The 144,179-nt window shown below is 44.7% G+C and overlaps 1 protein-coding gene across 1 annotated transcript; it reads left to right on the top strand.

Moving 5' to 3' along the window:
* The first annotated feature begins 43,372 nt into the window (after positions 1-43,372).
* Positions 43,373-137,216, top strand: ATXN10 (ataxin 10). Its single transcript, XM_073567659.1, has 11 exons — positions 43,373-43,560; positions 49,108-49,293; positions 51,359-51,441; positions 63,029-63,125; positions 63,997-64,161; positions 73,218-73,298; positions 75,319-75,487; positions 76,342-76,450; positions 76,896-77,065; positions 104,499-104,562; positions 135,731-137,216. The coding sequence occupies exons 1-11, from the start codon at positions 43,421-43,423 to the stop codon at positions 135,910-135,912; spliced, it is 1,446 nt and encodes a 481-aa protein (XP_073423760.1). The 5' UTR covers positions 43,373-43,420; the 3' UTR covers positions 135,913-137,216.
* The last annotated feature ends 6,963 nt before the right edge of the window (positions 137,217-144,179 follow it).

The raw sequence follows: 144,179 nt of genomic DNA, 5'->3' as shown, positions 1-144,179 counted from the left end.
AATTGTCATCTCTTTGCTGCGCGGCGATCCCCAGGATTGGGCGTTATCTTTGACACCTGGTGATCCTATTCTAACTAATGTGGACGCATTTTTTCAAGCCTTGGGGTTGTTGTATGATGAACCTAATGCTATTGATCAAGCTGAGAAAGCCCTGTTGGCATTGAGCCAGGGTCAGGATTCTGCAGAGTCGTACTGTCAAAAATTCCGAAAGTGGGCGGTCCTTACTACCTGGAATGATGGTGCCTTGGCAGCTCTCTTTCAGAAGGGTTTGTCAGAAACCGTAAAAGATACTATGGTGGGATTTCCTGTTCCCTCTGGTCTTGACGATTCTATGTCATGCCATTCAGGTTGATCGGCGTTTACGTGAACGTAAAATTACACGAGAAATGTTGCCACCTGTTGAACAAATGTCTGAACCTATGCAATGTGGTAGAGTTTTTTCTAGGACGCAACATCAGGAGTTCAGAAGGTGTAATAAGCTGTGTTTTTTCTGTGGAGATGCCTCTCATATTATTTCTGTCTGCCCTAAACGAGAGAAAGGTTTTGCACACACATTTTCTGTGGGTGGTGTTCAACCTAAGTTTCTTCTGGCAATTACTCTGATCTGCTCCCTGTCCACATTTTCCGCTAAGGCTTTTGTGGATTCAGGAGCGGCTCTGAACCTGATGGACTTGGATTTTGCTAAACGTTGTGGGTTTCCTATGACACCTCTGCAGACGCCTATCCCTTTGAGGGGTATTGATGCTACTCCTTTGGCGAAGAATAAACCTCAGTTTTGGACCCAGGTGGTAATGCGGGTTGCCCCAGACCATCAAGAAAAGTGCAGATTTTTGGTGTTGCATAATTTGCATGATACCATTGTTCTGGGATTTCCCTGGTTGCAAATCCATAATCCAGTTTTGGATTGGAAATCTGTGTCTGTGGTGAGTTGGGGTTGTCGGTGTGCTCTTAGTGACGCTCCTGTTTTCTCCACCTCTCCCCAGTCGCATGATGTTCCTGACTATTTGGCTGATTTTTATGATGTATTTAGTGAGAATAAGTCTGCGTCTTTGCCTCCTCATAGGAGTTATGACTGTGCAATTGAGTTGAGCCCTGGGTGTAAATTTCCCAAGGGTCGACTTTTCAATTTATCTGTACCCGAGCACGAGGCTATGCGATCTTATATTAAGGAGTCGTTGGAGAAGGGTCATATTAGACCATCCTCTTTACCCTTAGGTGCTGGGTTTTTTTTCGTGGCCAAGAAAGATGGTTCATTAAGGCCTTGTATTGACTATCGTTCCAACAAAATTACTGTTAGATATCAGTATCCGTTACCCCTGATTTCTGATCTATTCTCCAGAGTTAAAGGTGCTTGCTGGTTTACCAAGCTTGACCTCAGGGGCGTATAATCTTATTCGCATTAAGCATGGGGATGAATGGAAGACAGCGTTTAATACTCCGGAGGGACATTTTGAGTACCTGGTGATTCCTTTTGGGCTCACTAATGCCCCTTCTGTCTTCCAGTGCTTCATGAATATTTTCCGTGACTTTGTGGATAAATTTTTGATCATCTATCTGGATGATATTTTGATCTTTTCCAGGGATTGGGACTCTCATGTGGAACATGTTCGGACTGTGTTCCTGATTTTGAGGGAGAATTCCCTGTATGTTAAGGGATCGAAATGCCTTTTTGGTGTACAGAGGATTTCATTTTTGGGATTTATTTTGTCTCCGTCAACTATTGAAATGGACCCGGCCAAGGTACAGGCCATTTATGATTGGGTTCAGCCCACTTCTTTGAAGGCCCTCCAGAACTTTTTGGGTTTTGCTAATTTTTATCGTAAATTTATAGCTAATTTTTCTGGTATTCCCAAACCATTGACCGATTTGACTAAGAAGGGTGCTGATGTGCTGAATTTGTCTCCAGAGGCTGTTTCTTCCTTTCAGGAGCTGAAGCGGAGGTTCACTTCTGCTCCGGTTTTGTGGCAACCTGATGTCTCACTCCCGTTTCTGGTAGAGATGGACGCTTCTGAGATTGGTGCAGGAGTTGTTTTGTCCCAAAAAGATCCGGTAACATCTAAAACGAATCCCTGTGCTTTCTTTTCTCGAAAGTTCTCCCCATCCGAACGCAACTATGATGTGGGGAATCGGGAACTGTTTGCCATGAAATGGGCATTTGAGGAGTGGAGACATTGGTTGGAGGGAGCTAGACATCAAGTCGTGGTCCTCACTGACCACAAGAATTTGATTTACCTTGAGTCGACCAAACGCTTGAATCCTAGACAGGCTAGGTGGGCCTTGTTTTTCACACGTTTTGATTTTGTGGTCTCTTTTCTTCCGGGCACTAAGAATGTCAAGGCAGACGCCCTATCTAGGAGTTTCTTTGCTGATTCTCCTATTGTGACCAAGCCTGCTACCATCTTAGGTGAGGGGGTAGTTCTTTCTGCCATCTCGCCCGATTTGAGACTTGCTCTGGAAGAGTTTCAGGAGGACAAACCTGAGCGTTGTCCCATTGGAAAATTGTATGTTCCTGACCAGTGGAGGAAGAGAGTAATGTCTGAAGTTCATTGCTCCGCATTGGCTGGTCATCCAGGTATTTTTGGTACTAGAGATTTGGTGAGTCGGTCTTTTTGGTGGCCCGCCTTATCTCGTGATGTCAGGAATTTTGTGCAGTCCTGTGGGACTTGCTCCCGGTCTAAACGTTGTTCTCGCTCTAGTGGGTTGTTGATGCCTTTGCCGGTGCCCAGGAGGCCATGGACCCATATTTCAATGGATTTTATTTCTGATATGCCTGGCTCTCAGAGAATGACTGTTATCTGGGTGATTTGTGATAGATTCTCTAAGATGGTCCATCTTGTACCACTCCCTAAGTTGCCATCTTCCTCAGAGTTGGTGCCCTTGTTTTTGCAGCAGGTGGTTCGCTTGCATGGGATTCCTGAGAACATTGTGTCTGACAGAGGAGTTCAGTTTGTTTCTAGATTTTGGAGGACTTTTTGTCCAAGCTGGGAATTCAGTTGTCCTTCTCCTCTGCGTTTCACCCTCAGACCAATGGGCAGACGGAGAAAACAAACCAGACTTTGGAGTCTTATTTGAGATGTTTTATCTCTGCTGATCAGGATGATTGGGTCTCATTTTTGCCCTTGGCCGAATTTGCTTTAAATAATAGAGCTAGTTCTGCCACTTTGATGTCACCTTTTTTTTGTAACTTTGGGTTTCATCCTCGATTCTCTTCAAGGCAGGTGGAGTCTTCTGCCTGCCCAGGTGTTGACACTGTGGTGGAAAGAATGCACCAGATTTGGGACCAAGTGGTGGATAAGTTGTCTCTCTCCCAGGAAAAGGCCCAGCGGTTTTCCAACCGGCATAAGGTGGGTGATATGGTTTGGTTGTCATCAAAGAATATCTCTATGAAGGTGGCTTCTCCAAAGTTTAAACCTAGATTTATTGGACCTTACAAGATTTTGGAGATTCTTAATCCGGTCTCTTTTCGATTGGCTCTTCCTGTTACATTTAAGATCCATAACGTGTTTCATAAGTCTCTGTTGAAGAGGTTTGTTGAGCCAGTAGTTCCTGTGGTGGCACCTCCTGACCCTGTATTGGTTGAAGGTAATGTGAAATATGAGGTTGAGAAGATACTGGATTCTCATCTGGCTAGACGGAGACTCCAGTATTTGGTTAAGTGGAAGGGTTATGGCCAGGAGGCTAATTCTTGGGTCTCTGCATCCGATATTCATGCCGAAAGATTGGTTTGTGCTTTTCATCGGGCCCATCCTGATCGGCCTGGTGGCGTGGATGAGGGTTCGGTGACCCCTCCTCAAGGGGGAGGTACTGTTATGAGCTAATTTTCTCGTTCACCTTTGATGTCCGATGAACTCCCTCTGCTGGTGAAAGGAGGTGGTAAAACCGATTTGGATGGGAGAGACCTGTCACCTGAACAGGTGGATTGCGATTGGACATCTGGAATCTCTGAGTGGATATAAGGCAGCTGACGCCCTGTAGGGTTGCTGGTGATTTCTCTGCTCTGAGCTCTGGCCTCCAGTTCAGTTCCTGTCTTCTAAAGCTAAGTTTTTGCTCTGTTATTGTTCCATGAGATTTTGTCTGATTTGCTTAGTTTTGTGTTCAGCCAGCCCCGGCTGGGGCTTTGCTGAATTTCCATTTTTGATCCTGATCGGTTAATTGTCTTTTGCTCTGTTTTCAGAATATATCGGAGTGCTGATATAGGGATTTTGAAGTCTAGTGACTTCAGGGCCGTTTTTCCTATCAGACGTGTTGGGACATTTTTGGTAGGGTTTTTGCGGATTGCAGCCAGCATCTTTTCTGTCCTTTCCTATCTAGTTAGTTGGGCCCCATCGTTTGCTCTGCGTGTCTTTCTGTCTGTGTTTGTATTTTCATCTGTTTTCACCGTCAATACATGTTGGGGGCTGTCTATTGCTTTGGGGTCTGCTCTGGGGCAGTTTAGAGTTCCCCTTTCTTTCTTTAGGCTTATTTAGTTCTCCGGGTGTGACGAGGCGTCTAGGACCACCGTAGGAACGCTCCACGGCTACTGTTAGTTGTTGTGAATAGGATCAGGGGTCTGCAATCCGCTAGCTACCAACCTCTCCGGTTTTCTGGACTTAGCTTCTATTTTTGTTTTTTCCTCCTCTGGTGACTCATTCATAACAGTGAACTGTCCATCAACGACCTGAGGCCAGTGGTGAGTGGCAAAGTACAGCAGAACTGGCGAATTCATGCCCGCCATGATGCACTTGAGAATAAAACTTAAAAAGGTGTCCAAACACAAGGATGTCAGCGCCATCACACGCACATACAAGAACAACACAGAAGTATCCAGAACAAGGGTCATTAATGGTAATGGTAGGCCTGGCACAGGGCCGGACTGCCGGACTGGGACAAAAAAGCAGCCCTGCCACACAAATCCCACCAGCCCACAAACTATAAAACTCATCAGCCCCAATCAGTGAATTTTTGCTATACTTTGTCGTCCCCTCATCACTTTCTTAAAGGAGTTATTTGAAGAGCCACATGTGAATGGCGCCACAGTGCGTATGATTGACCACAGCTCCATTTACATGGTGCTCTTCAAAGCTACGTTTCCCAGGATCATGGGGGTCCCAGTGGTCAGATCCACAACAAACAGAAAGTCATCCCCTATCCCCACATAATGCTCCATTCAGTATTTTGGGCCCCATATATTACTGCATACAGTATTATGGGCCCCATATAATGCTCCATACAGTATATTGGGCCCCATATATTACTTCACACACCATAATGGGCCCCATATATTACTTCACACAGTATAATGGGCACCATATATTACTTCATACAGCATAATGGGCCCCATATAATTCTTCTCACCATACCCCGCTGCTCTGGTCTCCTCAGTGTATTCTGATCCTCCGCACTGCTTGGCACAGGGACATCATTAACTTTACGTATATAATTGTCCACTTGGACTGATAGTAATAGTGATTTGTTTGTACCCTATTGTCTGGGGCTGGCCCACTTTATGGGGGGTGCTCAGGGCATATGATTATACACCAGTAAAAAGTATGAAAGGCTCAATGTGACCAGTGCCACCTAGTTTCCTACCCCTCTTATTCTACCGGTACTGTGGGCACACTGACTGGTACTGAGGAAAATAAAGAAAGAACAGAGAGAGAGAAAAAAGAAAACAGAGAGAAAGAAAGAAAGAAGAGAGAGACAAAGAAAGAGGGGAAAGAAAGAACAGAGAGAGAAAGAAAAAAAGAAAGAAAGAAACAGAGAGTAGGAAAGATGGGACAGAAAAAAAGAAAAGAGAGAGAGAAAAAAAGAAAGAGGGGAAAGAAAGAACATAGCGGGAAAGAGAAAGAAAGAGGGGAAAGAAAGAGCAGAGAGAAAGAAAAAGAAAGAGGGGAAAGAAAGAACAGAGAAAGAAAGAAAGAGGGGGAAGAAAGAAACAACAGAGAGAGAAAGAAAGAAAGGGGAAGGAAAGAAAGAAAGAACAGAGAGAGAAAGAAAGAGGGGACAGAAAAAATAACAGAGAGAAAAAAGAAAGAGGGGAAAGAAAGAACAGAGAGGGAGAGAGAAATAAAGAGGGGAAAGAAAGAACAGAAAGAAAAAGAAAGAAGGGAAAGAAAGAACAGAGAGAAAGAAAGAGAAAGAAAGAATGAACAGAGAGAGAAAGAACAGAGAGAGAGAAAGAAAGAATAGAAAGAAAGAAAGAGAACAGAGAAAGAAAGAACAGAGAGAAAGAAAGGAAGAACAGAGAGAGAGAAAGAACAGAGAGAGAAAGAAAGATTAGAGCGAGAAACAAAAAGATTACAGAGAGAAAGAGAGGGGAAAGAAAGAACAGAGCGAAAGAAAGAACAAAGAGGGGAAAGAAAGAACAGAGAGAGAGAAAGAAAGAGGGGAAAGAAAGAACAGAGAGAAAGAAAAAAGAAAGCAAAAGAACAGAGAGAGAAAGAGAGTGGACAGAAAAAAAGAACAAAGAGAGAGAAAAAAAGAAAGAGGAGAAAGAAAGAACAGGGAGGGATAGAGAAAGAGAGGGGAAATAAATAAAAATCAGAGAAAGAGAAAGAAAGAAAGAAAGAATGAGGGGAAAGAAAGAATAGAGAGAAAGAAAGAAATAGAGGAAAGAAAGAACAGAGAAAGAGAAAGAAAGACGGGAAAGAAAGATGGGAAAGAAAGCAAACAGAGAGAGAGAGAAAGAACAGAGAGAAAAAGAGAGGAAAGAAAGAACAGAGAGAGCGAAAGAAAGAATGAGGGGAAAGAAAGAGAACAGAGAGAGAAAGAAAGAACAGAGAGAGAGAAAGGAAGAACAGAGAGAGAGAAAGAAAGAACAGAGAGAGAAAGAAAAAGCAGAGAGAAAAAGAAAGAAAGATTAGAGAAAGAAAGAGGGGAAAGAAAGAAAGAACAGAGAGAGAGATAAAGGAAGAGGGGAAAGAAAGAACAGAGAGAGAGATAAAGGAAGAGGGGAAAGAAAGAAAGAACAGAGAGAAAGAAAGGAGAAAGAGAGGAAAGAAAGAACAGAGAGAGAGAAAGAAAAAAGAAAGATTAGAGAGAGAGAGAAAGAACAGAGAGCGAAAGAAAGAAAGTTTCTATAAAGATACTATAGTAGCCCGGCTCCCATTGTAGTGCCCACCTGAGCCTCCCAATGCAGGACATATCATGATCGCTCACATGGCCGGCATCCTTGAGTCCAAGGCGATCCGCTGTCCGTGCTGTCGGAGGACACGGTGATGGATCTGAAGCATTCCCTGAAGTGCCTCCATGGTTCCGTCACAATCTCCTCCCGAAATTACCTCATTTGTGGTCAGCTTCCAGCACGTCACTTCCGGTAGAACGTGCGAGTTTTAAAGTGCTCCTTGAGGCTCCGCCGTGTACTCCTGTGTCCACAGGAAAAGTAAGCTCCCGGCCGGGGCAGAGGGGCAGACTCTCTCAAAATCGGGACTGTCCCGCTGGGAGGTATGGATGCTCCCCACCATACACCTTGTACACGTATGGCTCCGCACACCTCATACACACACGGTTCCGCTTTTTATGCCTCACACACAAATGGCTCCACTCCGTAAACCTCGTACACATGCGGCTCTGCTCCGTACACCTTTTACACATGTGGCCACGCTCTGTACACCTTGTACACACATGGCTCCACTCCGTAAACCTTGTACACATGCGGCTTTGCTCCATACACCTTGTACACACGTGGCTCCACTCCGTACACACATGGCTCTGCTCCGCTCCATATACTCACAGCTTTGTACACACAGGGCTCCGTTTTGTACGTCCCATACACACAGAGCTCCACTCCGTACAACCCTTACACACGCGGCTTCGCTCCGTACACCCCGTACACACGCGACTCCGCTCTGTAACCCTGTACACACGCGACTCCGCTCCGTACACCCCGTACACACGTGGCTCCGCTATGTACACACGCAGCTCCACTCCGTACACCCCGTACACACGCTGCTCCGCTCTGTACACCCCGTACTCATGCTGCTCCGCACACCTCGTACACAAGCGGCTCCACTCTGTACACCTCGCACACACGGCTCCACTCAGTACACACATGGCTCCATTCCGTAAACCAAGTACACATGCGGCTCTGCTCTGTACACCTTTTACACACGTGGCCACGCTCTGTACTCCTTGTACACACATGGCTCCGCGAGGTAAACCTTGTACACATGCGACTTTGCTTTCATACACCTCGCACACACGCAGCTCCGCTCCATACACCTCGCACACACGCGACTCCGCTCCGTACACACACGGCTCCGCTCTGTACAGCCCGTACACATGCTGCTCTGCTCCGTACAGACGTGGCTCCACTCTGTACACCTTGCACACACACGGCTCCACTCAGTACACACATGGCTCCACTCCGTAAACCTCACACACATGCGGCTCTGCTCAGTACACCTTTTACACACATGGCCATGCTCTGTACACCTTGTACACACATGGCTTCACTCAGTAAATCTTGTACACATGCGGCTTTGCTCCGTACACCTCGCACACACGCGGCTTCGCTCCATACACACGTGACTCCACTCCGTATACACACGCCTCTGCTCTGCTCCATACACGCACGACTCAGCTCCGTACACTTCGTACACACAGGGCTCTGTTTTGTATGCCCCATACACACACAGCTCCACCCCGTACACCTCGCACACGCGCAGCACACGTATGGCTCTGTACACCTCGCACACGTGCGACTCCGCTCCGCACACCTCACACACACATGGCTCTGCTCCGTACACCTTGTACACACATGGCTCCGCTCCGTACACCTCGTACACACACAGCTTTGCTACATCCACCCTGTAAACTCCCTTCTGACCCCACACACAACCAGCACAGCAGAGTCTTGCTTACACTGAGGCCCCTGATCATGTGACCTCGACTCCTCCCCTCATGTGACCTCATCACAGGTCCTGTCACTGTGACAGAGAATAGAACATAGCGGCAGAGCAGGGACGGAGATGATCAATAGACTGAGAGCTGATGCGCACAGGACTTGTGATGAGGTCACAGGAGGGGAGGAGTCAGGGGTCACATGATCAGGGGGCCCTGACTCCTTCCCTCCTGTGACCTCATCAATTACAAGCCTTTGCACGCTACCAGCAGCAGCAGTGTGCAGGCTAAATTGTAGGTGCTGCTGGTAGCAGAGCGCAGAATGCCGCCCCCTGTGCACAGCTGCTGCCTGCCGCCTGAGCCACAGGCTCAAATGGCCTCATTATAGGTGCGGCCCTGGATAAGCCTCTCTTCACTCCTTTATTTTGACATAATATGTGTCACGAATGTGTCAGAGGCTGCAGACCGTTGCACTGCATCTGTCTGTAGAAGGTCTCAGCAGTTTGCTTTCAAGACTTCTGCCTGGTCCTTCTGATGCTAGGACCCAGTGGCCACCTACCCCGGCTCTCATGGTCACACCTGGATCTTGGTGTTTATAACTCCTAACTTGCTGTTGGGAGTTGCGGGTGATATTTTCTATATTCACTTCTCTGTTTGTGAGATTGTGAACCTCCGTAGTAAACCCTCAGGACCGCGACGACGAACCTCCCTCGGGAGAGCTGAACCAGGTGGACCACCCCCTATACAGGGAGCATTAGGGGCAGACCCAAGGGAGACTATCGCCGCGGAAGCTGATACCTGGGAACAGCTGGGTAAGTAAGCAGGCAGGGAAATACAGGCGACCAGATGAGAGATGATGACGGCCACAGGGATGGCTGCTGAGACTGCGGGAATGGTGGTGGACGGCAGACGAGACTGGCAATGGCGGGAGGCAGAAACCGGAACAGGACAAGACACAGGAGCAGGAGGATGGAAGCATTAACGGACTGGATCTAGGAGGGAACACAGGAAAGTCACAAACAGGAAGAACAGCGGAGGCCACGGAGAGGTAGACAGCGCAGGAACGAAGAGGAACGCAGGAGCGCGTGGACCCGATACCACAAATGATAGTCAGGCAGTGAGCATAGGGTGAGACTGCCTGATATAGGACATGCTAGAGAACTTCCGGGTCAGAGTGCAGCTGAACCATGGGACCAGGAGATAGGACGCCAGGTCTAGGGGGCGTATCTAGCAGTACGCCTGTGTGAAGGAGCAGGAGCCAGCCGCAGAAAGGATGATTGACAGGTGCCAGCAGAGGGGGTGGAGCGAGAGGAGCGGATGCACCGGAGAGGCCCAGACGGCGTGGAGGCACGGGAGGTGGCGGGGACCGAAGACGCCACAAGCGGTGGAGCCGCGGCATTGGCAGATGGAGAGAACCGGGCAGAGGTAGCAGAGACAGCGGCGGTCGGGACAGCAGCCGCTGACGCAGCAGAGCGGACCAGATCCGGGGAGGTGAGTGTGCCAGACGCCGGGGAGGAGGTGAGCGTAACACTGTTGAGGCTTGGAGCTGTAGCAGTTGGCTAGCGTCCTCTTTGGAGATTGGAGGGCGTTGGTGTTTATCTCTGAGTCTACTCAAGTTAAGTGTCTCCCTTGTTTCGTTTATCCTAGCTGTCTTTAGCGGTAGTGGGGATTGACTAGCGTTCATCCTGTCCTTCCTGGTGCAGGGCTTATGACCAGTGTCATGCAGGGATTAGGTATCCTGCTTGGCGATAGGTGAGCAACTTATATAGGGACAAAAGGGCGACCAGGGTGACGTTAGATCTGTTAGGAGTCTGCACTTTCTCCTTCCCTAGTGATTGGTTCCCTTTCCCTTATCCCTTCCTGTTGCACTTAGTTTCCCTTCATTGTGTGTGACATTATGCCTCTGCACTCAACATCTCAGTGTTAGGAGTCAGATTTCTACCTCTCCTATGTTGAAATCTAGACCCTTACATTCTGTAGTCTCCTGCGCTTCATCTGCTGCAGAGGAGATTGCAGAGGAGAGTGCTTTGCGGCAACTCTCTCCAGAGGCTAAGTCCTTTGTTCCCTTCACTGAGCATGCTCATGGGACGAGCTCCCTTTGGAGTTCGGGAGTCAGGTGCTCAGGTCCTGTGTCAAATCCTATTGGCTCCTCTTGGAGCCTTGGAGATTTCTGGAAGGTCCCGTTTAGTATAAAAGGCGCTCATGGCTCTTCCGCCATGCGCTAGTATTCTTCATACTTGCTGCTGTATGTTTGATGATGGATGCTTGGACTGGTGAATGACTTATTAAGAAACCCCTTCCCTCTGATAATACGTTTGTGTGAGTGATTGGTTCCAGCCAGTAGTAGCGACAGCGCGCCTAGCTCCATCTTACTCAGCAGTCTAGCGTCTGCATTGCGCCAGCGTTATTGCAGCGCTTTACCAGTGGCTCAGTTCTTGCCGCGCTGCAGTTGCAGCTTACCTCTGCGTCCGCTGTTGCGACGCCACGCACCTTATTTAACGGTAGGTCTAGACGGAGTAGTCCTGTTGTCTAATGCTACTCCTGTGACTCTTAATACCGTGTTTGCATCGCTGAGGCTCTGTGACCCTGAACAGACTCAGTGTTTTGTGTATGCTTTTGCCTGTAGCTCTGTGAGTGTAAGGCTAGTTTCACACTAGCGTTTATGAGCGCAGCGACGGCCTGCACACGGCCGCCGCTAAGCCCCGCCCCCTGCCGCGCCTCCGCTGGTAGCTCCGCCTACCGGCGCATGACGCTGCATGCGCCCTGCGTCTCCTATCTTTATCACTGGGGGCGCAGGCCGTGCGCAGTATGCGTTTGGCGGTGCATGCGCCTTTTTGACGGTGCGCCGGCGCAACCAAACTGCAGCAGGTTGCGTTTGGCGCAGGTCGGCGCACCGTCAAAAGGATGCATGCGCCGCCAAACGCATACTGCGCACGGCCTGCGCCCCCTGTGATAAAGATAGGGGACGCAGGGCGCATGCAGCGTCATGCACCGGTGGGCGGAGCTACCGGCGGAGGCGCGGCAGGGGGCGGGGCTTAGCGGCGGCCGTGCGCAGGCCGTCGCTGCGCTCATAAACGCTAGTGTGAAACTAGCCTAACAGAGCTTGGTACAGTGCACATTGGGTGCAGTTAAACCCTGTGCACATTACCGCCATAGTGCTCTGCATCTACTAGCTGCGGTTTTTCCATCTTCCGCACGGTGGACCCCGAGCGGCGAAGGCACTTTATTTATATTTTTTATTTAGTGCCTTCCGCCACTCCTAACTCTGTGTTGTTCCTGGCTGGCAACAATCTTAATGGTTACAGAGTCACCTAAGAAGCAACTTGCAACATCATCTGGCTTTCACTTGCAACACTTTACACAGCCTGCTTGCAATCACCTCAGCAGCTCATCCTTTATTCTGTGTTACTCTAAATGCAGCATAGCATACTGTCTAGTATTGGTTATCACAGCCCCTCTCTTCTGTCTCCTCTCCTGTCCATTTCATGTGCTCTCAACTGGGCCTTGGATGGTCTAACCTCCTGCTGGGTCTCTTTCAGCTTTAACTCTCCTGCCTATGACCAATTTTGGTGCTTCAGTCACAGCATCCCATGCCCATATCCTGACGAGTACCCCTTAGAAATGAGTAAGGGTTTTTTGGGTGCTGGTACGGTACTTTAGTTATATATGATAGAATGACTTGTTGGTAGAGTAGTTTCACCGCTCAATAATGACAGAAGTGCACAGGAGACAGAAAATGACTCACAAAAAGACAATGAGCTTGATGGTTACAGTCTCCTAAAAGGCAATGTGGTTGATGGCTGCAACATGAGTGGGCTTGTGCTTGCAATAATAGCTTCTCCTCCACTTTATCACAGTCTATGTGTTACTGTCAGTGAACCACAGCACACATTCCCACAATGTTTATCAAAGCCTCCTTATTGGTTGCCTCTCTTGACAGCAATGTGCTTCTGTATCTTGAATGGCAATTTCGTACACTCCTGCAGCCTACGCTCACAGTTAACGCGTTTCAGGCCATCACGCTCAGGATCATTGTTTTTGCCATCTTTGAGACACCAACAAAGGCATCAGCTTCCAGATCTCCCTCTGGTGTAGCTATATCTATATCCTTTGTGGGCAGCTAACCATTCCTTTTTCGGCAAACGTACTCTTCACTTACAGAAGTAAGCCTCTCTGCTCCCCTTTATAAAGGCAGTCCTTGCTCTCTATCTACAATGGTGCTACTCTCTTTCAGGTGAGTTATTTTCCTTCATCTAGGCCAAACTACACCAAAAGTAGTACAAGCTGAGGCTTCTGATTAGCTCCTCTGTAGCCCTCTCTATAACCTTGGCATACATCACTATATGTAGTAAATGTGCTACTCACCCCTACTACTAGCTAGCTATGATGCAGACACTTTTTGCCGGTCTCCACAGCGTTCTTCCTCCTGCCTAGCTTTCCGTCTATGTGTGTCTGATCTCTGCTGGTGGGAAACCTTTTACTTCATCTGTGATGTTTCTTGGGTCAAGGGCAAAAATGGATGTCGATCCTTGACAATTCAGGATACAACATAGGTGCACTTGTGGCATTAGTCCTTAATTTTTAGAAGACGGTGGATCCATTTTCAACTCTCTTATTTTTTTTCTAGCTGGACAACTTCTTAGTAGGGACACCATACAAGGTCTATATCCATAACTCCTAGATTTCTAAAGAATTGCACATTTATCTTCTCCTAGACCTCCATCTATTACAGGAGATTTCCTACTCCTCCAGATTGTACAATAACACAAACACCACAAATCCAGTGGATAACCTCAGAGCCGCGTTCACTGCTGGTTCCTGTCTCGGATTTCAGACATGGTGAGCTATTTACCAAAAATAAAAAAATATATAAACTTTTTCACAATGTAATTTTCGTCTAACATTCCTGCAAACGCTGAGGTTCCTGGCGCGTTACCTACGACGGCTCCAGGGTGACTTCACAGCCAAGTTTAACAACTTCTGTGTGGTTCAAGGAAAACAGTACTTACAATTGTAGGAAAATCCCAGTTATTATGAGATAGACTTTTATTGGATGCAAATTAGACGTGTTAATCACAAGCATATCTTGTATTACATGGAGACACACCAATGATTTACCACAAGCAAAAATTCAGTTTGGTGCCCTAGCCCCATATCGTAATACTGTTGGCCAATGCAAAGTCACTTGTAGCCACCAGCTAAGACCTCATGGATGCTGTTCTCTGCAAAAACAATAAAAAAAAATCCCAGCAAGCTTTATTTTGTATCCATTGAAGACAATACAGAAACAGATTCAGTAACTGATGCGTTTTGGATGATGCTATGATTAAGCATCACAACTGATCCAAAACGCGTCGGTTACTGTACCTGTGTCTACGTGGTTGTCTATGGATATACAATAAAGCCTTCTGGGATTTTATTAGATCGCTGGTGCTGGATGTTTCCTATCTCGTGATGATCCAACATGTACCGAAGATGTATCGAAAGTTGAAATGATGGTCCACATACTTCCTATAGCTTCCTTTCTGACTTTCGCGAGGCTTCAGCACAAAACCAAGATCCCCTACCAAACTCCATATTTCTTCACTGAAGCCTCAAGAATTCACCCCACACTTGTCCTCAATCCCAGTCCTTTGCTGTCTCAGGGTCCCCACTCTACCCACAGTGGGACACCTACTCCAGCTGTGGGAAGAAGGGCCCCAGCCGAGTGTCCGGGCCGGAACCAAGGGGACCATCACCTAGGTTCCGGGGGAAACTGTTCCCGGGGGGGGGACAGAGGTCAGGAACGGATCGTTGAGATGGACAGATGGGCTGGGGGAGGAGCCAGTATAAAAGAGGCAGGGAACGCTAGTCACTGTGAGTCAGCAGACCGGGACAGAAGCAGGAGACCGTGGGAGCGACTGAGAGCCAAAGCGACTTACCAGAGCCAGGAGAGACGTTCACCTAGGACATCAGAGGGACGGCGCCCAGACGACCGTCCGAGAGCCGCTGCCCCGCTTCAACCCGCGGCTGCCTCACCCCAGCCCGCAGCTGCAGCCTGCCCGTGGTCGCCAGCGGCCGCTGCCACCCCACGTCAGCCCGTGGCTGCGGCCTCCCGCCACCCGCAGCCGCCCTGCTCTCACCCGTGGCCGCGGCAAGTCCAGTGCCGTCGGCGGCCACCACTGTCCCTCTCCGGTCCGCGGCAAGGGCTGGGCCGCTGCTTGCCGCGGATTCCCCGTCGCAGCTGTTAGGTGGCCTGCCAATCGCCACCCTGCATCGCTGCTGCTTGCCCCAGTCCGGGGGCTGCGGGCCATCCATCCTAGGACTCCTCGGGGGCCTGTGGTGCCCCGGTGTCACCGGAGCGTCGGAACGCTCGAAGACTACGTCAACTCTTCAGCGGCTGGGCCCAGCGGCTGCTACGACAAAGAACCACCGTCCAGAATGCCGAGGGACGTCAGGACGGCTAAGTTGATTATATAGTTGAGGACCAGTAGTCGGCCATACTGCGGCCCTATAGTGACCGGCTTTCGCCGGACGTAGTTGTGTTCTAATCTGTTTGTGTTTGCTTGTATTGAGCAACTGCGAGGGCAACTCTTGCTACCCCTTTGGTTGGTCAGGCTACGACTGAGAACAATTACCTCTAGGCCTATAAACGTTAGTACTAAAAGCACTAAACCGTCTCGCGCCTCGTCACTGTGTCCTGCATACCTGCTAGTACCACACAGCGAGTGTATTTCATGCTAGCCTGGAGTCTTGTATATAAGCCCACGTAGAAATATTACTCATAGTAAAACCCATTAGTATTCCCACATAGTATGACACCACATTCATGGTTACCGCAGTGCATGTTATACAGTAAGATGCCCCCATAATGCCACACACACATAGTATAATGTACACACCATTCCTACCACACTGTATGATGCCACCCACACACCCCTCCACAATATAATACTCCCCATAGTATGATGCTCTTGTGTACCTTCCCACAAAGGAAATGTCCCCCACAGTGTACACACACAGTAAAATGAAAAAATTTCTGTAAGATCTGTATGTTAAAGTAAAGTATGATGTTTCTAGAACCTTCTAGAAATTTCCCATTGATACACACTGAGGATATGAGCCTGTCATGTAACTGCAACCCCCCCTCCTTATCAGATCTGTGCTTGCTGGTAACATGAAACCGTCCATTTCCTCTCGCAGCCTTCCCCCCTGCAAGGGAAAGCATTGCTTTGTTCTGAAACCATGAAGCTTGAATACAGGTATAGGAAATATTAAAAGAAGCCTAGCGAACACTTCGCTTGTGACAGAGATATGAAACTCACATTTCTGCAAAGGGCACGAAGCCAGCTTTCTAAACCCCTAAGTTTCACGATTCTCGGACTTCCAGAAATTGAGATATGGATTGCTCCCAAATGGAGTGTCCTATCTAGTGCATTCTTGATGTTTTCTTGTTGGGTTCGTTACACTGGGAAACATGATACCCTTGGTGAGTTCATACGAGCTGGAGCTTCCCCCATTAAGATATGGTTATCATAACTTTTTTAGTTAAGTTATAACTGAGAGAGAAGGGGGGTTGGACCTCACCAGAGCGCCCATTTCGTGAGGTCACTGACCCTAGGCTATAGGTATTCCCTACCAAATTCCAGTCAGTTCAGCTGGAGTCCTCCTGCCAGAGAGACATGCCGATGAGTGGGGACATTTGGTTAAGCGCCCCTCCCCCAGCCACATGGTCTGCCTTAGGCCGGTTTCACACTAGCGCATTTTCAACGCGCGCACGGCCGGGGGTAGCTCCGCCCCCGATCCGGCTCTCTGCCCGGCGTGCCCGCCCCTTCCTTGTAGCGCCGCCTCCTAGCGGACAGCGGCGCCTGCGATCGGCGCACCCTATCTTTAGCATAGGGTGCGCCGATCGTGCGCAGGTCGTGCGCTAGTTGCGCTTTGACCTGCGCTGCGCATTTATGACGGTGCGCCGTGCGCGCCAAAATCCGAAAAGTTCGATTTTGGCGCGCACGGCGCACCGTCAAAAGTGCGCAGCGCAGGTCAAAGCGCAACTAGCGCACGACCTGCGCACGATCGGCGCACCCTATGCTAAAGATAGGGTGCGCCGATCGCAGGCGCCAACGTCCGCTAGGAGGCGGCGCTACAGGCAAGGGGCGGGCACGCCGGGCAGAGAGCCGGCTCGGGGGCGGAGCTACCCCCGGCCGTGCGCGCGCTGAAAATGCGCTAGTGTGAAACCGGCCTAATACCAACTACGCACATGTGAGTGTTACTTTCTGTTCTTTCATCCACTTTGTTTTATATTTGTATTTGTACATATGTAATGTCTCAACTTTATAGCAACTTTTATCTATGTAATCACTGCCCGCATTCTTTTGGGAATAAATGATAAAATCTATTAGCTCTGTCTCCATGCTCTAAGAAACGAACTATGCGCCTTTTTTAGATAATCGCTACTAATTTCAGGGGTTTGCCGCGGACCCTCTAAATTAACTCTTTGATTAAGTAAAGCGTGGCTGGTGGCAGCGTGGTGTGCGCGACTGGCGAGGCTAGCTGGCAGTACAGAAGGGTCTTAGAAAATTAGGAAGGGGAAAGGGAAATTTGTGCTCACCAAAATAGTCCTGTAAGCCGGTCGTGCCTAGGGATCAAATGGCTGACCACCATGTGTTGCAAACATGAAGAGAGAAGGAAGATCCGGCACTGGAGACTTGATAAAATCCAAGATAAGTTTTATTCACATAATTTCATGATAAAACCATAAAGGGGAAAACAGACCCCCCACGCCTGACGCGTTTCGAACCTTACACCAGGTTCTTCCTCAGAGACATGTCTCTGAGGAAGAACCTGGTGTAAGGTTCGAAACGCATCAGGCGTGGGGGGTCTGTTTTCCCCTTTATGGTTTTATCATGAAATTATGTGAATAAAACTTATCGTGGATTTTATCAAGTCTCCAGTGCCGGATCTTCCTTCTCTCTTCATGTTTACAGAAGGGTCTTATATTGCTGAATGAGTGGTTGAGGCCACAGCATTGATAATTCCCTTACTGCAGTAGTCTAATTGCCCGTGCACAACAAGCAGCCCATCCGGCGACTAATTATCCTGGGTGCAGTTCCCTGACTGACCTGAGGGTAAGGGGGGGCGCCGGAGAGCTGCGAGTTCCAAAGTGGAACTGAGAAAGTGGGATATACATAAATCCCCGCAGTTCTTGGAAGGTTGTTAGCAGTGCTGGGGCAATCAAAATAGCCCCCTGTGATAAATTGTTAGAGCAAGATTAGCTTGCTGTGTTTTTGCCACATGGTGCCAGTGGTGGGATAACTAAGATAAGCCCCCACTGTGCCTGTGATAGCCGTGTGCTGGCAGTGCGTCACGTCCCTCCGTCCGCTGACAAACCCGTGTCGGTGGTGGGATCGTGACCTATTGGTGGCACCGGCTGCGCCGTTCGTCACAATTTGGTGGCAACGGCGTGCCTCCTGCTTGTGTTCATCATATATTGGTGTCAGAGCGGTGGGATAATCCTAGAGCATTAGTGATTTGGTCTGAGCAATCATTCCTCTCACTAAAAACCTGCACGGTTCCTGCGGGAATCCTGCATCATAGGTTTTGGAGAACAGACTCAGTGGTTACTAGTCGTGAGACATTTGTGTGTACGTGCGAGTATTCCCTTCCTTCTCTCCGTTTTTCTTTTCTATCTTTTATTTGGCAACCATGGCTACAATGGGAGCAGAGTGGTATAAGCAGCATAAGGCATCTCTTATTGCCCTCTGCGGGGTGTGGTGGATCGACACCATGAACAAAAACAAAGCCCAACTGATCGTGGCTCTGGTGCAACGGGAAAACGACCAGAGCCCAGCGAACGCAGAAGCAGGCCCAAGTAACAATGGGGCTGCAGCAGAGGCTCCACTCCTGAGTGCTGTCTCCACATACAATCAGGACAGATTGGACCCCTACCTGCAAGTGGCCTTGGACGAACTCCCCGCCGAAGACAGTGAGGGGCGGGTGAGGCTGATCCAGCAATATCAGCAGGAGGCCCGAGCCGAACGCCAAGCACAAGTGGAGAGAGCCGAGTGCCCAGCGCAGAGGGACCATGAACTGGAGGTGCTCCAGCGGGGGGGGAATGCCCCCACAGCCCGAAGCAGTGAGTCCAGCAGCGTCTAGACTCCTAATCCCCGGCCAGAGCATTTTCCCGTGATGGAAAAGGACGGGGACTTGGACACGTTTCTGCGAGCCTTTGAGAAAGCCTGCCGACAGTACCGGCTGGATGAGGTCCAATGGGCCAGGTACTTGACCCCAGGGCTAAAAGGCAAAGCTCTGGAGGCGTTTGCTTCTCTGCCATCAGAAGACGACGACGACTATGATGCCATCAAGCAGGCTCTGATCGCCAAATGCCGGCTGACACCTGAGGTATACTGAAAGACGTTCCGAAACCTCCAACGTGGCCCATACAATAGCTATAGTGATGTGGTGCAAGGACTCAGGACTCACTGTGAGCAGTGGATCCATGGACTGTCCGTTGATTCCTTTGAGCAGCTACGGGACCTGATGATCAAAGACCAGTTCCTGCATCTTTGCTCAGCTGAGGTCCGACAGTTCATGCTGGACCGCGAACCACCGAATGCGGACAAAGCGGCGCAGATCGCCGACAACTACGAGGCCAACTGGAAGCCAGAGACACGGAGGCCAGTCACCACCAGCTGGAGAGGGGGTAAGCCTGCAACCAACCCCAGTGCCCCAGCTAGCCGCCTCTCCGGAGGCCCTGTCCCTGTTGCCAACACCAGGCCTACTACTGACAGTCGCCTGTCTTTCCACTGCAAACGGCCTGGTCACCTCAGTTACACCTGTGCGGAAAAGCCGAAGAACCCCCCAGCCAAGGCTTCTGGGCCCAACACCTCTGTTCTTTTGGTGGGAGGTGTGGTTGGGAGGATTGACGACAACGTTCAACCTGTCCAGGTGGGGGCCCGTCTTGCTACAGGCCTCAAGGACACCGGGACTGAATTAACCCTCATCCGTCCTGGACTGGCGGCCCCTGAAGAGTTTGTTGAGGGGAAAACCCTGACTGTCACCGGGATCGGGGGTACCCGCTGTCCCTTGCCAGTGGCCCGGGTATTCCTTGATTGGGGTGCTGGGAGCAGGGTGAGGGAAGTGGGAGTGTCTGAAAACCTGCCCACTGATGTTTTATTGGGGACTGACTTGGGGAGGATGGTTGCATACTATGTCCCTGACACCCTTCCCCAATCTGATAATAAGGGTAACGTTAACCCTGGTGTTGATGATGATGATGGGAAACTGAATGTGTTACCTGCTAATGCCTTGATGAGTAATGATGCAACTAACAACCATTCTTTCCCCAGGAATGATGCTGATGGTGATGTGAATGTACCAAAGCAATCTGATAACCTTTCTTTTCCTAGGAATGATGATGATAATGATGATGATGATGTATCTGTGCCGACTGAACCTGTTAACCATTTCCTTGAAACGGTAGACGTGTCCACAGGTACCGAAGTGCTCAGCCCCGGCACTCTGCGGAGTGAGACGGCTGAGCAACCCCTGGCAGGAGCAAGCAACGGTGCTCAAGGAAATGGGGAAGTGCATGGGGACCATGAGGAAGGTAATGCCATGCAACTGACCAGTGCCACCGAGGAAGGTAACTGGCCCATAAGTAGCACTGCTCCAGGAGTGTTGGGGATGGATGGGGAGGTAGGGCCCATAGCAGCGCCGATTGGTGGGTCTGTAGAAATCCCCAGGGAGGCAGCCTTTGTCCTGCTGCTCTTCCCTCTTCTACGTTGCCATTTATGTGACCTGACAATGTCACGAGACCTAAACGCGTGGGTGGGATCTCCAGTCTTTGCATAGACTGAATGGTGGAGGAAGGACCTGTCGATTTCCGGCTGCACCATTACATTCAGCTCTGTGTCCTTAGAACCTACCAAAATTATGTACTGTCCGGGTGGATCTGGGATGGTTGGGAGGTATGTCACACCTAACTGCAAAGTTGTCCACAAACCCATGAATATCATACCCATCAGAAATATGGCAATGCCGAACATCATTATGAACTTGGTTCATCTTATGCCAGCAAAACGTCAGTCTTCATGAATCGAGGATTTAGTTTTAGCACCAAGATTAAGCAAATCAATGAACATATTTTCAACTCTCGGATATTCTTCGGTTTTAGTAGGTGCTGGAGAAACGTCTGAAATCTCCAATAACTGTTCCCGTCTCCTGTTTTCTTCATCCCGTACGTCGGCTCCCGCACATTCTTTCCTTTTCTAATTGGCTTCCATAAAGCATGTAGCAGCTAGTTTTATAACAAGACCGAAAGCAAACTGACAATTTAGATTATTTCCAGCAGGCCCAAACAGCCCCATTGTCGTTCCTAAGACAAAATATGGTTTAACGGAGGAAATAAAGTGGAAAAATGACCCCAAGAAATCTCTACCGGAGATAATCATTTCATGGAAGCAAATTACCATTATGTAATGATATCATCCAAAGTATTACAAGTAAGATCCAAAATTCTGGAACCTGAGGAGGCCCTCTAACTATTGTAAAGCTACAACACCCAGAAGGCTCTTGTTATGACCAAGAGAGGTTATGGGTGAAAAGCATTGGTCCTCAAATTTGGGGTCTATAGCTATATCATGCCCAATACCACCCTATGAATAGCTTCCAGCCGTCCCAAATTTGCCAGGTCTGTCTCAATTGTTCAAATACCATTCCCGTATTTCCCAGACTGAAACGCGTTGCAATCTGGGAGACATCTTCTGAGATCTGCCAATTCTTTCAGGAGATCTCTTCTTTCTTTCTAATGTTTTGGAAGGGTTTGCTAGTATCGGGTTAACCCTGGATATGTATCAGGTGGCCCACGGCTCCTCATGACTTCAGTTGGGGTCATAAAATAACAGCAAACTTAGAAGGCACATTGATTTTCGCTATCATATCAGGAAATTAAAATGATGTTGGTAGCTGGACTATAAAGACGGATCTTCTTTGCACGTTTAAGGCTCCACTTTGGGTCAGATCTGTTTTTTTTGGAAAGGTCTACAAGGAGCTTACATACTTGGGAGCTTCATACATCATGGACATTGTGACCTGCATCATAGATCACTGATTGTCTCAGAATGATTTCATCTATGTCCCTGTATGGATGGTTGTAATTCCAGACATTATCTTCATCATCAATCTACGCAACCGATACAACATCTTCCTTGTAAAGGAACCTTTTGTGAAATAACGCTCAAAGGCTGAGATTAGTGGAATACATAGGAGAAAGGTTGTCCAGATATCAAATTTATGGTGCCACCTGTAAAGGCTGGGTCCTTGCCTTTCCTCCTCCAAGCCATTTTTACGACTCTTATACCAATTCCTCGCCATCTGGTGTTGCCCGGAACACCTGTGAAGGATTCTATTGTAGAGCATGGGTCAAACCAAGGCTGGACTGTTATGAGTTCATTTTCCCCTTCACCATTGAGGTCTGATGAACTCCCTCTTCTGGTGAAGGAAGGTAGTGAGGATGATTACCAAGCACCTGAGCTGGGAGAGGATGACTGGGCGACGGGGATCTCTGACTGGATATAAGGCAGCCGACGCCCTTCTGCCTCGCTGGTGATTTCTCTGTGGAATTCTAGGAGACCAGTCTGATTCCTGCTCCTCAAAAGCTAAGTTTTCTGCTTTTCCTTTTTGCATTTGTGCTTTGGTTTTAGTTTGCCTTGCTTTTCTGGATTCTGCCATTCCCTGCTGGGGTGAGCGGAATTCCTTTTTGTCGGTTTGCTCTGTCTTCAGAAAATACCTGAGTACTGACATAGTCTTTTTGAAGACTAGCGTCTTCAGGGCCTTTTCCCTGTCAGTCAGTTGGCTCTTATTTTTATAGGGTTTTTCGCAGATTGCAGACAGCAGCCTTCCTATCCTGTCCTATCTAGTTAGCTTGGGCCCCATCATTTGCTCAGTCTATCTTTCTATCTGTGTTAGTGTTTTTTCTTCTTGCTTCACCGTCATTATATGTTGGGGGCTGCCTATTGCTTTGGGGTCTGCTCTGGGGCAGTTTAGATTTCCCTTTCTGTCTTTAGGCTAGGCAGTTCTCTGGCTGTGATCGAGGGGTCTAGGGCATCGTAGGAACCCCCCACAGCTACTGCTAGTTGTTGTTGATAGGTTCAGGGGTCTGCAATCCGATAGCTGCCAACTTCTCTGGTTTTCTGGACTTAGCTAGCATTTCTGTTTTTGCCTCCTACGGTGACTCATTCATAACAGAATCACCAGCCTTACGCAGATCCTAGGGTACTCAATAGCAGGAAAGAATTAAAAAAAAAAAGGTGTGTATATTTTTTCCTCTATATCTCTGAGGCCGTAGGGGGAATTTTTTTTTCTCTCAATGGAGATAAAGCAATTGTCTGATCGTGTGGAGCAGCTCGCTGCGGAAGTGCGGGGAATTTCCGCCTACCTTGCTCATTCACATGCTGCTGAACCAAAGATCGCTACTCCTGATGTGTTTTTTGGGGATCAGTCTAAATTTTTGAATTTCAAAAATAATTGTAAATTATTTTTTGCCTTGAAGCCTAACTCGTCAGGGAGCTCCGCGCAGCAGGTTAAAATTGTCATCTCTTTGCTGCGTGGCGATCCCCAGGATTGGGCGTTTTCTTTGAAACCTGATGATCCTAGTCTGACTAATGTGAACGCATTTTTTCAAGCCTTGGGGTTGTTGTATGACGAACCTAATGCTATTTATCAGGCTGAAAAGACTCTGTTGCCATTGAGCCAGGGTTGAGATTCTGCAGAATTGTACTGTCAAAAATTCCGAAAGTGGGTGGTCCTTAATGCCTGGAATGATAATGCCTTGGCAGCTCTCTTTCGGAAGGGTTTGTCAGAAGCCGTAAAAGATACTATGGTGGGATTTCCTGTTCCCTCTGGTCTGGACGATTCTATGTCATTAGCCATTCAGGTTGATCGGCGTTTACGTGAACGCAGGACTGCACGAGAGGTGTGGCCACCTGTTGAACAAGTGTCTGAACCTATGCAATGTGATAGAGTTTTGTCCAGGGAGCAACGTCAGGAGTTCAGAAAGCGTAATAAGCTGTGTTTTTTTTGTGGAGATGCCTCACATATTATTTCTGTCTGTCCTAAACGAGAGAAACGTTTTGCACACATGTTTTCTGTGGGTGGTGTTCAACCTAAGTTTCTTCTGGCAATTACTCTGATCTGCTCCCTGTCCACATTTTCCGCCAATGCTTTTGTGGATTCGGGAGCAGCCCTGAACCTAATGGACTTGGATTTTGCTAAACGTTGTGGATTTCCTATGACACCTCTGCGGACGCCTATCCCTTTGAGGGGGATTGATGCTACTCCTTTGGCGAAAAATAAACCTCAGTTTTGGACCCAGGTGGTAATGCGGGTCGCCCCAAACCATCAAGAAAATTGCAGATTTTTGGTGTTGCATAATTTGCATGATACCATTGTTCTGGGGTTTCCCTGGTTGCAAATTCATAATCCAGTTTTGGACTGGAAATCTGTGTCTGTGGTGAGTTGGGGTTGTCGGTGTGCCTTTAGTGAGGCTCCGGTTTTTTCCACCTCTCCTCAGTCGCATGATGTTCCTGACTATTTGGCGGACTTTTGTGATGTATTTAGTGAGAATGAGTCTGCGTCTTTGCCTCCTCATAGGAGTTATGACTGTGCAATTGAACTGAGCCCTGGGTGTAAATTTCCCAAGGGTCGGCTCTTCAATTTATCTCTACCCGAGCACGAGGCTATGCGATCCTATATTAAGGAGGCGTTGGAGAAGGGTCATATTAGACCATCCTCTTCACCATTAGGTGCTGGGTTTTTTTTCGTGGCCAAAAAGGATGGTTCATTAAGGCCTTGTATTGATTATCGTGCCCTCTACAAAATTACTATTAAATATCAGTATCCGTTACCCCTGATTTCGGATCTATTCTCCAGAGTTAAAGGTGCTTGCTGGTTTACCAAGCTTGACCTCAGGGGGCGTATAATCTTATCTGCATTAAGCAGGGGGATGAATGGAAGACGGCGTTTAATACTCCGGAGGGACATTTTGAGTACCTGGTGATGCCTTTTGGGCTCACTAATGCCCTTTCTGTCTTCCAGTGCTTCATGAACGACATTTTCCGAGACTTTGTGGATAAATTTTTGATTATCTATCTGGATGATATTTTGATCTTCTCCAAGGATTGGGATTCTCATGTGGAACATGTTCGGACGGTGTTCCGGATCTTGAGGGAGAATTCCCTGTATGTCAAAGGATTGAAATGCCTTTTTGGTGTACAGAGGATTTCATTTTTGGGATTTATTTTGTCTCCGTCAACTATTGAAATGGATCCGGCCAAGGTACAGGCCATTTATGATTGGGTTCAGCCCACTTCTTTGAAGGCCCTCCAGAAGTTTTTGGGTTTTGCTAATTTTTATCGGAAATTTATAGCAAAATTTTCTAGTATTGCCAAGCCATTGACTGATCTGACTAAGAAGGGTGCTGATGTGTTGAATTGGTCTCCGGAGGCTGTTTCTTCCTTTCAGGAGCTGAAGCAAAGATTCACCTCCGCCCCAGTTTTGCGGCAACCTGATGTCTCACTCCCGTTCCAGGTAGAGGTGGACGCTTCTGAGATTGGTGCAGGAGCTGTTTTGTCCTAAAAGGATCCTGTAACATCTAAAATGAATCCCTGTGCTTTCTTTTCCTGAAAGTTCTCCCCATCTGAACGTAACTATGATGTGGGGAATCGGGAACTGTTGGCCATGAAATGGGCATTTGAAGAGTGGAGACATTGGTTGGAGGGAGCTAAACATCAAGTCGTGGTCCTCACTGACCACAAGAATTGGATTTACCTGGAGTCGGCCAAACGCTTGAACCCTAGACAGGCTAGATGGGCCTTGTTTTTTACACGTTTTGATTTTGTGGTCTCTTTTCTTCCTGGCACTAAGAATGTCAAGGCTGACGCTCTTTCTAGGAGCTTCTTTGCTGATTCTCCTGTGGTGACCAAGCCTGCTACCATCTTAGGCGAAGGGGTAGTTCTTTCTGCCATCTCACCCGATTTGAGACGTGCTCTGGAAGAGATCCAGGAGGACAAACCTGAGCGTTGTCCCAGTGGAAAGTTGTATGTTCCTGACCAGTGGAAGAAGAGAGTGATGTCTGAAGTTCATTGCTCTGTATTGGATGGTCATCCAGGTATTTTTGGTACTAGAGATCTGGTGAGTTGGTCTTTTTGGTGGGCCGCCTTGTCTCGTGATGTCAGGACTTTTGTGCAGTCCTGTGGGACTTGCTCCCGATCTAAACCTTGTTCTCGCTCTAGTGGGTTGTTGATGCCTTTGCCGGTGCCCAGGAGGCCATGGACCCATATTTCAATGGATTTCATCTCTGATATGCCGGTCTCTCAGAGAATGACTGTTATTTGGGTGATTTGTGATAGGTTCTCTAAGATGGTTCATCTTGTACCACTCCCTAAGTTGCCATCTTCTTCTGAGTTGGTGCCCCTGTTTTTGCAACAGGTGGTTCGCTTGCGCGGGATTCCTGAGAACATTGTATCTCACAGAGGAGTTCAGTTTGTGTCTAGATTTTGGAGGACGTTCTGTTCCAAGCTGGGAATTCAGTTGTCCTTCTCCTCTGCGTTTCACCCTCAGACCAATGGGCAGACGGAGAGAACAAACCAGACCTTGGAGTCGTATTTGAGATGTTTTATTTCCGCTGATCAGGATGATTGGGTTTCATTTTTGCCCTTGGCCGAATTTGCTTTAAATAATAGAGCTAGTTCTGCCACTTTGATGTCACGTTTTTTTTGTAACTTTGGGTTTTATCCTTGATTTTCTTCAGGGCAGGGGGAGCCTTTTGCCTGCCCAGGTGTTGACACTGTGGTGGAGAGAATGCACCAGATCTGGGACCAAGTAGTGGATAAGTTATCTCTCTCCCAGGAAAAGGCCCAGCGGTTTTCCAACCGACATAGGACCATTGGTCCCCAGTTTAAGGTGGGTGATATGGTTTGGTTATCATCAAAAAATATCGCTATGAAGGTAGCTTCTCCTAAGTTTAAGCCTAGATTTATTGGGCCTTACAAGATTTTGTAGATCATTAATCCGGTCCCTTTTCGGTTGGCTCTTCCTGTCACATTTAAAATCCATAATGTGTTTCATAAGTCCTTGTTGAAGAGGTTTGTTGAACCAGTAGTTCCTGGGGTGGCACCTCCGGACCCTGTATTGGTTGAAGGTAACATGGAATATGAGGTAGAGAAGATACTGGATTCCCGTCTGGCTAGACGGAGACTCCAGTATTTGGTTAAGTGGAAGGGTTATGGTCAGGAGGATAATTCCTGGGTCTCTGCCTCTGATATTCATGCCAAAAGATTGGTGCGTGCCTTTCATCGGGCTCACCCTGATCGCCCTGGTGGCATGGATGAGGGTTCGGTGACCCCTCCTCAAGGGGGAGGTATTGTTATGAGTTCATTTTCCCCTTCACCATTGAGGTCTGATGAACTCCCTCTTCTGGTGAAGGAAGGTAGTGAGGCTGATTACCAAGCACCTGAGCTAGGAGAGGATGACTGGGCGACGGGGATCTCTGACTGGATATAAGGCAGCCGACGCCCTTCTGCCTCGCTGGTGATTTCTCTGTGGAATTCTAGGAAACCAGTCTGATTCCTGCTCCTCAAAAGCTAAGTTTTCTGCTTTTCCTTTTTGCATTTGTGTTTTGGTTTTAGTTTGCCTTGCTTTTCTGGATTCTGCCATTCCCTGCTGGGGTGAGCTGAATTCCTTTTTGTCGGTTTGCTCTGTCTTCAGAAAATACCTGAGTACTGACATAGTCTTTTTGAAGCCTAGCGTCTTCAGGGCCTTTTTCCCTGTCAGTCTGTTGGCTCTGATTTTGATAGGGTTTTTTTTGCGGATTGCAGACAGCAGCCTTCCTATCCTGTTCTATCTAGTTAGCTTGGCCCCCATCATTTGCTCAGTCTATCTTTCTATCTGTGTTAGTGTTTTTTCTTCTTGCTTCACCGTCATTATATGTTGGGGGCTGCCTATTGCTTTGGGGTCTGCTCTGGGGCAGTTTAGATTTCCCTTTCTGTCTTTAGGCTAGGCAGTTCTCCGGCTGTGATCGAGGGGTCTAGGGCACCGTAGGAACCCCCCACGGCTACTGCTAGTTTGTGTTGATAGGTTCAGGGGTCTGCAATCCGATAGCTGCCAACTTCTCTGGTTTTCTGGACTTAGCTAGCATTTCTGTTTTTGCCTCCCACGGTGACTCATTCATAACACTGGACCTTCTCACCATGGGCTTTGTTGCTCCAGGATAAGGAATAACCAGGAATAATCAACCGGGCAATAAAAGGGGATTTTCATTTTATCTGTAACAGCACATTGTACCCGTTACTGTACTTTATAGCTTTTACGGTGGATGCACACAACTCGACACAGGCCCATATCTTCCTCTTAGGGCTCATTCAGGTCGCTGTACCCTAGTCTAGTTTCTGTCCCTGTTCTCCACCAGCACCACTTACGACACTCAGCTGCCATTACAATCTCTATATAGCTAGAAAAATCAAGTTTTATTCTATGCAAATATCTCAGGACTAGCCCGGTGGTAAATTGTTTTCTGGGACTAGTCCTGCCTGCCTCCCATTGTGCAAGCGCACTTTTCTGTGCACGATTTACATAATCTGCAAGAGTCACATCACTGTCAGCTTCTAGGAAATGCGTGCGGTGTTCTGCCTCTCTTGTAATGTGCAATGAAGCCGGGGGGCACGCTCCCCAGCTTCATCAGAGCACGCCCAGGGAGCCAGATGTGCACGGAGTCAACAGTGATCGTCGTTCTTGCATATTATGTAAATTGTGTAAAGAGGGACGTGCTTACAACTTGTGAGGCAGGACTAGTCTGGGGTAACCCCTGCCCCACCGGACTAGTCCAGAGATATGTGAACCGTGTGAAAGCAGAATAAAACTTGATTTTGTAAGTAGGCAAAGATCACAAAAGAACTAGAAAAGGGTAGTTAGAATGTAGAGATATGGTGGCGGCTTGGGAGGGGCATGGGCAGCCACCAGGTCCCCTTTTAAAAAAGAGAGCGCATGAATGGTACATGGATTGTATGTGTGTGCTGGCCATGATTCGGAGCAAAAACAGAAACCTCTCCATTTCTTTTTACACACCACAAGGTCTGAAAAAAAATCACATACATGTATACAACCCGGTAGACTATAATGAGTATATGTTTTATCCATGAAAAATATGGTTAGAACACGTATGTGACAAATGGCCACATGAGGCCTTACTATGTGCCGGAGCACTCTTCTTTCCACCTTACTATGTGCTCTAGCACTCTGCTTTCCACCTTAATATATGCCGGAGCACTCTTCTTTCCACCTTACTATGTGCTCTAGCACTCTGCTTTCCACCTTACTATGTGCTCTAGCACTCTGCTTTCCACCTTACTATGTGCTCTAGCACTCTGCTTTCCACCTTACTATGTGCTCTAGCACTCAGCTTTCCACCTTACTATGTGCCGGAGCACTCTTCTTTCCACCTTACTATGTGCTCTAGCACTCTGCTTTCCACCTTACTATATGCCGGAGCACTCTTCTTTCCACCTTACTATGTGCTCTAGCACTCTGCTTTCCACCTTACGATATGCCGGAGCACTCTGCTTTCCACCTTACTATGTGCTCTAGCACTCTGCTTTCCACCTTACTATTTGCCGGAGCACTCTTCTTTCCACCTTACTATTTGCCGGAGCACTCTGCTTTCCAACTTACTATGTGCCGGAGGACTGTACTTTCCACCTTACTCTGTGCCAGAGCACTCTGCTTTGCACCTTACTATATGCCGGAGCACTCTGCTTTCCACCTTACTTTGTGACGGAGCACTCTGCTTTCCCCCTTACTATGTGACTGAGCACTCTGCTTTGCACCTTACTATGTGCTGGAGCACTTTGCTTTCCATCTTACTATGTGCCGGAGCACTCAGCTTCTTACTATATGCCGGAGCACTCTGCTTTCCCCCTTACTATGTGACTGAGCACTCTGCTTTGCACCTATGTGCAGCAGTACTCTGTTTTCCACCTTACTCTGTGCCGAAGCACTCTGCTTTCCATCTTACTATGTGCCGGAGCACTCTGCTTCCACCTTACTATGTGCCACAGCACTCTGCTTTCCACCTTACTATGTGCCTGAGCACTCTGCTTTGCACCTTACTCTGTGCCAAAGCACTCTGCTTTCCACCTTACTCTGTGCTGAAGCACTCTGCTTTCCACCTTACTCTGTGCTGAAGCACTCTGCTTTCCACCTTACTCTGTGCTGAAGCACTCTGCTTTCCACCTTACTCTGTGCTGAAGCACTCTGCTTTCCACCTTACTCTGTGCCGCAGCACTCTGCTTTCCACCTTACTCTGTGCCAGAGCACTCTGCTTTCCATCTTACTATGTGCAGGAGCACTCTGCTTTCCATCTTACTATGTGCCACAGCACTCTGCTTTCCACCTTACTCTGTGCCGGAGCACTCTGCTTTCCATCTTCTTATGTGCAAGAGCACTCTGCTTTCCATCTTACTATGTGCCAGAGCACTCTGCTTTCCACCTTACTATGTGCCGGAGCACTCTGCTTTCCATCTTACTATGTGCCAGAGCCTCTGCTTTCCATCTTACTATGTGCCGGAGCACTCTGCTTTCCATCTTACTGTGTGCCGGAGCACTCTGCTTTCCACCTTACTCTGTGCCGGAGCACTCTGCTTTCCATCTTACTGTGTGCTGGAGCACTCTGCTTTCCACCTTACTCTGTTCCGGAGCACTCTGCTTTCCACCTTACTCTGTGCCGAAGCACTCTGCTTTCCACCTTACTCTGTGCCGAAGCACTCTGCTTTCCACATTACTCTGTGCTGAAGCACTCTGCTTTCTACCTTACTCTGTGCCGCAGCACTCTGCTTTCCACCTTACTCTGTGCCAGAGCACTCTGCTTTCCATCTTACTATGTGCAGGAGCGCTCTGCTTTCCATCTTACTATGTGCCAGAGCACTCTGCTTTCCACCTTACTCTGTGCCGGAGCACTCTGCTTTCCATCTTATTATGTGCCAGAGCACTCTGCTTTCCATCTTACTATGTGCCGGAGCACTCTGCTTTGCACCTTACTCTGTGCCAAAGCACTCTGCTTTCCACCTTACTCTGTGCCGAAGCACTCTGCTTTCCACCTTACTCTGTGCCGAAGCACTCTGCTTTCCACCTTACTCTGTGCTGAAGCACTCTGCTTTCCACCTTACTCTGTGCCGAAGCACTCTGCTTTCCACCTTACTCTGTGCCAGAGCACTCTGCTTTCCATCTTACTATGTGCAGGAGCACTCTGCTTTCCATCTTACTATGTGCCAGAGCACTCTGCTTTCCACCTTACTCTGTGCCGGAGCACTCTGCTTTCCATCTTATTATGTGCCAGAGCACTCTGCTTTCCATCTTACTATGTGCCAGAGCACTCTGCTTTCCACCTTACTATGTGCCGGACGGAGCACTCTGCTTTCCATCTTACTATGTGCCAGAGCCTCTGCTTTCCATCTTACTATGTGCCGGAGCACTCTGCTTTCCATCTAACTGTGTGCTGGAGCACTCTGCTTTCCACCTTACTCTGTGCCGGAGCACTCTGCTTTCCATCTTATTGTGTGCTGGAGCACTCTGCTTTCCACCTTACTCTGTGCCGGAGCACTCTGCTTTCCACCTTACTCTGTGCCGGAGCACTATGCTTGCCTTCTTACTATGTCCCGGAGCACTCTGCTTGCCATCTTACTACGTGCTGGAGCACTCTGCTTTCCATCTTACTATGTGCCGGCGCACTCTGCTTTCCACCTTACTATGTGCCGGAGCACTCTGATTTCCACCTTACTCTGTGACGGAGCTCTCTGCTTTCCACCTTACTCTGTGCCGGAGCACTCTGCTTTCCACCTTACTCTGTGCCGGAGCACTCTGCTTTCCACCTTACTCTGTGCCGGAGCACTCTGCTTTCCGCCTTACTCTGTGCCGGAGCACTCTGCTTTCCATATTACTATGTGCTGGAGCACTCTGCTTTCCACCTTACTATGTGCTGGAGCACTCTGCTTGCCATCTTACTACGGTGCTGGAGCACTCTGCTTTCCACCTTACTATGTGCCGGCGCACTCTGCTTTCCACCTTACTCTGTGCCTGAGCACTCTGCTTTCCACCTTACTCTGTGCCGGAGCACTCTGCTTTCCACCTTACTCTGTGCTGGAGCACTCTGCTTTCCACCTTACTATGTGCCTGAGCACTCTGCTTTCCACCTTACTATGTGCCTGAGCACTCTGCTTTCCACCTTACTATGTGCCTGAGCACTCTGCTTTCCACCTTACTATGTGCCTGAGCACTCTGCTTTCCACCTTACTATGTGCCTGAGCACTCTGCTTTCCACCTTACTATGTGCCTGAGCACTTTGCTTTCCACCTTACTATGTGCCGGCGCACTCTGCATTCCACCTTACTCTGTGCCGGAGCACTCTGCTTTCCACCTTATTCTGTGCCGGAGCACTTTGCTTTCCACCTTACTATGTGCCGGCACACTCTGCTTTCCACCTTACTATGTGCCGGCGCACTCTGCTTTCCACCTTACTCTGTGCCGGAGCACTCTGCTTTCCACCTTACTCTGTGCCGGCGCTCTCTGCTTTCCACCTCTGTGCCGGAGCACTTGCTTTCCATCTTACTATGTGCCGGAGCACTCTGCTTTCCACCTTACTCTGTGCCGGAGCACTCTGCTTTCCACCTTACTCTGTGCCGGAGCACTCTGCTTGCCATCTTACTACATGCTGGAGCACTCTGCTTTCCACCTTACTAAGTGCCGGCGCACTCTGCTTTTCACCTTACTATGTGCCGGAGCACTCTGCTTTCCACCTTACTCTTTGCTTCCCTTGTGGTATTACTCATCTAACACACTATTCCCACACATTATGTCAGGCCCCATCTCACTTTCGTACCCCAACATTTGAACGGTGCTGCCCACTTTTGGTGCTATACAACTGTCAAGGGCTGTAGCTACAATAGGTGCAGGGGTTGCAGTCGTATTGGGGACCTGGAGCCGAGGAGATGCGGAGGGAGGACGACAAAAGGTCCGTAATAAAAAGGCCATTACTATTAAAGAGGTGCAAGAATTAGGGGCCCAGTTGGAGCTTTTGCATTGGGGCCCACAAGCTTCAAGTTACGCCACGGCTGCTATCACATATCCTCCACCCAATGATCAGTAAACTCGTTTGTTGATACGCCACTTTTTGTACAGAAAATAAAATGTATAAGTAAAACTAGCTACGATGTAAATGTCATACTAAAGGAGAATATAGGAATATCCCTTTATATCTCCAATTTATACTTTGCCATGTGATACTTTGAGCTTTTAGTTTACTCCTGGGACCTTTATTCTTCCACATCCTGTGAAACCCAAAAGGACTTTAGGAAATTGCTCAGTCCCTAAAATTGTCACTTTTTAAGGGGACATATAAAATAGTCTTCAGGTGCCATTTTTGACAGTTATAACTCATTATTTTTACTAAATTATTATTAAAGAAATAAATATATACAAGAAAATGACCTAGCAGACAAATTAAGAAAAAAAAATTAAATAAAAAGTCGCTGTACCTGCATTCTCCACTAGGTGCCACTATAAAACCTCTTAGGGACAGGAAGTCGTTTTTGATCTCCTCGATCGCTGGATCTCTCGCTGAACCTGAGTTGTTGAATGTTTTCGGTGACATGGACATTTTTGGCATATGGTAGCGCCTGACCACGATGTTTTACCGCTTGTAGTGTTGACATATTTTCCCAGAAACCTTAGAGGCCTGTCGTCTCAAAAATCTAGAGTGGAGGAAGTCAGACACATATAGTCACTACAGCCTGCGGGGGGTAATGTAGTACGGGGTATCAATGGTGCAATATCTCTTACAGAGGCCTAGCTTGAGGCTTCGGGGCCTAAATGCAAAGTCTCAGCCAGAGCCTTCAAGTACCATGGACCTTACCGGAGTCTTCTCATGTGGCATGGGGGTCCGAGTGCCCCTATACAGACCTTACACCTTTTTATACAGTGTATTTAACCCCTTGCAGACATAGGACGTACTTGTAAATCTCATGTTAGTTGCCGGAACATGAGCGGCTCCACACAGGGCAGACACACGGAGGTCTCACAATACAGTGACCGCCATCCAATACAGGTGATCCGAAATAGAGAGGTAAGACCCCCGGCCCCGAGTGAGGATTAGAAAGAGAAACCTGACACTCACTTTTGTAAAATGACTTCAACAGACCGGGGGGGTGACTGACAGGAGCTACAGAGACAGCCTAAAGGGCCGTCAGTCAGCCCCACACAGACATCAATAGCCACACCGCGCTCCTCTGGGGATTCATTACGCTATGTTGAAATATCTCAAATTATCACAGGACATTTTGTTTTATTTCAAAGGTGAGACATAACTGAGCCAAAATCACTGGAAAATCCCATAGGTAGAGTTATATGTAACAGCCAGGACAACGCTAGATTCATCTTATAGAAAACATATAGATATAATTTGCACAAGTTGGATACTATTGTACATCCTAGAATTACTTCCTGTATTATACCCCAGAGCTGCACTCACTATTCTGCTGGTGCAGTCACTGTGTACATACATTACATTACTGATCCTGAGTTATGTCCTATATTATACCCCAGAGCTGCGCTCACTATTCTGCTGGTGCAGTCACTGTGTACATACATTACATTACTGATCCTGAGTTATGTCCTATATTATACCCCAGAGCTGCGCTCACTATTCTGCTGGTGCTGTCACTGTGTACATACATTACATTACTGATCCTGCGTTACCTCCTGTATTATACCCCAGAGCTGCACTCACTATTCTGCTGGTGCAGTCACTGTGTACATACATTACATTACTGATCCTGAGTTATGTCCTATATTATACCCCAGAGCTGCGCTCACTATTCTGCTGGTGCAGTCACTGTGTACATACATTACATTACTGATCCTGAGTTATGTCCTATATTATACCCCAGAGCTGCGCTCACTATTCTGCTGGTGCTGTCACTGTGTACATACATTACATTACTGATCCTGCGTTACCTCCTGTATTATACCCCAGAGCTGCACTCACTATTCTGCTGGTGCAGTCACTGTGTACATACATTACATTACTGATCCTGAGTTACATCCTGTATTATACTCCAGAGCTGCACTCACTATTCTGCTGGTGCAGTCACTGTGCACATACATTACATTACTGATCCTGAGTTACATCCTGTATTATACCCCAGAGCTGCACTCACTATTCTGCTGGTGCAGTCACTGTGAACATACATTACATTACTGATCCTGAGATACCTCCTGTATTATACTCCAGAGCTGCGCTCACTATTCTGCTGGTGCAGTCACTGTGTACATACATTACATTACTGATCCTGAGTTACATCCTGTATTATACCCCAGAGCTGCACTCACTATTCTGCTGGTGCAGTCACTGTGTACATACATTACATTACTGATCCTGAGTTACATCCTGTATTATACTCCAGAGCTGCACTCACTATTCTGCTGGTGCAGTCACTGTGTACATACATTACATTACTGATCCTGAGTTACACCCTGTATTATACCCCAGAGCTGCACTCACTATTCTGTTGGTGCAGTCACTGTGCACATACATTACATTACTGATCCTGAGTTACACCCTGTATTATACCCCAGAGCTGCACTCACTATTCTGTTGGTGCAGTCACTGTGCACATACATTACATTACTGATCCTGAGTTACACCCTGTATTATACCCCAGAGCTGCACTCACTATTCTGCTGGTGCAGTCACTGTGCACATACATTACATTACTGATCCTGAGTTACATCCTGTATTATACCCCAGAGCTGCACTCACTATTCTGCTGGTGCAGTCACTGTGCACATACATTACATTACTGATCCTGAGTTACATCCTGTATTATACCCCAGAGCTGCACTCACTATTCTGCTGGTGCAGTCACTGTGTACATACATTACATTACTGACCCTGAGTTACATCCTGTATTATACCCCAGAGCTGCACTCACTATTCTGCTGGTTCAGTCACTGTGTACATACATTACATTACTGATCCTGAGTTACATCCTGTATTATACTCCAGAGCTGCACTCACTATTCTGCTGGTGCAGTCACTGTGTACATACATTACATTACTGATCCTGAGTTACATCCTGTATTATACTCCAGAGCTGCACTCACTATTCTGCTGGTGCAGTCACTGTGTACATACATTACATTACTGATCCTGAGTTACATCCTGTATTATACTTCAGAGCTGCACTCACTATTCTGCTGGTGCAGTCACTGTGTACATACATTTCTGATCCTGAGTTACCTCCTGTATTATACCCCAGAGCTGCACTCACTATTCTGCTGGTGCAGTCACTGTGTACATACATTACATTACTGACCCTGAGTTACCTCCTGTATTATACCCCAGAGCTGCACTCACTATTCTGCTGGTGCAGTCACTGTGTACATACATTTCTGATCCTGAGTTACCTCCTGTATTATACCCCAGAGCTGCACTCACTATTCTGCTGGTGCAGTCACTGTGTACATACATTACATTACTGATCCTGAGTTACATCCTGTATTATACCCCAGAGCTGCACTCACTATTCTGCTGGTGCAGTCACTGTGTACATACATTACATTACTGACCCTGAGTTACATCCTGTATTATACCCCAGAGCTGCACTCACTATTCTGCTGGTTCAGTCACTGTGTACATACATTACATTACTGATCCTGAGTTACATCCTGTATTATACTCCAGAGCTGCACTCACTATTCTGCTGGTGCAGTCACTGTGTACATACATTACATTACTGATCCTGAGTTACATCCTGTATTATACTCCAGAGCTGCACTCACTATTCTGCTGGTGCAGTCACTGTGTACATACATTACATTACTGATCCTGAGTTACATCCTGTATTATACTCCAGAGCTGCACTCACTATTCTGCTGGTGCAGTCACTGTGTACATACATTACATTACTGATCCTGAGTTACATCCTGTATTATACCCCAGAGCTGCACTCACTATTCTGCTGGTGCAGTCACTGTGCACATACATTACATTACTGATCCTGAGTTACATCCTGTATTATACCCCAGAGCTGCACTCACTATTCTGCTGGTGCAGTCACTGTGTACATACATTACATTACTGACCCTGAGTTACATCCTGTATTATACCCCAGAGCTGCACTCACTATTCTGCTGGTTCAGTCACTGTGTACATACATTACATTACTGATCCTGAGTTACATCCTGTATTATACTCCAGAGCTGCACTCACTATTCTGCTGGTGCAGTCACTGTGTACATACATTACATTACTGATCCTGAGTTACATCCTGTATTATACTCCAGAGCTGCACTCACTATTCTGCTGGTGCAGTCACTGTGTACATACATTACATTACTGATCCTGAGTTACATCCTGTATTATACTTCAGAGCTGCACTCACTATTCTGCTGGTGCAGTCACTGTGTACATACATTTCTGATCCTGAGTTACCTCCTGTATTATACCCCAGAGCTGCACTCACTATTCTGCTGGTGCAGTCACTGTGTACATACATTACATTACTGACCCTGAGTTACCTCCTGTATTATACCCCAGAGCTGCACTCACTATTCTGTTGGTGCAGTCACTGTGTACATACATTACATTACTGATCCTGAGTTACACCCTGTATTATACCCCAGAGCTGCACTCACTATTCTGTTGGTGCAGTCACTGTGCACATACATTACATTACTGATCCTGAGTTACACCCTGTATTATACCCCAGAGCTGCACTCACTATTCTGCTGGTGCAGTCACTGTGCACATACATTACATTACTGATCCTGAGTTACATCCTGTATTATACCCCAGAGCTGCACTCACTATTCTGCTGGTGCAGTCACTGTGCACATACATTACATTACTGATCCTGAGTTACATCCTGTATTATACCCCAGAGCTGCACTCACTATTCTGCTGGTGCAGTCACTGTGTACATACATTACATTACTGACCCTGAGTTACATCCTGTATTATACCCCAGAGCTGCACTCACTATTCTGCTGGTTCAGTCACTGTGTACATACATTACATTACTGATCCTGAGTTACATCCTGTATTATGCTCCAGAGCTGCACTCACTATTCTGCTGGTGCAGTCACTGTGTACATACATTACATTACTGATCCTGAGTTACATCCTGTATTATACTCCAGAGCTGCACTCACTATTCTGCTGGTGCAGTCACTGTGTACATACATTACATTACTGATCCTGAGTTACATCCTGTATTATACTTCAGAGCTGCACTCACTATTCTGCTGGTGCAGTCACTGTGTACATACATTTCTGATCCTGAGTTACCTCCTGTATTATACCCCAGAGCTGCACTCACTATTCTGCTGGTGCAGTCACTGTGTACATACATTACATTACTGACCCTGAGTTACCTCCTGTATTATACCCCAGAGCTGCACTCACTATTCTGCTGGTGCAGTCACTGTGTACATACATTTCTGATCCTGAGTTACCTCCTGTATTATACCCCAGAGCTGCACTCACTATTCTGCTGGTGCAGTCACTGTGTACATACATTACATTACTGATCCTGAGTTACATCCTGTATTATACCCCAGAGCTGCACTCACTATTCTGCTGGTGCAGTCACTGTGTACATACATTACATTACTGACCCTGAGTTACATCCTGTATTATACCCCAGAGCTGCACTCACTATTCTGCTGGTTCAGTCACTGTGTACATACATTACATTACTGATCCTGAGTTACATCCTGTATTATACTCCAGAGCTGCACTCACTATTCTGCTGGTGCAGTCACTGTGTACATACATTACATTACTGATCCTGAGTTACATCCTGTATTATACTCCAGAGCTGCACTCACTATTCTGCTGGTGCAGTCACTGTGTACATACATTACATTACTGATCCTGAGTTACATCCTGTATTATACTCCAGAGCTGCACTCACTATTCTGCTGGTGCAGTCACTGTGTACATACATTACATTACTGATCCTGAGTTACATCCTGTATTATACCCCAGAGCTGCACTCACTATTCTGCTGGTGCAGTCACTGTGCACATACATTACATTACTGATCCTGAGTTACATCCTGTATTATACCCCAGAGCTGCACTCACTATTCTGCTGGTGCAGTCACTGTGTACATACATTACATTACTGACCCTGAGTTACATCCTGTATTATACCCCAGAGCTGCACTCACTATTCTGCTGGTTCAGTCACTGTGTACATACATTACATTACTGATCCTGAGTTACATCCTGTATTATACTCCAGAGCTGCACTCACTATTCTGCTGGTGCAGTCACTGTGTACATACATTACATTACTGACCCTGAGTTACATCCTGTATTATACCCCAGAGCTGCACTCACTATTCTGCTGGTTCAGTCACTGTGTACATACATTACATTACTGATCCTGAGTTACATCCTGTATTATACTCCAGAGCTGCACTCACTATTCTGCTGGTGCAGTCACTGTGTACATACATTACATTACTGATCCTGAGTTACATCCTGTATTATACTTCAGAGCTGCACTCACTATTCTGCTGGTGCAGTCACTGTGTACATACATTTCTGATCCTGAGTTACCTCCTGTATTATACCCCAGAGCTGCACTCACTATTCTGCTGGTGCAGTCACTGTGTACATACATTACATTACTGACCCTGAGTTACCTCCTGTATTATACCCCAGAGCTGCACTCACTATTCTGCTGGTGCAGTCACTGTGTACATACATTTCTGATCCTGAGTTACCTCCTGTATTATACCCCAGAGGTGCACTCACTATTCTGCTGGTGCAGTCACTGTGTACATACATTACATTACTGATCCTGAGTTACATCCTGTATTATACTCCAGAGCTGCACTCACTATTCTGCTGGTGCAGTCACTGTGTACATACATTACATTACTGATCCTGAGTTACATCCTGTATTATACTCCAGAGCTGCACTCACTATTCTGCTGGTGCAGTCACTGTGTACATACATACATTACTGATCCTGAGTTACCTCCTGTATTATACCCCAGAGCTGCACTCACTATTCTGCTGATGCAGTCACTGTGTACATACATTACATTACTGACCCTGAGTTACATCCTGTATTATACTCCAGAGCTGCACTCACTATTCTGCTGGTGCAGTCACTGTGTACATACATACATTACTGATCCTGAGTTACCTCCTGTATTATACCCCAGAGCTGCACTCACTATTCTGCTGGTGCAGTCACTGTGTACATACATTACTGATCCTGAGTTACATCCTGTATTATACTCCAGAGCTGCACTCACTATTCTGCTGGTGCAGTCACTGTGTACATACATTACATTACTGATCCTGAGTTACATCCTGTATTATACCCCAGAGCTGCACTCACTGTTCTGCTGGTGCAGTCACTGTGTACATACATTACATTACCGATCCTGAGTTACCTCCTGTATTATACTCCAGAGCTGCACTCACTATTCTGCTGGTGCAGTCACTGTGTACATACATTACATTACTGATCCTGAGTTACATCCTGTATTATACTCCAGAGCTGCACTCACTATTCTGCTGGTGCAGTCACTGTGTACATACATTACATTACTGATCCTGAGTTACACCCTGTATTATACCCCAGAGCTGCACTCACTGTTCTGCTGGTGCAGTCACTGTGTACATACATTACATTACTGATCCTGAGTTACCTCCTGTATTATACTCCAGAGCTGCACTCACTATTCTGCTGGTGCAGTCACTGTGTACATACATTACATTACTGATCCTGAGTTACCTCCTGTATTATACTCCAGAGCTGCACTCACTGTTCTGCTGGTGCAGTCACTGTGTACATACATTACTGATCCTGAGTTACCTCCTGTATTATACCCCAGAGCTGCACTCACTATTCTGCTGGTGCAGTCACTGTGTACATACATTACTGATCCTGAGTTACATCCTGTATTATACTCCAGAGCTGCACTCACTATTCTGCTGGTGCAGTCACTGTGTACATACATTACATTACTGATCCTGAGTTACATCCTGTATTATACCCCAGAGCTGCACTCACTGTTCTGCTGGTGCAGTCACTGTGTACATACATTACATTACTGATCCTGAGTTACCTCCTGTATTATACTCCAGAGCTGCACTCACTATTCTGCTGGTGCAGTCACTGTGTACATACATTACATTACTGATCCTGAGTTACATCCTGTATTATACTCCAGAGCTGCACTCACTATTCTGCTGGTGCAGTCACTGTGTACATACATTACATTACTGATCCTGAGTTACACCCTGTATTATACCCCAGAGCTGCACTCACTGTTCTGCTGGTGCAGTCACTGTGTACATACATTACATTACTGATCCTGAGTTACATCCTGTATTATACTCCAGAGCTGCACTCACTATTCTGCTGGTGCAGTCACTGTGTACATACATTACATTACTGATCCTGAGTTACATCCTGTATTATACTCCAGAGCTGCACTCACTATTCTGCTGGTGCAGTCACTGTGTACATACATTACATTACTGATCCTGAGTTACACCCTGTATTATACCCCAGAGCTGCACTCACTGTTCTGCTGGTGCAGTCACTGTGTACATACATTACATTACTGATCCTGAGTTACCTCCTGTATTATACTCCAGAGCTGCACTCACTATTCTGCTGGTGCAGTCACTGTGTACATACATTACATTACTGATCCTGAGTTACATCCTGTATTATACTCCAGAGCTGCACTCACTATTCTGCTGGTGCAGTCACTGTGTACATACATTACATTACTGATCCTGAGTTACATCCTGTATTATACCCCAGAGCTGCACTCACTGTTCTGCTGGTGCAGTCACTGTGTACATACATTACATTACTGATCCTGAGTTACATCCTGTATTATACTCCAGAGCTGCACTCACTATTCTGCTGGTGCAGTCACTGTGTACATACATTACATTACTGATCCTGAGTTACATCCTGTATTATACCCCAGAGCTGCACTCACTGTTCTGCTGGTGCAGTCACTGTGTACATACATTACATTACTGATCCTGAGTTACCTCCTGTATTATACTCCAGAGCTGCACTCACTATTCTGCTGGTGCAGTCACTGTGTACATACATTACATTACTGATCCTGAGTTACATCCTGTATTATACTCCAGAGCTGCACTCACTATTCTGCTGGTGCAGTCACTGTGTACATACATTACATTACTGATCCTGAGTTACACCCTGTATTATACCCCAGAGCTGCACTCACTGTTCTGCTGGTGCAGTCACTGTGTACATACATTACATTACTGATCCTGAGTTACCTCCTGTATTATACTCCAGAGCTGCACTCACTATTCTGCTGGTGCAGTCACTGTGTACATACATTACATTACTGATCCTGAGTTACATCCTGTATTATACTCCAGAGCTGCACTCACTATTCTGCTGGTGCAGTCACTGTGTACATACATTACATTACTGATCCTGAGTTACACCCTGTATTATACCCCAGAGCTGCACTCACTGTTCTGCTGGTGCAGTCACTGTGTACATACATTACATTACTGATCCTGAGTTACCTCCTGTATTATACTCCAGAGCTGCACTCACTATTCTGCTGGTGCAGTCACTGTGTACATACATTACATTACTGATCCTGAGTTACCTCCTGTATTATACCCCAGAGCTGCACTCACTGTTCTGCTGGTGCAGTCACTGTGTACATACATTACATTACTGATCCTGAGTTACATCCTGTATTATACCCATAGAGTTGTGAGTTGTAGGTAATGACGCCTCATATTGGGACAGGTTTTCCTAGATTCTTCCCTATCCATAACACATACGCCAGTGTCGTTTGCCCCTGAAAGTGTGTGGATCCGATGTGTTACCTATGGGAAGACTCCCGTCGCTGCCATCTTGGTACACCCATGAAACCCAGGCTGAAGTATTGGAGCCTATAGAACAAGCACTTCATGTCCCCTTGGGGGGGGGGGGGATAATAAATAATGGCAAATGCAAAAAAAAAAAAAAATCGCAAAAATATTAATATAAAAATAAATAAAAATAATAAGAAAGCATAAAAGTTTGAATCGCCCCCCTCCCAATGTCATAAAAAATGGACGAAGTAAAAAAAAAAAAAAATAGAAAAAAATGAAACCATGTCTGCTGAGGGCAAGGGGTTAATTTTGCATTTACCTCTACAATGAGGGAACTCTAACAAAATGAAGCTGGTTTTGTTTGTCATAGCAACCAATCACGGCTCAGCTTTCATTTCTCTTCCAGGTTGTAAAAAATGTAAACTGCTTTATGATTGGTTGCTAAGGGCAGGGATTTAAAAAAAATGCAGCTACTGATGCAGTGGGCGCGGTCTTCTGAGTGGTAAATACAAACCACGTGCTCACTGCCTGACAGACAGTTGTATCATCCAATCATATAACGCGATTGCCTTATCCAATCAACAGCTCCCTCTTGTAATTCTCCAATAGGAAGCCTTCTTGTCGGGTTACCGTGACAGCGGAGTGGGCGGAGTTTTAATTCAAGATGGCGGCTCCCATGGAGCATGTGACTGCGGTTCGTGCAGGACTTGAAAGATGGGTGCGAGAATATTTGGAGGGCGGAGAAGCTCGGGGAGCAGACGAGGTGCGGCGGGTTAGCGAGTTATTCAGAGAGCCGCAGTTCAGGTCAGTGTGAGGCGGTCTATAGATTTCTGCTGCCACTTGTGGAACTACAAGTCCCAGCACGGCCGGTTCTGAGTCATGCCTAGTCTTGCAGTACTATACGCCTTGTTACTCTCCATGGCTGTGCGCCTCCTGTCAGGCTAATAGTGGGCACAGACTGCTGCAGGAGCCCCCATACAGTCTTCCTTCATGGTGGGGGGCTCTTACTTTTTAGGGTCTGTCACTCCACCGGTGCCCTCCGTTCTGCAACTGATGTAAGACTAACATCCTCCATAATCCGAACCTCGCGCCTCCGTCTCCAAGACTTCTCTCTTCCTACACCAGTCTTCTGGAATGCACTACCCCTAATGGACAGACTGATCCCTCACCCCCACGGTTTAAGCTTGCTTTAAATTGGAGCCGCTGCACTCATGGCTTACCCCCCACCCCCATTCATTCTTAAGGGGCTGCTGGGGATAGTTGAGGTCAGCGTTCCACTATTTCCGACAGTCCTATAGAGAAGAAATGGAGCAGTGGTCGGCCACGAGTGGGAGGCAATGCTTTCGAAAAAATCTACAAGTGTTTAGGACTACAAAAATGGCAGACATGGAGTTTTCTTCCGGTTGCCGCATGGCATGGAAACTCATCAGTGGTGAGGAGACAAGGGAAGTCCCCATTATTCTGTCGTAGGTTCCCTTGTTATGGTTTCTTCTTCCAGTTTTGTTAGATGCTAACAGCTACATCCCTGGGGAGCTTCCCTAGACCCAACCCCCTCCCCTCCGTGATAGTTGGTGGTCCCCCTGGGGACTTTTTCTCCCTCCGCAAGAGTTGACTGTCCCTCTCCCCCCTTTGTTTTGGTGATATTGTGACATCCCAATGTGTCATTTGCCCAATTTTCGTGCTCCCAATAACTTCAGTAGACTCCGTCATCGCCAAATAATCAGCGGCCATTACTGATAGAGCTATAGACAAAAGAAACAAGATTTGTCGATTCTTCCACTTGTTTTGGATCATGATGATGATACCATCCTCTCCGGCTTCCTGCTGGTCCCAGCCTTATCCGCCTTTGTGATCGATCCTTACTTCCATCTAGCGTACACTTGCCTGTGTCTTTGTTTGCTTTGCCGGGCCATGCATCCATACATGCGATACAGCTGTGCGACAGTAAGAGGCCTCTCCCATGTCGTAAACCAGAGAGGAACGGTGCTGCTCACTGAAATGGGACTCATGACTCCAGAACTCTCAGGGTTTGTGTAAAGCAAGAACTTCAGTGTCTTTAACCCTAAGGTATCAGTCAATTCCTGGACAGCCTGTAGTGCAACGAGACATGATGTGCTCGATTGGATTCAGGTCTGGGGATCGGGCTGATCAGTCCTTAGCATCAATGCCTTCATCATGCCGGAACTTCTGACACACTCTAGCCACGTGAGGCCTAGCATTGTCATGCATCAGAAGGAACCCAGGGCCCACTGCACCTGCATATGGTCTGACAATGGGGCTGAGGATCTCATCCCGGTACCTTAGGGCAGTCAGCACATGTAGGACTGTGTGGCATTCCAAAGAAATGCCCTCCACACCATTACTGACCCAGTGCCAACAACAGTCATGCTGGAGGAAGTTGCAGGCAGCAGATCGCTCTCCACAGCGTCTGCAGACTCTGTCACGTCTGTCACATGTGCTCAGTGTGAACCTGCTCTCTTCTGTGAAGAGCACAGGGCGCCAATGCCGAATCTGCTAATATTGCTGTTTTCTGGCAAATGCCAATTGCTCTGCACATTTTTGAGCTGTAAATACAACACCTACATGTGGACGTCCGGCTTTCATGCCACCCTCATGGAGTCTTTGTGACAGTTTAAGCAGTAACATGGATATCAGAGGCCTGCTGAAGGTCATTTTGCGGGACTCTAGCACTTTTCGTCCTGTTCCTTCTTGCACAAAGGAGAAGGTAGTGGTCCTGCTGATGGGTTGTTGTCCTCCTTCGGCCCCATCCACATCTCCTGGTGTACTGTCCTGGTATCTGCCCCATGCTCTGGACACTGTGCTTGCAGACACAGTTACCCTTCTTGCCACTTTTCTCAGTGCGGCTCATCCAGGATGGCACATCAGTATCTGAGCAATGAGGTGGGTTGTAGACACTGCCTCATTCTACTGTACCTCTAGAGGTGAGAGCAATGACGAAATGCAAAAGTGACCAAAACAGCCAAAAAGGATCATAACAGAGAAATGGTCTGTGGTCACCCGCTGCAGAACCACCCCTTTATAGGGGTTGTCTGGCTAATTGCCGATCATTTCTACCTGTTGTCTGTTCCATTTGCACAACAGCAGTAGAAATTGATTCAAAGTCGGTGTTGCTTCATAACTGGACGGGTTGAGTTCACAGAAGTGTGATGGACTTGGAGTTACAGTGTGTTGTTCCCTTTATTTTTTCACATCACTACTCACATTACATTTATAGAACTCAACCAGTGGGGGGGGGGGGGGGGGCTGCTGAGCTTGCGTCGCGTGGGAGGCAGCTCAGAGTGCTGGGTGTGTGTTGTGTGAGGGGGGAAACTGTCCGGTAGCCAGAGAAAACGACATTGCATGACTTAAATCGTCCTTTGGTTGGTCCCTACCCTTACCCTAGATACCCCATAGGTGAGGTCACCTCTACAGCCTCTGGGCTCAGACACCATGTTGAGGTCAATGGTACAGCACAACATGGTTTAGCCCAAATGATTGGCTGCAGCGGTCATGAGCCTTAGACCTGACATCATTGCTGTGGTTATGTCAAGAAAGACTGCAGTGTCCCTTCATCTGATCAGAATATTATCTGAAGCCTCTCTAATACTGGCTGGTGTATTAGCAAACAGACTCTGCCAGTGAGCTTACTCTTACAGGAGCGTTTATAACGCTTTTATCAATTTATTTTTCATTTATTTTGGATTTGCTAAAAGTAAAAGTTCAACGAGAACATTTGTAGTCCCATAGGCAGCAAGTCCGTGTCCCTGCAAACATCCTTCACAAGGCCATGGACCACCGATGTGGCGTCTGGAACAGGGTTCGAAGAATCTTACTGTATTTATTTTTTTACAACCCCTTTAAAAAAAACAAGAAAACCCGGTGCTCCTAGCATGGGCTGAACCATGCAACCATCGCCTGTTGCTGCACAGTAGCCACGGAATATTTGTATATACTTTTCATCGGGCAGAACGACTGAGTGATGCGTTTTGGGCCGTGGCTCACCACTAATGCCTCCGCCCGAGAGACCAGCCTAGTGCCGCCAAAGTGTGAGGTTTGGGGCTGATGGATCAGGTGAAGGGGGGGGAGAATGACCTCACTTTTTCCTTTTTCCAAAAGCGTCTTAAAATGTATTTTTATATCCTCCATTCTGTACATATGAATTAACCATTGCCATATGCTTTCCTAATCTCCCCCGCCAGTGCTATCCCGGCCCATTAGGCCTCAGTGGTCGGGTTATTTTTGCCTAGTGTGCCACTTTAAAAGCCATCTCCTTTCCACAGTGGAAGAAACCTATTTTTTTTTTTCAGTGTGTGCGGGGTTGGTTATGAGAAAAACATAAAAAATGACGCATTATTTGATGACACTTTTCTTAAATATAAGTCTTTATCAATTCAGAGGATTTCACTCAGTATTACAGACTCAGACTTTACTTTGACTTTATTAGTGTGAGCATAAAATATTAGGGAGGGGGTGGAGCGGTATTATTCTCTACATCGCGATGAATGGAATCTTGTGCTCAGATCTGGCAGGACTTGGCCTCCTTGTTGACATTGCTGATCAATAGAAGAATCAGTTTGCCTATTCTTTTCATAAATTTATTAAAAGAAAAGTCAGTAAAAAAAAAAAAAAAAAAAAAAAAAATTGCCTCCAAAATGAATTACCTATTGTGTAACAAGACTCTTCTTTCCTTTGTATAATGCAGCCCTCGTAAAGGAAGAAGGTAAAGCTGCTTGTAAAGGGGTAATTTGCCAGAGGAGGACACTGCTGCTTGTAAAGGGTTAATTTGCCAGAGGACACTGCTGCTTGTAAAGGGTTAATTTGCCAGAGGAGGACATAGCTGCTTGTAAATGGTAGCCTGCAGAAGGAGGAATTGGCTGCCTGTAAAGGGTTAATGAGTATTTCCCTAAATACTGTACATAGGCCACAGAACACCAAAGCTAATTTCACACGTCCCATTCCCGATCCGAGTACAGCCTGCTGTTTTCAAAGGTGATGAATTCCACCGGCCAGTCGGACATTGTAGTCTGTAATAGGATCATGAACGTTGGACGTGTGAAATCAGAGGGAGGAGTCAAACGGCCATACAACTTGGACGGGGATCGCAACACAATCCAGGGACTGGCCGTCTGCTCTCCCGACCAGAGTGTGACAGCATGTATTTCTATGCAGCTCTGCGAGAGCCACCGGCCAAGCTGAGTATGGCTTTGCGGTTGCCATCCGAGTTACCGTATATGGACGTTTCCTGAAGTAGAAGTGACAGGATTGCAGTTTGTTTCTAGCCACTTTATTTTTCCTCCTGGTGCTCCATATCACACATGAATCCATATCCACGTTACATCTTTTGGAGGCCGCAGGCGGACATGATCCTTGGGAAAGTTAGCAGAGGTCCCGGAGACCGCAGGAGCAGGCGGTGGAGGTCCCGGAGACCGCAGGAGCAGGCGGTGGAGGTCCCGGAGACCGCAGGCGGACAGGAGACTGGGGGCAGGCAGCACAGTAGAGAGCCCCAACTTCAGCTTTTGCTTTCTTAAAGGGAGTGTTATCATTATTATCACTGATTGTGCCAACAATATTTTGGTTTTCTTTAAATATATTCTGCTCATGGGGAATTGTCAGATATTGTCTATTGATAGGGATATTGGATGCTTTAGATTCTGGTGTAATAAAGACATTTTAGATTGGGGCTTGAAAATTGGCAACCACATTTGGGAACCTTGAAAGTCGCTCAGAGCGGTTGTCGCTTCCCTTCCCCCACTTTTTTCTCACGTCACCTCCTTTTTAATATGTGCACAAAAATGACAAGCACTTTTGTGTGAATGGGGTCCTAGTGCTCTACTGTCTTGCTTTGGAGAACCTGACCTATCATGCTTAAGGTTGATCAAAACTTGTTGAAGGACCCAGGTTCAGCATCAACATCAGTAGGCCGCTGTGCCAGGAACACGGAATTTTTTTTTTTTTTTTTACAGACTGGCCACTGTGTAATACTTCATTTCACCTGCGGGGGCACTGCAGGGAAACGTCTACATTACAGCTGATTGTTGCAGGTCTCAGCTAGCGGATGCTTTATGATCAGCTTATTGTTGAAATACCAAGTAGGAGTTATGCAGAGTGGTGAATATCTCTTAAAGGGATTTTCTGCACCTGGGGACATTTTTTTTCTACTTGAATGCATTTGTTTTAGGCAAAAATTAATTTTTGCACTGTTTCACTCTGTTTCTTGGTACAACTTTGCTGATCACATCGCGTTCCCCTGCCGTGCTCACACGACCTAGTTGGATGTCTAGACATGACGCTCAGGCCGTGTTCATTTCCAGACCTTCCTTCTATCCTTACCTATTGTGTCTTCTCTTCCAGGGAAGCGGCAGATGAACATATTTTCACCTTGATATCACAGATTCTGTCACGAGCGCTGCAGGAGATCCAGACGCGGATTGTCACGTCCGATCCCGCTGGGGAACACTGGTGCCACTTATCAGCCGAATGCTTCCGGTGCTTGAGAAATGCCTGCGTGCAGTGCCCTCCCAACCAGGATACCATCAGGTGAGTGCTGGTCCCGGAGGCTGGAGATTCATCACTGATGGATCGTTTCTGACCGGAACGTGGGAACAAAGCATTGTTGGGTGGGGCGAGGAGTTCTACATTTAGTTATGGAATGCCCATTATTCATGCCGGGTATAAATATATGAACACTCCAGCAAGACCCTGGAGATGGTTGGAAATCGCATACCTCCGCCTTCCAGTGTGCCAAAATTGTCAGGTAGTCACTTTATAGGTGATAATTGCTACGTCATGGTGGGTCTTACTGCTGGGACCCCCCCTCCCCCACCACTTATTGCTCTTAAAGGGGTCTTATATTTTTCCTTCTCCCTTAGTAGCAAGTTGAATAGGGTGATGGACAAGCGTCTCTTATTCCATTCAAAGGCGATATCGCTGCGCCGTGCTAAGTTATCGTCGGTCAGTCTAGCGATCAGGAGGAGTTCCCGTTGTGGCGGTGGGTGACTGTCCCGATGTGGACACGAGTGGCGGTGAGGGACTGTCCTGTTGTGGACACAGTATACGGAGGCGGAACAGCACAGCGCCGTACACCGTGTAGTGGCCGTTCTCGTGTACTGCAGCTCAGTACACCGTGTAGTGGCCGGTCTCGTGTACTGCAGCTCAGTACACCGTGTAGTGGCCGGTCTCGTGTACTGCAGCTCAGATCACATTAACTTCAATAGGAGCTGAGCTTCGGTATGGAGAATGGCCATTTAACCTCTGGCGGGGCTTTTTCCTCCGGACGGCATTTTAGCTACTGCACAGGTTAAGGGAAAGCCCTGTGTAAGCACAATGTCCGCTGCCTTGGCTCGGCATGTCCCGTATGTTCGTGCGGTCTCGCTGTGTGGGGCTGAAGTCTCTCCCTTTAATTAGGCAGAGAAAACTTGGATAATGTTACCACAAAGCTCAGCGAGCCGCTCAGCAGATGTCACTGCAAGGTCTGAAGATCCAGGGAAGGGTCTCTAGTCACTGCTAAAGCTGCATCGAGAATTCAGCCGCTGCTGACACACACACACTTCACAGCTTAGCAATAATCCCATAATGCACCCCACGGTGAAAACGTAGCATTCCCTATATGAGACCATTGTATGCAGCACAATATAGAGACTTAGAGGGGCGGCTTCGCCTTTGGAGGTCATTTATTTATTTTTTTCTTTAATGCATGTATTTTTTGCCAAAAATAATTTTTGGAATTTTGTTTTTGTCAAAAATATTCATGCAACGTTTCCCATCTATATCCTCCGTGCTGCTCTGTCTATTGGCTGCAGGATGAGTTAACTGAGAAACTGTCAGTGAGCTCTTGCTGGAAGTTGGTAACTTTTTTTTTTTTTTTTATTATGTCTTTCTTCGACTGATTTATAACCGCGGACTGCATCAAATTTTTGGTTTCTAAAAGCCAAAGAACCCAAATGTAAAAATTATTTTTAATACATGCATTTGAGAAAAAAAAAAAGAAAATTGACCCCAAAGATGGCCTCTCTTTTTCTCTCCTGTCTTTAACCACTTTTGCAACTTTTACAATAAAAAAAGTAATATAAAAGTTGTATCTTTATCAAAATGTTGCTAAAATTGCTCCAGAGTTTTTTATATATATATATATATATATATATATATATATATTTTATTAAAGTCACAAATGAGGAATCTGGCGAATATCTGGAAGTCCTAAATCTTGCAAAAAAAAGAAAAACAACCAAAAAACAGACACATGTAAAATTAGGCTTCAATAAAAGGCTCAAATGGAAAGATAAATGTGGTGCAAGCAAACAGAGGCAAAAAAAACAACAAACTGGCGCAAATGCAATAATCATCCCCAAATTTGGGACCAGAGAGCGGATCAAAGACCGTCTCATCCTCTGGAGGACCGGGCATGGATCCGTGCATTATTCTGGTGACCACATTGCTTTTCAGTTGTAACTGTGTAATACTCCTTCTCTCCTGCGGAGGAGCTGCAGGGAAACGGAACACTTCCAGAGAAAATGATTGTGATTTCAAGGATCTGGGACACTATTATATGACTGTATAGCTGGAAAATATTGTTCTCATCATGTCTTTATTTTTTTTTAATTAGAAACATGGGACTGATTGACACCGCCACAGCGCTCCTCCAAGTCTTCAGCTCGTCAGGTTCCTCCCAAGAATCGCCTCTAGTCGGTGAGCGGCGCGACAACTGTGTATAATATCCCGGTCTTGTATTATTGTCCTGGATTTCATCCCCCTTTAAATAAGTACTGGGGGCCATATTACTAGGATACGCCGTCTGTTTATGATCAGTGAGGTGCTACATCTCCTTCTCTCCAGAGCAGCGCTCCCAGCTGTCAGAAGAATGGAGCTGCAGTTTCCTGCACAGGGTAGGACTGAATTTGTGCCACAGCCTTTTCTCCTCCACCTTCAGACTATATTTGTGGCCTGGTAATTGCTAGTAAAAGTTCAGTCTGTCCTATAGGACGGGGATGGCTAGGAAATAGTGCGTGCACGGCAGCTGGCACGACTTCTAGCAGTGCGGTCTCTGACAACTCCATATTCCTCTCCGCGGAGCAGCAGGGTTGTCATTAAAATAGACAGTGATTTATTAACTAGAGAAAATGAGAACCAGCTTCTCCTCGAAAAGCAGTCCTGAGCCGGTCCTACACACAGCAGTGAGGACTGGGTGCCACCATTTTGGCCACCACAGGGGGGCAGTGTAGCATTGCGTCTCCGGTTGCCATATTAATGCCGAGCTTGGCACTTTTGACAGTGGGGTGGTCACCGTGAAGCATCAATAGCATAATTTCCTAGATAAGCAGATCTAATATTAAAGGTTTTTTTTACATGGTGGAAAAACCCCTTTAACTATTACCTGGCGGGTTATGCCTTAAATCATCTGAGAGGAGCTCAAGAGAAAAAACAAAATTCCCCAGTAAGACTGTCAGAAGCTCACTGATAGATTCTCAGTTAACTCTTTCGGAATACAGCAATAGAAGGCAAATTTTTAATTTTGCCCAATTATAAAAATGCTGAATATTTTTTATTTTTTTTTTTGCCCCAAATACATAGTTTCAAATAAAACAGTCAAACCCCTTTAAAGGGTTATTAATAAAACGAGTAATTCCAATGGATAGGGAATAACTTGCTGATCGATGAGGGTTTGACCGCTGAGTTCTTGAAAACGGGGCTCTACAGCTTCATAGATCAATGGGGTCCGACTACCAGATCCCCCACTGATCGACGCCGGGAGCTGCAGCTTGTAAGAAACGTCACAGCACCATATATTGTTTAGTGGCCAAAAATGGTACTGCAAGCTCCCAAAAAATGGGACAAGAATGGTACTGCAAGCCCCCGACAATGGGAAGAACCCACTCTAAAACCTCAATGAACGCCATTAATGGTTGAAGAGTTCACTGTGGGAGGGGGAGGTACAGTAATTAAAAGATTAAAGGGGAGGGAGTTAACAATTTAGACTGAGCTGTCCCTTTAAGGCTGTTGCGCCGTATGTGTGTCCGCTGTGGAGATTTATACATCGCAGGTTTCTGGCTCCTCTCTAATCGCGTGCACTCCTTCTGAACTCTGCATGCTTGATTAAGATTGGCGCCGCTTCTGACAAGCTCATGTAGAGCCTCGCCTCCGTCCACACGATCCGCCCGTTGCGCCACATTACACGTGAACTTCCTTGCAGGACCTCCGCTCAACGGACTGCCAAGAACTGTCGCGTTTCGGTTCCCAGTTTGGGAACCTATATCCAGGGTTTTTTTTTCCTCCACATTCTGTGCTCACTTATTTTATATATTTGCTATGTATTATTTTTTTATTTTTTTTTTTTTTTTCAAGCGTTACCAAGTAAGGAGCCAAGTCGACTCTGCTGCCTCTGAAGACAAGGCTATTATTACTCTGTCAGAAGAGAATTTATATTATTTTTATTTCCCTTCAGGAAATAATTATGGAAGTGTGACAAATATATTAAATTTTGATGAATTTAATGGAAGTTTAACCCCTGAGTTTAAAAATAAAATAATAAATACACATATTGTAAATGTCCTCCATGTAGTATTATAGGCAACACATAGTCCTCCATGCAGTATTATGTGGTGCCCATGATGCTGCATGGAGGGCTGTGTGGTGCCCATAATGCTGAATGGAGTGCTATCTGGTGCCCATGATGCTGCATGGAGGGCGGCGTGGTGCCCGTGATGCTGCATGGAGGACGGTGTGGTGCCCGTGATGCTGCATGGAGGGCGGTGTGGTGCCCGTGATGCTGCATGGAGGGCGGTGTGGTGCCCGTGATGCTGCATGGAGGGCGGTGTGGTGCCCGAGATGCTGCATGGAGGGCGGTGTGGTGCCCGAGATGCTGCATGGAGGGCGGTGTGGTGCCCGAGATGCTGCATGGAGGGCGGTGTGGTGCCCGCAATATTAAAAGGGGCCACCTAGACTCTGTTTCCGGGAGGCCAGGAAAACCTCTTCCTTAAGCTACAGCCGTGTGTTTTTGGCTTCCCGCGGGATCGCTCAGTAGCCTCAGGCTGTCATATGCGATTTGTTGGCATTTACAATGAAGGAAAGTAACACTTATATACCTGTAGTTCACCACACTCTTCGTAGGTTCTCCGCGCCGGTCAGTGGCTGGAAAATGGGATTTTCTCCTGTGTTTTAGAGGGTAATGAAATCGAAACTTCGCTCCTAGCCTCAGGATTTTTCCGGGGGACATAAATTTACTATTTTTAGTGGATTACGAAAGGCACCGGACAACAATTTCTACGTGTGCAGTCTGCCCATCCCGAGCTGGAAGTCATTGTAAGGTTTCCACTTCACAGGACGAGGGGAAATCTTTTTCCAAAACCTGACTCTTAAATCTTTTCGTGAGTGGGCTTGTGGGCACTGCTGCCTTTTATAGCTGGGCCCCTCAACATACACATGGATGTTTATTGAGCAAGGAGCTTTTATTATAGGTTTAACCCCTTTTGCCTACAACTCGGAGCTCGCAGTAGTCAGCCCTTTAAACCCTAGTGACCGTCACTTCACTAGACTCCTATAAAAGGGGTGTTCAGGACCTATATTGGTGACCTGTTGTAAGGATAGATCATCATTTTCCCCCCGATCAGCTGGTTGCAGCCCCACGGCGGCTGAATGTGCACAGAGCTCGAACAGCACAGTTCTTTACATGTAGGACAGAAGCCGGGCTTTCCTGGCTCTGCCTGCTGGTTACATCCGGCCACCATGGGACCTACAATCAGATGATCGGTGTTGGTGCCCACTGATCCTTAGGATGGCTCATGAGAAAGTCCTGGACAACACCTTTTAATCTTCCTAGCAATGGTGATGCGGCTGTGAGAGTATACTGTATGTTGGGGTGGACAACCCCTTTAAAAAAAAAAAAAAGTGTTTTGGACGTATTTCAAATTAATTGAACCTTGCTAATATGCAGTCATCCCCGAAAGTGTTGGCAACCTTGAAATTGTTCCAAAAAATGAAGTTTCTCCCAGAAAATTATAACATTTCCCCATGTTTTGTTATACACATGTTAATTTCCTTTGTGTGTATTGGAACGAAACAGAAAAAAAGTTTGATGCTCGTTCAAATTCACCCGTGGCAAGTAACAGGTGTGGGCAATATGAAAATCACACCTGAAAGGGGAGAAGTTGATTCGATCTTTGCATCAGGTACGGACTGGGGCTAAAATTCAGCCCTGGCATTTGAAATCACATAGGCCCATGCTGTCCCAGTCCCCAAGCACCAGATGGGATACATTACCCTGGATTAACGAAAGCAAGATTTACTAAAAGACCAATATTTCTAATGACACCAATGGCCTGCTGGGGTACGTGACTTTGTGCTTCGTCACTCTTAACAGTATGGGTGTCTTGAGAAAACCGATTCTGTTAACAACATAGCAAACAAGGCAGCCCACAACCAGAAAGGCCCTTCTGGCATTTGCCAGAATTGCCAAATGGCCAGTCCAGCCCTGCTTGGCATTGTGTGTCTGTGTGTGCTGCACTAAGCGTGGAGAAAAGAAAGAGAAGAGAACTGTCTGAGGACTTGAGAACCAAAGTTGTTAAAAAATATCAACAATCTAAAGGTTACAAGTCCATCCCCAGAGATCTTGATGTTCCTTTGTCCATGGTGCGCAACATAATCAAGTTTACAACCCATGACACTGTAGCTAATCTCCCTGGACGGCAGAAAAAAATTCATGAAAGGTTGCAACGTAGGATAGTCCGGATCGTGGATAAGCAGCTCCAATTAAGTTCCAAAGAAATTTAAGCTGTCCTGCAGGCTCAAGGTGCATCAGTGTCAGTGCGAACTGGTAGAAGATCCAGGCAGACTCCACTGCTGACACTAACATGAAAAACTAGACTGTAGTTTGCCAAAATGTACGTAAGCCAACAAAATCCTTCTGGAAAAGCGTTTTATGGACATATGAAACCAAGCTAAAGCGATTTGGTTAAGTACATCATTCTACTGTTATGGAATGAGACCTACAAAGAAAAGAACACAGTACCTACAGTTAAATATGGTGGAGGTTCAAAGATGTCTTGCTGCCTCTGGCACAGGGTGCTTTGACTCTGTGCAAGGCATCATGAAATCTGAAGATTACCACAGGATTTTGGGTCGCAATGTAGTGCCCGGTGTCCGAAAGCCAGGTTTGTGTCCTAGGTCATGGGTCTTCCATCAGGACAATGACCCCAAACATATTTCAAGAAGCACCCAGAAATGCATGGAAACGAAGCGCTGGAGAGTTCTGAAGTGGCAGCAATGAGTCTGGATCTAAATCCCATTGACCACCTGTGAAGAGATCTTAGTGTTACTGTTGGGAGAAATGGTGTCTTCACATATCAGAAACATGGAGGAGTTTGCAAAAGAAGTGTTCTAAAATTGCAGCTGAGATATAAGATGCTTGAGGATGGGTTATAGGAATTGATTGACTGCAGGCAATTATACCAAAGGGTGTGCAACCAAATATTAAGTTGTGTAATTGCAATAACTTTCTGGGACAGTTTCAGTGGTGCCAACGCTTTCAGCCACGACTGTAATTTATTGACCAAAGCTCCACCGATGGCTTGATTTTTGCCTGCTCGAAGTCCGTCCGAGAGCATCACCCCACCACCTTCCATGTATCCACCAATGACCAACGATGTGTATGAAGGGGGCTAGGTTAAGTAGATAATTCTGCCCTTTTCAAGATTTTTTTTTTTTGGAGTAGGGGGCTGGCTTATGTACTGATCTAAGTCAGTAAAGCCAGCCCCCTACATCCACATCACTGCTCCAAATTTGACTACTGAAACAATTTTGATTTAAAAAAATAAAATAAAAAACAAAACACACCCCAGATTCCAAAATCCAGGCACAAAAAACGATTCGATAGACCCATGATAATCGATCCACCACTCAGCTGGTATTCAATTGGGGGGGAAAGAGTTGTCTTCCTGGTCCAAATACTTAAATTATTACATTAATGTCGTACTCAAAAAAATCCTGATGTCCGTGTGTATGGATGGGAAGAGCCGGATTCGCGATCTACCAGAGTGTGGTCGTGAGTTTACATGGCCCGGTAGGTGGCCCGCCGCCCCAAGTTCTAGGGTTTTTTTTTTTTTTTTAACACATACGGCAGAAATGGTTCCTTCTTGTATGGAAACCTTTACATGGACGACTATGATAAATATCTACAAAATTCTTTCCAGCTTCTGACTTTGGCAAAACCGTCCAGCAGTTCTGTAACACGTAGGCGGAAACCACACATCCATACAAAAGGTATATGTGGTGATAAATTGCGGCCAACCCTGTGCATCGGCTGTAAAAAAATTTTTTTTTTTTTTTTTTTTTTTGGTTTTTTTATTTGAGCCACGATGGCTACTGTAGCGGCTTGTAAGTGGCAGTGTGGGTGGGTCTTCTATAAATAATGGGTTCGATCTCGCGTTACTCCCCCAGAGTTCCCTGCTGCGGGTCTGCTGCACATCATCGCGTACCTTCACGCTGGGTGGCATCCCGGCTGACAAATCGTCTTTTTGGCTTTTTTTGGTTTCCTGGGGATTGGGTTTTTTTTTTTTTTTCTTGGCTTAATCCTGAAATATTAACTCCAGTACAATATTATGACAGATCATTATTTCCTTGTAAATCATTAAAATCATCCTGGCACAGGACTGAAATCCTGGATAGTCTTCATGTCACAACCAAAATAGTAATTATTTTATTTTTATTTTTTTTTTCATTTACACTTTTTTTGAGTTATGAGCAAAAAGTTCGGAAATTCTGCACGGTATGGTCAGTTTCGATGAGGACTCGGATTATATGTCTGTCCATAGGATGGGGGTGATATCTGTCGAACTTGCCTAATGTCATCGGCAGTGGTAGGCCGTTAATTTTTTTTTTTTTTTTTTCCAAGGGGCCACATGAGAGACAGGATAAAATTAATTCTGCTTATTGTTTTATATTAATTTTTATCACTTAATATACGATAGGGCTTATTGTAATATGTATTCTCACCTGTAGCAGCGAATCTTCACCTTAACATTCACTGCTTTTTAAAAAATGTATATAAAGCAGCAAATCGTACTGGCAATTGTTCAACAGCTTTCAACACAATATGATGCCCCAGAGCCAGCATGGGTTTGTAGCAAACAAATCATGCCAGAATAATCTAATTTCTTTCTGTGATGGAATCACTGACTGGGTGGATCAGGGAAATGCAGTAGAGATAGTATATCTCAACTTTGGCAAAGCATTTGATAAAGGATCTCATACTATCCTAACTGAAAAGCATGATCAAGTATGAGATTGAGAAGGCTATGGTTAGGTGGATTCATAAATGGCTCAGTGATCGTACTCAAGAGTAGTAATAAATGGTTGTCCATCCAATTAGAAGAGTGTTTCAACTGGGATACCACAAGGCTCTGTCCTGGCCCCAGTGTTGTTCAACATGTTTATAAATGATCTAGGTAAGGGAACTGAAGGTAAACTTATCCACTTTGCAGGCAATGCAGTGCTAGGAGCAATAACTAACACTAGAGAAGACAGAGAAAGGATTCAGAAGGATCTAGATAAGCTTGAATAATGGGCAGTGACTAATAGAATGGTGTTTAGCAGGAAGAAATGTAAAAGTCTACATCTGAGCAAGAAAAATGAAAATTACATCTACAGAATGGGAGGAATAGAAGTAAGCAACAGCACGTGTGAAAAAGACTTGGGTATACTAATAGATCACAGACTGCACATGAGTCAACAGTGTGATGCAGCAGCAAAAAAGACAAACCCAGTTCTAGGATATATTAAGAGAAGCATAGAGTCTAGATCACGTGAAGTAATTATCCCCCTTCTACTCCTCCTTGGTCAGGCCTCATCTGGAATACTGTGGCCAGTTCTGGGCAACACATAAAAAAGACATTAAAAAACTGGAGCTAGTTCATGAGTGGAACAGGTTGCCACGAGAGGTGGTGAGTTCTCCTTCAATGGAAGTCTTCAAACAGAGGCTGGACAGACATCTGCTGAGATGGTTTAGTGAATTCTGCATTGTTCAGGGGGTCAGACACGATGACCCTGGAGGTTCCTTCCAACTCTTAACATTCTATGAAAATGGATGCCTACTTTGAGTCGGAGTTGCGGATTGAGTCCACACCCCTGCCTGAAACTCAATATTATGTTCTCACACGGGTCGCCCATATGCCGTATGACATAAAAATACTTGTCTCTCCCTGTTCCCCCGTAGCTCTGATCTGTGCTGTGTACTGAGGCACAGCTGGCGCTTTGTAATGACGTCATCGCGCCTGCTGCACTCTGACTCACAGGCTCAATGATGGAAGAGGGGGGCCATTTGCTTCCTGTTCCAGCAATGGTTTCATCAGTATCTGTACCCGAGGAAAGAAATACCAGTGAAAGTGAGACGCTGGGCAAGAGGGCACCTGCGTGGTGCGGGACGCCACTGTGCAAACCCCTTTGACTGTCTGTGTGGGCCTCAACGGAACAGTCAAAGGGCTGCATGTGCCCCGCAGGTCGCACTTTGCCCACGTCTGGTCTAGTTGGTTCAGGAAAACTTGACCTAGTGGGAAAGACTACCCAAAAAAGTTTGATATCTGTAGCAACTTTTTTGTTAAGGCGTCTCTATGGCTCTGAGGTGCTGTCCTAGGGAGTCTTTTTACTAGGAGCAGTAAGGTGGTTTTCCCATTAAAATCAGTGGGAAGTGCACATATTTGAAGAGAGTTATTAATGTGGATTTCGGAGCAGAATCGGCTCCAAAATCTGCTTCAAAACTCCACAACTTTAGGCTGGTATTCACCTGTTTAGGTGATGTCCTCACAGGGCATTTACTGGCGAAATGGGACTAGCAGAACAAAGGGTCCACACCAAGCCCATTCAGGTGCCCTCGTGGCTTCGAGATGGACCCTCCAATCCAATCTGTTCAACCCCCTTGTGGGGAAGGTGCTAAAAAAAAAAGGCCCCATCAGGGAAAAGTTTGCCCCTGGCAAGAAAATGTGTAGAGCCTTTTAGTAATTTTATACTAGGTCTGGAATTGTGTCTTCGTAGATTGTGGGGATTTATACTGCCCACCGCCATTCACAGAAATTCAGAATGGCTCCCCGCTTTTCTTAATGATTAGGCAGAGCGCTTTGAGTGTTCTGCCTGATCATTGTAAAATGTCATCTAGCGTAAATGCCGCTGTTCTCATGAATCCGGCGATGTTTTCCTTATGTTCCTGTGCCTTTCGGTTCCTGAGATACGGCCTTTTCTGCATATGAATCGACCGTTTTTGTTTTTTGTTTTTTTTACAAGAGGGTTTGGTCTGCGTCTGCTCGTAGGCGTTTTCTTGAGGAAACACACCCAGTTGGCTAACAAGACTAGATTTATATACAGGAAAGAAGGGGCCATATCTCAGGAACGGAGAGGCGCAGGAACAAAAGAAAAACATCACCGGATTCAGGAAAACAGCGGCAATCACACCAGAGTACATTTATGGCAATTGACAGGTTCACTTTAAATAGTGTCGCTTTTAATAAATCTGGCACAATTCAATCCCAACTGCCCTCGTAGAATGTGAGCCGATGAGTTATTTTTCCTAATGGTTTTTCACATGGTTAGGCATTTATTACATCCAGTATTGGGTCTGCGATAATATTGTATTTTTTTTTTTTGTTTTGTTTTGTAGTAGTCTTGTTTTTTTGTGCCCAATTTGTTTTTAATGGGATTATTGCCCATTAATTACATATTCCCTCTCTGTGCAGGCTCCGCTCCACGTATAATTGTTGCTGTGGTTTACCAGCAGGATAAAATTAGCTTCTTGTATTTTTTTTTTTTTTTTTTTTGAAATTTTAAAATTAAAATAAATCTGTCCGCTTCCACAAAGAGATTAAATTGCACATGAAGAACCGAGGGTGTGGTGGGGGGATACGTTTACAAGATGTACAGATATTCCATGGTTTTGGAGCTGTGGGATGGGGTTAGAGCAGCGACCGTACGCAATGGAGAGAAATGTGTCCATGTACTGGACTGAATATAAAATGGTCCCTGGGCATTCATGCTATGGAAAGAAAAATCAGTTTTATGTAATTTTTTCTTGCCTTGCGCCCAGAAAAAAAAAAATCCTTCAATTTCTCAATTCTTGGGTGTCTCCTTCCTTTGTAACTTGATGTCCACTGAATGTTGCTTAGTCATCTGTCTAGCAGCAGAGAGACTGAGATTACTTTCAGGAAGTGGGGGGGCGAGTCTTTGTCACGCTACAGGAGAGGTGGGGGCGGGTCTTTGTCCCGCTACAGGAGGTGGGGGCGGGTCTTTGTCCCACTACAGGAAGTGGGGGTGGGTGTTATGAATGGGTCACCAAGGAGGAGAGCGCAATAGGCTATGCCACCAGAACACCAGAGAGGTTGGTCGCTCAGCGGATTGCAGACCCCTGATCTTAACAACACAACTAGCAGTAGCCGTGGAGCGTTCCTCCGTTGCCCTAGACGCCTCGTCACAGCCGGAGGACTAACCAAGCCTAAAGACAGAAAGGTAAAATCTAAACTGCCCCGGAGCAGATCCCCAAAGGAATAGACAGCCCCCAAACATATATTGTCGATGAGACAAGATGAAACACAAACACAGACAGAAAAAAGCCTGAGCAAATGATGGGGCCAACACTGACTAGATAGTGCCTTTTCTGTCCTGTCCTGTCTGCAATCACGCAAAAACCCTAACAATTCCAACACGACTGATGTACAAAAATACTGAGGTTAGCACAACCTCGCCCCCACTATATCAGCACTCGGGCGTGAACTCGCGGCTAGCAACAGGCTAAGGCTGGTTTCACATTCGCGCTTTTTAAGCGCACGCACGGCCGGGGGTAGCTCCGCCCCCGAGCCGGCTCTCTGCCCGGCGTGCCCGCCCCTTCCTTGTAACGCCGCCTCCTAGCGCACAGCGGCGCCTGCGATCGGCGCACCCTATCTTTAGCATAGGGTGCGCAGATCGTGCGCAGGCCGTGCGCTAGTTGCGCTTTGACCTGCGCTTCGCACTTTTGACGGTGCGCCGTGCGCGCCAAAATCAAACTTTTCGGATTTTGGCGCGCACGGCGCACCGTCAAAAGTGCGCAGCGCAGGTCAAAGCGCAACTAGCGCACGGCCTGCGCACGATCTGCGCACCCTATGCTAAAGATAGGGTGCGCCGATCGCAGGCGCCGCTGTGCGCTAGGAGGCGGCGCTACAAGGAAGGGGCGGGCACGCCGGGCAGAGAGCCGGCTCGGGGGCGGAGCTACCCCCGGCCGTGCGTGCGCTTAAAAAGCGCGAATGTGAAACCAGCCTAATACAGCAGGAGACTGAGCAAACAAGCACAGGATACAAAAATACAGGGCAGGAGCCAGCAGCCCCAGGGGGAGCAAGCTGACCCCTGACAGCAAGGCAAAAACAGATGCAAAGGGTTTAGCAAATGACACTTGGCTGACAACATGCAGGAGACAGAAATCCTCAGTAAGCAAAGAAAGGAGTATCACCGGCAGCCACTGAGAGAAGTCTGCTCGCTTATGTAGTCCCAGTCACTACCACCACTCCTCCAGTTATCCTCTGCAGCTGTTGGGTTAACATCATGTTGGGTTAACATCATGTTGACCAGCACCACTACCAGCAGAGTATCCACCAGAGGGAGCCTTGCCTGAAAAGTCGGATCAAGAGAGCTCACAACAGGTGGGTCTTTGTCCCGCTACAGGAAGTGGGGGCGGGTCTTTGTCCCGCTACAGGAGGTGGGGGCGGGTCTTTGTCGGAATATTAATGAAAAGGAACCATCCAATCCTAAAGAGTTTGACAAGTTACAGTTTACATTAATAGTTTATTGCATTGCTATATTATCTAAAGGGGATGGCTGATTATTAAAAAAAAAAAAGACACAGGACCTTCCAATAATAGAGATCCACATTCTCACCTACCCAAACCCAGCTATTCCTGATACTGCTGCCTATGTACCCTACTGGTCTCCATACTTGCTCACGAGACCTTCTCCTTGGCCTCTCCTCTGACTTTTGTGGCACTGATTGTCCGCAGCGATCTCTGGTTGGAGAGTGTATTTTTTTTTGTTTTTTTGTTCAAAGCCCCTTGTGTTAATGTATGTATTGTATTTTCCCTTTAGTGACCTCTGGGTTCTGTGCATGCTGTGATAATTCAGTTCATCTCTGATATTGTGAAAATATAGAATATGTTGCTGTTTTGTGCTAGATTATAAACCTTTCTGGATTATCAGATGCCAGATTAAAAGAAATTTTTTTTTTTTCTTTTTTTCTTCCCTTTTAAATGTCCTTAATGAAATAATTTCTCTTTCTCAGCCTTCCGCTGCGGCCTGCAGTTCCTTGGCAATGTTGCTGGAGGGAACCGGGCTTCCCAAAATAGCATCTGGGAGCGGGCTTTTCCACATGTCTTCCTGTAAGTATGAAACAAGCCGCTTTTCCATCTTCTGCACTAAATCCTTCTCTTTCTAATTAGCAATCTTGTGGTGGAGGCAGCTTGTAATCCAGTCATCCTTCCCTGATAAGATTTATTCACTCTCCGTGTTCGGAGGTAACTCAGGACGGGTGAGGTCCCGAAACCACCAATAGGGCCTATAAACGGGGACTGTGGGATATGAGTATTTCCCGGGTATGAATGCTCTTTGCTGAAGGGTGACTCCCCCCATAGCCATCATGAACAAATATGAAGAGTTAAAGGGATACTACAGGTATGCCATAGTGGGTCTGACCTTCCCGTTCCTGAGAATGAGGGGACCGTAGTGCGGCATACCTTTTACTCTTTCTCTGCTCAGCCATGTGTAGGGGTGACCCCATGAAAGGATAACTTGGGGCACGCAGTCCCTTCACTCTCTGACCTGGGTGGTGACACACATCCAAATTATTTTTAGATGGAAACCGTAAGGACCTGCGATGAATATCGTTGACCTTTTTTTTTTTTTTTTAATTTTTTTTTTTTTTTTTTCGTCTTCAAAAGATCTTGACATCCCAGTCTGAGTTGAAGTCTTTTTCCTGGGGTAAACCTTGCCGATGCAGTATAACTACCTTGTGTCTTGTTGCTCTGCTCAGTCTTCCTGTGGTGTTTGATAGGAGACCGTCTTCCACAACCTCACCTTTTTGTAGCAATGTTTCTGTTTCTCACCCAGTTTTAAGCCTCCTACACAACTGTTTTTGTTTCAGTTAATAACTGTGTTTCCACCTACATAAGAAAATAATGATCGTTATCACCTGGTTGCATAATTTATTATATTATTATAATTGATTTTTTTTTAAATTTTTCTGTATTTCAGGACTTGCCTGACCCACGAAGATGATAAAGTCTCAGCTTATGGCTCCATGGTTTTGTACACTTGTATGGATGAAGACAAAGTGACCGACTTGCTGGAGCCTGCCAACTTTACCATTGCACTGGGTGTAATATCTGCCTACAGCAAGTGGTCAGATGCGGAATGGCTGTAAGTGCTGCCAGTGGGGACGTCGAACTCCTTAAGAATTCAATGTAGTCTTAAAGGTGTATTCCAGAACTCTAAAATATTGATGTCTAATTTTTATGACTGGTCGTCCATATCAAATTGGTGGAGATCTGACTCATCGCGCCCCTGTGATCAGCTGATTTAAAGGGGTTGGTTGATGTGCACCAGTTCTGGCACAGCTCTGTTCAACTTTTCTTCCATTCAATTGAATGCTAAAGAGCTGCAGTACCCTCCATGGCCGCTACATAATGTATGGCGCTCTGCCAGTTGCTGTGCACCACGGCTTTTTCAATCAGCTGATTGATGGCGGTGACCAATATTACAACCAAGGTCACCAATTTTAAGTCCTGCTAACCCCCCATTATGTTTAATGTAAGTTGGCACCTACCTGTGTTTTTTGTGTGTGCTTTCACCCCATATTCGGTTGATTTTTATTTATTTTTTTTCCCTTTCGTTTGTAGCATAGATGAATTATCTGATTAGAGTCTGAGGTTGGCTGAAATGTATCACTATTTCTTGCTTTAACTTTTTATTACCCTCCATGCTTTACACTGCAGCTGTACTTTACACTAACTGAGCAGGAAGTCAGTCATTTTTGTTATACCCCCTTCTATTCTTTAAGAAGTCCACACCATTATTCTAGGTTCTGCCATGTATTATGCCTACTCGCCATCTTTTTAGAGAAAGACACTTCCTTTAGAAAACCAATCTACAAGGGTGGTACAAGGACAACAATATTACAATAAATCTTCTATGTTGGATTGTTGGGGTTCCGACACATATAATCAACTGTTGCCCACTAATCAGTTGTTCACAGGCCCCTCGGGGGCTGGACATGCCCAGTGTTGGGAGGAATAATGCCACAGCTCCATACACTGGGTAGTGGCCACTCTTAGGTACTGCAGATTAAATCTCATTCCACTGTATGTTCTCTGAGCTGGAGTACATGAGTACGACCATACTGGCTATCTTTTTGAGAAAGCCACTTCCTTTAGAAGACCATTTTCAGGGGTTGTTCAGGATTACGTTAGATCGTTAGAACCCCACCAATCCAATACTAACACATAGTCAGCTGTTGGCAGGATCCTCGGGGGGCCGGACGTGCTCAGTGTTGGGAGGTGCAACGCCACAGCTCCACACACGGTGTAGTGGCCACTCTAAGGTACTAAAGCTTTGATCTCTTTCAAGTGAATGTGCTCTGAGCTGGACTACCTGGGTACGACCATATATTATGGATACTGGTCATCTTTTTGAGAAAGCCACTTCCTTTAGAAGACCAATTTCAAAGGGTTGTTCGGGATTACGTTAGATCATCAGTATTGGATAGGTGGGGTTCTGACACACGTAATCATCTGTTCTCCACTAATCAGCTGTTGTCAGGCTCCTCGGGGGCCGGACATGCCCAGTGTTGGGAGATGTAACGCCACAGCTCCGCACAATTTGTAGTGGCCACTCTCAGGTACTGCAACTTTGATCTCTTCAAGTGAATGTGCTTTGCTCTGCACTACTGGAGTACGACCAGTACGTGGCATTGGTGCGGATCATGTATATAGTTCTATCCCTTGATACATTGACCCTAATCCCAGTCGTCTTTCAACTCGACTTATTAAAGCGAAATAGCTATGGATTTATCAGAAGAGAGAGGCCCACGGGCCGTTGTAGATGACCCAGGAGCGTTGGCGTGGGATATTCTTGTTAGTACAGATGGGCTGTTAAGATTAGAGTACAATCTCCACCATTCTTTCCTGTTTACTGGTGCTTTTGTTTTATTCGGGAGGTCATTTGTTTTACAAGAATGGGTGGCTCAAAGCTACTTTGGACGGAGACTTTTTAAAGCCGGTCCTATGAAATACATGTACCGAGATAAAAGCGAAGAAAGGGGGGCGTGGGGGGGCGTAATTAATCGTATGTGAGTGCAGCGATTCACTAAATGAATAGCTTGCAAAAAGAGAAAATCCACCCACTTCAAACACAAAAAAAGAAAGAAAAGGGGAGAAGAAACCGTCACGATCACAGCCATCACTTCCCGTCCAAGTTTCTCCCAACGTCTTCACCGAAGCCAAGACGCATCGGTCACTTCTATTTACTTGGCGAACTTGTCGCACAGATGCAGATCCCACTAACTCTTTTAAGTTTTTAAAAAGAGTCCACAATGGATTTATTGTAACCAACTGGACACGAGCCTAGAAATCAAGTGCCTACTTGTCCGGTGGAAATGGAGACTATAAAGTCCACAGCCAAGGGGGGGGGGGGGGGGAGAGTAATAGGTCTTAGAGTTCCCTCTTTATATTTATAAAATCAATATATTTAAAAAAATATTAATTTTTGTTCTTATGCAATATTGTATACTGCTGTACAGCTTTGCTGTATAGATTGGGACGTTATCAGCAGAGTCATCTCGTTATTATTTAGAACGTGTGGGATCTAATAACATCTCATATCGTACTTTAGAAGGATAACCATTACACTACAATGTAATTTGTTAAAAAAATATAATCGCTCAATAAAAGGGGTTATCCAAGTTTAAAAATAAACAACTGACAATATTCGAAAATTTTGTATGTACCTCTGCTTTCCCCACCGATCCAATTCTGGCACATGGGAGGTCTTTATGGAAATTGATGGGATTGGTAGAGGTTAGTGATGGCTGACTGTGTTCGGATAAGGTGTTATCCGAGCAGGCTCGGGTGCTGAGAGTTTTCGAGCATGCCGAAGCCAATGTTTGAGTCCCCGCGGCTGCATGTCTCGCGGCTGTTCGACAGCCTCAACACATGCAGGTATGCAGCTGCAAGACATGCAGCCACTGGGACTCGAATGGATTTTTCGAGCACGCTGACGACACTCAGTTAGCTCCCGAGCATGCTTGGATAGGGCCTTATCCAAGCACATCACTAGTAGACAACCAATAGAACAAGCTACTGTAAGAAAACTCTGCAAGATTTCTTATAGGATATAAAGTTTTTTTTTTTTTTTTTTTCTTTTCTCCATTTGTGAGCCACTTCTCCTCTCCCTCTCCTGCCTCTTACTGGACATTTACTCTGAAAAACTGTTAGACACAAACTGCACACTAACTTAGGGATCAATTTACAGCTGCCTATTGAAGTCTATGGCCAGGAATGGGGGAGAGTTGAACAGAGTGAGAGATGCAAAATGACTCTTAAACTGTGCTACTTTCTAGCATGTGTTTCATTTGACCCTAGAGCTGGATTCACAGCAACACTGCTTACTACCGCTGTATATTGTCCTCTATTCTGATGCTGTTTCTTCTGAATATTTGCTACAGAGCAGAAATCTTTCATTTCTCTGTGTGCTTTTAAATGGGAGACATCATAACGGGTAGTCTCTATCCACTATCTTAAGAGACAACTGAAAATTATCGATGTCTCCTGCACTTTTCACCCGTTTTCCCCTCTAATGATATAATGGCTAGAAATTGTGTTATTTTAAAATTTCTCTACAGCCTTTTTGATATTATTGAAGAGGATATAGGAATATACTCTGCTTTTTAAAAGTATGAATCACGGAGCTCGGTTGTTTGAGCTTTAGGTTTTTATAGAGGGCCCAATGCTGACCATGCATATTAGATTATCGATTGGGAATGCAGGGGAACAGATTTTTTTTTTTTTTTTTTCTCTAGTTGCTATCATCGTTGTTCGCACGGCAAACAAATAGTCAATGTCTACTGTCTGCACAACCGAATCTTTACCCTGGTGTTTTTGATGTGATCTCCATAACTGAGCAATTTGCATCTTAATAATACTTCTCCATTAAAGTTGTTTATAGCTAAAATAGAGTTCAAAGCTTCCAGAAACCTCATAGAATGGGCAAACCTATCATTTATCTATGAAGGAATATTAATATTGGTGCAGTAAATCACAGCAGAGAGCCGCTTATCTCCAGCGCCCTGACCCGCTTGTATGTCATTCAATGAAACTCCACCACAAGTGGCTTTTTATATTCTAGTTACTTATTTAGCCACAAAATAAAATGTTTTCCTAAAAGAGGATCGCACTTTTCTTTCTTTTTCTTTTTTTCTTGTAATTCATCAGCTCAATCCATTCCAAAATAATAAAAACGAGCAGCAGCACTATGGAGCCAAAAATACTCGGCACAGAGATTATGGATGATGTACAACAGCAGCCCTAGGGCTAGTGGACCCAGAACAGTCTATGTATTACATGAGAGACTGCTGTAAATGCATAGCTGGTTGTATGCCGGGGGACTTGTAGAGCAACTCTTAAAAGAGAGCCCCTTTAATTAGATTTTCATTGGGAGGGTTGGGGATTGGCCTTTTTGCAACAGTTGGAGGCACAAGCTGAAGATCGCTGAAGGATGTGATGGCAGTGGGTGCGGATCTACTGTGCCACTGGCAGGGTTAATTCTGGAGAGGTGTGACTACCTGGTCTTCCCTAGAGCCTCTGGTGGTGTGAAGATAGGATAGGTTTGGGCCATTTTGGAAGTCACCAGGTGCCACTCCAGGGCAGTTCCCAGTTCAGCAGCTGACCAAAGGGTCAGAGGTGCAACCCAAGGAAAAGAGGGCAAAAAGAGGGATGTGGTTAGACAGTCTGAGGTCGGGCCGGACAGCACAGGATCAGAATACGAAGCTGGGGTCAGGAGCGGAGAGGTCAGACAAAACAAAAGAGCAAGCCAAGTCGGTAAAAGGAGAAGCCAAACGAACATGCACCTTGACAAATTTCTAGAAATGGACTGCAACTGGGAGCCTATGTTCTGGCAAGGTGTGGAGGGAGGAGCTGCCCAATATATACCCTGCTGGCATTGGTAAGGCTTGGGAAGCAAAAATCTGCAGGACACAGCAGACTGAATTCCTGCAGAGTCTGGCCGTGCCTCCCTATAGCCAGGTGGAGACTCTCCAACCACGTGAGGATGCAAGAGGCAGTTCATTGTGATGGCCTGACACTGGGAGAAGCAGAGCTGTGAACGCAGTGAGTAGGACGGCACTCAGAAGGCGTGCGAGTTACCGGTGTGATACAGCATACCATCTTGGTCACAAAGTAGTCCATAGCCTTTGGACCAGACCACAGCGAACTTACGACTACCTTCTGTTTAGTATGCATTGCAGCATCTTTGCGTTGTGACACATGCCTACTAGTCATAAGAGGTGCTGGTGATGTTGCAGGTAGTTGGTGGCTCGCAGTGGTTTGGTTTGGCATCCATGGACTATCAACTCTGCTTCTGAATCAAAGTCCTTCAAATCTTTTAGTTCATCTCTATGAGAAGCTGTTTCTCTTTCTTCATGTAGCTATTCTTTAAAGGGATCTCCTCAGGTTTAAAAGTCAACCCCTATCTAGGAGATAGGGCAGAACTTTCTGATCAGTGGCGGCTCAATTACAGAGTCCCTCACCAATCCCAAGAAGTGGCTGAATGGAGCGGAGGAGGTCGATCATGCGTTCTGCTCTGTTGCGCTCTGCTCTGTTGCTCCCTTCAGTCGAATATAGGAGCATCAAAGATCAACTGAACGCTGCGCTTGGCAATCTGTGGTGCTCCATCAAGAATAAATGGAGTGGTATGATTGACCTCCATTCAGCCGGTTCTCAGGATTTGTATGGGTCACGTCAGTCAGACCCTTAGCCACTGGAAAACTTTTCCTCTATGCAGTGGAAAGGGGATAACTTTTGAACTTGAGAACAATCCTTTAAATCACTGACTGACCCATTAAAGTCACCTCGGCCCATTCCCCCCCCCCCCCCCCACCCAGCTGCTCCGGTCTCTTCTTGGTGTTTTAGAATCTCTGCACATCTCTGTACAACGGCCGCTGCTCTGAGATGGGACAGGGAGCGTCAGCTGCCGCTTCTCCCTCCATCGTTGGTTGCAAGTGCATTGGCATCTAGGATGCCGATTAGAGTTGAAAGTGCGATACCAGGGACTTGCTCGATGTCGCGGGCCAAATTTGGCTTGCGGGCCTGAGTTGGATATACGTGCTCTGGTGTAAAGCAAATTTGTGTTTTTATTTATTTTCCCACGAGCAGTCTGCACATGCTGAATCTTCACAAGCAGAGTCAGGGCCTTCAGCGGCTTCAGTTTAATAAGGTTTATGGGAATTATCCTACTGTAGTGTAACATTTCTCAACAACCCACCTCCATGTATCCAGCGCATCCCCAATCTACTGATCAACTGCAAATTATGGGAACCATTGGGCTTTCCCAAAGTGATATAGCTGCTGTTATTGGTGGTGAACACTTCTTAACATTAAGAAGAAGGTACCGTATCAAGTGCCTTTTAAGATTTACACATCTATCGTAATTTTCTCAAGGGCTGAGAATCCAGCCCCAAGGCTCGGGACCTCGATTGTATCTCCTATTGTTCGAGACGACGTTGTTCCCTGTCAGACCTCTCTCCTGTCAAGAAAGTGAGGGCGTATAGCGTGTTCATCTGTCTCTTGTTATTGTGAAACGTTTACGAGCCCCACAAACGTCTTGACTTGTAGACGTGCGCCTTTCTCCGCTCGTCCTTTCTCGTTTGAAAATGTAAGCTCATAAGCCCGGCTGAACAAACAGGTTGTATAACCATTTGCGACGTTAGACGTTAAGTCGGGCTTTTGTAAATGGTTTACCGTGAATGACGTTCAAGGATTGAATTAAATGCTAAACTTGTGCAGCTTTTGTAGGAACCGGTGATACGCATAATGGTTATTTTAAGTTGCTGTGGCAATAATTATTTTGTATGTTGTTGCTGTTTTGAACATTTATTGCTTATATTGCTCCACCCTAAACAAGTAGAATGTTCCAAGAGGGCCTTTAAAAAAGGAAAAAAATCCCTCAAAATATAGCTGGGAGCACAAGGAAAAACCTGTCCGGACTTGAGGAACTGGAAAAAGTGGTCTAAGATTTCGAAGACATGGTCTGTAATAGGGACATTTTTTTTTTTTTAAGTCATGTGTAAAGTTGTATAAAAACTTAAACATAGCAAATTTGCTACAAAGAAGAGTAAAAAATAAATTTTGGTTAGTCCTTTGGCCAGCTAGAAATTTTAGGGAGACCTTTTAAACTTCGGTAGACCTCCAAGCCAGTAGTTATTTGGGATAGCTTTTTACACCACTGATAATTTTAATTGACTTTATACTGGTGGTTATCTTGAGCATACCTTTTAAACGGGTGGTAATCTTGGGTAAATCTTTTATACGAGTGGTAATTTTAGGTAGACTTTTAAATGGCTGGTAATCTTGGGGGTAGACCTTTTTAAATGGCTGGTAATCTTGGGGGTAGACCTTTTTAGATGGGTGGTAATCTTGGGGGTAGACCTTTTTAGATGGGTGATAATCTTGGGTAGACCTTTTTAGATGGGTGGTAATCTTGGGTAGACCTTTTTAGATGGCTGGTACTCTTGGTTAGACCTTTTTAGATGGCTGGTACTCTTGGTTAGACCTTTTTAGATGGCTGGTACTCTTGGTTAGACCTTTTTAGATGGCTGGTACTCTTGGTTAGACCTTTTTAGATGGCTGGTACTCTTGGGTAGACCTTTTTAGATGGGTGGTAATCTTGGGTAGACCTTTTTAGATGGCTGGTACTCTTGGGTAGACCTTTTTAGATGGCTGGTACTCTTGGGTAGACCTTTTTAGATGGGTGGTAATCTTCGGTAGACCTTTTTGATAGATGGTACTCTTGGAGAGGTGGTACTCTTGGCTAGATCACCAGTTCTATTCAATCAAAGGCAAAGAAAATTTTCAAAATTCATACAGTAGGGTTTGCAAAGCTTGGTGAACTTTTCGCGATCCTTCTAGAGAGCTAGGTTGACAATCGAACGACCTCCTTTTGAATTCTGGATGTCCACTCTGATGGAACTGTAAAGGCTACAGCTTTCACGTGAAATTTTGTTCACAATGGATTAATCTCAGGTGAACCTCTTTTAATCTGGTACTATACTTGCATAGACCTTTAGGCCTCTAACATTTCTCAGTAGGCTGCTGGTAATTTTGACTAGACTGCCATTCCTAATCGAAATAAAAAAAGCTTCAGCCAAGCTTGGGGAACATGCCACAATTTTACTATAAACCAAGGCTTTTTTTTGTTTAAAGGGATTGTCCATTTTTTCCGCTATCTAGTAGTGGTTAGGTATAAACCCATCTCAAACTCCATTTCAACCACCTCCGACTTGGTGGAGAACTTTTTTTGGCTGGAGACACACATCCTTTAGTTCCACCACCCAACGTTCCTGATGTATACCTCTGTTGGAAGGCTTATATCTTTGTCCAGGTCTTTGAGTTTGTAGGTATTTTTAGATTTACTTCCACTTGACAAAATGCTTTTTGCTGGCACTCCTCAATAAAGTTCTCTTGTAACAACACTTCTTCTTTGGACTGTAAAATGTTTAGTGGAGTTCAAGTGGGACTAGAATTCTGATTTATTTTTTTAATTCCTGGACTATTTCTGGTCCTCAACCTTGAATGTTTCATTACTCTTTTTCAAAGCTGCTTGGGTAACTCATCTGGAAACTCTTGTTCCTTGGAGTTTCTTTTCTAAAGACTATACTGGTAAAGGGTTGCGTTGGATCTTTACTAATGAAAGGGTTTTTGGGGGGGCAGGGGTGGGTATGGCGAAAAGTTTTGTGAAAACCTTTTTTCGATCTGCTCACGTCACATCTGAACCCTCCATTGGAGATACAGTATATTGGGATGATTTACGAAAGTCATATGCCCCTGTATAGCCATTATCTGCCCATAGAACACTTTTTTGGCATCTGTTCTGTGGACATTGCCCTAATCTTAACCCTCCTGGCATATATAGGATTTTAGCATGTTGCAAACGGATACGGATCCGTACCTATCCAACCAATGGATTTGGCAAGAAAATGTTAATCTCATAAGCCACCGGTTGACTTCAGAATGGTTGACCACCAGTGCAACTTGCACATAATGTCACCAAAAACCAATACAGGTAGAACATTATCTGACAATCCTTGTTTTCAGAGTTGTAATGGCAGCCATATTGGCTTTCACACATCTTACGAATTGGCTGGATGGACATATTTTGCAGAAACTGATAACCCAAGTTATTTTTTTTTTTTCCCCTTCTATTTCTAGACATCTGATCGTCACAGATTGTTTCTTGAGGTGCCCTGAATTGGTGAAACAGATGTATGCTTCTCAGAGCCATGCGGATAGGTAAACTTAAGTTTTACAATTTGAAACGTGTACGAGTTTAGTGTGTGGTGATATTCACATTTCCAAGATCCTATCCCAATATATAGAAGGTGTAATAATAATATTATCCAATACCTTCAATAAGAATTAGAGCATAGTTCTTCTGATTCACTATGTTGCTTACCCCATGTGCTGGGCATTGCAGTAGCTTTGGTATCCATGGTTGCGGCCACGATCTATTGACAGTTAGTTGTTAGTGGTTGTAACCATGGATACCTAAACTTCTGCAATGCCCTGCACATGGGGTAAGTGACATAGTGAATCAGAACTATACTAAATTTCTAATTGGAGGTATTTGCTCATGTTATTACACCTACTACATATTGGGATAGGACCTTGGAGATTGGAATACCACTTTAAGTTATTGACTAACAGCACAACTCCGTTCAGTTACTACAGCTCATCTCCTATTCACTTTAATAGGTGCTAAGCTGTAGTACCTAAGAACGGCCACAACACGGTGTGTGGAGCGCTATACTGTTCTGCAAATGTTAAAGAGGATCTTTGCACCAAATTTTTCATGTTGAACTCTGCACACAATGTAATATTGGCTGCAGAGGGGAAAAAAAAAATCTCTTAAATTATTTTAAATTTTACCTCTACATTGTGGAGATATTAGCAATCATTAGAACCTACTGAATTAACACCCACTTGAATTTTAACAAAAGTTCAGACAGTTTTCACTGGGGGGCGTGTACATCTTCTCCCTGTATGATGCTGACCAATCCTAAGCAGGCAGCAACACAACTGAAAAAGAACACGCCCCCTCCATAGCTTAGAGCAGGTTTCTCGGGGTGTGAGATACCTTGATACAGCTCTAATCTCCTGGTCTATCCTCTTGGTTAAAAAACGCTGAGAGATTAGTGCACAGATGACTCGCAGCTTTCAGATAAGGTCCATGTGGGGGGGGCAGCACAGTTGAGTTTAGCTGTGTCACATTACAATCCACTCTATCGGCTCTCCTCCTCATACCACGGTCACATCTGCTGGTACGGCCTGTCTGAAGATGAGTTAAGCCTATAGATAGACACAAGTGAGTGTACCTACTACCCTGTTTTACCATCTCCTATTGACTGGAGAGTGACTGGACACTTTAATAGTGCCCTTTTTGGCATTGTTTAATAAAAGCTTGTGGTTTTGAAGCTGGCACATGTTCTCTAACTACATGTTTCTACGTTTTGAATTGGTTGGTTAACATGGCTTCTTGGCCACAAGCTGGCATCAAGTGAAGGTTTAAGATTACAGGATCCAGGGTTGGCGTCATTACTGTAGGAGAGGCAGAGTGGTTCCAAAACGGAATGTTCTGCCCTTTCAAATTGATCGCAAACGTATTTACTGATTTTATCCTCCTTTAAATGTGTTTATTTATTAAGAATATCATATAAAACTACTTTTGCTTTTTGTAATATTATGGTATAATGGAAGCAAATATAACTGGGATCAGACTACAAAGGGTTTGTAGTCTGTTACCATGGAGACGCATAGTTTTGCATAGGAGGTGTATACACAATCCTGTTGCAGCGATACATGGAAATGTGACCACTGCAGACAATCGCTGACCTCAGCTGTTGACCCGCTGAAGTAAAGAGTTGAGACCAATGGTATAAAATTGCGCAGATACAATATTTTCTCCTCCACAATGAAGAGCGAAGGCCAAATGATAAAAATGTGTCATGCTGAAAATGAATTATTACTTTGTCCTGTAGTGGATAATTCAATTTTCCAATAACCCACCTGCTGTTGGGTTCCAGCAGATTTAGGCTGTGTTCACACACAGTTTTGTGTTTGTTTGTTTTTTCGTTTTTTTTTTTCTAGAGTTTCAGAGCAGAAACAGAGTGGAAATGCCAAATTTGAGGAGTTTTGAGATTTGGAAAGGTTCCGCTCTAAAAACATGTGTGCGCACAGCCTGAGGCCGATATTCTGTTGTGCTGCTGTGCTAACCTTTCTACATAGCTGGTCACCTGTTGCTCTTTGCTGGCAGGATTACCCTTTTGGAACTTATTTTGTCTAAAGTAAGTGAGAAGAGCCCTCTAACCGACCGTGAGCAGACTAATCTGCAGCAAATAGCGGAATTCCTTTCTGACTGTTTCCAGAAACAATGCCAAGCGGTGCTGAAACTGGCGGCTCCGGGGTACTGCGAGGAGGAGGAGGTAATAATACGGCTCAACCTAGTATGTTTGATCAGTTTTATAGCTTTGGGGGTAGATTCTACTTTTACACTCTGTCAGCCTCACCATTTGTGGCACCTCAGGGTCTGCCAATGTGTCAAGCACCCACAATCTATAACTGAAAAATCTGCACTACACTACATTATGGCGCTCCTTCCCTTCTTAGCTTTAAACTATGCCTGGAAAGCAGAAATCAGAAATTTTAAAACTTCCACCCCTGGAAGCCATAGACTTCCTGTTCTGTTCTTTATTTAACTCCTATTTCCTATTCCGCACACAATACTTTTCAGAAGTTGTATCACAGAATCCACCATTCACAATAGGTGATGTCACAGCTCACCTTCTCCTCCTGTACAATGACTGATAACACCTCTATATACAGTAAATAACACAGGATCCACCATTCACAATAGGTGATGTCACAGCTCACCTCCTCCTGACCAATAACCGATGGCACAGGATTCACAATTCATAAATGATGCAGCTCACCTCCTCTCTTTGCCTTCACAATGACCTTTGCCCCCATTAGAAGCATGATTTAATCAGTTGTTAATTTTCTGATACCTTCCCTTTTGAGGAGTATTTCCATCCCGGCAAGGCCTGTTGGGGGGCGGGGGGGTGCTTGTCAATGATCAGCCCCTTAATGATTGTTGGTGGTCTGATCCCTGAGAACCCCACTGATCCTGAGAATTACGTGATTGCATTACACATGGCCAACTGCTTCTTAGCAGCCAAACCAGACATTAGATCTCCTGTCGGTTTTACCATGCAGGTCCCCAAATCCCTACATATCGTACATTAATGTCATCTTCAATATATTTTTTTCCCCACTGCAGGAGGCCTTAGTCGTGATTCGTCTCTTGGACCTTCTCTGTGAAATGACCTCTGATGCTGATCACCTTGGCTGTTTACAGCGATGCCCGGGTTTACTAGGCACCGTTATAGGTAGGCCTATAACTAACCTAAAAGAGGACTTGTCACCGGGTCAATAGTGGCCAGTTTTTTCTATTGGGGTACTCCCGCAACTCCTCTGATGATTACCGTCTTCGTTTTTTATAAATCCGCCATACAGTTCCAGAGATATGGACTTTTTTATTTGTCTTCCTTTTATGGTCTTTCCAAAGGGGCGTGGTTCGGCGTAATTATGCAGATTTGCCTTAGACACACCCCCGAGGAGCAGAAAAACTAGCGCTAAATAAAAAAGCCGATATCTCTGGAACCATATGGTGGATTTTAAAAAAACAAAAACCAGAAGACTCGGAGAATGGGCGGGAAGAAAATAAGATCTAAACTGGATACTTTTGACCTCCAAACAGGTCCTTGTTAAGTTTGATCTCCAGGACTTAACCTTATCAGATGACTGCATCATGCGCATCTCCATTTTCCACAGACACCCTGCGTTTAACACATCTGGTGGGAAAACAAAGCAAGAACGTGTTTACCTCCACTCATACCGCGTCCCTCGGAAGTGACCTGACCCACGCCGCTGTGGGCTTCAAGGCTCATCTCATTCGTCTCATCGCGAACTTGTGCTACAAAAACAGAGAGAACCAAGATAAGGTATGAGGTTTACCTCCCTTTTTATACCTTCCTGGATGACTCTTTATTTTATTTGAAGGCATTCATAGCAAGAGGCATTGATGATAATTCTGTGAGTGCAAGGATGTGTGCAGGTATCATGCACTCTTCGTAATATATAATGAATAGGATAGGTCCATGTTCCTGCCGGCTCTGCTCACTTCTTGGTAGGTCACTGTCCACGGGATGCCACCAGTGCCTCTCACCTCAAAACTGGAATGGGACCCAGAAAGTAACCCTTCCTAGGCTATGTTTTTTTTTTTTTAATTTATTAATAATAGGAAAAGTATACTAATTATTAATAATAATCATAATTAATAACTATTAATAGAATAATCAGTCATGGACATGGCGCTCTGTGTTTTAGGGTATTTTATTTACCAAACATTTTAGAAGACGTTCCATAAGTTTAGATGAAAATTCCACTTTCGTTTCATGGAGATATGATAAAATTGGTGAGGCTCATATGCCTAGGATCCCTGCTAATTCTTTGGAGGAAGCCTCATTGACTCAGACATGTGAAAAAAAAAAGAGTAACATTTTAAAGGGATTCTCCAGGAATAGAAAAAAAAAATACTATTGTTTAATTAAAAAAAACCACTTGTTTTGTCTAGGAGGTAATCGCCATAGTACATCAGAATTAATGATGTCTTGTTACATTGATAGAAACCTGTCCGAAAATGTTAATAGGACAGGAGGCTGTGAGCATGTGCATAAGGCTGGTTTCACATTAGCGTTTTTATGCGCAGCGCATCCATGCGCATGCGTACTTATGTTTAACATAGCGTACGCATGGTCTTGCGTTTGCACGCGTTAGACTGCATGCGTTTTTTCCAGGTTTGCGTCTAGACGCGCCGGATGCAACCTGTTGCATTTTTGGGTCCGCCCAAAGGTTAAAAAAAAAAAGCTTGCACACGGAATGCGACAAAATAACGCATTAGTCTATGGGAACGCAGGAGTGCGTGTTTTCGTGCGCATGCGTTTTTTGCATAAACATGTCTAGACACTGGTTTAAACCACCCCCTACACAAAGAAACATTTTGATGTCCCATTGGTGGAATCTGTTTCAAGGGTTTTTCAAGGATTTTCCTCCAGTGAAATGTGACACCTAGAGAATGCATGCACATAAACGCACATGCGCATTTTTGCATGCGTTTTTCCTTGCTCACGATGCGCTGCGCACAAAGACGCAAATGTGAAACTAACCTTAGTCGAAAACTCTGCCACCCACCTTCATGTGTAGGAAGATGTTCTCCCATCTGATAAAATGACAGAGGTGCTGAGGTAAGAGGCTTCTCACACTACTGTCCATCCCATCTATCTGATCTAATACTGGAGATACATGTGGTGCTGAGGTAAGAAGATGCTGCTCACCCTGCTGTCCACAATGTCTATCTGATCTAACACTGGAGATATGTGTTGATGAGGTAAGAGGCTGCTCACTGTTGTCCACCCTGTCTATCTGATCTAATACTGGAGATCCCTGTGGTGCTGAGGTAAAAAAAAAGGCTGCTCACACTGCTGTCCAACCTTTCTATCTGATTTAATACTAAGGAATCTAGGGATTGGAAGTAAGAAGAGACAGCTTGGACTACTGTACACGATATCTGATCTAATTCTGGAGATACCTGTGGTGCTGAGATAAGAGGCTGCTCATACTGCTGTCCATCCTGTTTATCTGATCTAATACTGGAGATACCATGACTACTTGGGTTAAAAGAGACTGTTCCCACTTCTGTCCATCCCGTCTATCTGATCTAATACTGGAGATGCATGTGGTGCTGAGGTAAGAAGATGCTGCTCACCCTGTTGTCCACAGTGTCTATCTGATCTAGCAGATATCTGTGGTGCTCAGGTAAGAAGAGGCTGCTGTTCACCCTTTCTATCTGATCTAATGATGGAGATACATGTGGTGCTAATGTAAGAAGAGGCTGCTCACACTTCTACCACAGCAGCCACTCAGCATTTTCTATTTTCGGAGAAGCCCTTCAAGTATTTACCATAAGCGTAAATGAAAAAGAAGACTTTCACTGTATAGAAGTATGATACACTGGAGCCTAACTTCCCTAACTCGTATATCAAGGGGCAACATGTCCTTGTACTTAGATATAGTTTTCTCTCTCTCTCGGTCCCCCCCCCCCCCCCCCCATCGGAAGCAGCCTTGTCTTGCATTTCCACAGCTAGCGCGGCTTGTCTCCAAGTTTTTGATCCCGATTTGGCATTCCTTCATACGCCTTTGTCTTAGGAAAGCCGGGGCTGTTCCTCTAGTGTTGAATTATCGATGATTGATCCAGAATGTTGGGAGCTGTAGTTCGGCACACCTGGAAGTTCACTCCAAGTCAGGTGTAGAGCGCTCTCCACATACAGGTGGCTTGTAAAGCTTTGTGATTTCAGGAGACCTGCCAGCGTTTTTGCAGGTCACAAACCAAACGGACCCAGAAGTCCTGATTCTGTGCGGAAGGTAAACATTGACTCAGCATTCGTCTACTACAATAGACCTTTTTTGAAAGCAATTTCATAATTGTTTGCCCGAGATTCATCGTATCACGGCTCGGCTCCTTGAAGGTTGTCTACGAAGCCCCTCTTCCCGTTGAAGGGTTCCTATCTAGATGCAAAGTGCTCGAGGGGCAGGAAAGATTTAGGTAAATACGCTGAGTGTTTCTCATACAATGATCATCACTTAGAGCTTCAAAGACCCAAAGAAAACGAGGAGCCCATCCCAAGAAGTCAAATATGATATGATGAAGCAAAGGGGAAAAGAATATTTGTACAAATTAAAATTAATTGGTAAGAACTTCCTCCTATGCATTATTTTTTGAGCCTGTAATCCTTGATGTTTCCGTATGTCATGTCTAAGCGGACATCCTCCCTGTCATCGGATCCAGAAACCAGAAAGTCTTCTGCTTGATCACAGAGAGAGCTGTGCCCCCCACAGTAAAGAATTAGGAGCCACCAGGTTTTGCTGGGATTCTGGTCCCTGCCCCATCACACCAAGAAACATCCCCAAAAAGCCATTTTTCAGGGCATGGCTGAGCCCTACTCATTTTGTGGGCTGATTTCAAAAGACTGTCCCAACAAAATCGGGACTATTGGCATGTATAAATATACCTGTACAGAAAAAAAAGTGTTACGTCACTCGTCAATGGGTGTGATATTAATCCTCAAACTCTAGACCACCAAGGAAGAGAGCACTGCCTTGAACCACAAAGGAGGCAAAAAGTATTCACATCACTTCCCTGCACCATCAACACTGCTGGTGGTATCCTCTCTGCTACTTTAAGATGACCAATGTCCAAGTCTTAAAGCGACCCTCCACTCCTCAGTTAAAAACCCACTACTCTGTTGTATCTGAGATTGGTGTTTCATTTCTTTACCTCCAATATCTTCTCCCTGTAATCAGTCTCTGCATCTTTTACTAGTAACGATTACACTCAATCATAGAAAGTCAGAGTTGGAAGGGACCTCCAGGGTCATCATGTCCAACAGATGTCTATCCAGCCTCTGTTTGAAGACTTCTATTGAAGGAGAACTCACCACCTCTTGTGGCAGCCTGTTCCACTCTTTGATCACCCTCACCGTCAAAAAGTTTTTTCTAATATCTAATCTGTATCTTCTCCCTTTCAGTTTCATTCCATTGCTTCTCGTGTTTCCATGTGTAAATGAGAATAAGGATGTTCCCTCTACACTGTGTGACAGCCCTGCAGATATTTGCAGACAGCTATTAAGTCTCCACTTAGCCTTTTTTACAAGCTAAACTTTTCCAGATCCTTTAACCGTTTCTCGTAGGACATACTTTGCAGACCGCTCACCATCCTGGTCGATCTTCTCTGAACTTGCTTCAGTTGTTCAGTGTCTTTTTTTTGAAATGTGGAGCCCAGAACTGGACACAGTATTCCAGATGAGTCCTGACCAAGGAGAGGTATAGGGAGATAATTACTTCACATGATCTAGACTCTATACTACTCAATACATGCTAGAACTGTTTGCCTTTTTTGCTGCTGCATCACACTATTGACTCATGTGCAGTCTGTGATCTATTAGTATACCAAAGTCTTTTTCACATGTGCTGTTGCTTAGTTCTATTTCTCCCATTCTTTAGATGTAATTTGTTTTTCTTGCCCAAAAGTAGAATTTTGCATTTCTCCCTGTTAAATACCATTCTATTAATCACTGCCCATTGTTCAAGCTTATCTAGATCCTTCTGAAACCTTTCTGTCTTCTCTAGTGTTGGCTGTCCCTCCTAGCTTTGGTGAAGTGGAGATATACTATATCTACCGCATTTCCCTGATCCACCCAGTCAGTGATTCCATCATAGAAGGATATTGGATTAGTCGCGCATGACTTGTTTGCTACAAACCCACGCTAGCTCTGGTTCATTACTGTATTCTTATCCAAATACATACATGCTGTTTTAAAAATGTGTTCAAAGATCTCTCCTGGTATAGAAGTAAGGCTCACTGGCCTGTAATTTCCTGGCCCCATCATCATTCCTTTTTTGAAGATGGGGACAACTTTTAGCCTTCTCCAATCTTCTGAGGCTTCTCCTGTTTTTTCAAGGATTTTTCAAAGATTCTGTCTACATGTTCTGCAATTTCCTCTGTTAACTCTTTCAGTGCCCTAGGATCTAATTCATCTGGACCAGGAGATATAATTCCTGTAAATTAGCTGTGTTCCCTCACCATCTCTCTGTTTATGGGTAGTGTGGATTATTGTATTCCTTCGACAGCACCGTGGAGATCAGTTGATGTTACATTTGCTTTCTTAGTGAACACAGATGCAAATTAGTTATTTAAAAGTTTGGCTTCTCAACATCATTTTTGACCACTTCACCCTTTTCATCCTGTAAAAATTTTAGAGCATCTTTGACTTTTTTGCTTTTGACATACTCCCACAATCCTTTAACTGCTTTTGGTCTCCCTTCCAAGCCTCACTTCATTACTGGCTTTAGCTCTTCTAGCGCTTGCCCTCTTTCCATTTGATATAAATATTTCCTTTTTAACAAGTGATTAAGTTCTGTGTTCATCCATCCTGATTTCTTTAAATGCTTCCAATTCTTCCTTTCTTTCAGGTTTGTTACCGATTTTTACTGTTTACCTACTGTCCCATAGCTACAGGATTAGTCTGAGTCCCTCTAGCGTGAATGTAATAGCAGGACCTTGGCACATTCTGGACATTTCGGGGTTCATCAGGGGAGGTTTTCCTTTTTCATCTGACATTGTTTAAGGAATTTTGATTGGATCAGAACATCCCAGATTCTCTCTACTGAGGAAAAATCTGAATCTTCTACTCAGCGTGCGGACATCTAAAGTCTTGAGTTTGGAATGCATGCTGCTATCACATGCGTTCCTGGAGCTAAGCACTTTACTGGACTGTCCTTTATCTAATTCTTAGTGTGCCACTTAACCTGTCCTCAGTGTTAACGATAACGCCAGACCACATGTCGCTCTTCTTTCCATGGCCTGCGGCGTCTCTGGACTTGTCTCTCATCCAGCACATCTAGAACATCATTGCAAAAGGAGCTGCCAGCAGCGGATCTTGATGATTTCTGCACCCAAGTGCATTTAGCGATGCACAACATTCCTCAGACGACCATTAATGACCTCAGCGATAGCAGCCGAGGCTGAAAGTGCAGGGATTTCTGCGTGTGACGCGCAGGCTCCATGCTGAATAAATCAAGATATTTTGTGCCCATTTTTTTTTTTTTTTTTTTTCTTTTTCATCATTTTCAGATCAGTACAGTGTCTATCTGTCCTGTGATTTACATTTCTTGCACGACTTTTCCATCTTGTTTTTGCAATTTTCAATGTTAAGGAGTGTAGATATTAAAGTTGCTAAATTTTGGAGTTCAAATTTATCATTATTTTTTTTTTTTTTTTTGCATTTTTATGGAACGACGCCGTGTAATTACTTTACGGAGTCACGATTTTGATTGATGTCCCCTTTCCATTGAATTTCGCTGTTAACTCTACCTGCCAAGTTTTGCAGAGACAGACACATTTCCGTGCACCTTTCCTTGAACTCAGACCTCAACCACAATTCTCTTTTTTTCTTTCCCCCCTCCAGAAAATTTCTTTGCGGCCTCTTCTTGATAGATTGCATTCAGGTCATAAAATTTATCTCCTACAGGGGTGAAAGAAGGAAGGAATGAATGTATGTGATCGGAGCGTGTCTGCCAGTTCCGGAAGCATTCATACCCTAGAGCTGTGTGCGCTGCGCTCCATCGTGAATCACACCTTTTGTCTCCCACGTTCTTTGTCGTTTCCTCCACACACTGCACAGAGCTGGGGTTATATAAAATTAGATTATGCCAGTCCTGAGGTTTCAGCATGCAAGATTTAGCTTGTTTCAATTTTCTTATTTCAGCAATATATTATATTGGAGCTAATTAATCATAATTACAGAAAGGGTGTCTCCCAACTGCGGTAACATCTGCATGTACCAGCTTCCCGACAAAGTGTCTTGGGTTTATTGGCTTATTAATGTGTGTGGTGGACACGAGAAAATTTTTCTATGTAAGGTGTGTTATATCATTTCCCAACATTAAACAGATATAGGGATATATAGACTGGACATGCTCTGATCTGGCAAAATTAATTGTTGTTGGAAGGGGAGAAGGTGACCTGTGACATTACCTATTTTGAATGGTGGATCCTTTGTGGTCTACTACTATATAGATGGAGATGTTACTATACAGGAGGAAGAGGTGAGCTCTGATATCCCCTTTTGTGAATGCCAAATCCTTTATCTACTGTATATAGAGGTGTCATCAGTTATTATACAGAAGGAGGAGGTGAGCTGTGACATCTATTGTTAATGGTGGATGTGTTGAAGCCTACTTTGTATAGAAGTGAGCTGTTCCAATTCTTATTGGAGCTTTGCCAAACTGGCGTGAAAACCGCAAAAGTCGCAAAACGCTTGTGCAACAACTTCACATTGCACAATAATTTTGTATTTTTTTTTTTTTCTAATTGTTTTTCGTCAATTTTGTGGTATAAACACTTTGATGAATCGGGTCCAGCAATGTCGGTCTATCAAATATGCACATTTATTATATAGCTTCTCACTTGGCAAGATTAGTCGCCAGACATTGGCTATCACAAAACTGTGGATGAATATAAATACTTTGGCCTTATGCACTTAATCATCCCAACACTAGCCGTTACCCAAAAAGATTTTTCATGCCGTTGTCACTTTCCCCTCAATCTGGCCTGCATGACCCCATTTTTCAACTGTTACACAGTGGTGCTTTCCATTCTCAAAAACTCATTCAAAATCACTCTTGGACATTTCTAGAACCCTTGTTGGACCAACTAACGTGACCACTTCCATCCCCCGGTCTTGCTGTTCCTACACCTCGAAGCCATGTGCTCTGATCTGGTGTTAATTTTCCAACTTTTCTTATTCCTCATGTTGTTGGAGTTTCCACAACACTGATGGTACCATTTTACCTATCTTCTGGGAGTGTCCGTTTTTTTGCATCCTCTTGGACAGCAGTGTGGAACATCACCAACTTCTTTTTTTTCTTTTTTTGACTCTTCCCTCCTCGTAACACCTACTTTGTGCTTCACCACAGCGGCATACCGGAGATCATACTACTGGAAATCTATTAGAAGACACCTTGTAAAAGCGGTATACCAGCCTTATGGAAGAATGCCAAGACGTTCTGGATCAGTGGAGGGTTTGACTTTTGAAATCAACGTGGTGAAACGCAGTTGAGACGTATAGCGAAGACATCCCCAAACTCCAACCCTCTTGTATATGTCTATTATGTATGCTGTACTCAACTTGCTTTGTGGCTGATGAGCAATGCTCTCCTCCGGGTTATCTGTGTTGTACTTCCACCTTCCTGAATTATGGCTTTTTCTAAGAACTCAACTGGAAGATGTTGCAAAGGTGGAGACTCTGCGCGTTCTGCCGGTTCCCAGCTTGTCTTATTTAATTATAGCTCTCGTTATAAGCAGCATGCTTCCTCTGTATTTATTATATTTTATGTTACTCCCGGCAATTACTTGAAAACTTAGCCCTCATGGCTTGAGTCTCCTGATTCTGGAGATCTTCGACTTTCTACTACCCAGATGTCCCTGAAGATGTCATCCAAGCAGAAACAGGGTTGAAAAAAAGCCCTTCCCCCGGCTGGAGAGGGTATGATGGTTGAAACGCCCCCTGTACAGCTCATAAACTGCTTCCAAAATGGTGGACCCAAGGAATAGAAGACTTTAAAGAGAGGTTCATTGAACTTTAGGCCAAAGGAATCATCAGTCTAGTTAATATGCTCTAAGATCTGGTACAGAGTAGATATGCCGAACAAGACTTGAGTTGAAATCATCATTTTCCAGGACGTCCCTCCTGACAGCACCAGGGAAGGACGTCCCTTGCCTCCTTGCAGGGACAGGAAGAGCACACAAGAGGTTAAAAACAGTCTCCACCCACATTCCCTCAGTGTTTTCTTCCTGTCCCTGCACGGAGAGACGCCCAAGAGGATCCATCTTACCGGAGGGGTCCAGGGTGATCTGTTGGCCCAGCCAAACCTTCCTTCTGTGAAGCGACCCCGGGCGCTGAAACCCTCCTGGGTGGGGGTCCCTCAGCCGCAGAGACCAGGGGAGGGACGAGCCCCCTGGGTAGAGCTGCCTCCTCCCGCAGCGGAGGCTCTCAGCTCCAACGCCGGCAACAGCGCGGGGACCGGAAGTTCCATGGAGGGAGACCGCGGTGCAATTCCGGTGACGTCAGAGCGCAGGAAATACAGACCGCCGGCGGGCGCTCTGAAGGAGCAGAGCGTGGCAACAGTGAGACAGGCAGCAGCAGCCTTCCTGACCTCGCAGAGTCTCACAGCACGGAATGGAGAACCAGGGCACAGTCGACCCGGACGGGGTAAGTGCGCTCAGCGCAAACCGACCGACCGAGACCCTGACTGCCCAGATCAGAGCCTGACTGTCCCTCTCTTGCACTATGCAGGCAAAGGCACAACCGACAGCGCCCACTCCCACGACCAAGCAGACAGAGAAAGACCCAGGGAAGCCCAATAAGTGTCCCGTATGCAGGGTTAAGCTCCCCAGCAAGCACAAGAAGTTGTTGTGTGACACCTGTACGGCCAAAGTAATTAAGGGCGAACAGCCGTCCCTCCTATCGGAAATGAGATCGCTGATTCGAGAGGAGGTCCAGGCTTCCATGGCCACCCTTTCCCAGCCACAACCAGCCAGTCCAGGCCCCAGTGCCAAGCGAACCAGACAGGAGATGGAGCCTAGCTCAGAGGAAGGTTCCTACTCCTCGGAGTCGGATCAGGAAGAGAGACCTCTGTTCCTCGGACGATACGGACAATCTGATACAGGCGGTCAGAGACACAATGCAGATTGAGGAGGTCCAGAAACCTCAGTCCAGACAGGACATTATGATCGGGGGCCTTAGGGTGCAGAGGAAATTTAGTATTCTCAGTGAACGGCCATGTGTGAGCTATGGTCCTGGAGGAATGGGAGGAGGCGGAAAAGCGTCTTGTGATGTCTCGGGATTTTAAGAGACGTCTCCCCTTCGACCCCAAGGACATTAAAGAGTGGGAGGAAGTTCCCAAAATTGATGTCCCTGTAGCAAAAGTGGCCAAGAAAACAGCGATCCCTTTCGAGGACGCTTCTAGCCTGAAGGATCCCATGGATAGGAAGGCGGATAACTTACTAAGGCGGGCCTGGGAAACGTCAGCAGCCTTAATTAAAACAAACGTAGCAGCTACTTCGGTAGCAAGATCTATGTTTTTATGGTTGGGGCAGTTAGAGGAACACTTGACTAATAAAACCCCAAAGGAGGAAATTATAGATTTACTCCCGATCATGAAGTCAGCCACAGCTTTCCTAGCCGATGCATCGGCAGAATCCGATAGCTTTTCTGCCCAGAATGGCTCTTTGTCAAATTCGGCTCGCAGAGCCATTTGGTTAAAGACCTGGACAGGTGACGGAGCCTCTAAAAACAAGCTCTGTGCCCTTACCTTCTCCGGGTTAAAAGTCTTTGGCCCAGCATTAGACGATATATTAGAAAAAGCATCCGATATAAAGAAGGGGTTCCCAGAGGAAAAGAAACCTAGGGACCAGCCCTTTCGTAGACCCGGGGGATATAGAAGACAGCAGTACTATAGATACCAGGGGAGCTCTCAGAGGGGTTCCTACGGTAACACCCACTCTAGAGCTGGAAGATCTAGAGCCCCCCCCCCTTCTAGATCTCGTACTAGATCCAGAAGAACATGACTATACCAACATAGGGGGTCGACTCAGAGAATTCAGTTCCCAGTGGTCTCAGATCATGAAAAATCAGTGGGTACTGAGAACAATAGCAGAGGGTTACCAAATAGAATTTTCATCCCCTCCCCCCGAAAGGTCCATTTATCCCCACAGAATAAAAGACTCCCCCCAGATGTGAGTCGACGTGACAGACCTGGCAAACTCTGGCGTGATAATTCCGGTTCTCCGGGCAGAAATTGGGGCGGGCCACTATTCGTCCCTATTTGCCATCGCAAAACCATCTGGAGAATCCCGTACCATTATAAACCTGACACCCTTAAATGCCTGGGTCATGTACAAAAGATTTTGAATGGAGTCAATCAGATCCACAGTCCGTCAGATAGACAATGCCCTGATGTGTACCCTGGACCTGAAAAGTGCCTACTATCAGGTACCAATTCACCCAATGTCAGAGATTCCTGAGGTTTGCAGTAAGACTTGAGAATAGGACCTGCCACTTTCAATTCCAGTGTCTTCCGTTTGGTCTGGCCTCGGCGCCTCGAGTCTTTACGAAGCCAATCGCGGAGGTGGTAGCGTTCCTAAGAAATCGGGGAATAATCATCATTCCATATCTGGACGACTTCCTCCTGGTGGCGAAATCAACAGAGGAACTGCGGCGGCACAAGGAGAAGACAATAGAGGTTCTCGACTTCCTGGGCTGGATCATAAACAAAGAAAAATCGGACCTGGTCCCAGAAAAAAGGAAAAAAATTTTTGGAAGTACTACTGGACTCCAGAAGCAGAACTTCCGTCTTACCACCAGGAAAACAGACAAAGATACGAGACAGCATGAAGGACCTTCAAAAATGCCGCGTTTCCATCAGAGTAGCAATGCGCGCTTTGGGCCTTATGACATCCTGCATCCCTTGTGTCCGATGGGCACATTTCCATTCAAGAACCCTTCAAAAAGAAGTACTTGCCGCCTGGGATCGTCACCAGGCCTCCCTAGACAGGAAGATATCCTTGTCTCCAGCAGTAAGAAGATCCCTGGTGTGGTGGATGCAGCAAGAAAACCTAAGGAAAGGTGTCCCCTGGATCACCTCCCCATGCGTCGTAATTACTACAGAAGCCAGCAAATGGGGCTGGGGGGCACATTTAGAAGGCAGAATTCTTCAAGGGGAATGGCCGGCAAACATGCGGTCCACTTCCTCCAACTACAAGGAACTTTACGCCACATGGGAGGCCCTAAGAAGAAATCAGTACCGACTGAAAAACCAACACGTCAAGATTCTATCGGACAATGTGACGGTGGTGTCCTTCCTGCGGCATCAAGGGGGAACAAGGCATTGGGCACTCCAGGACCTGGCAAAAAAATTTTCTCCTGGGCAGAAAATACGGTTCTGTCAGTAACAGCCGTCCATCTCGAAGGGTCGCAAAACACAGTGGCAGATTATTTAAGCAGGCAGAAGATCTGTCCCACAGAGTGGGAGCTGAACACGGAGATCTTCCAGAACCTATGCCAGCGCTGGGGAAGACCGCACATAGACCTCTTCACAGCCAGGAAAAATACCAAGACGTACAGGTTTTTCTCTCTGAATCCGCTGGACAATCCTGAAAGGGTAGATGCCCTAATCCAGATGTTGGGGCAGACTCTCTCATACTCATTTCCCCCGATAGCTCTCATTCCAGCCATCCTCAGGAAGATTCAGGAGGATCAGGCAAGAGTGCTTCTGATAGCAACTTATTGGCCGAAAAGGAGCTGGTTTCCACTCCTGGGCATTATGGCAAAAGATCGACCAGTCCTGCTTCCATAGAGGGAAGACATCATTCACCAAGGGCCAGTCTTTCACCAAGACCCAGGAAGACTTCACCTGTCAGCCTGGATCCTGAACGGCAGATCTTGAGGGCTCGAGTCCTGTCAGACCAGGTCATATCGACTATTCAGGCCAGCAGAAAGCCCGTAACGTCTGCGATATACCGCAAAATTTGGAAAAGATTCTGTCTAGATTGTGGCAGGCCCGACTCAGGAAAACCAGACATCCCAAAGATACTAAATTTCCTTCAGGCAGGCTTTAATAAAGGACTTAGGCCTAGCACGCTGAAGGTCCAGATCTCGGCATTAAGCTCCTTTCTCGATTACCCCTTGGCCTCCCAACCCTGGGTAATAAGATTTATCAGGGCAATTCAGAGGTTACGTCCCACAGTCAGGAGGTCAGTCCCCCCATGGGATCTTAGTCTTGTCCTGCGGTCTCTTTGTTTAGATCCCTTTTTTTCCAGATCCAGGAGATGCCCATTTCACATCGAACCATGAAAGTAGCATTTTTAGTGGCGATCACCACAGCGAAACGGATAAGCGAGATACAGGCGCTATCTATCCGAGACCCATATCTCCGAATCTGGGAGGATCGAATAATCATGAGACTAGACCCCACCTTTTTGCCCAAAGTTACGTTGGTCCAAAACCTAAACCAGGAAATAATCTTGCCTTCCTTTTGCGAGAACCGCTCAAATGATGAAGAAAGGGCCCTGCACGAATTAAACGTACACAAGGCAGTTATTGATTACATCAAGACCACGCAGGGTTGGAGACAAGACCATAACCTATTTTTACTCTTTGGGGGGAAAAATAAAGGGAGGAAAGCCTCCATCGCGAGATGGATAACATCGCTAATCAGTTTGGCCTATGTCTCCCAGTGGGTTCCTCCCCCAGAAGGGTTAAAAGCTCACTCAACAGAGCATTATCATTTTCCTTGGCAGAAAGGGCAGGGGCTTCTGTAAACCAAATCTGTAGGGCCGCAACCTGGTCCAGGTTGGACACATTCTGTAAACACTACAAATTGGATATGTTGTCTAACCAGCAGACTGCTTTCGGGAGAATGGTTCTCCAGGCAGTCATCCCACCCTAAGGGGATACTTTGGTATTCTCCCTGTTGCTGTCAGGAGGGACGTCCTGGAAAATAGGCATTAGTCCTACCGGTAATTATGTTTCCAGGAGTCCATCCTGACAGCACGGATAGTTCCCTTCCTGAAAAAATTGTCATATATTGTAATATGATTCTGTAAATAAAGTGTTCAGTTGCATCATCCACGGTGTGGTACTTGGAAAAACACTGAGGGAATGTGGGTGGAGACTGTTTTTAACCTCTTGTGTGCTATTCCTGTCCCTGCAAGGAGGCGAGGGACATCCTCCCTGGTGCTGTCAGGATGGACTCCTGGAAACATAATTACTGGTAGGTCTAATGCCTATTTTAGGACTGTGATGTTCTGGGTCAGTCATGGGTAACATTCAATAAGTAATCAATCAGATGACGTACTGAAGAACATATACCAGCGCTTGCTCACTTATCTGTAGTCCTTGATAGGGGCTTTACTATACATAGGGTTTTCCAAAAGAGGTTGTCTTTTAAGGAAGAAGTTCATCATTTTATGTTGCCCGAAGGCATACATAAATCATTTTTGCAGACCATGTATCCTAGATGTTATCTCCCACATAATATGGCTACAGGGCCCTCCAAAAACTGAAAATGACCGAATGTGATGTGGAACAGCATGTATTTTTGGATGACTTAGTTCAGCTACATACCAGAGCAAGTTTACCAATGCAACTGCTCCAGTTTTCTATAGGAGAAATGTATTATGTATGTAACACATGGTAGTGTCTGGTTCTCCACGTAAAATACTTTATTCAAATTAATTGAAGGCATTTTTGACAATGCGACCTTAAGGCCCCCATTCACATTAGATAGCTGTTGGCCGAATGTTGGTCCAGCCTATCATTTGACTGATAGACATCTCTGCCAAGCAAACACTCTTTTGTTCTCTGAGAAAGCTGCTGGCTGACATGTTTGCCGGGAGAACAAAGTGATCGACAATCCAAAATCGTACATGCACGTTGACTTGTTGTTCCCCCATACACATTAGACTTTTGGCTGAACCTATCAATATCTGTGGCTACGACAATCATCGGTCTGTATGTGGGGCTTACGCTACTTATCCTCAATTTCTGATGGTAGTGCCTATTCGTCTAGACAGTACCCTTTTGGCAAGCAGGCCAATTGAGGGAGGTCTAGCGTTGCTGACCTAACTACACCTCAACTCAGTCCATCATGACAGTTACTTTGTTCTCCAAACCAAATCCTCACCTCACTCGCTAATCTAGGAAGCCGTATGACCGGTGACCCAAGTTTTACCTTATTGCTCTCCTCGACGGTGCCTGATGTTCCTGTCCAAATCCTTTCCTCACTTTGACTGAGGAAGGTCTAGGGCAGTTGACTCCACCGTTATTGGTTCTCCAAACCCTGGAACTACATGGCAACAAGAAACTGAAGAAGTCTATTTATTGCTTGGTAGTGCCTGATCTTCAACTCCAAGCTCTGTCTTCACCTAACTAAAGAAGATCTAGGGCAGGTGACCTGATTCTCTGATGGAAGTGCCTGATCTTCAAGACCAAGCACTCTCCTCACTGTGGCTCATTGAGAGAGATCGTGGGCAGGTGACCACATTTTACCTCACCTGACTTCTTCACGACAGTAATTATTTCTCCATATCAAACTCTGGCATAATATGACAAATTCTGAAAGTTTTTCATGATACATGCCAGGTACCGCAGACAGTCACATTTGGTTTATCCAAGGAGGACTGGAGTAGATGACCTCGCTCTCTAATGTCCAGAAAAAATCTTGTTTGGTCAATCTTTAGAGTTTGTCTTAATTTTAAGGTTGAAATAAAACAAGTCCATCGAGTTCAAACTATAGCCTAACAAGTTGATCCAGATGAAGGCAAAACCACTATGAGGCAGCTGCTAATTCACCAAAATTTAGGGAAAAAAAATACCTCCCCGACTTCACATTTGGCAATCTGTCTAGTCTCCTCCCTTGCTATTGTGTCTACGTGAACTGCGCTTCAAATATTGTGTTTTGGAAAATTCCAGCTAAATATCCATCTTATAACCCAAGTACCTGCAAAATACTACTCCTTAAGTGGACCACTTAAAGAGCTTATGGGGCATTAAGACCTCTTAATTAATTTTGATATTGTTTGATCTTTTGTTTTTTGTTTTTTTTAACTCTTTCCCTGTCTTGGCTCTCGTTTACAACAAGATAGAAGAATATGGTCACCGGTTCCTTAGGAGTTAAGAAGATCTATCTAAATTCTGTGCAGAATCTGACTTGGGAACATCTGTACATCAAAAAGAAAAAGCTTAATCCCTAGCTTACCTGGTATTCACGTGTACACTTTGAAAAAAGATGCACGTTGATAATTAGAGGAATGCACCTAAGACAAGAAAAAGACTTCTACATTTTAATCTTAATTTCCTTATAAAAAGAAAACTGGTTTATAAGCCTAAGTGCTGTGAATAAGTGCAACTTCTCTAAATAGTAATTTATTTATTTTTTTGGGGGGTGGAGTGATCGCTTATTATGATCGGAATAAAAAGTATTCTTAAGTTTCGTCTAACTAAAATCAATTCATTTGGGTTCTTTTTTACTAATCGGTGCACCATAATTAAATGTTTCTTGTAGTCCTCACATCTAGAATAGCTTGTGATGGCTTTGTAATTTCTACCCGTAAGCAAGCATATCTACTACTAGATGGTGGCCCGATTCTATCGCATCGGGTATTCTAGAGTCTCTTAAAATAAAACATAGTTATATACTCCCCTTCTGACGGCCCCCGGACTCTGTCCCTCCTCTCACCACGCTCCGGGCATCTTCCAGTCCCAGTATTGCTTTCTGCGAAACACCGCTGATGATGTCGCGCTCTCGCAAGAGGGACATCGTCTCCGGTCCTTCTCGCTAATCATTACTGGGACCGGAAGATGCCCGGAGTCCCGTCGGGACTCGGAAGATGCCCGGGGGCCGTCGGAAGGTGAGTATATAACTATTTTTTATTTTAACAGAGACTCTAAACTACCCGATGCGATAGAATCGGACCACCTTCTAGGGTATTATACTTATGTTGCACCCGGGGCTGCTGTCACTGTTCTGCTGTTACCTAATGTATTGTACTCCTGTAATACCCAGAGCTGCTGTCACTGTTCTGCTGTTACCCAATGTATTGTACTCCTGTTATACCCAGAGCTGCTGTCACTGTTCTGCTGTTACCTAATGTATTGTACTCGAGTTACACCCAGAGCTGCAGTCACCGTTCTGCTCTTACCTAATGTATTATACTCCTGTTACAGCCAGAGCTGGAGTCACTGTTCAGATCTTACCTAATGTATTGTACTCCAGTTACACCCAGAGCTGCAGTCACTGTTCTGCTCTTACCTAATGTATTGTATATGTACAGGACTGTGCCTGTGTAATGAGCGATGCAGCAGTGATGCCTTTAACGGCTGTAATGTGCCTGTACAATAAGCAATGCAGCCGTGTTGCCGCGACGACTAAGCAACTGTCGCTGATAGGCCGCGACCATACTGCCCCGACCAATCAGAGAGGCGGGATTTCCATGACAGACAGACAATTATATAGTAGATATACATGCCGATTTAAACCTTATGGACATGGGGCTGACAACAGGGATAATTCAATCAGCCGACGCGCTTCGGCTCATCATGCACAACTGTTCTTACGACCCTTAACTCCTTCCAAGAAGGTATAGACTTTGCTTCTTGGAGGATCACCATAGTCATGGTTTTGGCTACAGTAGTGCTGATGTCGTAGTAGCAGCATAGTCAGGACTTAAGCAAAAACTAATCACCGTTAGAACAGTCAGGATGTAACAGGCCGGAACATGAGAAGTAGTCAGGGATGAAGCCGGGAGTAAGAGTCAGGTAAAGACAAACAAACCCCAGGCAACATCCAGCAACGAGGCCGAGGTCAGGATCAGGGTTTGACAGGAGTCAAAACAAGGAATGATAGCACAAGGAACTAGCATAGAGTATGCAACTCAATTAGCAGTCGGCATCATATCCTATGAAAGTCTGCCATGCCTCTTGTCATATTTGGGTGCCAGTTACCTTCATCATAGCTGCATCAAAAGATGGGGGCCACAGCAGCACCAAATCAGCATGGCTGCAGCAAAAGACAAGGACTGCAACAAAAATACCAAATTGGCAAGTCTGTAACAAAAATACCAAATTGGCATGGCTGCAGCAAAAAAAACAAAAAAAAAAAACAGGGACAGCAGCAACGGCACCTAATCGGCACAGCTGCAGCAAAATGACGGGGACTGCAGTGGTGGAAGCAAATCATGGCTACAGCAAAGGCCTGGGACCGCAGCAGCACCAAATCAGCACAGCTGCAGCAAAAGACCAGGACCGCAGCAACGGCACCAAATCATCATGGCTGCAGAAAGACGGGGGGGCCCCAGCAGCGGCACCAAATTATCATGGCTGCAGAAAAAGACGGGGGGGGCCACAGCAGTGTCACCAGATCGGCACAGCTGCAGAAAAAACTGGAATGCAGTGATCAATCTGTGAATAGCATTGTTCCCGCGCACGAACACTGCTTTATCAAAGCAACATTTCTGATGCGTATGTTATCAAAATGTTTCCTGTAAACTAAGAAAAACTGCCCTGTTTTTTTGCTTTTTAACTTTCAAGGGAGCTATTTCTTGAATTTTGGTGTATTATACTTCCTGCCCACAGGAGGCGTCGGTGCTCTGCCAGTCACAGAAGAAATATCTGTCTCTAGAAGTATGCGAGGTGTATCGGCCAACAAGATTACGAAGTGTTTGCCGTCACATCGAGCTCCTTCTCTCTGTGATTTCTGTCTCCGCACAGGGTTTTCGCTCTACCCAAAGTGTTTTACTGTTTCATACAAATTGCAGTAACCACATTCACTCCACGTTAAAAACTTTTAGAACTTTTCTTGCACCGTTGAAAAACAAATTGCAGGTCTTTGACACATGAGAATTTTCTCACCCACAAAAAGACGGTTAGGGGGTCTAAATTTGCATGGGATGGGAACGCTAAATGGATAGTTGTACCAATTCTTAAAATTCGTTACTTGTGGTGTTATCTGGCCACAGTCTATCTACAGCCAACTTAAACATTGATGACCTATCTGACTCCCCTACCTATCAACAGTTTGCAGTCCCCTCTGTGGCCAGATGTATAGAGCCAGAACAGCACAGATCTGTACCCGATGTTGTGGCTGTACAGCTAAGCTCCTACTAAAGTGAATGGGGAAAAATGGGCAGTGTGTGTCTGCTCCCCACCGATATGATGTTGATAACCTAGCTTAAGGTTGGATCATCCATATATTAGTTCTGAACAACCTCCTACCATAGACACTGGTCTACGTCCTACACTGCCAAATATGACCCTTTGAGTAAGCCTTACATTTTGCCGATAGCTCTCATATTGCGCGCATCACGCCACGTTCCCCACATGGTCAGGGCATCACGAGACGTCGGCATTGTTGATAGGTGCATCAGCTAAAGGAGCAGCTGTGATACCATTGCTTAAGCACCATGCAGGCAGACCAAGGAGAGCCGGTGCTGTCTCAGAAGCCATCACTATACACTACAGGTTTGGTGGGAGAACACAGCTGTTAATGTTTGTAATTTGAAGGAAATGGACTGTCCCAAGGCGATGATGTTGAAAACACCGAGGAAGCATCAAGACTGAAAAAAAAAAAGGTCTTCAGGGATATTATTAAAAATTTTTAGCAGTGTGGGAGTTATATAATAAACTAAATGGGGCTGAAAACCTCTTTTAAGACCCTTTCTAGATCAATATTGACTTCTTATAGTCCCTACTTTGATCTTCACCTGAGAGCACGTGAAGGTAATATACTTGGTCAAGAACATGAAGACTGATTGCAATCTGTTAAAATGTGAAATCTTTGGCAGACTCTTGGTGTACATAAATTGCCCACATTAATGGTAATTCCACCTATAATCCTTTTTCCATAAAATTTTCACATCTGTTATTTGGGTTGTCTTTGAATAAGACAATACTAGGCCTAGGGAAGAAGAGCGGCACTCCTTTTGTTTCTAGGTGCACGGCTAGGGTTCCAACCGGTTACATATAAAAAGTCCAAGAATGCGGCACTCTGTTTGATAAATATATTTGTTCACTTGCTTCACGTTGTAAGTACTTTAAACTTACCAAATATAGTGCCTTGTTCTTGGACTTTTTGAACTAGAGAACTCGCCAATAATTAAAAATAAATAAAAGGAACCGCAATGGGGTTCAAGTGCACTCCTACTAATCTGATATTTTGATGAACTTTGGTAGAATTTCTGAGCCAGATAAGAAGTATAGACACATTTTGATGAGTAGTTGCATGGGTGAAGCAGCTAGTCTCCTCCTGGCAGAAAATTCCTTCACTTTTACTATATGTCTGCTCTCCACATGTTGATTCACTTGCTGCCAAGCACGTAAAATGGAACTGGCAATAATTGAATGTTGCATTGATGAAATAGTATGTAGATTTGTCTTTAGGGCATTCTCCTAATTGAGAGGGATCATGTGGAAGCTCGTTCCTCTGTCGAAGCCCCGGGGTTCTCGGGAGGAGCACACACAAAATGTATAGTGCCAGAGCTTGCACACACCAGGAGCTATACATCATCCGCAGACAAAATATGTCTTGGCTAACCGTATAAATCATGATCGGTATTGAGAATGAATCTCTTACATATCATATAGATTTTAATCTTCGCAAGGAAGGAAGTTCTTCCTCAAAGAATCTTGCTTAGTGACTAGACCATACGTTTGCTTCTTTTTTAAACGATGGCTTTACGAAAGGTTGGGTGGATACTTGGTCACGTGTGGCCCAAAGTGCCACAACATTTCATTACATTTAAGCAAAAAATGAAATTTTATTTTAATTTCTGTGGTGGTCTGATGTTCTCAACGGTGACCAAACCAGGTCATTTTTCTTAGTTACTCACTGTAGTGCCAAAAGCTATTAAAGAGGTTTTCTAATTTCAAGACAATGGGTCCCAAACCTCTCTCTCACAGTGTCCAACACTGGCTTTGCACAGCTGCTCTGTTCTGTGTTTTGCTGACCGCTGTAGCCAAGCCCTGAGCTCGGTGGCTTGTGCTGCCTACACCAACAGAGCTGCTGAGCTTAGTCGCCAGTTAAAACGGAGATGAGTGGTGTCTCACCTTTGCACCCAAAACACTGAAACCCAAGCCGCGTCGGGGAGCAGATACTAAACTTGAGGAGCATGAATACCTAATGTTTTGTTATTTTAGAGATTTTAAAGCGTTTTGGATCCACTTGCCTGAGCCAGGAAAAACCATTTAAAGTTGAGTGGCCTCAATAAAGCTTTCTTCTTACTTGTCTTACCCCAGCTCTTTCCCAATTTGCAGGATTTTCTGCATGTTTCAGAGGGGAGAGTCTCCTGCTGCAGCTAGTTGCCTAACAGCCAAATGCAAGATTATGCAGATGGGGGATTGGACGGATCTCCTGGGATATTTCTATGATTTTATGACTTTATTGTAGTATGAGACCAAATTGGATAAAAGGAGATGGGAAAGCTGATGATTTACAGTATTTGGTTACAGCAACATTATGTAAAAATGTCATTGGTGATGGCACAATGCCGATTATCTATTGAGGTAGAGCGTAAATGCGCCCATTCTTATTTGAATGACATCCCTGAGGCAAGGATATGTTAGCAGTAGGCCTGTTCTAGGTCTCCCACATATACAGTTGTCCTCTACTTTCGGGATTTGTGTAGTGAAGCCACCAGTAGGAAACGCCAAACTTTGTTGCGCATGCGTGGGAATGGCGCATGCATTCCTAAGGCCAGATCTGGCGTGTTTAGGGAGCAAATACCCAGACTCTTCAGCCACGATGCTCCACCTCCATGGCTACATATAATACGTATGACGATCAAGGGTCACAAAGGAAAGGAGAAAGGCAAAAGATGAAGAAACAGGAGCTGATCTTGAAAATGACATCAGTCAGCAATGTAATCTGCCGAGGATACAGTCCGTGTCGAGCATTGGCACTGGGGATGTATGTGCTTGTTTAACGTATCCCGGGGCCTAATGGATCCATGCCCTTTCTGTAAATCTCCATCCAAGCAGCCAAGTCATGATATCGCATCTGGACTAGGATTTAACCCTTGCCATTTGGATACCTTATATCTCTGGCCAATGCATTTCCTATTGGGATATTGAGAAGGAAGTTTTTTTGTTTTTTTTTCTCAGATACAGAGGTAATAATTAGTAGCCAAATTTTATGATTACTGTATCTGGTGGCCTTGACATCACAGACGGGGGGGGAAAAAAGAAGAATGAGACTCCTTTCAATGTGTTTGCACTAAAGGTGATTGACAGCACAGCGCCTGATCACCCGCTACCTTTTGGAAAGCAAGTCTGTACAACGACAATGTGCTTTTTTGGCTGAGGAAATGAATGTGCTTAATGCAGCTAACGTAATCTCCTAAGCTGCAGGCGTAATAAAGATAATATTTGTTCTTCATTATCAATCGCATACTTTCCTTGGTAGCGCCCATCTGTCAGAATTTCAAAATGGCCACGGTATTGAGCCAAGTATAGTATACAGTTAGGTCCATATATATTTGGACAGAGACAACATTTTTCTAATTTTGGTTCTAGACATTACCACAATGAATTTTAAACAAAACAATTCAGATGCAGTTGAAGTTCAGACTTTCAGCTTTCATTTGAGGGTATCCACATTAAAATTGGATGAAGGGTTTAGGAGTTTCAGCTCCTTAACATGTGCCACCCTGTTTATAAAGGGACCAAAAGTAATTGGACAATTGACTCCAAGGCTTTTTCATGGACAGGTGTGCAAAAAATAGAGAGAGGGAGCGCACTAAGGCGCTAAATGAGGGACACCAGCGTGTTTAACAAAGGTAATCCACTCACTTGGTGTGGTTGTCTAGGGTCACAACCACCTGGAGAAGTTTTGGCCACTGCAGATCCCGGAATGCAGATACATACAGTGAATGAAGAGAGAAGCCGGGGTATATCCGCGCTAGACCACAAGGAACCAACCGAAGATGCAAGCAAACCTTTATTCACACTCAAGCCAACGAGTTTCATGGCCACCTGGCCACTTCATCAGGGCAACAATGTTAGTCAGTTCACAAGAAATCATTATATACATTACGCAGGGAACGCCCACATTAAACTAAAAACCCTAAAAATTATCATCCCGATGAAAAAATTATTTTAAAACTATGAATAAACACATTTTATGTAATATGAAATGCTTAAACCAATATTTACCATATATAAAAAAAATATAAAATTGTGTAAATCGATGTGCAATTCAACAATAATGATAGCAGCATAGAACCCATGCTTCAGCGGCTAAACGATAGGATTAGGAACATGATTTCCAATTCTAGCTGCTTTCAGCTTCTGCAGTCATCATCTAAGATTACTTTATTTTGGCTTGAGTGTGAATAAAGGTTTGCTTGCATCTTCGGTTGGTTCCTTGTGGTCTAGCGCGGATATACCCCGGCTTTTCTCTTCATTCACTGTATGGACAGGTGTGGGCAATCCCTTCGTTAGGTCATTCTCAAGCAGATAAAAGGCCTGGAGTTGATTTGAGGTGTGGTGCTTGCATTTGGAAGGTTTTGCTGTGAAGGAAACATGCGGTCAAAGGAGCTCTCCATGCAGGTGAAACAAGCCATCCGTAAGCTGCAAAAACAGAAAAAACCCATCCAAGAAATTGCTACAACATTAGGAGTGGCAAAATCGACAGTTTGGTACATCCTGAGAAAGAAAGCAAGCACTGGTGAACTCATCAATGCAAAAAGACCCGGGCGCCCACGGAAGACAACAGTGGTGGATGATCGCAGAATAGTCTCCATGGTGAAGAGAAACCCCTTCACAACAGCCAACCAAGTGACCAACACTCTCCAGGAGGCAGGCGTATCAATATCCAAATCTACCATAAAGAGAAGACTGCATGAAAGTAAATACAGAGGGTTCACTGCACGGTGCAAGCCACTCATAAGCATCAGGAATAAAAAGGTTAGACTGGACTTTGCTAAAAAAATATCTAAAAAAGCCAGCACAGTTCTGGAAGAACATTCTTTGGACAGATGAAACCAAGATCAACCTCTACCAGAATGATGGAAAGAGAAAAGTATGGTGAAGGCGTGGTACAGCTCATGATCCAAAGCATACCACATCATCTGTAAAACACGGCGGAGGCAGTGTGATGGCTTGGGCATGCATGGCTGCCAGTGGCACTGGGTCACTAGTGTTTATTGATGATGTGACACAGGACAGAAGCAGCCGAATGAATTCTGAGGTATTCGGAGCCGTACTGTGCGCTCAGATCCAGCCAAGTGCAGCCAAACTGATTGGTTGTTGTTTCATACTACAGATGGACAATGACCCAAAACATAAAGCCAAAGTAACCCAGGAGTTTATTAAAGCAAAGAAGTGGAATATTCTTGAATGGACAAGTCAGTCACCTGATCACAACCCAATTGAGCATGCATTTCACTTGTTAAAGACTAAACTTCGGACAGAAAGGCCCACAAACAAACAGCAACTGAAAACCACCGCAGTGAAGGCCTGGCAGAGCATCAAAAAGGAGGAAACACAGCGTCTGGTGATGTCCATGAGTTCAAGACTTCAGGCAGTCATTGGCAACAAAGGGTTTTCAACCAAGTACTGGAAATGAACATTTTATTTACAATTATTTAATCTGTCCAATTACTTTTGGTCCCTATAAAAACAGGGTGGCACATGTTAAGGAGCTGAAACTCCTAAACCCTTCATCCAATGTTAATGTGGATACCCTCAAATGAAAACTGAAAGTCTGAACTTCAACTGCATCTGAATTGTTTTGTTTAAAATTCATTGTGGTAATGTCTAGAACCAAAATTAGAAAAAGGTCTGTCCAAATATATATGGACCTAACTGTAGCAATGATGATGATATGACTCGACAGGACCCCCCTAAATTCCACCCAGACATCTTAGATTTGGGGGAGAACCAATACAGATGCTGGTATACAAACCCCAAGGGGGTGATCACCCACCTTTCCAATATTGGAAAATGTGTTAGAAAGCTATACCTTCTGGTGCTTATTGACATTTTGGGTGTCATTGGTTTAGTGTTGTTTCCTGCTGCTCATCCGGTTTCTTCTTTCCTATGTAAGGTGTGTCCGCTGATGGAGGATGCATCTCAGGTGGAGTCCAGTACTTTGACCTAGTATTCCCATATCAGGCATTTTTAGCATATGCGAAGTATTTATTGGATAGCTGATAATTCTTAGATCAGCGTGGATCCCACCAATTAGATCCTCATCGATCGCCAGAATAGGAGATTTGTGTGTCCTGTTCTCATCAGACCCAGGAGGTGATGAATAGTGTGGCTAGACATAAGTGTCTTGCAGCTTTAAGGCATTTGACTAATTTAGATTAATGTCGACAGAACCCAACCCCTAACCCCCCCCCCCACCCCCATAATCGACTCGTTCGGCCAACAGATGGTTGGGAGAGATGTCAATCGGGCATTGCCAATTTGACGTGTCTGCTTATCTCCGCGTGAATAATACAATCTACGGCTTTCTTATAGATCACTCCTGTATACGTAAGAGATGGTTGAGATGGCTGTCTGCTGAACGTTCGACCAAAGAATTGTTTGGCCAACAGCCTTCGAATTTTTATTGTCAGCCATAGTCTGTATCTGGCCATACCTATTAAATGAAAATGAGTTGGAGTTCAAACCATCGTTCATTCACGTCTTGACCCCGTACACACTGAAGCCTACTTCTTGCAGTGTTCCTCTTTAGAGGCAGCATTAATAGCGGACAACATTGTGAGAACGTTCTTCTAACAGATAAATAAGGTTAGAGCTGTTTGGTCGTCTTGTAGAACCATTGTCCGTTGAACGACCAAGTGACCCACCTGTACAAATCAATTAATGAAGAAAATCCAGCACTCCCAGACCAGGTTTTCATCAGTATAGAATGTTTGTCAATCGTCTGTCGAATTAACCCAACGATAGCTTTACTTCATCAGTCCAGTTGACCTTGAAACTGTTTCCATCAGTTACAATTAAAATTGGGCATTTCCATCAACTTGATGTGACTTCTGTGGGTGTCAGAGGTGAAGGGGAGAACCGGGGACATGGATCTCGCAATTGAGTGGGTTCCCAGGACTAACCATTATCACCTATTGGGTACATAAAAATGTATATAATTTAGTAAACCCCTAAATGACAAAAAAATTGTAAAAAATTTGCTTCTCGACCTCAAGGTGAACCAATATTTAGATTATGTCGCAGGGAGTGTTCCCTTTGCACAATTTTCAAACAGTCTTGAAAGCGAAATGGTCTAATTGTGCACAAGCCCCCAGCTAATTGCAAATATGTGTAGCACTTGAAGCGCCTCTAATAAGGGCCAGGATTGTTCGTAGCGGAGCGCAGGGTGGAGTTGACTTAATCATACAAAGCTCTCTCTTCAGCACTTCACATTTTTGGTAGGATGGCAATCTTTCATTCAGGTATTTGGACAACACTTGAAGTCACTTCCCGACTTTCTAAAGGTAAACGTTTGTCGTGGCCCAAGGTGATTGAAGAACCTCTGAAGTCCGTCACTATGGAAGGCAAGGAGGGCGCGAGGAACTACGGGTTCGTTGATGACATTGACAAAGTACTTCTAGCCCATTGTCAACCACATCCTTGCCCTTGACCAGCGGGATATAATGTATCACTTTAATTCTCTTCATTGTTCACAAAAAAAAAAGAGGAATGTCTTAACTGGGCAGCAGGGGACGGAGGGCACACCCTTAATGCAGGTTTATTTACAGGAGAGCTTAAATCAACTGTTATCTCATATCGCTAATGGACTACGTCGTTGAGTGGCGTTGAGGTTTACATTTGGTGTCTGCTTTTTCTGGAACTGAATTGTATTTTTATAAACTCTTAAAGGGAATGTCTGCCCTTGAGCCCTTTTATCATATTTGTTTTTTTTTTTTATACTCAATAGTTTGTGATGGGTACATTGGTTGGAGCTTCAAGCCTCCTGTTAAAGTAGAATCAACCCTTCTGAGCAGTCTACATGGGCACAGGGAATTTTTTGAGAAGTTCTTGGAGCAGAAAGTGAGAAGACATGTTCTACATCTCAGAACTGCTCAAATGCCTGCAGTTTCCAACAACTCATTCAGAACGCTCTATATGCATATCGCCTAGAAGGGGCGACCTATTAGTGCTCAACAAAACAGATTTCCGGGACCTTGTTCCAGTGGTCAAACAGAACCAGAGCATGGGTAACCTCCGACCTGCAGCATATCCGGCACCTCCTTTGGTTAGTAGACCCCTCTGTTTGTAATGATGTCAAGGCGTTTGCTAATCAGAAAAGTCACCGGTGATGCCATCGTAGTAGGATGATAGCCAAGGATCAGGATCCTGCAAGTCCTTTTTTTTTTTTTTTTTGCTCAACTGTGTGACCCTTCCTTAGGTTTGGTCATCAAAATCGAATCGGTTGGGGGTCTGCCGACCTCTAGCGATGGCTGCAGATAGAAATTTATTAAAGGGTTTGTCCACTACTTGGGTCAATTTCTATCTTTTGTTAGGTGTGTCTCCAGTTCAATCGAATAAGAGCTGAGCTGTAATTCTCTGCAAAGACCACTAAGCAGAGTGCGGACCCATTCTGCTTCACGTCGTGAATCATATACATCTGATGACGCTGATATCTACTAATTAGTTGGGGTGTCACACCTCCACAGAAGTGATACGGACAACCTATCCTGAGGATAGGTAGGCCATTAATATCAAAGTAGTAGACATCCCCTTCAAGTGATACGTTTCGGACTGTCTTCCACCACCACTAGAGGGAGCTTAAAAAGGTCACCCAACAGTCACAACTTAATTGCCGATCACTTGGACTCTCGCCACTAAGAACCCCACGTAGTATGAAAATTGGAGGCTTCTATGCCCCATATTTGAAGAAAGCTGTCCCAATAATTGTTTGAGATTAATGGGGTAGGCGAGTACAGCCATCTGCTAATTGCTTCGGTCCCAAAGACCATTCTCTATTCAGATGGGGTTACGGGAACCCAGCAATGGGACCAGAGGGGAATTTTTTGTGTGAGTATTGTTTTCTTTGTTTTTTTCTCCATGTTGTTTATTCATCCCCTTTAAAAAGTGAACCCCCACAGAATCACATGAGTTCCCGAAAAAAAAAAATTCTTAAAATTTCTATTGGAGTCCTGAACGGCCAATCGTTGCATGTATACCCCTTGGGAATCTGGGAATGGTGCCTGATTTTCCGGACTTGCTTCATGACACTTTTTTCTTTTTTGTTTTTTTCCAGATTCATCAGCTAGATGGGATCCCGCTCATCCTGGATAACTGTAGTATTGATGACAATAATCCATGTATCCTTCTCAAATAATGGGTCCATTCGGTAAACTTTCTCTGTAAGGAGAGCACCAAACAGTTTGGTGATTACTTGGCGTTCTCATTCCTATAGACTTTTTGGTCCGTGAAAAAGTTACGAACCAGAATTCATCGCTCAAGCAATCATCGCCCCGTGAAAAAAAAAAATAAAAAAAAAAAGGGGGTTTAGCTGTGCTACTTGGGCTTGGAAGATTTGAGATTGAAGAATTTGAGTTATCTGTGTAAAGGGTGAATTAAGCACTTTTTTGATTGGAAGCAGATTACAGGACCTTCAGGATCTGTAACGGGCTCTGCATTCATCCTCCATAAATATGGTCTCATTGAGGAGAGAAGTAAATGATATGTTCGGTTTTTGCAATGCAGGAGAAGAGCGATGCAATTATCTAGCTGTGTAATCCACGATTGATAGGATGCACTAGTACCAGCTTTTTCTGGGTGGAAGCAGATTACAGGACCTGCAGGATCTGTAACAGTCACTGCACTCATCCTCCATTAATTAGACTAAAAAGACCTATAAAACTTAAGAATTCGTTCACACTGGCTAACCCTCAACCATAAGCAACCACCGATCGGCTACATAGACATGTTTAAACATGCCAACTATACAGTAAAATCAGTAATAGACTATACTATGCAGATAGACTTGTTACCTAGGACGATGTGTTGCCGACGATGATGAGTAATCTATTTTTTAAGCAAGCCAAATGATCATTTCAGCCAACAAACAAGCTTCATTAATTATGGGGAAAAGCGTGTTCATACGAATGCTCGTGCTCGATAATCATGCACTCTAAGGGATCAGGGAGGCATTTTTGAGAAGGGAAATAGTGTTATTTACAGGACATAGCATGCAAGAGAAAGGTGTGAGGATAATTGTCAAGCTCTGGCATCCACTATTACTTTCTGTGTGGAAGCAGATTACACGACTTGCGGGATCTGTAATGGGCACCGCACTTGTCCTCCGTAAAGACTGTCTCATCGAGGAGAGAAGTAAATGATGGTACGTTCGGTTCTTGCAGTGCAGGATAAGAGCTATGGGATTATTAAGCTCTAATCTTCTACTGATCGGGTTCACAACTGCCAGCACTTTCTGGGTGGAAGCAGATTACAGGACCTGTAACGGGCACGGCATTCATCCTCCATTAAGACTAAGGGATTAGGTATAACTCAACGAAGAGAGAAGTAAGACATGTCAAGCTTGGCCCCTCTTTTTATTCACTTAGACCTACAATACCGAACACAGCCTGTAGACAACAATGGCGTTTGTTTCTCGATGAAAACTTATTTTTCTAAAATCCTACGTCATCTTCCGCGTCTCCAGGCTGTATTTACACAGAATCCGGGACTGGCTTGAGCATTACCTGCTTCTGGTTTGGCTGTTTATTTCCCGTGGTCAGTCATCAAGCTGTTTACATACCAGACGTGTACGGATATATAGTGGATACAAACTCTTGTCCTGATACAATTTCTGCTTCTTTCATTTCTGAGCAAATCCCAAAAATCTACTGTGAGGTAGCTTCTAAATACTTCTGCCTCTCTGGCAGCTGCCCGTATAATTATGGTTTAGGAAAACCTATGGCTAAAGCAAACCCAAATCCAGTTGCTCTGGTCTACAACAATGGCATTTTGTCTCCGCGCTATGCCAAGAAAGACAATATGAGGACCCGCTGTATTTATTTTATTTTTATTTATTTTTTTTCTAATCCTGTTACTTTTTTGGCACCGAGACTACAGACCCAAGCAGAAAAAAAATCTAGGATTGAGGGTGGAAAAGCAATGCTCGGAGACAGAGAATCTTATCTTTTTTAATTTTTTTTTTTTTTTGTCTTTTGATTTTTTTTTGTTTGTTTTTATTATACTTTTTAGCATTCCATCACACTATTATATAGATTTTTTTGGTTATTCTTTACAAAAGATTTTAATGGGTTAAAGCGCTTCTGTCCTCATTCCTGACTTCTATTCAGTTTTTCTTCTTTTCCTTATTTTGTTTTGTCTTTGTTTCTTTCTTTTTTTTTTTATTCTTATTTGTTTTTTCTTTGTTTTCTTCTTTTCTCAATTTTTTTAAAGTTGCTCCTTGTTTCATGCAATGACTAAAGTCGTTAGAGGAGACCTCCATGAGCTTCTGCAGGTGTTTCGCGCATTGGTTGGGACTGCTGAGTGGTTGTGGACTTTGTGGTGGGAACTGGAAGATGACGTAAACTTCTAACTGTTTGGATAATGCGTCTTTAATTCCTCTGTACAGTTACGAAGAACGTCCGGTGCCGGTGAGCTATTACATGTGATTCAACGTATATATCCGCATGTGCAATGCCCACACAGAGGTTATTCTGGCATTCCCGGTAGGTGGTCTGGTCACCACAGATGCATGCACTACAGCAATACGAATCACCACATCAGAGCTTTATGGAGGCTTAATGTATATCATTTCGGTCACCGCACTGTAAAAAAAAAAATGTAGGATACATTGTCCAACCGAGAATAAGATAACATCTGCAGGACGGGTCGTTAACTCCTGCCTGGCACAAACATTCGAGGGCCTCGTCCTACAAATCTGTGCACTCGGTACATTGCGTGGAACAGCTTTATGGGATTTTTTTTTTTTCTTTTGAAAGGTCGTTACCTCTGATTTATTAAGTACCCTTAAAGAGGACCTGTCACGTCCTTTTTAGCAACTAAAACTGTCCCCGGTGTGTTTACCGATACAGTGTGCATCACTGACACGTTGTTTTTCAAGTCAAAATGGCGACGTAATCCTCCCCAAAAATCACTTTGTATAGTTATATAGTACCTTCTCTTTCAGTCATAGGGGTGGAGCTTCATTTTAAGTTATGGGCTCGTCATATTGTCGACACCCACTCACTCTGATGTTCCGGGGTGCGCAGATGTCATGGGAATCTTCTCTAAAATCCAGCGTTTGCGCAATGTTGAGTAGCTCCCCACGCTTACGGAGTGATGAGTAGCTCCCCTTGTACATTTACAAAAGTCTTGCCAGTATTTTGGTCAGTTATATTCAGGCAGAGATCACAGCTGGCGGAAGAGCAGACTATTTGGTCAAGCATAGAAACCGGGTCAATAACAAATCGGAAAAATATGGCATGATGGTGTATTTCTCATGGGGATACCGCGACAGAGAGGGGCGTCTGGTTTTACGAACTCCTGCAGTGGTTAGAAGTACTTCACTATTTTGTTAAACAGTGCAGTTGAAGCTCCTGGAGCTCTCCTACCTGGATTGTCTCGGCTGTTTAGTGTTGGTCACTCCCCACTTCTATATATGCTCACCTCTGGCACTTACAAATTGCTAGTGTACTTTCCTACTGCCTGGTTTGCAGTTGGAGATTGTTGCTTGGCGTTTTGTTTGTGTGCACATCCTCATACTCTCCTATTTTGGTTTCTCCTTCCTTTAACTCCCCTGTGTTCCACTCTGTTGTTTGGTGAGTGTATTTTGTATGATATTTTCATTTATCCCTGTTTGTCTTCCCTTGTTTGTCTGGTTAGTATTATTATACACACCGGCTTCCCACCTCCCTGGGTGGGTGAGTGGATAGATCATGGTTGATATAGAAGCAAAGCAAGGCACATGAACCCGGCGTCGCCACCTTTAGGAGTAATTCGGGTGACAGGGATATACTAGGGTGCCCCTAGTTCTAGAGACCTGGTTAGCGCCCGCAGTCCCAAGGCAATGCGTGACCATTCTGGTACCAATGGGACATTTTGCCCACTTGCAGAGTTGTTTTTAATAAGGCACTTTTTCCAACACCAAATTCCCTGAACTCAGCATCGTTGTGCTTTTAAGAAGCTAGAGGTGCCAACAATCCCACCACGGTGCCATTCTTCTGGAGAACAGCTGCCAGTTTACAGATATAATGAAATGGTTAATCCATCATCAAAACCTCTTTGAGAAGACCATTCATGGTCTGTGCCAGAGAGGTGGTCTTCATTGATATTCTGACACCATTTCTAGTGTCACTCTTGAAGAAACTCATGTTTTTTGTTTAAAAAAAAAATCCGTAGCACCTGTTTTTTTTTATTTTTTCCAGTGGGGAACACATATCGAAGTCTCTCCAAATACCGTACAACGCATTGTTAAATCACAGTCCCTGTTTTGGCCTCGTAGATCTAAAACAAAAATAAAAAGTATCCCATGCCAATTATGCACGGCATCTGTGTGATGTGGGCGACCCTTCGCTCAAGTCTTTACGAGGCCACCAATTGACTTTCAAACAGAACCACAAACTGGGCTGGAAGTCCACAGCGTACGGTAATGGTTAGCTAGTCATTAAACATCATTTTCATCCGCAAATTGACTTTATTATAAGACTGAACGAACCAAATCTTCTGATTTCATGTCATGATAAATGTACAGTCAAACCCAAATCGACTTGTTTGGCGGTGCAAAAATTTTTTGAAATACAAAGGAACAAAAGTTTGTGGTTTTCTTCATTGTTGCTCTTGTTCCGATTTTACACTGGGAAAAGCCGATTATTTGGTTGTAGCCTGAAGATGATGCTTTCCTGGGCCACTATAGCTATACAGGACTATTGAGTGTAGCTGACCACTGAATAGTGGTATCATGATCCAACTAGTATTTTTGGAAATCTGAGGAGCAGTTCATCTCAAGGGCATATGCACCATGACAAAACATAGCTGATTTGATGCCTCTGAAGGAAGCCAACATCATGTTGGCTGCATAATTTTTCCCTTTTCCCACTTACGAGCCACTTCCATTTTGCCCAGTACAAGTTGACTGCTAACTTACGGATCAGATTACCGCTGCCCATTGAAGTCTATGGAGGTTGGAGGAGGACTGAGCGAGAGGAAGAGACACGGATACACAGATGCCGATTTTTATTTTCTTGTAAAGCTGAATTTACAGCCACGCAGCTCAGTACTTCATGAATGGTGCAAGCTGCAGTACGGTACCTTGTCAAGTTGTTTGATCGAAAAAAAAACCTTGAAAAACAGAGCATAACCATTTCACATCATTGCATAAGTTTCAGGAGTGGCTTTGAAACGAATACCCTTTTTTGAAATCTATATTTGAAGTATCTTTCCAACACAAGTTGTGTATGAACATTGTAACTCCAATACCGGCATCCCTGTGTGGTCTTTCCTTTCTCCCGGCAGGGACGCTGACATACTCGCCATCCTGGCCACGCGGCATTGTCCCGGTTCCCTGCTGTAGCTCCCTGTTCCGCTAGGCTTTTGCACTTCTTGCAGATCTCCTAGCGGCGCGCCTCCCAATTATTAAAGGAGCAGTGTCCGAAGTTAGGAAATTACCACAACCAATAGCTGGGAAGCTTTGGGTATGTAGGGCACCCATACGGAGGTGCCTGAGCAACGCTTCCCACCTTTAGTGTTGTGCAACTAGTCAACTGCCATATCCTCTGTGTTGTCTTAATTGGTACTTGTTTGTGTGACCCATTTTGTTTATTCCTGATACTGTTTTCTATTCCTGAACCCGTGTTTGTCCCTGAAGCTGCTCTGGCGGTGTATCTGAACCAGAAGCCAGTTCTTTCTTCCTGGCTAGTATCCCAGTATCCATGTCTGCGATCCTGACTCTTGGGGTCAGCAGCTGCAGTACCGGGAACTGCTCAGGAGTGGTATCTGGCAGCTACCTGCAGCACAAGTCTAACTCCACCATCAGGAGGTCTACCGAAGACCAGGTAGCCACTTAGCCTCACCCCTCCTGGGTAAGCCTGTCTCGTGACACAGTGGGTCCACCATTCATGCATGTGACAGTTTGCTCAGGCCATTGACCCCACTGATCCCAGTGCCCCCTCACACTCAGCGTTGTACCAACACATATCCCGCAAGCAACATCAGCAGGAAAAAATTCTATCTGCGGACCGTGTATACCTGTTTGGATGCCCTGACGTCGGTATCTTCATCCAGTTCAGCCCAAGTTGTGGCAACTGTGGCCGTGACTACTTAGCCTGCATCTTATGCTCTTGGAGCTATTTCTAATCTGTCTGACCTGCCACTATACTACGGGGATACTAAATAGTGCTGTGGGTTCCTAAGTCAGTTCGCTGCACTGTGAACTACTGGCCAGTCAGTTTTCATCTAATCGGGGTAAAGTGGGATTCCTAATGTCCCTAGCAGGAAAGACCCTAGCATGACTCAACCTCTTGAGGGAGAGAGGGGACCCTGTGGCCTCAGATCTGTAGGCCTTCATGGTGGCCTTCCATAATCTATCTGTAAGCCAGTATGCCATCCAGTTCCACACCCTGTCTTCCGAACTTGGTTGAATTGATGAAGCATTGGTCACCTTCTAGAAGGGTTTATCCAGAAGGATGAAAGACCAATTGGCTGGTCTGGACATCCCTTCTAATCTAGATGACCTGATTTCCCTGGCAATCGGGTTGACCTTAGGTTCCTGGGACGGACCATACAGGTGACTCGTGAGAGACCATTACGTCTGGCTCTGTCCTTCCAGAGACCACATGTTCCCCAGTCTTCTGAAACAGCTGTCTTTTCTGAACCCATTCAGGTTGTTCGTGTTAGGCTCTTTGGCAGCCAGAACGCCATTGTGCCAAGGGGTTGTGCTACTGCTGTAGTAGTGTGAAGCATTATTTTTTTCTGTCCTGAGAGGTCTGAAAAACTCCAAAGCCTAGGGCCTGTAGGAGAAGCTACCCTAGGTGAGAGCAGTACCTCTTGACTTTGATTGTGTCCTTATCATGGGGAGGTACCCGGTTTGTTGTTACGGCCTACCTTGACTTCGGTTCAACGAGAAATTTCTTGCAGCAATCCATTGTGAATTGGTATCATATTCCTGTCTGACACCTCCTGAGCCGTTTAATCGTGTCCTCCGTCGATTGAAAGGCCGTAACAGAAGTCATTTAAGTTGTTACCGAACAGGTGGAACTCCGGATAGTAATTCTGCATACCAAGAAGATCACCTTATATGTGCTGTCTGGTCTGTTATATACACTTCTCTTGGGTCTAACATGGCTACAAGCTCATAAGCCCATTCTAGACTGGAGATTCGGTGAGGTGCTTTGTTGGGGACAGTTGAGTTACGAGATGTGATTGGTCCCTGTACGTTCCAGTTGTGTCACTATCTTCTCAGCCAGGTCTGCCATTCACTGACTGGTCATGCGCTGACGTCTGCAATAGGAACTGAGTGGAGACATTCCCTTCCTACCAACCAGGCATTTCTGCTGTACACCTGCTCCCAGATCCTCATCACCTCAAGGACGTATCTTTGTGGACACTGGTTTGAAGATAGACCCCGAGAGGGTACCTTCAATTCTCAAGTGGCATTCAAGGCGGATGCGCTTTTCGAGATCTTTCCTATCCATTGACCAGGAGGAAGAACCTCAGCTTGTCTTCGATTCTTCCAACATGGTGGCTAGTGATGCCTGTCAAGGAAAGACTTTCAAGGACCACTGATACTACGCCTACTTCAGTCTCTTCTGAGGATGTCTTGTTGGTGAGAAGCATCCTGGCCTGGAAGAAGGTGAGAGGTAAAACAATTTTCCCAGTGGACTGGAACAAACGTGGCTGCGAAGAGACCTCATGGGAGTCTTGGGAGAATAGTCTTCTTCAGAGATTCCTTGCTTGAAGAAGGGTCGTAATGTGGGGTGGTGTAAAGTCAACGCCGGTGTCCCTGCCTGGTCAGTTTTCATCTTCCTGGTAGGGACGCAGTCATACTTCCCCGGCGTCCCTCATTCCCTACTGTAGCTTCCTGTTCCTTTTGGGCCTGCACACGTTGAACAGGACTCCCGTCGGAGTGCCTAGTGGGCACACACCCCGTTTCTTAAAAATGTGCAACTACTCAGTTGCTAGGTCCCCTGAATTGGTACTCGTTCCGGGACCTATGCATTCTATTCCTTATCTTGTTCTTGAAGCCTAAGAGGTTTGTCCCTGAAACCGCTCCTGCAGTACCTAGACCAGAAGCCAGTTCTGTCATCCTGGCGGGTATTCCAGTATCCAAGTCATGTCCTGCCAGTGACTTTAAGCTCTGCGATCCTGACCCCTTAGGGTCAGCAGCTGCAGTACCAGGGACTGCCCCGGATTGGCACCTGATGGTTACTTGCAGTGCAAGCCTAAAGGTACTGTCACACTTAGCGATGCACCACCAATCCCGACCAGCGATATGACGCGGTCAGGATCGCTGGTGCATCGCTAAGTTAGTCGCTAGTGAGCTGCCACACAGGCAGATCTCACCAGCGACATCGTAGCGGTCGGGGGTCGCTACGTACCTGTCACACTAGGCGATCCTGATGTGCTCCCGCCCGGCTCCACGCTCGTCTCTCCACATGAAGCGCCGCAGGAAGCTGACGACGAGAAACAGTCCTGGACGTTCTTGCGCGATCAGCAATAACCAGCGGGGGAGCGGGTCGTAGGTAAGTATCACACACAGCGATATCGCTAGCAATATCGCTATAACGTCACAAGTTATAGCGATATTGCTAAGTGTGTCAGTACCTTAACTCCACCATCAGAAGCTCTAGCGAAGACCAGATAGCCGCTTAGCCATGCCCCTCCTGAGTTAGCCTGATTCGTGGCACAGTTGGTCCACAATCCACATGTGTGAAAAACATGATAAATATCACAATTTCTGGTCATTATATTTCACTTGCATTCTGCATTTTTCAGTAGTTTTTTCATCTGCAGGCTGTCTAATTTTTTCTTGTCTCTGAGCTAGTGTGTAGAGACATGCTGCTCTTTTGCCTACTATTAAAAATACAGAGACGGAGGGATTTTGGCTTTTCTTGTTACTACTGCTTATGAGCTTGTGCTTATCCGCAAGGAGAACGTTATACAGCTCTACTGTGCTTTGTGGCTGTAAATCCAGCTCTGGCTTAAACTAAATAGCTCACTAACTTCAACTCAATCTGCCTGTTTCTGTCTTTGCTTTTTTATCCTTCTACTCCTCTCTCTTCCTCTCCATAGACTATAATAGCTGTTACCTGACACCTCACTATGCCGGCAGTCTGTCATTAACCAACAAGGAATTTAGCTGTTTTTCCAAGTCTTATCCTGTTTTTAGTGGGGAAGGAGGCATGCTCCTTCATCACTCACGTGAACACAGAACCCACCACTATGAATTTCATGAATTTGGTTATTTCGACCACGCCACTCTACAAAATCTATATTTGAATGCAGTTTTGTGTTGAATTTTTGGATTTTGAAGAGTATTTTGATCTTTTTTTTCTTGTTTGGTTTATGTTGAGAGTGAAATTTTTGTTTTTTACATTTTGATTTTTTTTTTTTTTTGCGGTTCATTTACTGCTATTCATTAATATTGCTGAGATTCTCTCTGTGGAATAGACAGCTGGGGGTCTTCACTGTGTCTCTTTTGTGTCCATGAGAGATTGTCCCCTTGAATTGTTGATAGGTATTAGTTACGGAGCCTTTTGTTAAAAAAAAAAAAAACTTTCATCCTTTTTCGAGCTTTTATTTCATGAGAAACAGATAAGAGCCGGGCAGGCAGCACAAAAAAAAGCTTTCACTTCTTTGTCATGTGGAGAGCTGTACTTGAATACGGCCCAGTGTATAATATCGAAGCTAAACTCGTTGTAATCCACTTGTTATGGGACTTCAGTAACTCGAAATCTCCTGGCAGTGAGAACTCTGTACAAGCCATTTGTTCTCCGCTAGGAAATTCGCTCACGGAGAGTCACAAGTTATAAAGGGTGAGTGGCCGGCTGTGTCCTCTCAATCACAATTCATTGACCAAAGCCGCGCTAAGTGTGCCACTAGCCGAGAAAACCCCTTGACTGGCAACAATGACTTATAAATGTGTGTTCAGATACAAGAAGTTGGATGGTGTCGGAGAAGAAAAAGCTATTTATCCTCCATGATCTGTTTTCTCATAGCCTGTGACTCATTCATTCTCCATTATCACTTACCAAGTGGATTCGTTGATCTGTCAAGCACTTCCCCCTCGGCGTATAACGGGCAGACAGTGTTAATTTGTGTCGAGTTTTCAGGAGACCAAAAAAAAACGAGTGATGCAAAAATACTTGCTGAAAAAAATTGATTACATTTGGTGTCATGCTCCATCCCTACTCACGATATTGTTCCTTTTTGCGGCTTTTACTAGCATACGGTATGACTTGTATTAAAGGCTTCTAATGGGATCCATCACTTTTACCTTTCAAAAAAAAAAAAGCAAACAAAACTCTGGAATCACTAAAGGAAACCACAACATTAGGAATACAGCGTAATACAGGGATGTCCTGGTGGCTTTGGATGGCTAGATTTTCTCTTGGGCTTAATGATCTTGGACAAGAAACCGTCTTCCTATTGATTTTCTGAAAATATTTTTTTTGTTGAACCATAAACCACCTTTGTATATTGAAATCAGGTAAGTGATCTGCTGATCGTCGTGATACTGGCATGATAAACTCTCGACTGGCTAGAGTTTTTCTGCACAGTGGCCACTACAGGCGAAATGTGGTATTACAATATTTTTGAATGATTTATACAGCACATCATTAGACCAAAACCTCCAGAACAATGGACGTTGCTTACTTTGCTTCTCAGCTCGGTATCCTAGCGGTGGATCTGAGCAGTGGACTCCTTCTTTATACCCAGCCAACATGAGGCATATGGATAGAAGTTGATCTGAAACGGCCTTTTAAAGGGAATCTGTCAACAGAAGTTGCAGGCCTTTGTAAATGGCCTGGCTCCGTTCTGATGGGCGGTGTTTCTTTTTTCTCCACCCCATCCGTGGCCCCCGTCCGCGCTCTTCTCCATCGATCGCGCGTGCGAAAAGCAATCTTGCTTCACGCACGTGCAGTATGCTTTGCCCAACTGCGGGCAAAGCCGAAAATCATTACTGCGCATGCGCCGGTACACTATGTCCCGGAAGTATTTTACTGTGTTCCGGGACAGAGTGTACCGGCGCATGCGCAGTAACGATTTTTGGCTTTGCCCGCAGTTGGGCAAAGCATACCGCGCGTGCGTGAAGCAAGACTGCTTTGCGCACGCGCGATCGATGAAGAAGAATACCGGAGAAGATGGGGTGGAGAAAAAAGAAACACTGCCCATCAGACCAGACCCAGGCCATTTACATAGGCCTGCAACTTTCGGTGACCGATTCCCTTTAAGGGTACAGTTGTAATGTGGAGGGAGAAGTATTTTGCTGATATCCTGTGCTATAATCCTGCTGAAAAGAGGTGCACATTAATCTCAGCATTGTAAATGGAAAATGTAGTTTTTTTTTTATTAGTATCTATATAGAATAGTAGTATTTAGTTTTAGATCCGTGGCCCTGTAAGTGTCTGTTACAGGAAGCTATAAAAACAAGGCAATTGAACCACATCATCTAGCCAATGCAGGGAAGACCGATCACACAATGTACCATTTTGTAGGAAACCTTCGGAGTCCGTATACCACACAATAACAGGAGGCGCTGATCGCGAGCGAGGAAAATATATTCATTTTTTAAGAAGAAGCTTTTTCTCCAACAATAACAAAATAAATAGACAAAATAATTAGAGGGAGAGGAAAATGTTTGGGCTGTAGTTCTGTATTTTTAGATCTTTGTTCTTCCACTATGTAGATCAAATTTATGTAGCAGCTCCAAGCAAACCAAAAATTAAAGAGAGAGACTCGCTTATACCTTCACCACCCCCTCTTTACTACCACTTTTCTCGCCTAATTAAAGCCTTTCTTGGGGTATATGGCATCGGATACAGATAAAGCAAAGTTCCCTAAAATCGAAAAATTCTCAATTATTGGTTCGTTCTCGTCTTTTGGCTCTTTCCAGCCTATCTATTCAAGGAATTCTGGGTGACTGCTGATATGGTTTCCATTGCAGCTTCCTCAGGGGCTGTTTGCCTGCCTTGATCTTTTCCATCAGGTGTAGATGCACTGATATCTCCCTCCTGCATATAAATAATGTTCTAGAAAGTCTAATATGGATGTACAAACAGCCATGTAGATAGAGTCCATCATCATACCACTGGACTGGGGAAGAGTCCTGAGGAGATCATTTGCATATTCCCAGTGCCTTCTGGGATAAGTGAAGAGTCTCCGAGCTCAACGATCACTGGGTTTTGGCCGTTGCAGCTGAAAAGAAGAAATCGGTAAACCGCGCGCCGAATTTTGGCTCATTTTTTCATCGTTTTGAAATCTCAAGATGGAAGAGGCCAGGAGCCATTTGGTGAGCTGCATTTCTTGCTACATGTTCACAGACTTACCAGTGGAAAAGCCAAACTTCACATGCCACAAATGCAAGCTTGTGTCCCTGTTGGAGGAAAAGTTGCAAAATCTCGAAGAGAGGTTAGCTACGTTGAAGATCATTAAGGAAGGTGAAGAGTTCTTAGAGCAGAATTATCTCTTCATGTTACAGAAAGAGAAGAAATTCGAAGTGCACCTGAAGAAACAGAGGAATGGAGACATGTGACCCAGAGAAGCAGGAGGATCGGGAGGCAGTCAGCGCCCATACTGCTCAGAAACCAGTACCAGGCTCTCACGCAGGAGAACGATGAAGAAATACATCAGGATAAGACTTTGCCCTCAAACAGCAACCTTGTACGCCTTCAGAGTCCTCCTGGACGGAGAAAGAAAAATGTTGTGAAGGAGAAACTGAGAGTGGTGGTCATGGGGGATTCCCTGTTGAGAGGAACAGAGGCCACTATCTGCAGACCGGATATAACCTCAAGAGAAATGTGCTGTCTTCCAGGTGCAAAAATTAAAGATGTGTCTGACAGGATATCAGGACTCTTCAGACCTACAGATGACCACCCATTCCTGCTACTACATGTAGGGACAAATGACACTGCAAGAAACGACCTGGAAACCATCTGCAGAGACTTTGAAAACTTAGGTAAGAAAGTGAAAGAACTGGGAGCGCAGGTGGTCTTCTCTTCCATCCTCCCAGTGGATGGCCATGGAACAAGGAGGTGGAAAAAGATTCTGCAGGTGAACTGGCTACGTTGATGGTGCCGTCAGCAACGATTTGGATTTCTGGATCACGGAGTGAATTGCCTATACGATGGACTACTTGCTAGAGATGGGGTGCACCTTGCGAAGACTGGAAAGCATGTATTTGGAAGTCGCCTTGCTACACTTGTAAGGAGAGCTTTAAACTAGAACAACATGGGAAGGGAAGCAAAAGACCAGAAAAAGCCATACACCTGACAAATGCTATTGAGAACTCTGCTATTAGAAGTGGAAGGAAGAACAAAGACAAAAGAATCTAATAAAAATGTTGGAGAAAGAGAAACCAATCACAAGCTAAAATGTTTCTATACTAATGCACAAAGCATGGGCAACAAACAAGGAGAATTCATAGAATCATAGAATCGTAGAGTTGGAAGGGACCTCCTGGGCCATCTGGTCCAACCCCCTGCTCAAAGCAGGATTCGCTAAATCATCCCAGTTAGATGTCTGTCCAGCCTCTGTTTGAAGACTTCCATTGAAGGAGAACTCACCACTTCTCGTGGCAGCCTGTTCCACTCATTGATCACTCTAACTGTCAAAAAGTTTTTTCTAATATCTAATCTGTGTCTCCTCCCATTCAGCTTCATCCCATTGCTTCTAGTCTTTCCTTGTGCAAATGAGAATAAAGTTGATCCTTCTACAATGTGACAGCCCTTTAGATATTTGTAGACAGCTATTAAGTCTCCTCTCAGTCTTCTCTTTTGCAAACTAAACCTTCCCAAATCCTGCAACCTTTCCTCATAAGACAGGGTTTGCAGACCGGTCACCATTCTGGTCGCTCTTTTCTGAACTTGCTCCAGTTTGTTGATGTCTTTTTTAAAATGTGGTGCCCAAAATTGGACACAATATTCCAGATGAGGTCTGACCAAAGAGGAGTAGAGGGAAATAATTACTTCACGTGATCTAGACTGTATGCTTCTGTTAATACATCCTAGAATTGCATTTGCCTTTTTTGCTGCTGCATCACACTGTTGACTCATATTCAGTCTGTGATCTATTAGTATACCCAAGTCTTTTTCACATGTGCTGTCACTTAGCCCTATTCCTCCCATTCTATATATGCTTTTTTCATTTTTATTGCCCAGATGTAGTACTTTGCATTTCTCCCTGTTAAAAACCATTCTGTTAGTTGCTGCCCACTTCTCCAGTTTATTTAAATCTTTTTGAATCCTCTCTCTCTCTTCTCTAGTATTAGCTATCCCTCCTAGCTTTGTGTCATCAGCAAATTTAATCAGTTTACCCTCAATTCCTTCATCTAAATCGTTGATAAAGATGTTGAACAATACAGGGCCCAGGACAGAGCCCTGTGGTACCCCACTTGAGACATTCTTCCAACTGGATGTGCAGCCATTTACGACCACTCTTTGGGTCCGATCACTAAGCCAGTTATGAATCCACCTAACAGTTGCCTTGTCCATTCCATACTTAGTCATTTTTTCAATAAGGATTGTATGAGAGACTTTGTCAAATGCTTTGCTGAAGTCAAGATATACTATATCTACAGCATTTCCTTGATCCACCCAATCAGTAATACCATCATAGAAGGAAATTAAATTAGTCTGACATGACTTATTAGTTACAAACCCATGCTGACTCTGTTTAATCACTTCATTCTTATCCAGGTATTGACATACATGTTGTTTAATAATTTGTTCAAAGATCTTTCCTGGTATAGAAGTCAGACTCACCGGCCTATAGTTGCCTGGGTCCACCTTCTTTCCCTTTTTGAAGATAGGAACAACATTTGCTCTTCTCCAGTCTTCTGGCACATCTCCTGTTCTCCAAGAATTTTCAAAGATTATGGAGAGGGGTTCAAAAATTTCTTCTGCTATCTCCTTCAGTACTCTGGGGTGTAATTCATCTGGACCTGGAGACTTGAATTCATTTAGGTTAGCTAAGTGTTTCCTCACTATCTTTCTGTTTATAGATATCCTGGATTCTTCTATTCCCTTAATAGGACAGTGAATAACAGTTGATGTTACATTTCCTTTCTGAGAGAAAACAGGTGCAAAATAGGAATTTAAAAGTTCAGCCTTCTCAACATCCTGTCTTACCATTTCATCATTTTCATCCTGTAAAAATCCTATAGCATCTTTGACTTTTCTTTTACTTTTGACATATCCCCAAAATCCTTTATTATTGCTTTTGACATCTCTTGCAAGCCTCAATTCATTTTCAGCTTTAGCTAATCTGATTTGTGCCCTGCAGGTTCTGCAGACAGCATTATATTCTTCTTTAGATATGCCTCCCTCTTTCCATTTTATAAACATTTTTTTCTTCCTTTTTAGCATGTGCTTAAGTTCTGTGTTCATCCATCCTGGTTTCCTTAAATGCTTCCTATTCTTCCCTCTTTTCGGAATTGTTAACAACTGTGCTTTGAGAATTTCATTTTTCAAGATTTCCCATCCTTCCTGGACATTTTTGTCTTTAAGGATATCCAGCCATTGGATCCCTCCAATTCTCTTTCTGAATCCCTTGAAATCTGCCTTTCTGAAATCTAACCTTGACGTCTGAGTCTTCACAGGTCTTCCGCCTCTAGTTATCCAAAATTCTAAAATAGCATGGTCGCTACCTCCTAGGGTCCCAGCCACTTTTACCTCCTCAACCATTTCCTCCCTGTTTATAAGGATTAGATCCAAGGTAGCAGTTCCCCTTGTTTTCTCCTTTACCTTTTGGAAGATAAAGTTGTCAGCAAGAGAGGATAAGAATTTCCTTGACCTGTTAGTTTTGCCTGAGAGAGATTCCCAACAAATGTCTGGATAGTTGAAATCTCCCATGACAACTATGTCATATTTTTTGGAGAACTTGGCCATTTGATGCATAAAGAGTTCATCCATATCTTCAGCTTGCACAGGCGGCCTGTAGTAAATGCCTACAATGGTGTCCTTTCCATTGTTCTGTCCTTGTATTCTTACCCAAACAGTTTCCACAGAACTCCCAGTCTCTGAAGCTTCAATCTCTGTGCAGATATACGCGTTTCTAACATACAATGCGACACCCCCTCCTCGTTTATCAAGTCTGTTTCTTGCAAATAAGTTGTATCCTTCTAGTCTTGTATTCCAATCATGTGTATTGTCCCACCAAGTTTCAGTGATTCCAATGACATCATATTTATTTTCCTGTGTTAGTAGTTCCAATTCTCCTTGTTTGTTGCCCATGCTTTGTGCATTAGTATAGAAACATTTTAGTTTGTGATTGGTTTCTCTTTCTCCAATATTTTTATTAATTAGATTCTTTCGTCTTTGTTCTTCCTTTCCACTTCTAATAGCAGAGTTCTCAATAGCATTTGTCAGGTGTATGGCTTTTTCTGGTCTTTTGCTTCCCTTCCCATGTTGTTCTAGTTTAAAGCTCTCCTTACAAGTGTAGCAAGGCGACTTCCAAATACCTGCTTTCCAGTCTTCGTAAGGTGCACCCCATCTCTAGCAAGTAGTCCATCGTATAAGTAGTTCACTCCGTGATCCAGAAATCCAAATCGTTGCTGACGGCACCATCGACGTAGCCAGTTGTTCACCTGCAGAATCTTATTCCACCTCCTTGTTCCATGGCCATCCACTGGGAGGATGGAAGAGAAGACCACCTGCGCTCCCAGTTCTTTCACTTTCTTGCCGAAGTCTTCAAAGTCTCTGCAGATGGTTTCCAGGTCGTTTCTTGCGGTGTCATTTGTCCCCACATGTAGTAGCAGGAATGGGTAGTCATCTGTAGGTCTGAAGAGTCCTGATATCCTGGAACTACTAACACAGGAAAATAAATATGTCACTGGAATCACTGAAACTTGGTGGGACAATACACATGATTGGAATACAAGACTAGAAGGATACAAATTATTTGCAAGAAACAGACTTGATAAACGAGGAGGAGGTGTCGCATTGTATGTTAGAAACGCGTATATCTGGGGGGCGTGGCCTGGACCTCATGTAGGGAGGACGTGGAGTGAGAGAGCTCCTGCCCGGATCCGACAATAAATCCTGATTACCGGCACTGCTGACGAGTCCCACTGACCTGGAGGGCTGCAATATCTCCCTGGGCGTTTAGACAGCGGAGGATCCTTGGGCCATGTCGAACCGCAGCAGTAAAAAAGATAAGGAGACGCCGGGGCGTGCCTCTGCTACATCCAGGATGGCACCAGCAAACAACAAGTCAGCTGGTAGTGGAGCGATGGGAGCTGCTGGCAGGCTGGACCGATATGCAAGGGTGCCTCCTGCTGCTGCTCGATCGCCCAGTGCACAGACTGAGGCAGACGCTGGATGCAGCGTGGAGCTGGAGGATCATCTCTCCAGGGAGGGAACAGTGAGTAAACTGGGCCCCCCTTCAGCCCAACATGTGCAGACACAGGGGCCTGTGCTGGAGGAGGAAGGAGTGGGGGATGGGGAGCAGCCGGAGTCTGTGACTGCTGAGCCCACACTGGGAGAAATCCTCGCAGCAATTAACTCCTGCAATACCACACTGGCCACTCTAAGTAATCAAATGGAGATTGTCACCAAGGACATGGCCTGTATTAAACAAGAGCTGCGAGGGGTGACTGCCAGGGTGGGGGAACTGGAGGAGCGTGTTGGTGCGACGGAGGATAAATTGCCACCAATAACACGGGAGCTGGGAAAAGCCACGCAAAATATTACAATACTGCTGAACAAGGTGGATGATTTAGAGAACCGCTCCCGTAGAAGTAATCTGCGACTGGTGGGGGTTCCGGAGAGGACGGAGGGGACTGACTCACTTGGCTTTTTTGAAAAATGGCTAATGGACACCTTTGGTAAAGATGTTTTGTCCCCATTCTTTACTATTGAGAGAGCACACAGGGTCCCTACGCGTGCCCCCCCGCCGGGAGCACCCCCGCGTCCCATCTTGCTTAAGCTCCTACACTTTAAAGATAGAGATGCTATCCTGCGCAGATCCAGAGACATTAAGGAACTTGCTATTAATGGGAGGAAAGTCTCCATTTTCCCTGATTTTTCCCTGGAGGTGCAGCGTAAAAGGGCGCAATTTATTGAGATTAAAAAACGCCTACGTGACTTACAGGTGACATATTCCATGATGTACCCTGCTAGACTGCGGATTGATGTGAATGGAGAAACGCACTTTTTTGATACGGCGGGAATGGCGCTGTCCTGGCTGGATATTAATGAGAGGTCCATGAGGAGGAAGAATACTTGAAGTTCTCCCTTTTTTCGCCACCAGGTGTTGTTACTCCTTTTTGTCTAGGACGCTATGCTGGTATAATTACTACTGTTCATTCCATTTCGGATTCAGGGCGGGAGCTGACCGGATTGCTGTGGACACTCGTTACAGTGACAAGCTGTGGACCCTTCTCCCTGCGTGGACTCTGGGCGAGTTTTCTAGCCCTGATTCTCTCTATTTGAGAGAAATGTGCAAGTTACACTTGTGTTTGGGGGTAGGGGCGCTGTGCACTGGTGTGCAGTGCTCCCTCTCCCTCCTTTGTTTTTTTCGTTTGTTGTTGTATTCCCTAATTGTTCTGTGGGATGTGATGTGCGTCAGCCGTGTCGCCCAATTCATTGTACTGAGGGATGGTGGAGATTGCCTCTCTCCCTCGGGAGTGGAGTATGTTCCGATTTCTCATTTTTTAGTCTGCTCTTATGGCGATATCACTTAATATTGTAGCGTGGAATGTTAGGGGGCTCGGGGATGCAAATAAGAGATGTGCTATATTTACTAATATGCAGAAATTTCTCCCGGCTATCCTGTGTATGTCTGAGACCCACATGGTGAAAGATAATATTCATTGGCTAAGAAAGGGATGGGTTTCACATGAATATCATTCCACGTACTCGACCCATGCGCGGGGTGTCAGTGTGCTGGTGCACAGGTCCATCCCCTTCTCATGTACTAAATCAGTGGTTGACCCTGGGGGCAGATTTGTATGTTTGCTTTGCACGTTATACGGTATACAATTTATTTTGGTTGCCATATACATCCCCCCGCCCTATTCAGTCGAACCAGTAAAAAGAATCTTGTCTATTTTGGGTTCCTTTCCCCCTGCGCCGACTCTTCTAATAGGAGATTTTAATACATATTTGCATCCCTATTTGGATAAGTTGCATTCGGGAAACATATCAGAGGATGCAGCCTCAACCTCATTTGCTAGAATGTTAGTGGAGCTGGGTATGGTAGATCTTTGGCGTGTCCAAAACCCCACAGCCAGACAGTTTTCCTGCTACTCTAGCTCCCACCACGCTATGTCACGGATAGACCTGGCCATTGGGAATACACTCATGACCCCATATGTACGAGGGGTGGCCTACCTGCCTAGAAGTGTATCTGATCACTCGCCGCTACATGTCACACTTTCATGGGGACACCCCCTCACCCTATCTAGACCTATCTGGAAGCTTAATCCCTTCTGGATCCAGCTTATAGGGGGATCTTTGCATGATGCCATTCTAGAATATTTTCAACTTAATGAGTACTCTGCATCATCACACATAGTCTGGGATTCCATGAAAGCCTATGTCAGGGGCTTATATATTAGAGAAATATGCACACGGAAAAGCCAGAGTAGACGCTACACCCAGAGTCTGATCCAGGAGGTGTCTGTTGCGGAGGCTGCGGTGATACTCAACCCGACAGAGGAAACTAAAAAAGCTTTGGAGAAGGCACAGGGGTCGCTCAGGGAAAACCTCATGTCGGCGGCAGCAAATAAACGTTATTTCCTCAAACAAAAATATTTTATAGAGGGGGAGGGAGTAGGACATTTATTGGCCACGGTCATTAGAGCACAGGACGGATCTTCATATATCAATAGGCTAAAAACGGACTCGGGTGGTCCTGTGACAGACAGTGCGGACATAGTGAGTGAGATAAGGAGGTATTATATGCGACTATACACATCAGATTGCAGTCTCACGGAGACTGAGATTGAGCAGTACCTGGATGCTCTCTCTCTCCCTGCATTGGCTGATAGCGATAGGGATTCATTGGATCGGGACATCCTGTTGGAGGAGTTGGAGGAGGCGCTTGGTCAGATGCAAAATGAAAAGGCTCCAGGAATGGATGGCCTGCCTGGCGAGTTTTACAAAACCTATGCACCCTTACTGCTACCTAAGCTACTTAAGGTATTTGAAGAGGCTGAAAGGCAGAGGGTCCTCCCGCCATCTATGAGGGAAGCTTTGATAGTTTTAATATTAAAGCCCGGAAAGGATCCAGAGGTTCCGGATTCATATCGCCCGATTTCCCTATTATCAACAGATGTTAAATTATTGGCCAAGGTACTCGCCAATAGGATGTCCCGAGTTATCTCATCTGTTATACAGAAGGATCAGACGGGATTTATCCCAGGCAGAGCCACATCTATGAACCTTAGGAAACTATACTTGGGGATTCAACATAGTTCTGGGGAGTTGGGGGGGGAAGAGCAATTTTGTCCTTAGACGCCGCTAAGGCGTTCGATAGTTTGGAGTGGGGTTTTTTGTGGGCGGTACTTCGGAAAATGGGCTTTGGACACAGATTTATAAATTGGGTGAGGCTGTTGTATGGCTCGCCGGTGGCGAAGGTTGGGGCTAATGGCAGGGTCTCTGAGTCTTTTCCTCTTGGGAGAGGTACTAGACAGGGGTGCCCGCTCTCGCCCTTGCTATTTGCTACTGCGGTGGAGCCATTGGCAGTTGCAATTCGGAAGTCCAGAGAAATAATGGGATTCAGATGTGGAACTGTGGAGTTGAGGATATCATTGTACGCGGATGATTTACTTCTATATTTAGATAAGGTACATTCCTCGATTTTGCCGGCAATGGAGGTCATTCGAGAATTTGGGCTGAGGTCTGGTCTTCGGATTAATTGGTCCAAATCAGCTTTAATGCCGATAGACCCTCTCCCGGCGGATTTCTCAGATTTGCAGATACCGGTCCCTGTAGTTCGGAGGTTTAGGTATCTGGGTATAATTGTTAGTCCTGCCCCGAAGGATTTTCGGGCTCTGAATCTGGAGCCCCTGTTGCAGCGATTTAGAGCAAAAGTACATACTTGGTGTCGCCTGCCGTTGTCGAATATTGGTAGATCTAACTTAATCAAAATGGTAATGATGCCACAATTATTATATTTGATACATAATTCTCCGGTGTGGATCTGTAGGGACTTTTTTGCAAAAATAAATACATTATTCCGGGAATTAATTTGGAAGAAAAAACAGGCTAGGATTCGCTTGGAGATACTGCAGCGAGGGAAGGAGGAGGGAGGATTGGCGGTGCCAAACCCATTCATATACTTTATAGCCTCCCAGATGCAACATCTTAAGGGTTGGGGTAGAGACGGGGCGTGTGACAATGGTGGTGATATTGTGAGGGAAGGATCGGTATGGAAATATCCAGGGTGCCGGTTGGAGGTGGGAAGACGGCAGATAAATGGGGCACGATACCCCACGTTGGCTATGATTTTCAAGGTGTGGGATAGGGGTAAGTCTCTTTTGAAGATAAATGGGCCTACGGAATTGTGGCCATTGTGGCGAAATCCGGATTTGCAAGAGATCAAAAAGCTGGTGGGGTTCGGAAGATGGGAAGATAAAGGGATTTATCTGGTGTCACAAATTTTGCAAAATAATACTCTTAAGAGTTTTGAACAATTGAGAACAGAATTTCACCTCCCGCACGTCTTCTTTTATCAGTACTTACAGCTAAGACATGCATTGGAAAAACAGAGAAGGACAAATCCGGTGATAGTGACACATAATCAAACACTACATATGCTACTTACATCTGAGTCTTCTAGGGGACTTATCTCTGAATTATATAAAAGATTATTACCTGCCCATCTGGAGACATATCCACTGACTGCTGCTAAGAATAAGTGGGAACGGGACGTTGGCCCCCTGACGGAGGACCAGTGGTCCGATATTCTAGAACAGGTCCCTAAAATGGCGGTTTCTGAGTGCCAGCGGCTTTCGCAAATATATCTCATTCACAGGGTATATAAAACACCCAGCTTATTATTTAAAATGGGACTTAGGCCCAATACACAATGTGTTAGGTGTGGGCTGGATGATGCCCACTTGATGCATGTTATGTGGGAGTGCGGGCACATTGGGGATTTCTGGAGGCAGACCCTGGGACTCATAGCCCAAGTATACCATATCACAATACGACCGTCACCTCGTCTATGTTTGTTGAATTTGTGGGAGGAGGGGGTTGACCCGGACTCTGCAGTGGCCCTGGGAATAGCACGCATCCTGTATCAGGCAAGAAAGATACTTGCATATCATTGGTTGGATCCTATGCCACCAACATTGTCAGAGCTTAAAAATAAACTAAATAATGTCATCAGATTGGAAAGGGGGGCTTATTTAAAAAGAAATGCATTAAGAAAGTTTTACAAAATTTGGCAGCCATGGATGGAGTCACCGGGTCTCCCCTCGGGCGCACTGGTACGGGATGCGATGTTGGACCAGTTGCTGTTGTGCTTGCGATGAGGGGATGCTTGGGGGGTGAAAATAAAGTCTAGTGCCCTTTGTGGCGAAGTAGATTTTGAGTGGCGCGGTGGGAGGGAGCTGGGGTGGATTGGACCTGATATCCGTGGGGGGGCGAAATATGATGCGGAGTGGCGCGGCTGGCGGGGATGGTTTTCCCGCTGAAATGAGGCACTGATGTATAATTTTGATTTTTGTTTATTTGTGGAGCCATGTTGTTTATAGGCTCAATTTTATGCAAATATCTGTGTTTTGAGATTTCTTCTTTTTATTTATTCTTACACAGGAAGAGTTTTACCCTTTAAATAATATTTGCTCTCAATGTAAATTTTACTAGCTATATAAGATGTCATATTCTTTCTGTATTGATTCCTGAATGTTTAATAAAAAAGATCTGATTCAAAAAAAGAAACGCGTATATCTGCACAGAGATTGAAGCTTCAGAGACTGGGAGTTCTGTGGAAACTGGGTAAGAATAGAAGGACAGAACAATGGAAAGGACACCATTGTAGGCATTTACTACAGGCTGCCTGTGCAAGCTGAAGATATGGATGAACTTTTTATGCATCAAATGGCCAAGTTCTCCAAAAAATATGACAGTTGTCATGGGAGATTTCAACTATCCAGACATTTGTTGGGAATCTCTCTCAGGCAAAACTAACAGGTCAAGGAAATTCTTATCCTCTCTTGCTGACAACTTTATCTTCCAGAAGGTAGGGGAGAAAACAAGGGGAACTGCTACCTTGGATCTTATCCTTATAAACAGGGAGGAAATGGTTGAGGAGGTAAAAGTGGCTGGGACCCTAGGAGGTAGCGACCATGCTATTTTAGAATTTTGGATAACTAGAGGAGGAAGACCTGTGAAGACTCAGACGTCAAGGTTGGATTTCAGAAAGGCAGATTTTAAGCGATTCAGAAAGAGAATTGGAGGGATCCAATGGCTGGATATCCTTAAAGACAAAAATGTCCAGGAAGGATGGGAAATCTTGAAAAATGAAATTCTCAAAGCACAATCGTTAACAATTCCGAAAAGAGGGAAGAATAGGAAGTATTTAAAGAAACCAGGATGGATGAACACAGAACTTAAGCACATGCTAAAAAGGAAGAAAGAAATGTTTATAAAATGGAAAGAGGGAGGCAAATCTAAAGAAGAATATAATGCTGTCTGCAGGACCTGCAGGGCACAAATCAGATTACTAAAGCTGACAATGAATTGAGGCTTGCAAGAGACGTCAAAAGCAATAATAAAAGATTTTGGGGATATGTCAAAAGTAAAAGAAAAGTAAATGATGCTATAGGATTTTTACAGGATGAAAATGATGAAATGGTAAGACAGGATGTTGAGAAGGCCGAACTTTTAAATTCCTATTTTGCATCTGTTTTCTCTCAGAAAGGAAATGTAACATCAACTGTTCTTCACTGTCCTTTTAAGGGAATAGAAGAATCCAAGATATCTCTAAACAGAAAGATGGTGAGGAAACACTTAGCTAACCTAAATGAATTCAAGTCTCCAGGTCCAGATGAATTACACCCCAGAGTACTGAAGGAGATAGCAGAAGAAATTTTTGAACCCTTCTCCATAATCTTTGAAAATTCTTGGAGAACAGGAGAAGTCCCTGAAGACTGGAGAAGAGCAAATGTTGTTCCTATCTTCAAAAAGGCGAAGAAGGTGGACCCAGGCAACTATAGGCCGGTGAGTCTGACTTCTATACCAGGAAAGATCTTTCAACAAATTATTAAACAACATGTATGTCAGTACCTGGATAAGATTGAAGTGATTAAACAGAGTCAGCATGGGTTTGTAACTAATAAGTCATGTCAAACTAACTTAATTTCTTTCTATGACAGAATCACTGATTGGGTGGATCAGGGAAATGCTGTAGCTATAGTATATCTTGATTTCAGCAAAACATTTGACAAAGTATCTCACACAATCCTTATTGAAAAAATGACTAAGTAAGGAATGGACAAGGCAACTGTTAGGTGGATTCATAACTGGCTTAGTGGTTCGATCCAAAGAGTGGTCGTAAATGGCTGCACATTCAGTTGGAAGAATGTCTCAAGTGGTGTACCACAGGGCTCTGTCCTGGGCCCTGTATTGTTCAACATCTTTATCAACGATTTAGATGAAGGAATTGAGGTTAAACTGATTAAATTTGCTGATGGCACAAAGCTAGGAGGGATAGCTAATACTAGAGAAGAGAGAGAGAGGATTCAAAAAGATATAAACAAACTGGAGCAGTGGGCAGCAACTAACAGAATGGTTTTTAGCAGGGAAAAATGCAAAGTACTGCATCTGGGCAATAAAAATGAAAAAAGCATATACAGAATGGGAGGAATAGGGCTAAGCAACAGCACATGTGAAAAAGACTTGGGTATACTAATAGATCACAGACTGAATATGAGTCAACAGTGTGATGCAGCAGCAAAACAGGCAAATACAATTCTGGGATGTATTAACAGAAAAATATAGTCTAGATCACGTGAAGTCATTATTGCCCTCTACTCCTCTTTGGTCAGACCTCATCTGGAATACTGTGTCCAGTTTTGGGCGCCACATTTTAAAAAAGACCTCAACAAACTTGAGCAAGTTCAGAAAAGAGCGACCTGAATGGTGGCCAGTGTGCAAACCCTGTCTTATGAGGAAAGGTTGCATGATATGGGAATGTTTAGCTTGCAAAAGAGAAGACTGAGAGGAGACTTAATAGCTGTCTACAAATATCTCAAGGGCTGTCACATTGTAGAAGGACCATCTTTATTCTCATTTGCACAAGGAAAGACTAGAAGCAATGGGATGAAACTGAATGGGAGGAGACACAGATTAGATATTAGGAAAAACTTTTTGACAGTGATCAATGAGTGGAACAGGCTGCCACGAAAAGTGGTGAGTTCTCCTTCAATGGAAGTCTTCAAACAGAGGCTGGACAGACATCTGTCTGGGATGATTTAGCGAATCCTGCTTTCAGCAGGGTTTTGGACAAGATGGCCCAGGAGGTCCCTTCCAACTCTACAATTCAACGATTCTATGACTGCTCCTTTATGACATGGCTGACCTTTTATGAGGCATTTGACAGGATCCAGGTTCAACCTTATATATACCATATGACTACGCTATTAACCACGTCCGGAGAACTTAATTTTCAAGCAGGGTTTTGGACAAGATGGCCCAGGAGGTCCCTTCCAACTCTACAATTCAACGATTCTATGACTGCTCCTTTATGACATGGCTGACCTTTTATGAGGCATTTGACAGGATCCAGGTTCAACCTTATATATACCATATGACTACGCTATTAACCACGTCCGGAGAACTTAATTTTCAACCAACCCTTTAATGGTTTGACTGGTATGTTCTGCTCAGTTGCTAAGGTGCCGCCTAGAACACCTTGAGATTAGAATGGACCTTGTTGTCGAATTATAGAAGGACCTGTTGGGTCCTATTACACACTGGCTAGTTCTCTGGATTTGGGCATCAAAATAGGCAAAATTGCATTCACTGTGGGATCCCCAAAAGTGCCAGGATGGGTGACTGGATCATTGGCCAGTACACCACTCCCATCCATTTCTTTGAAACCAGACATGACCAAAAATGCGTTGTATAAGAAACGCCTGATGATGAAGCTTGTCCAGCTCCAAAATGCGTTACTAGTTTTTTTTTGTTATCTTTTCATCCTCCTGTGGGCAGCGCTATTTTCAACATTTTCATGTACACCATCATTTTCAAAATGCGTTGTGTGCCCTGACGGGACTAGACTGTTTCTGATCAATCATAAGGGTGAACACATTAATATGATCCCTCTTTATGTCTCTGTACAGCATGCATGTTTACTTGGGCCGATGTTCTTCCAACTGCGGGTTCGATGGCCTACAAGAACCATCAGGTGATGATCTGGAACGGGCGTTCTTAGGAATTATCAAACCATCTAAGGATTCTGGACGTTCTTGCTCCTTCTGGCCCTGTATTTGTCACCTTTATGGGCCACATGGTGGTTGCTTTCGCCCCAACCAGTTCAACTTGGCTAAAGCAAATGCCTGTCTGCCCGAATCCGTCATCTATTCTAGATATTGTGTGAATTCCGCAACCTCTCCGAAATAATTTGCCCTTAGCATTATTTTTTTTTTTTTTATTAACAAAGCTACGTAAACCTCCCTCCACAGATAATCGTTTTATTGATAACAAATCTGGGGATTACTCGGTTTTATAAGCCTTCTGGGATTTATCGACCCCCGTGTGGAGATATGGATGAGTCAGGGGAGCTGTCAAGTCGTTGAAAGCTTAATGAGCCGAGAATGCAGACAACTCTTTCATTTTTATAAACATTTAATCCCTTAACAATCCTAAACTTCTCACAGCAACCAAAACACAGCCCCTCGATAGCAACGTCCCATGCTCAACCCGGGTCGCATTGTTTCAACACGTCGCCGTTTGTTAGCATTCGGAGAAAAATGGTTGAAATTTTAATTATACATTATTGCTTTTTTTTTTTTGTTTTACCCCTTAGGCCATGTATATTCTTTTATAGTTTTTTTTAACTTGATGATGGGAAAGTAATTTTAGTACTTTCTCCGAGAGATTTTTCCCATTCAGAGGGGCAAATTTCAAACTTTTTAATCACCATTATTTTCCACTGTGCAGAAGCTCGTTACAAACTTTAAGAAATCGAAATTGACAACGTTTGGGCCCAACTTGCATCCTTCTAAAATAGTCCATCATTGTGTTTATTTAATGGAGTTTTGTCCTGAAAACACAAGTTAACCCAGCTGAGCGAAAGGGCTTGAAAATCTCAAAAACAAGGCGGGACAGATGATACCGTTAGGTCTTCACACGTAAAGGTGTGGTCCATTTTTAGATATATTCGTAATTTGGATTTTCAGGGATCTTCAACTTTTCAGCCACATTCTCAGATTTGGCGGCTCTATTTTTGAGGGCTTGGCTCGTTCTCGAAAGCCCTTTTCTGTCGGTAATTCTTCAGTGTTGTCTGAGGGGCTGATTGGTTCAGTTCAGTAGCTAGGCCAATTCCTCTTATTGTCATGGTCAATCTGTAGAAAGAGAAGGGTGCTGGCTTAGTTTTCGAAATGTGCACTCAGCTGACCCCTTATTACACACGGTTCTAATGACGGGAAAACTCCTTATGTCAAATACAGGACTGGAAGTGGAGCTCCCAAACCCTGAGGCTAAAAGGTGAATATGGGGGGCACATCTATAAGTATTTATCCTTTTATAGGTAAACAATTTTTTTTTTTTTTTTTAATAAAGCCTTTCATGACATGACGATTCTCTGGGGGTATTTTTGTTTTCGTTGTATTTACAGTGGGTAGAGAAAATATTCAGACCTCTTTACATTTTTCACTCTGTTTCATTGCAGTCATTTGGTAAATTTAAAAAAGTTCCTTTTTTTTCTCATTAATGTACACTCTGCACCTCATCTTGACTGAAAAAAACCCCAGAAATAGAATTTTTTGCAAATGTATTAAAGAAAAAATTAAATATCACAAGGTCATAAGTATTCAGACCCTTTGCTCAGACACTCATATTTTAGTCACATGCTGTCCATTTTCTTGTGATCCTCCTTGAGATGGTTCAACTCCTTCATTGGAGTCCAGCTGTGTTTAATTAAACTGATAGGACTTGATATGTAAAGGCGCACACCTGTCTATATAAGACCTCACAGTGCATGTCAGACCAAATGAGAATCATGAGGTCAAAGGAACTGGCCAAGGAGCTCAGAGACAGAATTGTGGCAAGGCACAGATCTGGCCAAGGTTACAAAAGAATTTCTGCAGTACTCAAGGTTCCTAAGAGCACAGTGGCCTCCATAATCCTTAAATGGAAGAAGTTTGGGACCACCGGATGTCTTCCTAGACCTGGCCGTCCAGCCAAACTGAGCAATCGTGGGAGAAGAGCCTTGGTGAGAGAGGTAAAGAAGAACCCCAAGATCACTGTGCTTGAACTCCACAGATGCAGTAGGAAGATGGGAGAAAGTTCCACAAAGTCAACTCACTGCAGCCCTCCACCAGTCGGGCCTTTATGGCAGAGTGGCCCAACGGAAGCCTCTCCTCAGTGCCAGACATAGTTTGCTACAAAACACATGAAGGATTCCCAGACTATGAGAAATAAGATTCTCTGGTCTGATGAGATGAAGTTAGAACTTTTTGGTGATAATTCTAAGTGGTATGTGTGGAGAAAACCAGGCAGTGCTTCTCACCTGCCCAATACAATCCCAACAGTGAAACATGGTGGTGGCAGCATCACGCTATGGGGGTGTTTTTCAGCTGCAGGAACAGGACGACTGGTTGCAATTGAAGAAAACATGAATAAATGCGGCCAAGTACAGAGATATCCTGGATGAAAACCTCTTCCAGAGTGCTCTGGACCTCAGACTTGGCCGAAGGTTCACCTTCCAACAAGACAATGACCCTAAGCACATCTAAAATAACAAAGGAGTGGCTTCAGAACAACTCTGTGACCATTCTTGACTGGCCCAGCCAGAGCCCTGACCTAAACCCAATTGAGCATCTCTGGAGAGACCTGAAAATGGCTGTCCACCAACGTTCACCATCCAACCTGACGGATCTGGAGAGGATCTGCAAGGAAGAATGGCAGAGGACCCCCAAATCCAGGGGTGAAAAAATGGTATCATTCCCAAGAAGACTCATGGCTGTACTAGCTCAAAAGGGTCAGTGAAGATGGGGTGCAGAGTGTACATTATTGAGAAAAAAAATGAACTTTTTTGAATTTACCAAATGGCTGCAATGAAACAGTGAAAAATGTAAATGGGTCTGAATACTTTCCGTACCTACTGTACTTCCAAGTGCGTAGAAATTGCAAATAAAATGCAATTCTTGTGTTTTGTTTTTTTTTTTTGTGTTTTTTTTTTTTGTAATTTACCACGTTCACTATATGGTAAAACTGACCCGACAATATGATTCCAGATCAGTATGTGTATGAATATCTTCATACACATACTGATCTGGAATCATATTGTCGGGTCAGTTTTACCATATAGTGAACGACCATGTGCAGTTTTTTTTTTTTGTTTTTTTTTAATTAAGTGATGGAAAAAAATTTAGAAATTTTGTAGGATAAAAAAAATTAAATTTTGCTTTCGTCTCCATATTCTGAGACCCCATAACGTTTACATTTTTTGGTGTCTGGGGCTGGGTGAGGGCTTATTTTTTGTGCCCTGAACACATATTTTTATTGATATAATATTGGGGTAGATATGATGTTTTGATCGCCTTGTATTACATTTTATTATAATGTTGACACAGCCAAAAAAAATTAATGGTGTATTGATTCTTTTTTGCTCTATGCCGTTTACCGATCAAATAAAATTGATTCTATGTTTGATAGATCAGACTTTTCAGAATGTGGCGATGCCAAATTTGTGTATTTTTCTGTTTTTATTAAAAAATTTTATTTATAATTGTGCAAAAAGTGGGAGATATGAACTTTTGTATTTTTTTTTTTTTTTTCATTTTTGAAAACTTTTTACTGTATTTTATAGTCTCCTTAGGAGACTTGAAGCTGCGATTTGCCTGATCGCTTGTTATAAATAGAACGTCAGCGCTGCCATGTATAGCAAAAATCATAATCTCCTATGAACACCAGCCACTTCTCTGGCTTCCACAGGAGTACTGGAATGACAGGCATAGGGGTCTTCAGCAGACCCCCACTGTCATGACAACCCATCGTCGCCTCGCTATCAAATCCCAGGAGCGCTGATGGGAGTGTGGAATCGCGCGCCACCTTGCCAGTGTGTGTTATATCCTGCGGACAGGTTAACAGCTGCTGGCGGAGCGGTAAAAGGCACATGATGAACTCAGCCATCATGTGCAGGGAAAGAATTAGGCTCTGCGTGTGAGCCCGCATCAAAGGCGGAGTCACTACATATGATGTAAGTTAGCGTAATATGTTGTGAAGCTGTTAAAGGTGTGTTCCCATCTTCCTCATTTTTGGGGATAGTTGCCATTAATGCTGATTAGTGTGAATATTACCTCTGGGGACCCTTAAATATTAGGACAAATGCCTGTGACCTCCTGTTCACCATTTCACTCCATGTTTTGTATGCACTTCAAGGGAATATGTCAGAGGTTTTTGCTTAGTAGTCTGAGAACAGCATGATGTAGGGGCAGAGACCCTGATTCCAGCAATGTCACTTACTGGGATGTATGTTACGGTTTTAGTACAATCAGTCTTTTATCAGCAGGAGATTATCTATACAGGACTAGGTGTCTTGTGTTTCCTAGTCCTCCTGCAGTGCATATTTCTCCCACCACCACTGATTAGCAGCTGTCTATACACAGTGTATACATAAAGCAGCCAATCTGTTGTGTGGGTGGGGTTATGCAGGGCTTAGCATTCTGAGCACTGTTAGTTCTACAACAGCGAAAACAGGGATTTTATCAAAATAGCAGCAAGCAGACCACCAAGTGACACATTGCTGGAATCAGAACTCTGGTCCTACATCATGCTGCTGTCAGATTACATAGAAAAAACTGCTGACATATGCTTAAAAAAAAAAACTAGTTCTTTGACGAGGTCCTATCCTTCGAAAGCTAGAAATCACATTTTTTACGTTCACCTTGAGAGATGCTTTATTGGGGGGGTTCTTTACTTCCCACGGACAAGATATTTCATGGATAGAATTCAAAGTGGATATGTTGGTCTTTGCTAAAGGCATCAAGTCAAAGCACAATGCCGAACTTCTGTCCGAATATCTCCACATGACCTGTATGTTCTCCCATGTATGCTTGCATGTTTGACTGGGTGATGGCTGTTTCCATAGCTGGTTTGTTTTGATCTCCACTATTTGTATGTTCCTCAACTCTCTGAACCTCAGTTCTCAACCAATGGGCCATTTATGCCATCAGAAACCTTACAGAACACAACGAAAAGAACCAGGAGCAGATCGCAAGTATGGAACGTCAAGGCTTGGCCGACACCTCGCTGCTGGAAAGTATGGGGTTGCACGTGGAGGAACGAGATGGAAAACTCCTTCTGAAGTCTGTCAAGAAGAAATAATTGGCCAGACACGTGAAATTTGACCGGATCTATTAGGCGCACATCTACGGAAAGACTTGCATTCCGCAAAAAAATCCTCTTGGGTCTAGATCACGTAAAATCGAAGTAGTCCATGACTACTGCCTTGCTATTACGTGCCCACAGCATTGGCCTTGTAAATGGTGGTTATCTTCTTAAAGACCGATAACTTATTTTTAGTATGGTCCATCGGTATTGGATTGATGCGAGTCCACCTCTCACCAGCTGTTAGCTGTCTTAATGGATCCATGGCGCCTTCATGACTGCCATGTCTTCTACGCTGTCGAGAGTTGAACACCCGCTAATCCAATGTTGACGGCTTATGCGAAGTTCTGGTGGTCGTTTCCTGAAACGGCGCCACTTCACAAGCTATGCATTTAAATGGAGCTGAAATCATAGGCCGTGGACAATGCATGGTGGAGGATTGCTGTACCGAGTAGACATCGGCCATGTTTTTGTAGTTTCATACAACTCAAGACCCAGTTTGATAGATCTTGAAGGTGAAGGGTGGACCTCATGAGAATTATACCGGATGAATTCCGTTTTCTTTCAGGACCCTTAACCTCTTTGAGTAGATCAGATCCGGAATCGATTCCTCTTGTTAGATCTAACCGTGTTGATGCGCCATCATTACAGTATGGTAGCAACTTGTGGCTGTGATCCTCATGATTACCTTTCCTGAAAAAAAGAGGTAGGGTAGTAGTAGGTTTTTTTTTTCGTAATAAATTGTAAAAAGTATTAGCATTCCATGGCTAGTGCCTACAATAATCTATTGAGGACCAAATCAATTCAAATGAATATTCTTTTATTAAATACATTACTTGGACACGGACCAAATGGAAAAAAAAATGACAAAACAATCTAAAAACCATGAGAGGTGGAGGAACACGACTCAAAATATTATCAAAAGTGATGGCAATTAACTGGTATAAAAAATTATAGTAAATGATGTGGTAAAATTAATTATATAAAAGCAAAGGTAGACCCTAGCAAAATGCAAGATTTAATTAAAAAATAAAAATAAAAAATGAAGCGAACAATATGAATTCATAACAAAACCACAAGATAGATGGGGAACAGACCGGAAATGAACCACATGCATAATAGTAGTGTTACATCAATACAGACCCGGAGTCTCCATGTAGTAGCAGATGCTGTGTATTGTCAACCTCACGTGTGTTTCGCTAATGCTTCTTCAGGGGGTAAAGAAGCAAATAACCATGTTACCAGCTTTTATTGTGAGCTGTAAAATGTTAATGATTAAAAATCGTACAGATTCAAGGAAACCATGGAAGCACTTTTTTTTCTTAAAGACACCAGGAGAAAAAAAGTTTTGTTTTGTTTTTTTTTTTTTTTTTGTGGTTTTTTTTTCCGGACACTTCAGACATTCATCGACAGTTGTCAAGTAGTGATGAACGAACGTTCTCAGAAAAGGTTATCCGACCATGCTCGGGTGCTAACTCGAGTGTCTTTGGGGTGCTCAAAAAAATAGGTTCGAGTCCCCGCAACTGCATGTCTCGCGGATATTCGACAGCCGCAACACAATTTGGTTCCCACTACCCAAAAATATCTAAAACACACACAAAAGTAACAACAAAACCCATAATAGAAACCTATAAAGTTTCACCATGACCTGTTGCTGAAGACTGTAAGAAAATAAGAAAAAAACAAGCAAACGTACCAATAGTGAAATATTACATTTTTTTTTTTTTTTTTTTTTAGTCCACCAGGCCTGCCCGGTCTTGTATTTTTCTCATTATAGTAATGTGATGAGAAATATCTCCTTAAGGCGTTAGGTATTGGGTTACTGTGAAAAAATGATGCTGTCTTCAAAGATATATGAAAATGGGATTATACAATAAAAATACAGCCCGTCACTTTAGCGGCAGGTTACAGTGGGGAAAAAAAGTATTTAGTCAGTCAGCAATAGTGCAAGTTCCACCACTTAAAAAGATGAGAGGCGTCTGTAATTTACATCATAGGTAGACCTCAACTATGGGAGACAAACTGAGAAAAAAAAATCCAGAAAATCACATTGTCTGTTTTTTTTTCATTTTATTTGCATATTATGGTGGAAAATAAGTATTTGGTCAGAAACAAGCAATCAAGATTTCTGGCTCTCACAGACCTGTAACTTCTTCTTGAAGAGTCTCCTCTTTCCTCCACTCATTACCTGTAGTAATGGCACCTGTTTAAACTTATCAGTATAAAAAGACACCTGTGCACACCCTCAAACAGTCTGACTCCAAACTCCACTATGGTGAAGACCAAAGAGCTGTCAAAGGACACCAGAAACAAAATTGTAGCCCTGCACCAGGCTGGGAAGACTGAATCTGCAATAGCCAACCAGCTTGGAGTGAAGAAATCAACTGTGGGAGCAATAATTAGAAAATGGAAGACATACAAGACCACTGATAATCTCCCTCGATCTGGTGCTCCACGCAAAATCCCACCCCGTGGGGTCAGAATGATCACAAGAACGGTGAGCAAAAATCCCAGAACCACGCGGGGGGGACCTAGTGAATGAACTGCAGAGAGCTGGGACCAATGTAACAAGGCCTACCATAAGTAACACACTACGCCACCATGGACTCAGATCCTGCAGTGCCAGACGTGTCCCACTGCTTAAGCCTGTACATGTCCGGGCCCGTCTAAAGTTTGCTAGAGAGCATTTGGATGATCCAGAGGAGTTTTGGGAGAATGTCCTATGGTCTGATGAAACCAAACTGGAACTGTTTGGTAGAAACACAACTTGTCGTGTTTGGAGGAAAAAGAATACTGAGTTGCATCCATCAAACACCATACCTACTGTAAAGCATGGTGGTGGAAACATCATGCTTTGGGGCTGTTTCTCTGCAAAGGGGCCAGGACGACTGATCCGGGTACATGAAAGAATGAATGGGGCCATGAATCGTGAGATTTTGAGTGCAAACCTCCTTCCATCAGCAAGGGCATTGAAGATGAAACGTGGCTGGGTCTTTCAACATGACAATGATCCAAAGCACACCGCCAGGGCAATGAAGGAGTGGCTTCGTAAGAAGCATTTCAAGGTCCTGGAGTGGCCTGGCCAGTCTCCAGATCTCAACCCTATAGAAAACCTTTGGAGGGAGTTGAAAGTCCGTGTTGCCAAGCGAAAAGCCAAAAACATCACTGCTCTAGAGGAGATCTGCATGGAGGAATGGGCCAACATACCAACAACAGTGTGTGGCAACCTTGTGAAGACTTACAGAAAACGTTTGACCTCTGTCATTGCCAACAAAGGATGTATCACAAAGTATTGAGATGAAATTTTGTTTCTGACCAAATACTTATTTTCCACCATAATATGCAAATAAAATAAAAAAAAAAACAGACAATGTGATTTTCTGGATTTTTTTTTCTCAGTTTGTCTCCCATAGTTGAGGTCTACCTATGATGTAAATTACAGACGCCTCTCATCTTTTTAAGTGGTGGAACTTGCACTATTGCTGACTGACTAAATACTTTTTTTCCCCACTGTATGTGGATCTGTTAGGTATGACTTATTCGACTTTAGTCCGTGGGACACGATCTATGACTTAAAAGTAGCGTAAAATAAGAGTAGGCTCATTATCAGAACACATCCCACAATTTTTGGGGTTTTCTGAAAATTACTTTAAAGCGGTAATGAACATTTTTTTTTTCTACATTGTAGCCTCTCTACATTGTGGCCCACTAGTGATGAGCCAATGTCCTCGGATAAAGTGTTACACGAGCATGCTCGGATGCTATCCTAGTGTCTTCGGCGTGCTCAAGAAATATGTTCGAGTCCCCGCGGCTTTTCGACAGCCGCAACAATGCTTATTTGGTATTGCTGCATCCGAAATGACCCGACCTATAGAACTGTCCAACTAGTTAACCCCCTTCAGTGTACGCCAAAAAAAACACAAAAAAAAGCGCCAAAAAAACGCCAAAAAAAATGCTTTGTCATATCGCCGAAGAAAAACTGGAATAAACGTGGCTTAAAAAGACAAATGTAAATAAAAATGGTATCTCTGAAAACATCCAGTCCCACAAAAAACAAGCAGTTGAACACCTCCATCAGCGGAAAACTAAAAAGGTTATAGCTCTCCAAATAAAGCAATGCAAAAATATTTTTGTTCTATAAAATAGTTGGTGTAAAAGCACCAGAATATGAAAAAATATATATAATTGTGGTATCGCTGTAATCGGACTGAACCGTAGAATAAAGATGACTTATCAATTTTACCGTACGTGGAACAGCATAAACAAACCCCCCCCCCCCCAAAAAAAAAAAAAAATCCTGAATTGCTATTTTGTTCATTCTGCCTCCCAAAAATCTGAATAGAAAGTGATCAAAAAATGTCATGTGCCCGAAAATGGTACCAATAAAAGCGTCAACTTGTCCCACATAAACCAAGCCCTCACGTGACTTGGTCGGTCGAAATATGGAAAATATTGAAGAAAATATGAAGATTGAAGTCACCTAATCACTTATACCGTATTATGAACGGGGTAAAAAAATAAAACCAATTCGTCACCTGCTATTGATTTGTTCATTCTGCCTCCCACAGTTCACAGGCTGTGCTCACAATTATCCTGCGCTCTGCACTGAGCGCTTACATTAGGGTTTCTGAGTAAATCTCTGAAATACGGGATTCAGGCGGAACTCCGTCAGAAGATTCCCTATAAAGAGGCAGATAGAGGCACTGTGGACGCCATCTGACCTGTGATGTGCTGGTCTCCATGTTTTTAGGCATGCATGAAAGTGCAGTCCACCACAGTTTTGTGCACTTGAGAAAAGAAGGACACCGCTGAACAGAGGCCAGACTGAGTCCAGAGTAGCTCTGCTGCTTTATTATAGTGAATGGATCCCTTGGGGTTTCGTCTGAATCACAACACTTGGAGATTGAGATGGAAACCCCAAATTACCGTAAGTGCTCAGTGTAGAGCGTAGGATAAATGTGATCCCAAATGTTGTGTAAAATGTTCAAAACAAAAGCTCAACTCAATCCACAAAAAAAGCCCTCACTCAGGTCTGTTAACGGAAATATATGGGGCCTCCACGTTACTGGTAGTACAAAGGTTTTGAAAAAGTGAAATGGCTCCTCACCCTCCAATACAAATTTAGCAAATTCTACCAAATTCAAATGCCCCCCACATTTAGCGCCCACATGTTTGGCATTTCTGTAGCAATGAGAGCCCACCTAATTTCCTGCTGTATGTCTCTAGAAACATGAGCTGGATCCTACAATGACAGGTTGCAATTTTCACTCGGCAACATCCAATTCTTGTTTCTGGAAAACACCCATGGAGTCAAAATCATCATTATACTTGTAGATAAATTCCCACAGGGGTATAATTTCCTAAATGGGGTCAGTTGATTGGATTCTGCTCTTCTAGCACTTAAGGGCTCTGCTAATGGAGTCCGCAAACGATTGCTCCATGAGGCAAGTAGCGCTCTTTCCTTCCCGAGTCTCTTCGTATGGCTAAGCAGTACAGTAGAGCTACATATGGAGTATTTCTACATTCAGCAGAAATTGTGGAAAAAATTTTGGTGCCATTTTTACCCATTTCCTAGTGTGAAAATTTAAAATCTTGGACTAAAACAAAATGTTGGTGCTAAAATGTGATTATTTTTTCTTCACTGCCCAATGGTGTAAGCTTCTGTGGCACACCTGTGGTGTCAATATAATCACTGCACCCCTAGATGAATTCATTGAGATGTGTAGTTTGTAAAATGGGTCATTTATGGGGGGGGTTCTGCCAATGTGACAGTGCACCATCAAACTAGTCCAGCAAAATGTGTACTCCAATATGGCACTTCCCTTATGAGCTTTGCAGTGTGCTTCAAAAGTAGTTTTTGGCCACATATGGGGTATCAGTGTACAGGAGAAATTGCACAACAAATTTTGGGATCCATTTTGTTCTAAATGGTGTCACTTGTGGGGGGTTTCCACTGTTTAGGTACATCAGGGGCTCTCCAAGCACAACATGACACCCTTAGACCATTCCATCAAAGTCTGCGTTCCAAAATGTCTCGCCTTCCTTTCTGCGTACTCAGCATAAATCGCACAACAAATTTTGGGTTCCATTTTCTCCTGTTACCCTTATGAAAATAAAAAAAATGGGGCTAAAAGAACATTTTTGTGGGAATTTTGTTTTACCTCTTTTAACGGCTCTAGGTTAAACTTAAACAAGCTTTTGTGAAGCACCTGGGGTTTAAGGTGCTTCCCACACATCTAGATACATGCCTGGGGGGGTCTATTTTCCAAAATGGGATCACTGTGGGGGTTTTCCACTGTTTAGGCACATCATGGGCTCTCCAAACACGACATGGCGTCTGCCAATTGATTCCAGCAAATTTTGCATTCCAAAAGTCAAATGGCGCTCCTTCCCTTCCAAGCCCTGCCGTGCACCCAAACAATAGTTTTCCAAAATTGTGCTGTTGTAAAGTAGAAATGTGGGAAATGTTGTTATTCATTAACTATTTTGTGTGACATATCTCCCTAATTTAAGGGCATAAAAATCAAAAGTTTGAAAATTTTGCCAAAATTTTGACTTTTTTTCACAAATGAACGCAAGTCGTATCAAACAAATTTTATCACTATTGTGAAGAACAGTATGTAACGAAAAGACAATCTCCGAATCTGTGGAATCCATTGAAGTGTTCCAGAGTTATAACCACATAAAGTTACTCAGAATTTCAAGATTTGGTTCAGGGGTGAAGGGGTGTAAAGTCTGTCTAATTCAGGTGTAGAAATTGGAATGTGAAAATTAGATTGTGGAACCATTCATTATGATCCCCGACTCTGTGTGAGTTTTTTGGTTTTGAAGACTCAGCCAGAACGCCTGTTTTTTTTTTTTTACATTTTTTTTCCCCCTAGAAAAGCAATTTCGGGCCCCGCGGCCGGGTGCTGAAATGCTAGTTTCTCACTGTGATTAATTCTGCAAGTCTCTTTTCATTCTCGCGGACGTCCCAAAACATTGACAAAACTCATTTCCAGTTCATTAATTCAAGAGACACTGGAGTTCGGAGACCCTTCCCTCTTCAATTTTTGATATTGTTCTTGAACCCCAGGCCGTATGGAATGTAACACTGGATGAAAAGATCGGTGGGGTAATGGGGTGGAGGAGGCCGCATTCAGCAAATTCTCCACGTCTTTTGGGATAGAGTTGTCGTGAAGTATACACACTCCGCTCATAGTATCTCGTTCTTCTCACTACCAAAGGAGTTTGTATAATCTTCTGAAAGAGTAACGAGTACATTTTTTCTTTTTTCTGAAAAATCGAAACACTTACACAGTTGTCATCGAGGATTTTCTTGATTTGAACAGGAGAAATATTTTCAACTTCAAACCTTCTACCGACCAAAGGGAGAAATTCGAAAAATTTCTGTTTCGTGTGCCAATTTATTTTTTCTTTATTTTGCTTTCGAAGCCTGATTTTAGGGGTTCTTGTTTTTTAAATAAAATGTTTAAGAATTTTTTTTATTTTTTTTTCTGTTAAATTTGAACTTTATAGTTTTCCATCCCATAAGTTTTGGATAAAAAAAAGCTCTTGTCTTGTTGACATTTTTGGCGCTTCTGATTACATTTACCAGGAACCGGCTCTTGTTTGCACTTCCAATTGCTAAACCTTGTCATGTCTCTGTGAGTGAGTAATGTAATCTATAGGTTCACGTAAGTTCAGAGGTACAACGTGGTCCTTAAAGGGGAGTTTCCACTAAATGCATTTCCAAAAAAAAAAAAAAAATGTCCCCAAGGAAACCTCCCCCCTATTCTCATCAAAATGCAACCACCACTCCATCCACTTCTATTGGACTGCTGAAGATAGCCCCATAGTAGTGAATGGAGTTGAGTGTCACCAATTGCATGGGAGAAACTTTGGGATACTCTCAGGCATCTGAGTAATCGGACCCCTCAGCAATAACATATTTGCAACCTTTGCTACTAAATGTGGGCAAATTAAATATTTTTAACGGAGGAAAAAAAATGTTTTCTTAAAGAAACAGCGCCACTCCTGACTGTTGGTCATGCAAAGTATTGCAGCTCAGAAACGCATCCAACCCAAGGTCTGGAATGGTGGAAGAAAGCTGTCATGGTTTTCTTTCTCTCTCTTTCTAATCTTAGACAACTCCTTTAATGAGGTATAGGAGTTTCTACTAGTATGTTGTTTTTACTTTTGAGGATGTCTCTTAAAGGGGTTTTCCCATTGTGGACATTGTTGGCATAATCAGTCTAAGGCAGGGGTGGACATGTAATTGGTGC

This window comes from Dendrobates tinctorius, unplaced genomic scaffold (assembly GCF_039654945.1).
Source record: "Dendrobates tinctorius isolate UK_male_01 unplaced genomic scaffold, ASM3965494v1 ptg000020l, whole genome shotgun sequence".
NCBI lineage: Eukaryota > Metazoa > Chordata > Amphibia > Anura > Dendrobatidae > Dendrobates > Dendrobates tinctorius.
This window is presented reverse-complemented; position numbering and strand designations above follow the sequence as displayed.

Excerpts from the sequence above, each read along its gene's own strand:
- ATXN10 (XM_073567659.1), top strand. The coding sequence starts at position 43,421 with ATGGCGGCTCCCATGGAGCATGTGACTGCGGTTCGTGCAGGACTTGAA. Across the intron at positions 63,126-63,996 it reads GCTTTTCCACATGTCTTCCT|GACTTGCCTGACCCACGAAG; the intron begins GTAAGTATGAAA and ends TCTGTATTTCAG. Across the intron at positions 75,488-76,341 it reads GGTACTGCGAGGAGGAGGAG|GAGGCCTTAGTCGTGATTCG; the intron begins GTAATAATACGG and ends TCCCCACTGCAG.